General features: G+C 39.1%; 7 protein-coding genes across 16 annotated transcripts in view; 3 read left to right on the top strand and 4 right to left on the bottom strand.

Moving 5' to 3' along the window:
• Nucleotides 1–9,174, top strand: part of kita (KIT proto-oncogene, receptor tyrosine kinase a) — a 24,766-nt gene extending 15,592 nt beyond the window's left edge. For 2 of the 4 annotated variants that reach the window (XM_014997782.2, XM_014997788.2), the window contains exons 12-21: nucleotides 195–299; nucleotides 595–705; nucleotides 1,185–1,326; nucleotides 1,428–1,591; nucleotides 1,704–1,834; nucleotides 2,200–2,322; nucleotides 4,472–4,583; nucleotides 4,678–4,777; nucleotides 5,035–5,140; nucleotides 6,873–9,174. In XM_014997782.2, the coding sequence (XP_014853268.2) occupies nucleotides 195–299; nucleotides 595–705; nucleotides 1,185–1,326; nucleotides 1,428–1,591; nucleotides 1,704–1,834; nucleotides 2,200–2,322; nucleotides 4,472–4,583; nucleotides 4,678–4,777; nucleotides 5,035–5,140; nucleotides 6,873–7,055 (1,277 nt within the window). In that variant the 3' untranslated portion in view covers nucleotides 7,056–9,174. The remainder of the gene's footprint in view (nucleotides 1–194; nucleotides 300–594; nucleotides 706–1,184; nucleotides 1,327–1,427; nucleotides 1,592–1,703; nucleotides 1,835–2,199; nucleotides 2,323–4,471; nucleotides 4,584–4,677; nucleotides 4,778–5,034; nucleotides 5,141–6,872) is intronic. The other 2 variants (XM_014997793.2, XM_014997803.2) reach the window with 1 other exon arrangement.
• Nucleotides 9,175–41,516: 32,342 nt separating this feature from the next.
• On the bottom strand, nucleotides 41,517–64,126 carry kdr (kinase insert domain receptor (a type III receptor tyrosine kinase)). Of its 3 annotated transcripts, none has more exons than XM_014997754.2 (30): nucleotides 63,859–64,126; nucleotides 61,933–62,026; nucleotides 61,639–61,841; nucleotides 61,337–61,458; nucleotides 59,547–59,715; nucleotides 59,191–59,330; nucleotides 57,844–58,018; nucleotides 56,766–56,886; nucleotides 56,512–56,681; nucleotides 56,110–56,263; nucleotides 54,524–54,641; nucleotides 54,294–54,405; nucleotides 53,305–53,640; nucleotides 53,056–53,202; nucleotides 52,846–52,971; nucleotides 48,993–49,099; nucleotides 48,508–48,640; nucleotides 47,545–47,649; nucleotides 47,338–47,451; nucleotides 46,413–46,501; nucleotides 45,182–45,329; nucleotides 45,009–45,100; nucleotides 44,777–44,899; nucleotides 44,576–44,687; nucleotides 44,397–44,496; nucleotides 44,204–44,309; nucleotides 42,968–43,104; nucleotides 42,808–42,892; nucleotides 42,369–42,454; nucleotides 41,517–42,257 (listed from the first exon to the last, which is right to left on the bottom strand). In XM_014997754.2, exons 2-30 carry the CDS (start codon nucleotides 62,007–62,009, stop codon nucleotides 42,041–42,043), a joined length of 3,924 nt encoding a protein of 1,307 aa, XP_014853240.1. In that variant the 5' UTR covers nucleotides 62,010–62,026; nucleotides 63,859–64,126; the 3' UTR covers nucleotides 41,517–42,040. The 3 variants fall into 3 exon arrangements, with proteins under 3 accessions (XP_014853240.1, XP_014853232.1, XP_014853224.1); XM_014997746.2 differs by lacking the exon at nucleotides 63,859–64,126 and adding an exon at nucleotides 63,282–63,805 and having other exon boundaries at nucleotides 59,547–59,712; XM_014997738.2 differs by lacking the exon at nucleotides 63,859–64,126 and adding an exon at nucleotides 63,282–63,805.
• On the bottom strand, nucleotides 63,540–69,718 carry LOC106924014 (uncharacterized). The gene is made up of 4 exons (XM_088005291.1): nucleotides 69,656–69,718; nucleotides 65,822–66,796; nucleotides 63,859–63,920; nucleotides 63,540–63,618 (listed from the first exon to the last, which is right to left on the bottom strand). Exons 1-4 carry the CDS (start codon nucleotides 69,716–69,718, stop codon nucleotides 63,540–63,542), a joined length of 1,179 nt encoding a protein of 392 aa, XP_087861417.1.
• Nucleotides 69,719–73,548: 3,830 nt separating this feature from the next.
• srd5a3 (steroid 5 alpha-reductase 3) lies at nucleotides 73,549–77,060 on the top strand. Its single transcript, XM_014997714.2, has 5 exons — nucleotides 73,549–73,836; nucleotides 75,165–75,316; nucleotides 75,400–75,585; nucleotides 75,658–75,783; nucleotides 76,618–77,060. The coding sequence occupies exons 1-5, from the start codon at nucleotides 73,613–73,615 to the stop codon at nucleotides 76,875–76,877; spliced, it is 948 nt and encodes a 315-aa protein (XP_014853200.2). The 5' UTR covers nucleotides 73,549–73,612; the 3' UTR covers nucleotides 76,878–77,060.
• A 1,377-nt stretch (nucleotides 77,061–78,437) lies between these two features.
• On the top strand, nucleotides 78,438–82,641 carry tmem165 (transmembrane protein 165). The gene is made up of 6 exons (XM_014997726.2): nucleotides 78,438–78,791; nucleotides 79,152–79,377; nucleotides 79,480–79,655; nucleotides 80,207–80,389; nucleotides 80,475–80,580; nucleotides 81,040–82,641. Exons 1-6 carry the CDS (start codon nucleotides 78,651–78,653, stop codon nucleotides 81,114–81,116), a joined length of 909 nt encoding a protein of 302 aa, XP_014853212.2. The 5' UTR covers nucleotides 78,438–78,650; the 3' UTR covers nucleotides 81,117–82,641.
• A 2,786-nt stretch (nucleotides 82,642–85,427) lies between these two features.
• Nucleotides 85,428–112,330, bottom strand: clocka (clock circadian regulator a). Of its 5 annotated transcripts, none has more exons than XM_014997666.2 (22): nucleotides 112,128–112,330; nucleotides 99,116–99,308; nucleotides 98,932–99,023; nucleotides 97,682–97,741; nucleotides 95,922–96,070; nucleotides 95,746–95,837; nucleotides 95,552–95,641; nucleotides 95,323–95,443; nucleotides 95,124–95,237; nucleotides 94,910–95,028; nucleotides 93,795–93,877; nucleotides 92,226–92,332; nucleotides 91,988–92,135; nucleotides 91,030–91,105; nucleotides 90,800–90,941; nucleotides 90,619–90,719; nucleotides 90,404–90,499; nucleotides 89,490–89,645; nucleotides 89,139–89,357; nucleotides 88,171–88,352; nucleotides 87,801–88,050; nucleotides 85,428–86,810 (listed from the first exon to the last, which is right to left on the bottom strand). In XM_014997666.2, exons 3-22 carry the CDS (start codon nucleotides 98,949–98,951, stop codon nucleotides 86,637–86,639), a joined length of 2,499 nt encoding a protein of 832 aa, XP_014853152.2. In that variant the 5' UTR covers nucleotides 98,952–99,023; nucleotides 99,116–99,308; nucleotides 112,128–112,330; the 3' UTR covers nucleotides 85,428–86,636. The 5 variants fall into 5 exon arrangements, with proteins under 5 accessions (XP_014853152.2, XP_014853146.2, XP_014853170.2 ...); XM_014997660.2 differs by having other exon boundaries at nucleotides 90,404–90,502; nucleotides 112,128–112,322; XM_014997684.2 differs by lacking the exon at nucleotides 97,682–97,741 and having other exon boundaries at nucleotides 90,404–90,502; nucleotides 112,128–112,320.
• Nucleotides 112,331–115,229: 2,899 nt separating this feature from the next.
• On the bottom strand, nucleotides 115,230–119,522 carry nmu (neuromedin U). Its single transcript, XM_088005309.1, has 9 exons — nucleotides 119,226–119,522; nucleotides 118,393–118,448; nucleotides 118,270–118,317; nucleotides 118,128–118,181; nucleotides 118,004–118,033; nucleotides 116,358–116,432; nucleotides 115,609–115,662; nucleotides 115,485–115,526; nucleotides 115,230–115,383 (listed from the first exon to the last, which is right to left on the bottom strand). Exons 1-8 carry the CDS (start codon nucleotides 119,371–119,373, stop codon nucleotides 115,491–115,493), a joined length of 501 nt encoding a protein of 166 aa, XP_087861435.1. The 5' UTR covers nucleotides 119,374–119,522; the 3' UTR covers nucleotides 115,230–115,383; nucleotides 115,485–115,490.
• Nucleotides 119,523–122,978: the final 3,456 nt, after the last annotated feature.

Below are 122,978 nucleotides of genomic sequence, written 5' to 3' on the forward strand. Positions count from 1 at the left end.
TGTTGACATATTCTGGGTGTTGTTTTCAACAGCCCTCTTCAAACAGGATCCTACACGTCCTGGTGACTGCACACACAGCCCCGGGGCTCAAACTGTTGCTGCCCTGGAAGCGCTGGTGCTTGGTCTGTTTGGGAAAGAAAAAAAAAGAGGACAGGGGATAACGATGTTTTGTGTCTGACCTCTGTTTTTTCCAGGGAAGACGTTGGGTTCTGGGGCATTTGGGAAAGTGGTGGAGGCCACGGCGTATGGACTCTCCAACGCTGACTCGGTCATGACAGTGGCGGTGAAAATGCTTAAATGTAAGTTCTGCCCCAGCACACCCAACGAACGAATATGATAAATGTGCACAGTAGCTGTCAGATTTGCCTACAGGTGCTCAAAACATGTCCGCTTTTTTTCTTTCTTTTTTTTTTGGAGCTGGCATTTCAAGCTTTGCATTCTTCTTCTAAAGCAATACATTTAATATTTACCCTGCAGTCCGACTCTATTTATTCAGCCCACAAAGCAATCAGATAACAAATAATCATATTTCAACGTGAGATGACTTTGCTTCTAACCCTTTTGCAAATTCTTATCTCGCTGCGTTTATTACAGCAAGCGCTCATGCCACGGAGAAAGAGGCACTGATGTCAGAGCTGAAGGTCCTCAGTTACTTGGGAAACCACATAAACATCGTCAACCTGCTGGGAGCCTGCACTGTGGGAGGTGCGGCATCCATGTTGTCTTGTTTTATTTGTCTTAGGCAGTGGATTGAAACTGGAAGAGTCAGATTTATTTAGTTGAGATTTGTCTTGGAGCCGTCTAACGTAGCACAGATCTGGTGCCTGGCAGAAATATTCAAACTCTCAACACCATGTGTTAGAATGTAAAGTACGAGTCTGAATCTAGATCTAGAGCCAGCTAGATCAGAAAATTGATTTTAAAAGATGCTTCTGCTGCAATGAAGAGAGTTGTCAAAAATGTCAGACTTTTAGATGAGCATAGATCCCCACAAGACCTTATAGCTGTCAGTACAGTGCAATAAAAAAAATAAAATAATACTTGCACTTTACAATCAAACACTATGTCTGTCACATAAAATCCCAAGTGAAATACACTAAGTTATGGCTGAAATGTGAATTAGTTTTGCTCGTGTCATGGATTCTGGAAGCTCATTTTGATGAGACCCGATTCTCCATCTTTAGGCCCAACGCTGGTCATCACAGAATATTGCTGCTTTGGGGACCTTCTGAACTTCCTGCGGAGAAAGAGAGAATCTTTCAGCACCTCTGAGCTAAAGGAGAACTATTTCTACCGCAACTTCATACAACAGAGAGCTGCAGATGGGTGAGGCTTTGCTTTAAAAGTGATTTGTGATGGGAGGGAAAAAGTAAAAAAAAAAAAAAAAGAAGAAGAAGAAGATGAGAGTACTAGTATTTTCAATACAGATCGTGCGTGGGAGGGTCTTTGGACAGCAGGACTCAGCTCAGACCAGACTGCTCCTTTCCTCTTCACAGTGACAGCTTGAACGGCTACATGAGCATGAGGCCTTCTGTCGCTGGCAACTCACCGTCGATCTCGTCCTCGGAGCGGAGACAGTCACTACGCAAAGGCAATCCGGCCAGCCATTCACCAAACTTCAACTGTCTTAAAAAAAAAAAAAAAGCTTTAAAAACAGAGATGAAACTGTCATCTCTCTTAAACCTCCTCTTTCCCCTCCCCAGATGGCCTGTACCTCGAAGCTGACGCAGACGGCGAGATGTTCGATGAGGACGACTTGTCTCTGGACACCGAGGATCTCCTCAGCTTCTCATACCAAGTGGCCAAAGGCATGGAGTTCTTAGCCTCCAAAAATGTAAGCTTCTGCTTCTCGCAGTTTGCAGATTTTCTATGAACAGCTGCCGAATTAGATTTTTGATTTTTTTTTTTTTTTTTTTTTTTTTTGGATAAACCCCATCACATCTGATAACCAGACGCCGCTCGCGTGCCTGTCATGGGAAGAGCTGATCGCATTTCCACAGCTAGTAAACGGATCTAAAACGCATGTTTGAGCATGTTGTTGAAAAATTTATCCCCCTGCCGAGGCGCAGATACTGTGTCCGGAGAGCTTGCGTATCGATGTCGGCCGCTGTGTGTTACATAGTCCGGCACGGAAAAAATATTCAAAGTCTGTTAGGAGAAGAAGCTCGTTTGTGACTGCTGTGGCGCATCTTGTTTCAGTGTATTCACAGAGACCTCGCCGCCCGGAACATCCTGCTGACTCAAGGGAGAGTGGCAAAGATCTGTGATTTCGGCCTGGCCAGGGACATCACCACAGACTCCAACTACGTCGTCAAGGGCAACGTAAGTAGAGCTGTCATGAAGTTACGGCGGCAGCTGAAATGCAAGAAACAAAAAAGCAAAAAGTGGTGTATGTAAGTCAAATTCATAGCAGTATGAATTAGCTATTAGCTGAATTAGCTGACTAATCAGGAGACTCCAAGGCCTGATCACCATGTGAGACAAATGTTGTTGTTTTTTTCTTTTCTTTTCTTTTTTTATTTGTTTTGTTCAGCATCACAGAAAGATTGGATTGTGATTTATGACTTGGAATATGCACACACAGGGACATCAGTTACAATACTGACTTACAATTGCTGACTCGGCATTACTGTGCAGCAGATTTCAGGTTGTGACAAGATTTTTAAGAACCTTGAACTTCTTCACACTTTGTTGTTTGCCAACACTTATGTTGGCGGTTTGATCCGAGGGTATGACACTTGAGAAACAAAGATGTGATTCTTCGCTTTTCAGATGCACTTAAAGAAGAATTACAAATCTAATCATTAACTCTCAAGTGCCTCGGAAAATGTACTTTTTCACCAAATGAATGTTTCCGAGATTTGCTATTGTACTACCACAGTCTCCAGCGTATTTTACTAGACTTTATTGCGATAAAACACAAGATAAGCAGATAATTGTGAAGTGGAAGTAAAACGGTTTGTGTTATATATTTTTTAACTAAATTAAATAAAAGTGTGGCATACATTTGTATTTACCTCCCTTCAGCTCAGCCACTTTCATAAACAGTTTTCATCTTAAGCACCTAAAGCCTCTGATTTGGTTCTGGCAATTCATCAATCACAAATTTAAGTGATAAATTTCACATTTCTACTCTTCCTAAATCGCTTTCTCTGATTGTGACAATGCAATGCAGACCCCTGACTACCTTCCCTGGTGAGTGAGGGACTTGACAAAGGTTGTATCAGTCCTTTTACAGGAAATGGCAAAAGGGGTTTTTCATTGCCATCTTGTAATTTAGTCTGTAGAAATTCAGCAGTTCTGTGAAGGACTCGAGAGTTTTACATGACATTAGGAAATACCAAGGAACACAGCAGCCAGATCAGGGATGAAACAGGGGTGGGTTTAAAACATTATCATTAAGTAATATTGAATCCATCATCTAAAACTAAAGAGAACAAGCACAAATCTGCCAAGACCTGGTTCCAACCAAAACTAACAGGCCAGGCGAGGAGGGCTTTAATCAGAGAAGCAGCCAAGATCCCCACAGTAGCTCCTTTTGTCAGATGAGATTAAAATGTCCCTTTTTGGTTGAGCTAAATGTGCTGAAATCCTCAAAGAAGGTCCTGTTAGAGTTCAACAGATTCAGACTGGAGTACACCCTGCAGCAGGAGGAGAGCTACAATGAAAGGACTGAATACTGTGTTAAAATAGAGTAATTAAAGATCAAATCTAAAATTAGTTCTGAACTGTTTACAGTAAGACCTATTGATCTACCAAAATCTCTCAAACTCTAGATCCAAAGTCAATGATAATATCTGGCAAGATCTGAAAATGCATGTCTGTTAAAAAATAAAGCTAAAAAAAAAAAACACAACACAAAATAAAATAGAATATGCATAAATCTATCCTCTAAAATTTTGATAAAATACATAAATGTTTGTGGTTGTAACTGAAGGAAAATGTTAAGATGTTCAACATTGTGAATCGTTTTGCAAGAAAGCCAGAGAATTGCACTGTTCTATGTGGTTTGGCTTTTCTAAATTGCATCTATGCGGCCATTTGTTATTCTGGAGCAAACCTCTTGAGTACAAACTTTTTCTTTTTTCTTTTTTTTTTTTAAGTAAACGGCACAAGATGTTTTAGCCAGTGTAGCATTTTATTAAACCACTAAAAATGAATTATTAGGAACTGTGAGTTCCTATGATGCATATCTCACGTTGCTACATATTCCTGCTCCATTCTGTTAAAGTATGACCTCTAAAGTAATAATTAAATTAGTAATTTTTTTACTATTTTTTTCAGACCTCTCTCTGAGGTTCTTCTTTTGTTTTTGTTTTTTTTACAAACTTCAGACAAAGAGCCATGAACTTCTTTACACGTTGGTTGTTTTGCTTATTAAACTTTCTGTAAAATCTGTATTTGAGACAGAAAAAAAAAAGATGGACTGCATTTATGTGCAGCTCCTATTCACTGAGTTATGATGTTTCAGGCCCGCCTGCCGGTGAAGTGGATGTCCCCAGAAAGCATCTTTGAGTGCGTGTACACGTTTGAGAGTGATGTGTGGTCCTACGGCATCTTGCTTTGGGAAATTTTCTCACTGGGTATGTTTCTCCATGCATGCCGCCGCTTTTATCCCGACTTATCTGGGTGTTGTCAGAACTGCACAAAGTAACCTGAGATTCCTGTTGAACGTAGGAAACAGTCCGTATCCTGGTATGCCTGTGGACGCCAAGTTCTACAAACAGATAAAAGAAGGATACCGGATGGACGCTCCGGAGTTCGCACCCAGCGAGATGTGAGTTTTCTGTTGATGTGGAACATGACAGTCTTCAGAGCGCATCATCAAACGGAGAGATGCTGCAGTTTGATAAAACGATATGCAAGAATGCAACATCGGGGAGTTGAGTCACAGCCCGCTCACGTCCTATTTTGTTTGGCTGCGCACAAGAATAACAAACGATTAATGAAAGACCTTTTGATGAAACAGTACTGGACAGAAGACCCTCTGTGTTAGCCGAAGTAACATCATGTTGTTTGTGTGCTTGGCTGCAGGTATCAGATCATGAGCTCCTGCTGGGATGCGGACCCCTTCAAGAGACCCCCCTTCACGAAGGTGGTTGAGAGCATCGAGCAACAGCTGTCACATGCCACTAAACATGTAGGTTCACCTGTTTCTGCACTGTTTTCTAAAACCACACAAGGATCAGGATCACATTCCTCAACAGTGTCAGGAAGACTGCAAAGGGTTGAAAGTTGGGAAAAGTTTTGGTTTTATTTGGTGAACTGGAGACCAGCGAGGGCTGGACAACAGGGCTGAGAAGCGTATCACTATACAAGCCTTTCACATCAGTCAATATTAATCATTTTTTGTTTTAAATATCTGAGATAATGCCTAAACCAGATTAACCTAATACTCAAAACGCGTTTTGTATGAACGCACCATTATTTAAACATATATACATTATTGTACATGTCATAATTAAATATGTCATGAGAATAGGCATTAACTACAAAACCAGGGGTAAATTTAATAATTTAACTAGACTGTTTCTAATGTGTTTCTCAGTTGCCCCTTTCATAACAATGCAAATATATTGCACAGTACATAAGCTGTATTTTTGTCCTCATGGCACACTGTACAGAGATGGTGGTGATTGGATCAGACGGCCAAATTTACAGTTGCATGACAACCAATCTACATGCTGATCCACAACACCTACAGCCAATAAGAAACATCTCCCACTTAGCTTTAATGTATGGTTTTGTGCAGATGTAGAATAATTTTGAGTGTATAAAAACAGAAAAAGTGGACCCGTTGCAGCTCATTTTTTGCATGATGCAAGACGGAGCGAGTCACGATGACAGAAACGTCTCTCTAACAGTCCAGCAATCCGTCTGCCTCGTGACAGTTTTCCTGCATTCCAGAAGTCTTGACGTTCCCTCCGGGTACGAGCTTCACTTCAACAGGCACTTTGCTAAATAGTCTTCCCTTACGAAGTGTAAACACGAGCGAGATTCTTTGGCTCAATTATCACCATTCTAGACGACGGCCTGATTTGCCTTCGCTCTTGACGGCACGTCTTGTTCTGTAAACACAAAACTCTGAGCTAATGAAAAATGTAAGACCAGATGAGAAAAATTCATGTAAATTGTTTACGTTTATTGTCCCTCATTCAAATATAACGTTACATGTTTGCCTGCCGGTGCAACATTTAGAAGATTTCTCCCACGCTCGCTTACAATGCAGTGTTTTCTTTGGAAAAAAAACTCCTTAAACTCTTGCAAGATTTCGCAGTGTTGCAATAACAAATGTCAGTCTGTATTTTATTGCGATTCTAATGGCACGATATGTAAATATTAAGAGGAAAGAAGATTAATAACAGTTCTCAAACTTTTTAAATAATCAAAAAATGAAAAGTACTGTGCAATTATCTTTCATTTTTGGCTAATTCACTGCTAACTTTACTCTTGGACGCCGACAGTTTTGCTCGTTCCTCTTTGCAGAATAGCGCCAGCTTAATCAGGCTGGAAAAACTTTCAAACTGAATTGCTTTGATTTACCAAGGGGATTATGAAAACAAATGATGGACGCCACTGCTTTCCATAATTTTATCTGTTTGTATTATTTTTCTTCCACTTCACCATCGTGTGCTACACTGTGTTAAACAAACAAAACAAAACAAAAAAATCCCAATAAAATTCACTTAAGTTTGTGGTGGCAGTGTAACAAAATGTGTAATTGTCAAAGTGCAGTTAATACTTCTCCAAATCTCTGGAAATATCTTAGACAGTGAGGCTTAAAAAAAGGAAGAAAAATACTGAGTTCCCACAAATTAAAGCATCTGAAAATCCATTCCAACAGATTTTTTTCCCTCTCTCCTCTCTCTCAGATTTATTTGAACTTCAGTTCCAGACTCCCTGTGTTGCCTAGAGCGAGGGAGGAGTCCAGTTCTCAGAGCACAGCAACTCTCAACTCTTTCTCAGCCAGCAGTAAGAGCGCTCCAACGCAGCCCTTACTGGTTCAGCATGAAGTCTTCATGGAGGGGACAATCCTTCAGGCCCAGTGGGTGTAAGGACCCGCCGGACTTGTTTGGCTGCCTCAAAGTGCCTGTGATGTTACGCCACAAATCATCCAAACCACTACGTTTCGACCGCCTCCGCCCTCCCTCCCCCGAGTCCCCCGTTACCAGTGAAGGTTGCTGTAAGAGGAGTAAGCGCCGCCTCTCGCAGGAGAGAGCGTCCGTGGATAAACGGCTTTTATCTTTGCGATCGCTGTTCTTGCCTGCTCAGTGCTGGGAGGACACTTGGACTATTGCTCCCAATTTCCAGAACTCCAAAGGCACCACTGAGGGTGGGCGGCCGTCACACATTACTCATTATGTTATTACACTGTTACATCGGTTGGTTATTTTACACTTTTTCATGTCTCCTTTACATTTCATTAAAGTTGTTTCATCATTTTAGGGGTTTTTTTTTTCAAGGGGAGGATGGGGGAATTAGTCCACATATAGCAGATGTCTTCTTTTTCTTTTTACGTTTGGTGTTATTTTTTTGGTTATTTGTTTTTTTTTCTTTTTTTCTGTCATGGAGCATCGTTTGCGTTGTTTTTTCGTTTCTTTTTTTTTGATTGTTGCAGTTGTTGGGTTGGAAAAGAAAGCACTTGAGGCACTTAAACTTTTCTTTATTCCATACATCACATGATGCAAATAATACAACTTTTTTTTATCACTTTCATTGTCAGTATTACTTTCCAACTGTGCAGATCTATGCTGTATGAAGAAGATACTTTTGGGGGCCAATTTGAATTGATACAATGACGGATACTTCTATATAAGCTATTAGGCAGCATGGTCGACGACGACATATCCTTAAGTGCTTCGAGTTCATTAGGTGGTAGATCTGGGACGGCAGCACCTAAAGGACAAACGACTTTTGGGACTTTCGTTAGCAAATAACATGATCAGTGCATGACTGCAGCTACGGCATAGATATAGATATGGTATGCGCCTCTTAATGCTTCGTTGCGTTGCTGACAGCTGGACTGCGAGAGGTATCGATCTCTTGTAAAGATGTATATAACTGTTTTCTCCCGCTGTTTATATGTTTACAAGCGAGAGGTAGGTACTGCCATTTCTCAGATGTGTTTTCACAGCTTTCCCTCAGCCCTCCTTCAATCCGTCGGTTTGAAAATAGTTTTTTTTTTTTTTTTTTAACCAACTCAGATTTTAACCATGCTAGCAGTGTAGTTCTCCAACTAAGACAAGCAGAACCTGATGCGATATGCCATTAAGTGGGTTGCAGTATTCCCTGAGGTGACAGGAACGAGAGAGAAAAGAAGAAAACAACACAGACTCTTTCCTAGCGCTGCGTTCAGAAGGTGACACTCGGTGCGGAACTTAACTGTGTTTGGCCGTCTCATTGTTCTCCGGCCAGTAGCTGGTTTCCTTGCCGTCCCTCTCGTCGTCTTCTTTTTTTTTTTTTTTGTCGTCCAGTTGTTTCCTCTATCGGAAGAGGGGGGTTTTCAGCGCCCCTCAGCCAGTCGTCTGGAGTGGTCCCGGCATCTCTCCCAGCTGTGGGTGTTGTTCGGAGGAGTGGAAAGTGTCCTGTTTGCGTGTTCTAAGTGTGTCTGTGCGTGAGCGAGCGTGCCCGTCCTCCTTCGTGTGAATGCGCGTGCGTGAGTTTCAAAGAGTTACTGTCAAGAGGTGCCACTACTACAGATTCATCTAGCTTACTAAAGACCCCACACTCTTACTGCTCTCGTCTTTTTGTAAATACATATGCGCGTATATTACAAAGTACTTTGGAAGATGTTTATCCTAATGAAGAAGCGGTACATTGATACAGAAATTATTATGCTTTATTTTCGTATAGGTGCACAGATATCCCTATAGATTCAACCAGAGAATCGGCATGTTGCTCTTCTTTCTATGACGTTGTTAACAGAAAGGATTTAATTTTGGCCAATTCCAGTGAACCTGCTCCAAATGCTCAGATCCGATCAGAAAACTTTGAATATGACAAAATTATACAATTGGGAGAGGAGCCTTATTGAAAACCAGAGACTATTTTTCATTCAACTGCTTGCTGCATTTCCCCTGTGTATTTATTTAAAGCTTTAAAGTTACTGTGTAAATCTGAAATGTTGCTATTACAAGTGTCAATGTAAATAAAATTGTGTATATTGAACTCTCAGTTCTGCTTTTGGTCATGATTGAATTTGATCCATTTTCCTGATTTTGACATAACTTCTCAAACTAAAGTAAAAATCATCTACGGCAACATTCTGCAAACATCAATTTAACTTTTTTTTTTTTTTTTAGATTTAAGTCTATGCTTTGACAGGGCCATTCTGACATTCTAACACTTGGATGCTGTGTTTTAAATCCCGTAGCTCTGGCAGTATGTTTCGGGTAATTGTCCGTGGCTGGACCACATTCTCATGTCTTTCACATCCTCTCACAGGATTACCCAGCATTTCGCTGCATCCATGTTTCTGACCAGTTCCCTGGCACATGTACCTGCTGAAGAAAAGCATCTCATTGCACAATACTTCATGGACTGTCTCTGCTCTTATCTCCTCCACATTTTATGACCAAGTGACTTTCCAGGTTGGATTTGTGGAGAGCAGTACACAATTACAGACCATACACCCTCTGTCTCCCCTCCTTGCAAATGCACACCACACTTTTAAGTTTTATTTGTAGAAATTTTGAAAACCAAAATTGCCTTTCACCTCACACCTTGAGTTAGTCTGTCAAACAAAATCACAGCATTTGAGTTAATGGAATATTTATTAGAAGTTATTAACATAAAAACATTGCTTCCTGGTGTGACATCAGGGGAAAATAAACTGTCACGCAGGATGCTACAAGGAGAGCTTTGGAAATTTCAGGCGCCTCGAGGCACCACATTCATACTTTAAAAAATAAATAAATTATGTGGATATTGTACACATATGGTGGTTGTTTCCAGCTGTTATACCAGGACGTAGATGCACTCAGCGGCACAGAGACCCAAGGATCTACCAGCAAATGAGAATATAATTATCCACTGTGAAATGAGTCTTGTACAGATATGGACTGAAAGGCCGCCCAGCAGAGAAGAAGCAAATGTTCCAGAAGCAACATAAATAGCACAATTTCACTTAGGATTAGACCTGATAACAGCCTGTTAAGTATAAGAGAGAGGCTAAAACATCATGTGTTTTGGAAAGTAATGCACACTGTCACATAAATGTGTCTAAACTTCTGAAAGTTTGAAAAGAAAATCTCTGTAAAAAAGTAAAAGTAATCATAATTTCACTTAATTCTAACTGACCTAAAACAGGAAAGGTTTAATCTGATTTACTCAAAGAAATAAATCAAAAGTAACTTAATATTACTGTCAGGAAATGAAATATTTTCACAAGCAGTGTCAAATCAATGGAACAGGCTAAATTTGTTTCAAATAAATCTGCATGACCTTCCATTCCTTTAAAGTTTTTTAAAAAAGCAACATTTCTTTCTTAGGGTTTTTTTAAAAAAAAGCTCTTTAGTAACGCTGAATAACCTAACAATGCTGTCTGTTGACAGCTTTATGTTTGCAGGTGGTCACATCAACACCTGAAGCCATTCTGTCTTTTCTATTTCTATTTGCCATCATGGACTCCGGAGCAGAAAAACACATCTGGTCACTCGAGGCAACACCCCCTGTTTAGATGAGGTTGGTGCAGAAAGTCGTGGGGGCAGTGACCATTGTTTTAGGATCTAACTGATAAGAGGCGGCAGGAAATCCCATCATTGAAGCTCAGAAGTTTGTTAGTCAGAAGCAGTAAAAAAAACTTTGTTTCCTTTCAAACTATCACTGAAATTATAGTCCTTCTGTTGTCAGTTTTATAGAGTAACCAGGTTTAATCAAAAAAAAAAAAAAAAAAAAGACACACGACCACTTGGGTGTTGAGCTGCAGGTCCTGCATTGATATATGGTGTCTCCAATTGCTCAACAAGCTGTGGTTCCTCGGAGTGGTTGTAAATTTGATAAGCATGTCGCTTTCCTAAAAAACACGGTTTGTGGTAAATCTGGCAGTTTAATGTGAAAAACCGCCTCGTTTAGCGCACGGTTGGAAGGAAACAGAGGGGGCCTGTGAACCGTGGCCACCAGGGAGATCCCAGGCCCGTCTCTCTGCACAGGAGCAGAACATTTTCGAGTCTTGATCCGGATTTCCAGAGAACGAAGCGCCGCTTCGAGTAGCCAGCGAGACAAGAAACTCTCCAGCCACACGGCGAAGCTGCCCAAAACACTGGATTCATTTTGAGAAAAGAACTATTTAACAACATCCCTCCAGGGTCTCCATTAAATGACCCAACTCCCTCCCTCAGACCAGATCACAGTGTTTTGTTTTTTTCTTCTCTGCATCATGTGATGCTTCATGCTACAACATGTGATGCTCGGGCGCCGTCCTTTTTTGTCAGTTGTCTACTATTGTTTACGCAGATAGCATCGAGTCCTGCTTGAGAAATAAGGGCTGCCTTGATGTACACTGAAACACATTCCCATATGCGCTGCACTCCCGTGACTGGAGGCTGAAAGCCGACGTTTGTCACAAACTTTGTTCGTCTTTAAGAAACTTATTGTGGGATCGATGCTTTTATGTTGCTTTTTTAGCAAGTGTAATTTCACATGTCCGAACTAAACTCAGTGCAGTAAAAAAGTTTTTGTTCCTTTTAAGATTCATTCTTTTTTTGTTTTCTTTGTGTTTTGCTTCTTCTTTTTTCACACTTAAAATGTTTTACATCAAAGGAAAAAAATATTTGAGTGGATACAAAAAGCCAGGTTTTAAATGTTTTTTTTTTCCCTTTAAGACTAAAAAACTATTGAAAACAACATGGCCCTACGTAAAAGAAAAAGAAAAAAAAAACACAAGACGGCAATACCTGCTGATGTGTAATAAGTGTTTTACATCACTGTACAAGAAATTTGGTGAATTATTCTTAGAAAAATTTTAATTTTTATCATTTTAAATATAACACTCTGGAAAATGTTCAAACCTGAGCAGCTTGACGAAGGTCATCCAGAGCATATTAATCTGATAAAGAGCCACTCCAAAACTTTATTTGTTTTTATTTTATTTATTTATTTTTTGAGAAATTCACTGCTAGACTTGCTATACTGATGAAAGTTATTGCACGAGCCAAGTACACTTAAGCTTGAAATCAGAGAGATTTCTACCTTCAGGATTTATAGTTTCAGCAATCCCGCTAAACTAATAAAATACTATCACCATAATATTCTTTTTCTACGATGCTGTATTATTGTTACATATCTAATTGTACTCACACTTCCAAAAACTTTTTTTTTTCTTTGTCCCATCTCTTGCGGCTCAAGATGTTTTCAGACGGGTCTTCGTCTTGTTATTGTCAGCGGTGGCTGTTTCCCTGGATCTCTCCCATGGAGGTCGTTATTTCCCCCGATCTCTTTCCTGCTGGTGAATCATCAACACCGACTCGTGTGTCTGACTCAAGTGAGGCCAGCAGAGCTGTAGATGGTCTAAATTTTATTGTGACCTTTTGGATGTGTTTATTGAGTAATCTTTGGTGGACTAGCCACTTTTCCCAGTTTTTCTCCATTTGTGGATAATGGCTCTCTCTGTGGTTTACTGGAGGCCCAAGGCTTTAGAAAAGGATTTTTATCTTTTTTTTTTTTTTTTAATGACTTGCAGATGTCAGTGACTTATTTTCTGCTCTGTTCTTGAATTTGTTTTATATCGGTGTGTGATTCATTGCCTTTCGTGATCTTTTAGTAGGCTAGAAGAACATGCTGTCAGATAGATTATATTTAAGAGATTTCTTGATCCTGGATATCGGGAAGTTACCAGGCCTGGGCATGGAAAGGAAAGTAAAGCAAAGAGTAAAACTGAGTAAACTGCTTGTGGTTATTTCATGATTTATCAATTTTGCTTTCATATGCTGAAGGTTGGTTTCAATAACTCTTATGTCTTGATAACTTAAATCTGCTTTTTGTGTTAAGTATTTAGTTGAGGATATCGGTGAGTGAGTTCACATTTTCTTTCTTTTTACTGTCCAAATTCAGTTAACTGATGAGATGTGGTGGGGAAAAAAACGAAAAAAGACAGCAAGAGTGCAAAATATGGGCAATATTTTATGCGTCACCACCCATTCTAGTAGCTACTCAAGCTGCAAATATGTAACCCCCCCCCTTAGTGCACCCTGACAGGACAAGGAGGCAGGAGGGGTTTTAAGGGGGGTCGGGGGGGTTGCCACTCAGACGCCATGAGATACAAACCCCATAGAGGAAACAGGCAGAGATGGCACAGGCCTGATGAGCTTGTATGTGTGCCTGTGCAGATGGCTGCTGTGGGTTTGCATGTGTTTGTGGTATGGGTGTTAGGGGAGGTAGAGTTTTATCTAAGGTACACTGCACTTCCTCGTATGGTAAGAGGGAACCTTCTGTTCCTATGCCTTATGTGTGAGAGGTCATTAAGAGGCTGGAGTCAGAGCTCCAGAAATCAAGCAGATGGCTCCCATAACGTTGGTGTAAACACCCCCAAAATGCTAAACAAACTTTAAGGGAAACTTTTTTAGACAGCTAGACACTTAGAAATTGCTATGCCTTAGTGAAATGGTTAAGTGCTGGCCTAGATGGAGGCAGGGATGGGTTTCTGATAGACCTGTGGGTGGTTTTTGTGCCTCTATGGGTGTTTGTGGCCATATACAGAGACCGGTCACAGTCTCTATATGGCTGTGTTGGGGAAACTTTGCCACTGTGGGTAGGTAGTCTGTTGTGTTGTGGGTTTTTAGGGAGTGTTGAATTGTGTTGTTATTGTAGGTTTGGGATTGACAAGTGTGACATGCTGGGTCTTGGACATTTTCTTCCCTATGGTCCATGCAGTTTCATTCCCACATCTGCCGCATGTTGTTGCTAAATCTGCTACCTGGTCCCAGGATTGGTGCGGGGTACCTTCCCCCTTCTTTCCTTGTGACCTTCTGTACACTTCAGAAAACCCGTGTCGTCACGGCAAAGCACATGTCCATACATGAACATAGATACACACACACAGACAGAATGGGAACATGAATGCAACAGGGGCGCAGATTAAGGACACAAACCGCTTGAGGATAGAGATGATTTCTGTGGTCAACAATTCAGAACTGTTTCCTGAGCAGCCGTGAGTTGTCCTCCAGTCTTAGAGCTCTCTAGGCATTAATGGGAGTTTCCAAATCTATCTAGGAACTCTGGGATTGATTTACCAGTTCACAACTATACATCTTCCTGATGTACTCCAGTATTTTATACGCCAGTATTTTTTTCTGTTTCGTACTAAATACTGACTTTGACAATCGCTAGTCCTTGCCCTCCCTGCCTCTGCTTGCAGTGTCAGTGTGCTGAACTTTGATTGGAACCGTCTGGGTCAGTGGTGCCCAAAGTCGGTCCTGGAGGGCCGGCATCCTGCAGGTTTTAGTTCTTTCCCTGGTGGTTCTTTCTCAGCATGTCAATGTTCCTCTTAGGCCTTCTCATGAGCCATGATTGGATCCAGGTGTGTTAAACCAGGGAGAGAACTAAAACACACAGGATGCCGGCCCTCGAGGACCGACTTTGGGCACCACTGGTCTAGGGGTTGCGAGTAGCTCTCACCCCCCATGTATTGATGTCCTTGGCTTCTATCTCTTCCTTGAGCTCAGCAAACATACCAGCAAGGTGTCTGGTGATTGTATTGTTGTAGTGGGCTTTCTCCTTTGCATTTAGTTGACTTTTCAGGCTCTATCTTATCACTGTAGGTAGTTGGTCATAATCAACTTCCTTCTGGCTTCACCAGGGTTGCCATAACTAAGAGCTGTAAAAGTTGCATACTGTAACTTTATGGCAAGATAAAATAACACCATGTGAGGATTATTTTAAAACAAAGGCTATTGGAATAATCCATCTCAATGGATTATCCCAATGTCCTTCAGGAAAACCAACCAATGGACCAATGAGCCTAGAATTGAAAGAGGATGTATTTTCATGTGGTGCAACAGCAAAACCTTTGTGCAACCTTTGGCTGTGAAAAAGATAAGAGATTTCAGATTAAAACAATGATTACTCAATCTTATCAGTCGCACTCAGCCAGCCATCACAACCTTCTCGTTTTTTTCAGCCTCGTTAAATTTTTGTACGTAAGCCAATGTTTGTGAATGGTTGCATGCCCTGAGATCAGTCACAAAAATCTCCAAATCTTAACAATGTCAACAGATTTTGTAATGTTGTGTTTTTTTTTTCCTTTTCTTTCTTTGCTGGAATGAATACCTTGTTACCCACACGATTTTAACATTGGCTAACAAAACCAGTGTCTGCTCCGCCGTCTGCTGTAACATTCCATTGGGCAACAGGGTATCACCTGTCTGCTCATCAAATATTTAGCTGGTGCTCCAAGGTAGACAAAAGCAAAGTATTGAGTTCACTTCAATCTCCAATTTCCTTGGAAGTCCCAGTATTTACCCCAAGTTATCTGTGCCAAACAAACCATTCATCCAAGTTCCACAGTTGAGTCGTTTCAGGTTGTGTTTTTTCTGGTGTTGGGAGGTCTTTCTTTCTCTTCTTCTTCTTCTGTATTGTAACAGTTAAGCCAAGCGTTATGGAATCATCTATATATTTTATTGATATACTGATTTTAAAAAAAGTTACACATTATAAAATTCAACTGAACACTGAGATTTTCTGTTCTTAACACGTTGAAGGAAGGAATACAACTAATCTCACTGCAAAAACGGATAAATTATAGTTAGCATTAGCATCAATCATCTGTTGGTCTGAGTATATAAATAAACCTAAATTTAAATAAGACATTTGGGTAACACTTTATTTGAAGGGGGTTGAATAAGACTGACATGACACTGTCATAAACATGACATAACACGTCATGAACATGAATAAGCCTTCATGAATGACTGTTGTCATAAAGCGTCATTCGGTAAATTATGACATTTTCAATACAGAGTTGACATTATTCAAAATGTCTTTGTTATGACAACTTGACATTAACCAAGAAATCATTACTGATATAAATTTGTTATAAAAGTATTATTGATTGCACTTTAAAAATTAGGTAACTTTATGTTATTAAAAGTAAAGTTTAAACAGTAATGATTTCCTGGTTAAAGTCAAGTTGTCATAACAAAGACATTTTGAATAATGTCAACTTTGTATTAAAAGTGTCATAATTTACCGAATGACGCTTTATGACAACAGTCATAAATATTCATGAAGACTTATTCATGTTCATGACAGATGTTATGTCATGTTTATGAAAGTGTCATGACAGGCTTATTCAACCCCCTTCAAATAAAGTGTTACCGACATTTGCAGCTCTGAGTGAAAATTGCTTCAACATTTATCTACAACACGAGTATTTAATGTCTTTATTCTGAGCATAATTGTGAGTTGGAACGAGGGTGATACCTGGTTTTGCCTTTTTTTAACTGCTGAGTGTGTCGTGAGGTGTGGTTGTCGGTGGTGAGGAGAGGCGCTGAGACCCAGGTTATGGTGATGATGATGATGATAAAGCACACAAACAGTCCGAGGCAGGCAGCACGGCAGGAACAAGCACGCAGCTAGATACCGGTAGCAACTGTCAAAAACGGACTAGACGGAACAGACACAAGCCAGGACTTAACAGTTCAACTGGCGAGTGAGAACACACTGAGACGTGAGACAAACGACAAGTTGACGTTAGACAAGGACCCGACGAGGAACACAGACAACAGCTGGGTAAAATACACACGGGGTAATCGGGAAATGAGACACACCTGGGGAGCAATCAGCGGGGAGGACAGGACAGAGACTCACAGGAAACAGGGCTGAACACAGAAAAACTCAAAAATAAACACACAGAAACACGGAACCTAACAGAGTGGATTTGTGTTCAGCCTTCTTTACCCTAATAGCCTTAAATAAAATCTACTCCCCTTCAAAAGTCACCTAATTACTAAATCGAGTACACCTGTGCGCTTGACCTCAGTAAAAATCCAGATGCTCCGTGGAGGCCTCAGAAGATTGTTAGAGAGCATTAGCGAATAACCAACATCGTGAGGAAAACAGCAGGCAGGTGGGGGTTAAAGTTGTGGAGAAGTCTGAAGCAGGGTTAGGTTATAAAATAATATACCAAGCTTTGAACCTCTGACACAGCACTGTTTAATCCATTTTATAAAACATGGAAAGATTATGGCACCACCGCAAACCCACCAAAACACGGTCATCCATCAAAGCTGACGGGCCGGGCAAGACGAGCAGTATTCAGGGAAGCAGCCAAAAAGCCAGTGGTAGAAATAATCATGCACTCCAAAAAAACCTGGTATTTTTTTTTTTTTTTGAATGCTGGCCATTAGGAATCCATAAGTTACGTAGGAGACAAAGCAAATATGTGATGCAGACATGTTAAGGGGTGCTGTGTGGTGAAAAACCGACACTGCGAGTCACTCTGAAGACACTAGAAACACGTCGGTAGTGACGACGTACCAGAGGAGTGGTTTCCACTGGGGAGACACAAGGGTAGACGAGGACTCATACTGTAACCGGTGAGTTACTGGGTCGAACTCAGTGTGTCTCAGTCGTGTGTCTTTAAGCAAGACACAACGGTGCATGGCAGCCTCGCTTCTGTCAGATAAACCAGGGCAGCTGTGGCAACAAGGTAGCGCATCCGTAAAAAGTCTTAGAAAAAATATAATAATTCATTTAAGGCTTTAAAATATCTAAGTAGGCTACATAAATTTTGAATTGACAACATATACTTTTTTTTTTGTCAGGCAAAAGTTTTAGCCTCACTCATAGACACCTTCATCGCAATCTGTGACTTTAGGTGGTTGAGGTCATAGACATAATGTAAGAGTAGATCCCGCATTGGCTGCTCTGGCGCAGGAAATACGGCGGCCATCTTGGAGCGGTCGTCCCTCCTGCTTTGCTCAATCAAAACAGCAGAAGATGCCTCAGCACTGAGGGACATTGTTGTTTGGATCGATGGACTAATGATGTGAGGGCTCTATAGACAACATTTCACAAATAAGATGGACATATTATTGTGTATATATTGTGATTAGAATATTACTTTACTGTATTTATGTCCACCGGCGAGATACCAGCTAACATTAGCTACAGTGCTTGGTGTAATACAGGGGTTCAGCCCCGCTATGAAGGCTAACTGAGATCTAAAAAAAATAATTATACTCTAACATTGACTTAGATTATCTGACACAAGAGCCTACATTAGAAATGAAACAATGTAACACATATTATAAAACTTATATTATGTGTTATAACATTCACCAGCAAAGTTTACACAGATGGTAAAGGCTAATTCTTTCACTCTGTCAAAAGTAAGATACATCCCAAATCTTCCGTTTTTGTTTTGAAGGTTTCCTAAAGACGATGTGAGGAAGAAGTGGGAAATATCTATAAAGAGAGACGGATTCACTGCACAGCACGGATGAATCTCACATCAGATTTTGGACTCAATCTCAGCTGCTGAATCACTCTGAAGCTAGAACTCGTTGGCTGAAAAACATATCTATATATATGTATGTATATACATACATACATACATATAAACATGTATCCAATATATATTATTCGGCATTAATCATTATTTGTGTCATTATTAATCATTATTTATTTGTGTTTGTATAGTTATATAAATATGTATTGATATTACAAAATAATTTATTAAATAAATTATGAACGGCTGTGTGCTTTGTAATATGCTCATCATACATCAATATCAAAATACTCCATTCCTATTCTATTGATATAGTCACTAAGCGTATTTAAATATGCTGAACTATGTATTAAAAACATACTTCAAAAATACAATTGTTTATAAATGTAGCTTTGATAGATGTTTGAATATGGTTTCCAGCTACAAAAAAGTGTGTTATGATCGATTAAATCCGCTGATACGTCATTGTGCCTGCTAAACACATAACGCTGAGTGGAGTGGAGTACCGTTCCAAGATGGCCGCCCTAAATCTCGTCAGCGACAATATGCGAGAGCGGTCCATGAGGCGTCTATCCTTATATTATGTCTATGGTTAGGCTACTGGCTAACGTATCTTTGCTAGCTGGCTAGCTAGCTAGCTGGATTTGTTGGCCTATCACGGATAAGTGCAAATGTATCGCCGGTTGGCTGGACAAGGTTCACACATTTCTGTGGCGATACAAGTCTTATCCATCCATAAAAGTCTTAAATTTGAGTTAGTGAAACCCGCAGAAACCCTGTGTGTATGAATGAGTGAATGACTGAATGTAGCGTCACCGCAGGGTTTGATAAAACGTTACTAAAATAATAACAGCTACTTACCGCTACTACAAGCTGGTCCTTTCCTCTGTTAAACATTTTCTCACGAACCTAAACGCCTCCATGGCTCTTCGGATCCGTCGGCTTTTCTGACAACGTGCCAAATCCCTGAAGACGTTTCTATTTTTTTTTTCTTTAGATATCTTTGCCATTTTTGTTCAAGCCATATCTGCTTTTTTTTGTTTGTTTGTTTGGTTGTTTTTTTTTTGTTTTTTTGTTTGTTTTTTTGTTCAGTCAGGACCAAAACAAAAGGGAGTAAACTTAAGCATTTATCCACAACTCTTTACCGGTTCAAAATATTTACTCCAACGTTTCCATGGTAGCAAATACTTGATGCTTTTCACAAGTCCCTCCCTCAGTTAGATACCATCAGATTACCACAACAGTCATAAAGAGGCACTAATTAGGTGCATTAAACAAATATATTTTTTTAGGTAGAGCTACAGCTTTGAATCAAAAGGAAGTGACACAACAATACAATTTATGTTTTTTAATCATCATGGAGAACTTTCATAAGATGTGTGTGTGTGTGTGTGTGTGCACATATGAGATGTGGGCTGCTCAGAAATGAAACCACAGAACATTTTTCAACATGAGAACAATCAAAGTAAGAGCAAAATAAAACTGAAAACCTCACATGTGCCATTTCCCTTCATGAACAATGATGATGGCTCAGAACATAGATGGTGAATTCAGAGCTTGACTCCAGTTCTGTTTACGTGTTTCCAGGTGAAACGTCACACTTTGCTGTAAAACGCATCAGTGCATTTTACAGATTTTGTGCTCTGACGTTCCAAACTCTCTGCTCCTTGAGATCCTGTTCATAAACACCAGAAAGATCGGCTCTGAGGATCAGGCCAGGACTAGTTAAACTCTTTACCATTTTTACATGCCAACCTTACCCCACCAAGTGCAAGCAAAGGTTAGGCAGATTCAGAGCAAACCTAAGAAATGTGATTATAAAAATACGCAAGTCTGGAATGAAACTTGGAGCTATTTTCCGATTTCATGATTAGTTCAGACAGATTATTTCCACTGGCAAAATGCTAAATTCAAACTGTGATGGTGTGTCATGCATTTCTTTTTTGTTTTTTCATCTTCATAAGTTGAGAAATTTGTTATTTTATTAGGTCAGTTTCTGTTATTTTACTTTTATCCTTTTCTGGTTCAAATTTCACTTCCGGATTTGCCATTTCGTGTTAAAAATAGCTTGTGCCAGCAACAGTTAGCTGGTAATTTTCTAGGAAATGCACTGTGCACGAAGGGAAAGAAACATGCTACAGACGATATGAAGTGAGAAATGAAACGTTTATGCCAGCAGGGATTTGCAACAGTCGGCTCCATTGCCAATTTCCTGTTTCCGCAACATGACAGTTTTCAATGTGCGATGAAACATTTCTTTTTTCCAAAGCATCACTTCGATGCGTTCTCCTGATGACAGTTCACATACCTGGCTGACTCATGCAACTGTGCTTCAGGCGACAGTGCAATGAACAAGTTTATGAAGGCTGCGAATAAAATGCAACCACTCTGCACAACCACAGATGCCGATATCACGGCCAATTTAGCGCGTTTTCGTCAAAGGCAGCGATCTTCACTTGTGCCGAGCGACTGAGGCACACGCGGGCATGAGCGCATTTTGAAACAAGCCCTGAAGTTGCTCTTTGCGTCGTGCCGTTTTTGAAAAGTGGGTGCAGACAGGCCCTGAAAGACTCCACTGTCTCCTTCGGGTTTACAGCCTACCACAATCAATGCGAAAGGCAAATATTGAGGTTAGCTTTCAACAAATTATACTGACTATCAACATCGTCAACATTTTTTGGCAATTCCAGCCTGTTATTTTGGTTTTGAATTGATTCTGAACTGTATGTAGTCATCTGAGCTGAAACAAAAAAAATCCATAACAGGCACAAAAGCTCTTCTGATAATTGCACACACAACGTCCTGAGCCAACCCCTGGAACAACAACAGACCGACAGTTTAACATACACACCAGGCGTATCGGATGCGACCACTCAATCCTATCGCTTTGCATCTTGAAATATTATAAGAATGACCCAGCATCAATCCACATTGTTTCCGCTTTGGGAATCTACGGAAGCGCATTGCTATCACGCAGGAAAAAAAAAATTTCGAGCGCTATCACGTTATAACGTGATACGTATGTCGTTAAAACGTGATAGTATCTCGTTAAAACGTGATACGTATGTCGTTAAAACGTGATACGTATGTCGTTAAAACGTGATACGTATGTCGTTAAAACGTGATACGTATCTCGTTAAAACGTGATACGTATGTCGTTAAAACGTGATATGTATGTCGTTAAAACGTGATACGTATCTCGTTAAAACGTGATACGTATGTCGTTAAAACGTGATACGTATGTCGTTAAAACGTGATAGTTATCTCGTTAAAACGTGATACGTATCTCGTTAAAACGTGATAGTTATCTCGTTAAAACGTGATATTTATCTTGTTAAAACATGATAATTTTAGGTCCAGGAAGTGGCGGTATTATGCTAGGCTAGTGCAGTGGCTAACATGAATTGGTCAGGTTTCCTTTCATGTTTGGTCTACAACATGTAGAGATACGGATGCTGCTTTGCACTGTGGTTAAAACCATTAATAGCATGCGTACTCTGAGCAGGATCCTAAACAGAACGGGACTGCACCGAAGGAAACGTCAGTCCGGTCCTCTAGCTGTAGCGGCGTTCCTGACTGTCTGGATCGAAGCTCAAGTTGGCTTCCGATTGTAGCTTCTGATTTGGGAAATGGCTAAAGGGAGATTATAACGGAGGCTCAGACGTATTTGCTGAACAGTTTCTGTTCAGATTTGTTTTAACAGTACACTTGCTGAACTACGGCTGTTCGTAACCAAGCAACCGAAATCAACAGAAGGCTCGATAGTGGCAAAAGACAAAACTAGATCCTGTTAAGCATTCTTCAAAATAAAAGACTTCCTCTCTCCAAAATAAATCATAAATCAGCAAAAGCTGAATGGCCTCCTTTAAGCGTCCTGAGAAACAATCACCTAATGATCGTGATTCATAAATCTCTACTCGGCTTGGCTCCAGCATCCTTAAACTTTCTTTTACATAGGTCTGTTAATTCCCATTCTTTACGTTTTAACAATATTTTTCTTTTACATGTTCCACTTTTCTGAACTGAAAAAGGGAAGCAAGCTTTTAGTGTGATGGCTCCTACAGCCTGGAAACAGCTCCAGTCTGAAATAAAGATGTCAAAGCTGGTTTCACTGGACTTATTTCGAGCGATTCTTAAAAACAGACGAGATTCTATTAAACAGTGTCACTGTTTTTAAATTCTTTTCTACTGTTTTACACTTCTGCATATGCATTAATTAATTTTATTTTGTAACCAGGTTGCTGTGTGTTGCAGACTTCTACCCAGGTCCCTCTTGAAAATAAGATAAGATGTGTATCTCAACGGGGTTTACCTGATAAAATAAAATAAATAAAATAAAAAAATAAAATAATAATATTTGTCAAATATTGGTCAACAATTTTTAATATTTGTCGACAAACAAGGAGCAAAGAAGAGACACCTCTCCTTTACCATATAGGTGACTTAAAATAATGTTTTCTAATGGAGACAAAGAGGGTAGATAAAGATTATTGTGTTGCTTTGATAAAATAAAACTCTGAACTTGAAGATAGTTATAGAAATATTTTGTAGGAATATCATGTTTGTTTTTAATTTCTTCAAGTTACATAAATATCTTCCCTGAAAAAAGATCAGACACTTTAGTTATATTCTTAGCAGTTTAAATCCTGCTCTACATGGATGAACATTACATCGGATAGTTGTTGCATTTCTCCCAAATAATCAAGTGTTTTTTGCCAGATCATCATTGTATTTTTCAGAAATGGGTATTTTGTTTGCTTAATTGACCTTTTCCTGCCTGATGAGTACATGTACAAGTCTATAGCAATAGAGATCCAGTGGGACACAATAGTAACCCATGCTGGGGGCTGTCTGGCAGTAAAGTAAAACATTGCTGCCCTGATCTGGGTTGAAATAACATAATAGGTTTGATAATTGTTAACACCCTCTGTCATATGGCTGATATAAGACAGACAGTTTCATTCTCGGGCGTTTACCATTTAAGTGAAGTTGGAAAAAGTTATATTTAGCTCCTTAAAGAAGAAGGGGAGTGAGGAAATTGAAACTGATTGGAAAACATATAAGAATTTTGGCAATATTGTAATTTTTATAATATTGATGTGACCAATTAAGGAGATGAGTAGCATCTTTAACTATTAAACTTTTAAAGCTAACATACTTAGACACTTCTGATCTGGAATAGATTATTCATCTCTGATGCTACGTTGCATCACTATAAATCGGAATCTGAAAAGTTGTTGGCATTATTATCCCAGCTGATGGATCCTTGTAAGCCACACAAAAAGGCAGGTGCTCTAGGACAAAAAAGTGAAAGAAAACAGAAGGTTAAAATAATAACAAATATTGTAAATGTGATAGGAGTTTATTTCTAATGCATTCCAGATGCAAACATATTTTTAAATCTCTCATTGCTGAGGTTTCAATTCAGATAAAGATTTCACAAATCACAAACTAGGTTTGAAATATTCTGCCATTAGCGTAGATTAGAATAATCTACTCCAGATTTGAAGTGTCGATGTATGTTCGTTTTTAAAGCAGAACAAATTATTTCTTAACATTTATATGTTAAATATAATTTCCATGATTAGTTACTTATTTACAGTCATATGTCAAGTCATATGTTAAGTATAATTTACATGATTATTATTATTCACCGAATTTAACTTGATTGTACACAATTCCAAAAGGTGACGTGAAAAATAATTAAATTCAAAGCTTTCTGTATGATTTATTTTGGAGAGAGGAAGTCTTTTATTTTGAAGAATGCTTAACAGGATCTAGTTTTGTCTTTTGCCACTATCGAGCCTTCTGTTGATTTCGGTTGCTTGGTTACGAACAGCCGTAGTTCAGCAAGTGTACTGTTAAAACAAATCTGAACAGAAACTGTTCAGCAAATACGTCTGAGCCTCCGTTATAATCTCCCTTTAGCCATTTCCCGAATCAGAAGCTACAATCGGAAGCCAACTTGAGCTTCGATCCAGACAGTCAGGAACGCCGCTACAGCTAGAGGACCGGACTGACGTTTCCTTCTGTGCAGTCCCGTTCTGTTTAGGATCCTGCTCAGAGTACGCATGCTATTAATGGTTTTAACCACAGTGCAAAGCAGCATCCGTATCTCTACATGTTGTAGACCAAACATGAAAGGAAACCTGACCAATTCATGTTAGCCACTGCACTAGCCTAGCATAATACCGCCACTTCCTGGACCTAAAATTATCATGTTTTAACAAGATAAATATCACGTTTTAACGAGATAACTATCACGTTTTAACGAGATACGTATCACGTTTTAACGAGATAACTATCACGTTTTAACGACATACGTATCACGTTTTAACGACATACGTATCACGTTTTAACGAGATAACTATCACGTTTTAACGACATACGTATCACGTTTTAACGACATACGTATCACGTTTTAACGAGATACGTATCACGTTTTAACGACATACATATCACGTTTTAACGACATACGTATCACGTTTTAACGAGATACGTATCACGTTTTAACGACATACGTATCACGTTTTAACGAGATACGTATCACGTTTTAACGACATACATATCACGTTTTAACGACATACGTATCACGTTTTAACGAGATACGTATCACGTTATAACGTGATAGCGCTCGAAATTTTTTTTTTCCTGCGTGATAGCAATGCGCTTCCGTAGGAATCAGACCTGCTGTGTTTAAAGTGGCAGCGTTTCAGCCTTTAAAGTGGGATTTACTTTTGAGCCTTCAAGTCGCCGTGGTCGGCCAGCTCTGGCAAAGCGAAGTGTCGGGAACAGATGAAATAACAGTAAGCGAAGACGATAATTCAAGGCTGCAGCACACATGCTCCGTTCACTTCCCAGGGTTTCTGTCACCTGCAGAGGATTTCACGGCTTTCGGTTCTTCGCTGAGTAAATTGTGGGTATTAACGGGTTTAAGCCCCTCAAGAGAGATTGCTCACAAGACCCTCATGAGTTCTAATTTGGATTTATGCTTTGCGCTTTCAAAAATTACACATTTCCTCTGGAACAAGAAACGTTATTAATTTATAACAAGTACTAGCTTTGTAGCTAATCCAATCAGTGCTATTCTGCATATCGTGTTTCAATCCACATTATGATCGGCGTAGAGTTCCGACATATGGGTTTAAAGCTCTTGAAAGCGACCTCATGCAGTTCATGATGTTCATGGCTCAACGCTCGCTACACCAACAAGAGTTGGAGGGAGAATTCATACCTCAGCTGTCACTTGATTTTGTTTTTCTTCTTCTCCTGACATTTAACGATACATTGTTCAGTAGATTGTTGAGATAAACAAAAATCTGATTGGAAAGACGTCCAAAATAAAAATCTTCAAATTAATCAAACTGAATTCGTCTCATTCTGGTTTTACAGTGCTTATGCTCAATCGGCATGTACAATTTAAAATTTGAAAGATATTTTTTATCATGACACAGCTCTGTTAACACAACTATGATGTCATTTTTGTTTATATATATGTATTCATTATTTTTTTTAAGCCACTACTGGTTTGGTGTAAACACTAATTCTTTTACAGCTCTCTAAGTCTTGTGCAAACAGCATCACTATCTCTTCTCTTTGTGTGGTTGTGCTTCAAACATCCTGTTTTTGCGTTCATTATTTTAAGAGCGAGGATATCAGTCTTCCTTCCCGTCTAATCTAAGTTCTGTAGCCAGTAAAATAAACATCCATACGTTCGCCCGTCGCATGCGTCATCTGTCTCCTCCTTTGTGTTTCTATCCATTCCTTTTCACCTAAAATATGAATCACAATGTTTTCTGTGGCCTATTAAAGAAAAATGAACTGAAAAATGCCGTCTCTCGGGTGAAAGAAGGCGATTTTTACCATCACGTCAACACAAAGCTCTGTCTGAGTAAGGTATTAATTTTAAATCTTCTCTAACGACAGTCTTCTTTTTCATAGAGGATTTTTAGCCACATTGTGTCATGCATGCATAATTGTAATACCAGCAAAGATGGCTTCGCTTTATTAGCTGCCTTGGGCCTTGTCCACAGCAAGGTTTTGTAGTTTTTGCAAAACAAACTGCTGCAACTGAATCTCTTACCCACATGCAAATGTTATTTTTGGTCGGGAAAACAGAACTTTTTATTATTGTTATTATTTATTTATTTATTTATTTATTTATTTTTACAAAAATTCAAAACCGAGGTTGTGGTTTAAACAATGTCCTCCCAGGCAACTTTAAACATTCCTACTATTGGTTTATGCACTGAGCATGCACTGGAAACCACATCAGCAATTCCCCTCCATTTGTCCTGTCACCATTACAGTTTTGCTGGAAATATTGTGAATAAATCTTGGAGAACCTTCAACAATGTCAATTCAGAAAGAAGTGCGTGTGTTGTTTTTGTTCGAAAGCGAGAACCAAAGAAAAAGTAAACTTTTTGTCTTCGGCCTTCAGCTCGGAAGATGTTGTATTATGTTTTTGACGCGTATCGCTGACGCTGAGGTGGTCGAAACTTCAGTCTTCTCATCTGGACAGTTGTTGTTGTTTTTTTCTATTATATCTTATATTATTTATTTAAAAAGTAACAGTGATAATTTCACCTGACCACGCACCAAAATGACAGTCATGCTTTAAGTCATTGGATTATCATGTGTGGAAACACTTAAATTACAGCGAATCCCTGAAATCCTGAAGTCATTGATCTTGTTGCTTCTTCTGTCACAATGGAAAATATAGATTTTTTTTTTAAATCTAGACCTACACAAAATAGACATAACAGAAAATTTGATTTAAAAAACATTTGCATACTGTTTGCTCTAGAGCTCTACGGTTCTGTTGAAGTCTATTTACCTTTAGAAATGCGAACTCTTCATTTGATGCAAATTTGTTTGGCCAAGGAAACAAGGAAGCTGAACCTAGAGGAAGTGAGTTTGGACAGCAATAACATGAGCAAAAACAACAAGGAGAATCCAGTGAAAACGACAAACCTTTGAACACAGTATGGGGTGTCGGGTCATTCGAGGAAATCTGGAGAAGCAACAACCAACACCAAAACAGCGTACAATGCGAAATAAATGTTTATTTGTATGAAGCGCTGCATTGTTGCTGTTTTGGTTGTTTCCATGGAGACACTGCAGGCGGGTGTGGCTGCGGTTTGCTTAATAAATGCCGAAGGCGTCTGACGGGCAAATTTGAAGAATTGCTAAATGTTTGCTCGGCTGCGTCCCGCGTTAACTGTATTTGTGAGCTAATGTCTGAGTTTGCACATGGATTTAGTAAAGTCCAGTGGTTGGATTTGGATTAGAAAGTTGATTTAAAAGACAAAAAGAGTCAAACAGTTTGGCCTGGGGTGGTTTAGTAAACGATAGAAATGTCATATTAATGAATTATAATGAATGTAGAGAGCAGGAGAAACTTCTGTGTGAATTGTGGTTCGCTCTGGGAATGAACAAATAGAAATACTACCTGACTAGTAAATGTACTTGATTGAAATGCGATTCTTTTCTCTTTTTCATCGCGTGCCTTTTGTTATTCTGGTAACTTGACACCCGGTTTGTAAGTATTAGAGTAAAAGCCATGACTTTAATAACTGTTTCGGCAGGACAACTCTTTATCTTGCAAAGCTCTAGACCAGCGGTTTCCAAGGTAGGGGTCAATGATAGTTTATCTTTCAAGTCATATAAAAAAAAAAAAAACAACACTTTTGGATTATATAAAAACTGTAAATTAGCGGTTAGCGTGATTCCAAACTGTCCCACTCAAACATGACCTTTATCCCACGTCACACTGGAAAGCATCCGGTTCTTCTGAGATGTTTCAATGATCCTCACCGTCCCGTTTCCTTATGACCTCATCATCTTTTCAGCTGTCCCTCATGCGCTTTGTTGCATGTTCCAGCCGTAAAGGAAACCACGCCAAATGGTTTCCTCAGTCGCTACACGCTACAAAGGTTTTATGAAAGACTAAATGAGATGTGGCTTTAAGATTTTTTTTTCCCATGAATTTGTTGAGCTATAGAAAAACTTCTTCAAATGATCTTTGGCCTTAGATATGTTGTGTTACCTGTTCTTATGGTTCGTTGCGGAGAGGTTTTCTCAGTTGGTTTTGCTTTCTCTTTAACTTAAATATTGCTTAACAGCAGATGAATCCCCCTGTTTATTTTTAGGAAATTGACAAAATTAAAGTGGGAAAATGTGCCTGGGCTTAAAGCATAAGTGAAGATATTTGCAGCAGTGAGTGCTGCAAGAACAAGGCTCAATAAACGATATATTCCTCCCGGTAACAAGCGACCCAATTTGTTGATTTGCGCTGAGAATTATGACTAATTCCTCTTTCTTCTTTAATAATACCTATTACTATTAGTGGTGAAAATAACTGCAAAGATTTTGGCAGCGACATCACTGGCACGTTCTACAAACTTTTGGGGTTTAATCTTTGAAATGAGCTTTGCATAAAAACAAAAAATCAATTTACACAAACGTTTTGCCTGTTGTGTATCCGACGTGCCAGTTTATTTAAGCATAATCACACAAATAAAATGGCACGGAATAAAATGCGAGATACTGCCTCCATTCGTTACCTCGATTCCGTTTGCTGAGAATCTATTACAAAAGTCGTACAGAACTCAATTAACACTTTCATTATCCATAACTAAATAAGCTACTTGATGGTACAAGGTAGTTTTATCGCGTAACAACATCCTACACCTGCATTTAATTACATTTTCAAATTTATTGGTATTCTTTGATACCTTTATGGAACCAACAGTGGAAAAAAAAAGTCAAACAATCACAACAGTTTTTGGGATCATGAACATCAAAAATGGCAATTTACCATTGTGTGGAGGAGTGACAGCTTATTTAATTTGTTCATTGCATTTGCTTATTGTAAAGAAAACTGTGATTTTTATATCTTGAAATGTTTTGCGTAAAGGTCTTACCAAAAAACCTTTACGACAACGATAAACACAATACAACACCTGCTCATCCCTTGTTGCTTTCTCAACACCGGCCGCAGATGAATGTGAGCACATCTGCCCTGCAACAAAAAGGTCCAAGAACATCGAGGACAATTTGGATTTCTGCAGGAAGTAAAAAATGTGAACTTCCCAGGACTGCTGGAAAGTTGTTTTCTTAGGTGAGACCTTCTTCCTGTTCTTTAGGACATCAACAAAACCCCTTTGTCTGGAGAAGACAAACAACGTCTGCCGTCAGTCCTGTGTGCTGTGAGGGAAGGAGCCACAAAGAGTCCATGTGTGGAGTCGCTTCACATCCATCAGCGTCCTCACGTAGGAACACTGACAGAAACGGTGTGCTCTGTTGTATTTTACACTTTGTACTCAAATGTCATTATTCCAGAGTTGCAAGTTGGATGAATCAATCAAGAAAATCAGATGATGTCGCCAAACTCAGCATCGGAATCCGAGTGCGGTGCGCAGAAGTTATGGCGACAATCCGCTACGTTGTTATCTGTTTATGATGCTGGTAGTTTGTAGGCCGGTCATTGAACTCTACAATCAGAAAACAGCTCTAACTTTCACCTTCCAACCAGAACACGCTGAAATAAAGCCTGAAATTTTCTCGTTTTCAAGAACCTGTTCAATAAAAATGTACTTGAAGCCTGAAAACAACAGGCTAGCAACATCCCACGACAGAATATTATGTAATAAGTTACTAAGTACATAATCAATAAGCAAATAAGTTCACTCACAGTGGTTTTATGTTTTTATCATGAGCAGAACCAACAAAAATGTTGTCCAATAATGAGAAATTGCAGTTATACAACAAATAGGTTTTTACCTAATCCAGGATCTTTTTTTCTAATCCAAACAAAGCCAGTTTTATTAGACAAATAAAGATTGGCAAGCGTCCGATGCTCTCTAGTGAAGCTTTATGTGGTCAATTAATCTGGTTTGTTGGTGAAATTTAAACAATTCGTTTGGTTCAAGACCACCCCCAGAGTACGAGCTTTCTAATCTGACCCGCTACAAAACACATTAATCACTGCAAGGCTGTTGACCTGTCCCAGCAGGAAGTACATGCGTGCAAAGTGAACGGCGATGGCGTTTGTGTCCTTTTTTGCTGCTTCAGCGTCCGGGTTTACAGGGACACGCCGGAGGAGCGGAGGTCCTGGTGACCGCGTTCGGTCCTGGTGACCGAACCCAAAATGGCCAGCACTCCTCTGGCCTCTTCTGTCTCAGACATGTGAAGTCGCTTAGTTTTATTGCTTTGTTTTATTGCATGTCAGATTTATAAATTGCGTTTATGTTTTAGTCCTTTTAAATTTAGGAACTTGAAAAGAGTAATAGCTGAACTATTAAGGGAACAGACACTTCATGGTTGCGGGAAGCTTGTTTAGTTTACCTCCCAGGAACTCACTATCCTTTCTTTTTTTTTATCGACTCTTCATTTCATCAAATTCATTACATTTTCCAGGGTTTTCACCCATAGTTTACAGGTTGTCCACTTGGAATCAGCTGGGTGACTGAAACACACCAGCTGCTGCCAGGTCATATTTACAACAACAAGATTTGATGTGGAAGCTGTTTAAAAAGAAAACTCTTCCACGACACGTAAAGAAACGTCTGCTGCACATTCGGGCTGTGAGAAAGCGAGAGAGAGCAAGGCTTTTAGTAAATAGCTGGAAGCCTGAGGAAAGGCACGAGGAGTTTCTCTGCTTTATCCTTTTTTCCTGAGATTTTGCTCTCAGGTATGCTAGCCTTGTAAATGCTATGCTAAGCTTTTAAAACGTGAACTTTTACTGTGATTTTTCTCTTAATCTCACATGCACCCATATTGCCTCTGCTTCTAGTGGAAGCAGAGCTCTGAAAACAAAATGTTTTATGCCTTCTTATATTAGTTCTTAAATAGAAATCAGAATAAATTCAAATCAGTTTCACCAGACAAATGCATCTCAAGTCTTCATATTTCATATTTACAAACTACAGTTCCCAAAGCTTTGGCTGCAACATGTCTGCATATAAACCTTAACAAAACCGGTATGATAGATACCCTTTTGATCTGCCTGATAAGCAGGTTTGGAACTAAAGCCATCCGTTTTAAAATATTTTCTGCAAAACATCCAAAAGATAAGCTTGAATCGAGACGTAACCAGTGTGGTTGTGCGGGATTTGTAACTTTCTCAATAGGTACGCTTCGGCATGTCCTCAAGAGTTGTGTCACAACATCGCACGGGACTTCCCCCTCCATGCTGCGCCGCTGTAGTTTCCCTGGCATGCCTGAGAAAACACAACATCTGCACTGGACCTGGGAATGATGCGAGCGTCCGGTGAGAGCAGCGATAACCTGAGAGGGTCTCCTTCCTGTACAGCTGGCCTCAACCCGCACAACAACTCTCATGAATGAATTAGTCACCGAAGACGAGCGAGCACGCGCACACGCACACATACACACACACACACACACACACACACACACACACACACACACACGCACACACACACACACACACACACACACACATACGCACATTCAATCAAACACAATCCCAGATGTAACTCTGGCATTGATGAGTCTCTTTATTCCTTATTGTGAAATAAGGACGTCGGAGGCTTGGCATCCATCATGTAAGGAAGGAACAGCGGTGTTATCATGATAGTAAGAACAACATCCCCCGCTCGCCGGGATCCACGTCCATCCTTCCAACAAACACACCGCCACCCGTTGGTTTTTTTAATATCCAACAGCTGAGTGACCTCATGAGAAATTTTGTGAATGGAGCGACGTGGCCAAGCGCTCTTATCTGGCTCTGCAGGTTTCAGCCTGTGGTAGGTCTATGACACACAATAACAGTGACGCAGCACATCCTGCTCTGCTCAATGGATAATTTTTGCAATCAATTGTTTGGGGGTGGAGGGGCGTTCAGGGCAGTTTCATAGGAATCGGTCGGTCCAAGCCCCCGATGGCAGCTGCAGATAAATGCACCACAGTAACAATGTCAGAATGGTTTGTTTGCTTCCCCCCCGTTTACCCCACACAAAGTGAGGTCGTCGAGGAGTGTTGTGGGAAATTAGGTACCGTCTTTAAGTTAAAGCAACTTTGCTATAAAATTTGATCCACGTCTGCGATCAAGTCGTAAAATGTAACGCGTTCCTGCTTTAATTTCTCTAAGAATATGAAGGTATTTTACAACCGAGAGACGCGCTTTCAGGAAAACTAATCTTTGAAAAAAGAAAAACAATCCTCCAGTTTATTGTATTTCAATAACAGGAAGTTTGTCTCAAAGCTCCTGCTCAGCTGTCAGTTGACTTGGATAAGTACAGGCAGATACTTCATTTCTGCACTCAGTTTAACTCAGATTTTTCTTTCCACACAAACAAGGTCTGACCAGAAATTTTAACAAGGTGTCACACAGATTATTTAATTAGTTTTCACACCCTTCTACAAAGCAAGCATGATATCCTTGAAGCTAATTAAATAACACTTGAAAACAAAAGTTTATTTGATAAAACTGTCAATGCTTTTGCCTTTTTAATCTCTTATCAAGCTGCAACTTTGACCTACAGCTCTAAATTTGCAGTAATTGACTCTGGTTAGGCCTACCTGGCTCTGAAAAGTTGTGTTTATTGAAGAAAGAGTCACATGAATCTTTTTTTTTTTTCACATTTTGAACAGCTGTTTTAAAGTTAAGTTCAATTAATTTATCTCTGTATCTCCAATGCATGCCAGGGGAGAACCTGCAATACAGAAAGAGTCCATGCAGGCTGGGATTCAAATTTTTTAACAAACTGCGTATCATGAAATCTATTCCCATTTGCTTTTATTTTAGTCATTTTACAGACCTCAATAAAAGGATTAGAAATAAAACAACTACTATTGAACATCCAGGCATGAAGGCCCGGATACAAGCTAGTCTGATAATTATTGATTCAACATATATCCTGCATTACCTCTGGTTTCAGCAGCAGGAAGAGGAAAAGTTTCAGGAAGGAACCTCTGTGAAATCATGGAAGCTCATAACAATCACCGAGTCTGTCCCCTTGCCAGTCAAACGCCACTAATGCTGCTCAAACCACAGCTAACAAGACACCCGAAACTTCAAAAGCTCACCTATGCTAGCCACATTTAGCTCCTGCTAACCATTACACTTGTTGGCAACACTTTATTTGAAGGGGGTTGAATAAGACTGACATGACACTTTCATTAACATGAATAAGCCTTCATGAATATTTATGACTGTTGTCATAAAGCGTCATTCGGTAAATTATGATACTTTTAATACAAAGTTGACATTATTCAAAATGTCTTTGTTATGACAACTTGACTTTAACCAGGAAATCATTAGTGTTTAAACTTTACCTTTACTAACATAAAGTTACCTAATTTTTAAAGTGCAATCAATAATACTTTTATAACAAATTTATATCAGTAATGATTTCCTGGTTAATGTCAAGTTGTCATAACGAAGACGTTTTGAATAATGTCAACTTTGTATTAAAAGTGTCATAATTTACCGAATGACGCTTTATGACAACAGTCATAAATATTCATGAAGACTTATTCATGTTCATGACAGGTGTTATGACATGTTAATGAAAGTGTCATGTCAGTCTTATTCACCTCCCTTCAAATAAAGTGTTACCCACTTGTTTTTACGGTCTGAGGAGATTTTGTTTTCACCTCCAGCCTCCAACAGGAAACAAGCCCCTAATTAGGCGATCTAGCTGTTCCAGATCAGAATGAGATGCTGTTTTAAGGTTGTTTGTCGTTTCTGGACGCTGCAAGCTGCTAGCTGTAGCAGTTAACGATTCCCCACAGAGACAGAGTCAGCCATGATTACACTTCATTCATTCTGTGTTCACAGTATGTGTGGTACCTGGGCAGTATTAATAGCTTAGGATGATTATGTTAAGTGTTTTTTATTTTGTTTTATGGTATTTAGAGCTGTTTCAAATGGAGCAGGCAACACATGCGTCAGCTAAAAGCTACCAAGAGTTCAGACTGTTAAAACTTAATAACAGAGCGTGTTTAACCACCCGTAGTCCAGTATCGTTGAGCTTACCTGCTTTATGGGTATTTTGTTTCGCTTTTAATCCACCAAGTTACATAAAATAATCATAAAACTTTTCTAAAATGTCCAGTTTTCTTAAAACTAACATTGGCTAAACTAGATGCGGCTAAGGACACAAATACCTTCCCTGCTCCTCCTGTGAGCTGCACCAGAATTAATATTCTTTTGTTTTGGATTTAAAAGAGATGCATTTATTTTCATACATGACCGAGATATTGCGATAGATCACTATGTGGATTATTTCAATGTTTATTCATTATGTATTTCTTGTGTTGCTGCCCGAAGAATGTAAAACATATAAAATAAATTTGAATCTAGTGCTTTGCTTTATCTGTTTTTATATTTTTACTGTTTTACCTTTGATAGTTTTAGTTTCATTGTCATTTTATCCTTGTCTTAGTAGCTTCACTTGTGTGCTACTAGCATAGCAAGTTTGTTGACGGTCAGGTCGAATCCCTTCTGTTAAGAGAACGTGTATGTTCGAGAGAAGCTGTGGAGAGCAACACCTCACCATAAAAGATTTCAGCATTAGGCTTCATTTCACCATCTTTTCTTTAAAAAAAAACGTACGTATAAGACTTTAGGGAATCAACAAAATAATTCTTAATCAAACACAAACTCACTGAAACAATCCAGGAAACCTTTATTGTGAAAATCTCCAAGCAAAAAGGGATTTTGAGTTTGCTCAAGAACATTATTGAAAGAATTTCCTTCATCTTGCGGTCATATCTGCTTTCTGTATACAGGTGCATGTGTGTGTGTGTGTGTGTGTGTGTGTGTGTGTGCGTGTGTGTGTGTGTGTGTGCGTGTGTGTGTGTGTGTGTGTGTGCGTGCGTGTGTGTGTGTGTGTGTGTGTGTGCTTGAGCAGTTCCTGTTGGCAGATGTAGCTCATCAGGAGGTCGTATAAGAGCAGTGGGAGAATTACCAGAGTGTTCCTACAAAACAAGAGCTAATCATGCTCCCCTACAGGTTCTCTTTCATGTCAAGTCAATTACCTTTGTTCTCTCAGATTGCTGGGTCCAGGCTTTTATGCTGGAGGATCTCCTTATAGTTGTCTCCATCATTCTGCGAAAGAAAACCCTACTTTCTCCTTGCTGAAGATTGACCACAAGTCCTCACCGCTCCTCTGAAAACATTCCTGAAAAACATCCACTCACCCGTCTTAACTGTCGCCATCACATTATGCCAATCTCATCCATAACAAGATACATGTCACCCTGTAGATTATCCACTAATCAAGTAAGACACGCCACCAGCAGAACTCCACTTTTTTCTTTTGTTTTCTTTCTCAGTCCAAAGTCCTGGTTGACCTGTGATCTCTTTCCTCAAATCTCCTCTGGCTGTAAAGTGTTCATTGTGTCAAATTAAAAAGAAAAGGATGAGAGGAGAAAACGTCTGGTGGCAGCTGTTTTTTTGTTTGTTTGTTTGTTTGTTTGTTTTTTGCAAATATCACTCTGTAACACGAATTTCAAGGTAAACATTTAGACAGTTTATGTCCAGGATGTGTGGGGTCTGCTTTCCTAACCCTCAGCCTGTACAAGTCCTGGATGGACGGAGGGAAGGTCAGGCTCCGTTTGACTCATGAGGAGGATCTGACAAAAGAGTAAAAACAGGAAGGGGAATTATTGAAAGCGACCCGACTAGATGTAAAGACATTAAGCACATTTTGCAAAACATTGTTTTAGATGTACTTTTTTTTCCCAAGTTAAGTTTATTTGTATACCACATTACAGCACCAAGGAAGTTCAAAGCTATCATACAGTTTCTTCCTTTGCAATTCATAGCAATCACTTAATCTATTGAGATAGAAGTTCAATGTACTCAATGACTCATACACAGTCTATCACTGCCCCCAAGAGGTCAAAGTAGTGGCTGAAATCAGTGATAAAACTCATCAGATTGCCATTGGAGTTGTTTTTGTCACTTCCATTATTTAGCATAGCACAATGACTGGATCATCATTGGTGCATACAGCACGTCTGCGTAGAGTAGAGTGAGAGGTACTGTTGTTATTGCATCATTGTAGCAACATTTTAGCAGCACTTGGATAAATTATGCAGCTGTGGTGCCTGTTTGCAGTGTGCATGGCAAACAAAAAGAACACAGAAGGTTTCAAGATGTTCACAAAAATTTGTGCCAGCTTGGCTTGCCTGGAGAAACTGTAACATACACCTCAATTAGAGATACATATCCGGGAGAGTTCTCTATAAAAGAGAGGAGCTGGCAATCTACGCCACCTCAAGAACGCCACCCCTATGGTGAGAACGCTGCAGGCACAGCCAAAATATAATTATTGAGATTGAAGCATATTTTTGTGCTTCAATGGCCAAACAAATCCCAGATATAAAATTGACTCTCCCGCAGTCCTCGCTCTACGCTTGGAAACAGCGAGGCGCGTAATGGTCGGATGACGGGGAAGCCGTGGGGTGTCCAGTCAGCCTGTCAGTTCCTGTAACAACCAAGAAAACATTTTGCAAAGGCACGTGCGTGGTCTGCTCGACTCCTCCTGGGATTTTAGGAGGGTTGAAGTTCACAGGTTCCATCCACTCTGAATGAGTTTGAGCAATTAAGCAAAGAAGAAGATTGGGCAAAAACTTTAAGTCGTTAGATGTTCATATGGTGGAGACATATGCAACTGAACTTATAGGTTAAAGTGGTTCTATAAAGCGTTGACTCAGATGGGGTGAAATACACATGGACTCAAATCTTCTTGGAGTTTGGGAAGAGTTTGTGGTTGCACCATGACGAAATGCTAAATCTGGTGGGAGTACTTTGGCAAGGCACTGTGAACAATTAGCATTAGCTTGTTATGTAAGTATTTCAAGCATCCTGATTGCAAGTAAAGTCAACTAACAATATGAAAGAAATGACCAGTGAGCAGCAATTGTGATGAAACACCACATATTACAAGATCTCTCTGTCATTAAGCACAAAAAGAGAGATTGTCCAAATCAGCTTGACGGCTTCAATGTCTTGGGTTTTTCTGGCTGTTTTTCCTACATTAATCTCATTTTGAATATCATCTCATCACAACATACAAACCTGAGCAGCACATTTTCGAGGCTTTATTGTCACAGGCCTTCATCTACCTGGAGACGCTGTGCGGCTCTGGTCCTGCTGGGCAGCAGATCAGAGCAACAGGCTCATGGAGACATTGCCTAGAGCTGAAGCTCACAGGCTTCAACAGAACATGTCGCTTTGCTGTTACTGCCAGACCTCAACTTTACTTCCAGATACTTGCCTCGCTGAAGCTGGACACAATGCACTGTCAGCCTCTAGCCTCGGGGGAGCGGCACAGATATCTTCCCTCGCACGCGGCGTATCATTAATGTTTGCTCCTGCAGCTGGTTTAATCGATTTACCGTAGCCTTTGTCTCCACTGACCTTCTATGGCAAAAAGGAGATTGAGTGAAAATCGTGCCGATAAGACGCGGCGTCCTGCGTTTCCAAATATCAAGGGATTATTTGCTGCTAAAATGCCGTGGGATATCACAGGAGTCAATCTCGACTGCGTGCAAATAAGTGACGGGTTTGTGTAGGTAGCCTTTGAAAGCTGCAGGCATCTGACATTCAGGTTGCAACGAGCCTGTCAATAACGGACAGACATCTGATAATCCTGCGTGTTTGTAAACATATCGTGCACATGTAGGTGTGTATTAATATCCAAGTTTTTTTGTTTTTTTTTTGGCTTGCTCTCTATCTAGGTAGAGGTGCTTTGTGGAAGTGACAGCTTAATGACACCGGCAGATAAAAAGAAACTGCAATTTGCTGCGTCGCATGGTGACATGATAATTATGCCTGACAACTTCACAAGCCAGTTCATCAATTGTGTGTGTATCGAAGCATATTGGATTTTTTTTTTTCTTTTAGGCAATCATTTGAGCTGTGATTAAAACAAGACGAGAGCATTTCTACAGAGCCTTGAGCTAGTTTCATTCCCTTGTTCGTCGCACATCAGTGGCTCACTGAGGTGCAGCCTAGGTTTATGCCAGCAAGTCTCAGGGAAGTTCAGTGCTGTGCTTGTTTATGATCTGTGCCTTTAACAGAGTCTGATGGTCTGATGTTAGAGCTTTCCTACCACTTAGTGGTTAAAGTTATAGAAATCGCACCTAGAATTAGCTCTATGTCGGTAAACAATGTGACAAAGTGTTCTGAGTGCGCGCGTTAATTCTTGCCTGTTATGTAGGGCGGTACACAACAGTTTACCATACTATTACAACAACTGTTTTGAATGTTTTAATAGGAATAATTATTTTTAAAGGCCTTTTAAAAACTTATTCTACCTTTACTCTACTTAGAGTACCAATTTTTAAGAAACACACTAATTTGTTTGCAGGTGGAGTTCAAATCTGTTTTATTATGTTTTCCAGCTGTGTGAGCAAAACATTTAGCAAGTTGTTTTTTTTTTATTCATTTACTTGTCTAACCCTTATTGAGTACTGAATATATTGCTTTCTTTGTCTTAAAAAAAAAATTCTGATTTTTTTGTATTAGTTTTTTTTTCAGAGGGTTAAAAGCAGTTTCTCTCTCCGTCTTAATTTAGCATATAAACCCAAATCAGTCGATTCTGGAGGCTGAAGCTAAAACAGCTAATCTAAGAGAAGCTGAGGCCTGCAACAAAGATATACCTACCTAGAAATTAACATTTGAAGCATCAGTTTAAAAGTAAAGTGCTCTAAAATAAATAAATAAATAAATAAATAAATAAATAAATAAATAAATAAATAAATAAATAAATAAATAAATAAAAAGCAAAAGAATAAAGATGGTTTAAGTTTATTCCTCTCTTTTGATGATTGAGATCTTACGTCTGTTACACTGTTTGAATAATGCTTTACAGGTTATGTTGATATATTCTTCATTCAGGAACATCACTGTTGATACCCCTCCATCCTTCATATTCCCTGTAAATCATGATCACCTATTTTGTGAATAATCATCAATGTAAGCTAAATAACAACAACCAAAAGTTACACACTCAACAATATAAATATAAATATTATATTTATATATCAATATAATTAGAATATAAATATAATACAACTTAAATGGCAATCCATGAGCTCAGATCTTAATCATGTTGAACGTAAAGAGCTAAAAATGCCACTTTGAAAAACTTTCAAAAGCAGGCCAATCTACATTTCACCAAATGATGGGGTCATACAATATTAAAAATAATGCTAAACATTACCCATCCAATTTGATTGTTGGAAATACTCAACAAAATAAACAAAATTTGATTTGTGTCAAGTATGGGATAAACAACACATGTCCTGAAAACTCATGCTCAGTTTCTTTCTAGTTTAGTAGTTTCAGACACTTTGATCTCCCTCCAGATCACAGGCTGATAAAAAAATAAAAATAAAATCCCCAACACAGGTGTGTTTTATTATCCGTTTGTTGCCTTTCTCTGCTTCTTATCCGTCTCCATCAAAGGAGCTTGCTGGCGGGATGGAGCTCAATTTTCTGCTACATTGAGAATAGCAACGTCCACAAACAGACTGCTCCTGGATGCCAAGTGATTTCCTGGCTCCGCAGAGTTCTCCCTGCAGCTTGTTTGCTTATTCCAGAGGAAATTACTCTGACTTCCAGCAATGATACACATGCTGTCCCAGCATCGTGTCTGCATTTTCACACGAGAGACCAGAAAAGCTGTAACGTGAAGCAATGCTCTTTTCGTGCGCTCACACAACGTCACATTAATGTGAATATTGGCTGGCTGTGCGTGTGTAATTGCGTTGTTTTCACAGCAGAGGGCACTGTTGCTCGATTATTCCAAAAAAGAAAAAAGAAAATCCGAGAGTTTAGTGCGATTACTATCGACAAACTTTTTTGTTGAGTAGCAAAGTAGTTTGTACTGAATGACAGTACATACATGATTCGTGCTTGAACACAGTCCCATATATTTATGCTCTTCCTCATCTGAATGAATAAGAACAATATTATATCGGTTTAAGAAGGCATTGTCTTCACTTCGCCTTCACCGTCTGGCCTCCGCAAACAGGAACAGACAGGGGCTTTCTAAATATACCTCTACTATTAGAGGTGGAAGTTTGAAGTAATCCCCCTGAGTCTGGGCCGTTTCCTCTGACACGCCATAATTAGAAAAGCTCGTCGTCCTTGATTGCAGACAAAATACGTTTTTTGTTTTCAAGCTTCTCATTCATCAGCCACTCAGACCCCCGCAGGCTTTTAGGCTCAACGTCACCGCCTGCTGCTGCAAAAAAAAAAAAAAAAAAACACTAAACATATTTTTACTGTTTCCGCTACGGAGGAGGCAGGCAGCTGTTCGAGTACTTACACCGCATTGTTTCATGTTACAGCCACAAACTAATGAGATTTTATGTAATTGACAATAAAAATAATGTTTCCCCCAAGGAACACAGTGGACAGGTGAGGGGGGAAAAAATGGAGAGAAATTTAAAGTAGAGTTGGGTTCATAGAATAACATGGAGAATAAAGTCCTCCATAAACAGCAGTCTAACCTGACAGACACTGAACTACTAAAAACGTACATAACCTCGAATGCATCACTGTGGCAGCACTACGCTTCTGAGATACGTTTAGGCAAGATGACACTAAACACACATCCAAGTCAACGGAACATTTTCCTGATTTTTATTTCGAAATCTTTCTGAAAACTGTGTATTATTTTCCGTCCGCCTCACAATTGTCCCCTGCTTTGTGTTGATCTGTCTTATACAAATCCCTCCAAGAAAGCATTCCTGAGTAATTTGGTAAGAACATCCAGAAAAATAAAGAAAAACTATATTTTCAGTGAATTGGGGTTACTGACCCCAATTCACTGTTTATAGTTTGGTTACTGCAGATTGTGAGCTGGATCCACCTAAAAAAAAAAAAAAAAAACCCAAGGTTGACACAGCATTGTTCCTACGACACACTCACACATAAAGCGAGAGGCCAAGGCTGAGAAAGTATTGTTTTCTTTGTAAAAGACACATTAAGAGGAAATGAGACATTTGTGGATTGGCATGAAAAGTGATGGAAACCATCTCAAACCAAGGCTGTGAGCAGTTAGAAAAAACACTCAAGAACAACAGGTGGTGAGTATTTTAATTTTTATAAAACTAGTTACAATAAATTTAGGCTTAGTCATCTGCTTTTAATAACAATACTGAAAGGAAAGTGAATAACAGAAATGTACAAATGTGCTCCAAAAACACTGATATGAGAACTGGCCATTCAATGTGCGGACAAAATGACGCAAAAGAAAGCTTACCGAACGAAAGAAAGAAAAACTTCCTGATTTATTTATCTAAAAACGCCAGATACACATCCTGCAGCAGAGGAAGTTGGTGGATTGTGCGTCGGGAAGTGGGCGTGTCCAGAAATGTCCATTCCTCCGGTTGTCCAAAGAGAGATGAAGAAAAACTTATCATGCAACCGTCCTTGTTCTGTTCCGACTCACTGCGTTTCCTCTTGAGCAAAAGCCCCCCAAACACCACTGCAATTCCAGACATGTCTTCTGTCATCGATCCTTGACTGTAACACTCATGTAAAGGATAAATATTCTATACAGCGAGGGAACTCGAGGTCTAACAGGGGAGGAGCGCGCGGGATCAGACAGGCGGCGTGCTGTAGCGGATCTCGGCACTGAACTTGTCCGCCATCTTGGGCAGCGGAGGCTTCTTCAGCATGTTGTGCTTCATGATGACCTCCTCGTTTGCATAGATCGGAGTGTCTGTGTCGTCAGAGTGGTACCCCGACTGATATCCGCTCGTCTGATTGGATGACTCGGACGCCACCGACTCTTTGCTTTTGCAGCGGAGCAATTGGCTAAGAGTTCAAATCAAAGGCAACACAAATTAGGAAAACAAAAGGAAAGGAAAACTACTCTATGGCAATAAAGTATAATATATTACTATGCGATTTAGTGTAATCGGTTACCTGAAATTGGGTGTAGTTGGGAGCTGTTGATTTAAACACTTTACTTCGTCTGGAGAGAAGCCCATCCCACTGTCTGTGTGACCCTCCTGCAGAAGAGCCAACAAGTTTAAAATGTTTGAGTCATGACATATAAACACACACCTATTAAGACCACTGACTGTTGAAGTAATTAACACTAAATAGCTCTTCACCATGGCACCTGTATGTGAGGTGTATTTAGCAGGAACTTTACATTTTTCCCCACAAATTTGGCGTCAGAAGCGGGATAAATGAGCACGCGCAAGGATTTGAGTAAGTTTTGATGAAAGCAAATTGTGATGCCTAGACAACTGAACAAGAGTATGTCCCAAATTGTGGCTATTATGGAGCGCTTGCAGTTGGTATCCACTAAAATAAGGTTTAAAGAAGGAACAGAAATGAACGGGCGACCAGGGCTCACCATGACGCTGCTGTGCGCCAGAGGAATGTCTTCAAACGTCTTCACACTGAGAGACCGACTGCACCTCTTGCTCTGCTGGGACAGCCTGTGGACAGAGGACAGGTCCGTAAGGCACCGCTGACACTAACCAACGGAGGGATGATGAGAGAATCACGCTGACCCAAGGGATGATGGGATGTCGTAGTGGGTTTCCAGGGTTTCCCCGTTCTGAGGGCAGCCGTAGCGACTCTTTGGCTCAGAGGACAGTAGGCATCCTTCTGCTTCGCCTGCTGTCAGGGGGATGTAATCCTTCCCATCCTGGAGAGAAAGAGGATTTAAATGGCATAACTTCAAACACACACTTACTTCAGCAATTCTGCAATCACACTGAAAATTTCAGTAATATCCATCCCCCAAACTGAGTGCGTTTGTTTATTGAGGGGGGAAAAAATAACTAAATAAATACCAGGCATTTCTAACAATTCCTACAAAAGTTTTGTAGTTCATTAATAAGAGTTAATTCATCTAATGTAGTAATCAATGACTTCCTCTTTAAACTCAAAAAGACAACATTCTGTTCAAGTAAAGCAGATGTATGTTAATCACAAAATACCTACTTATGTAAAATCTCCTATTTATATTCTCATGAGTAATAAAGATTAAAACAGCTGGAAAGAGGAGTAACCTTGGAGTCACAATGTTTCTACAACAACCATTCAGACATCTACATTGCTTAAAGAGAATGACATGAAAATGTTTTTTGTTTTTTTAACCAAATCAAACATAGATATCCTTACTCTGCTTGTACTTTAACTGGAACCGAGTGCTTTGGTCAGATAAAACTAAGAATACTTTTTAGGAACAAACTTCAGACGTGAGTTTGGAATCAGTCAAACAAAGAGCAAATGCTAACTGTGCTGAAGGAAGAGTGATGCTGCGGGCTCGTTTTGGCCCTTTTCCACCAGCATCTCTATGTCATAGATGTCAAAAAGTGCGGCGCCAGTGAGTCAGTTCAAAATAACTTCTTCTCAACCTCCAAACGCACTTGAATTAAAAATCTGTTTTGTGTTTTCCAACAAAAGATTTATTCATTTTAATACAACTTCCAGCCATCTCAAATCAGCTGCGAGCATCACGTGTGTTTATGACTCTTCTGTTGCAAATGAATTCTTGCATGTTTCCCAGATGTTTCGTTGCAACACTCCATGAAACGGGTTTGAATTTAATCAACTGTGTTTTACAACAGAACCCGTGGACAGCTGTAGTGACTACACAACACAAAAGGAGACTACAAAAATTCATCTGGCTGTAATAAGTAATGTGTTCATGATCTGACAGGTCAGCTTCCAACTCCTGGTGATGAAGACTTGATTAAAAAATTAAAAATCAGGATGTTTTGTTTTTGTCTGGAGCAGACCTGTTGTGCACTGGCTTGTAGTAGATTTCCCAAATGTTCGACCAGTTCTGCAAACGTGGGCCTGTCCGTAGGCCGATCCATCCAGCAGTCCAACATGGTCTGGTATCTGTTTGGACAGCAAAGAAAACGAGGGTTGAAGCAGAGACGTGCCGTGTCGTGCTCCTCCGTGGTTATTTTTCGGCTAGAAACTCACATTTCGGTGGTGGCATATTCTGGAGGCCTCATCCTCGTGCCTTCCTTGAGCCTCCTGCAGAAAGACTCATCGATGCAAACGCCCGGATAGGGAGAAGCCCCTGCAGGAGAGACGGATGGCGTTACGGAAACACAGAGGTCTACGTGATTGCCGCAACGTGGGGTTAGAGTTAGGCTCACCCAAGGAAAAGATCTCCCAGAGGAGAACTCCAAAGGACCAAACGTCACTTTGAGTCGTATAGACTCGGTCAAAAATGGTCTCGGGAGCCATCCACTTTAGAGGGAGGCGGGCCTGTAACGACAGCAAAAATTAGACGTTTTACTGAACCATCTGGTTTAATTATATGATTTTAACTCCACGCCTGAGTTCAGAAGACCCACATCTCCCTTGCGAACATAGTCGGGGTCTTTGTAGACATCTCTAGCGAGACCAAAGTCGCATATTTTCACCACGTTGTTCTCCGAGAGCAGAATGTTTCTGGCTGCCAGGTCCCTGTGAATGCACTGCAGAGGAAAACAAAGTCAATCGTATTTAAGGCACAGAAATGAAGAGATTATGTCCTCCAGTTTGGAGAGAGGCCTAAACGACTGCAGAGAGACCAAATGTTCTCACCTTCCGAGAAGACAGGAACTCCATTCCTTTGGCGACTTGGAAGCTGTAGCTGATCAGGTCCTCCATTGTGAGATGGTCGTCAACTGAGCTCTCTGGAATCACATTTCAATGACAAAACTGCCCACAACCAATGAAAACGGTGAGAAGAGGTGAGCGACCTCTTGTTTCACAACCTTGGCTGGGGTCACCGCTGGCGCATGAACCTTTGTCTTCAGCCGTCCCCGTGCAGATGTCCAGCTGGGCCACTTTCCCCAAACCGAGGTCCCCTTCAGTCACGTCCTCATCAGCAGGAGCCCACCTCTGGCTGCTGGCTCGCTTTCTCTGTCCGCCACGGAAAGATAATAATAATACATTTTATTTTAGGAGCGGGATCAGTCACTTTTATTAGATACACAGTTTTTTGGAGCGCTGGCCCGCCACCCAGGCCATAATAAAAACAAAAAATCTGGGTCAAACAGGTGGCAACATGTCAAAGCAAACTTTCCCATGTTTACTTCACACTTCTGGATTTCATGGATGCAGACAAAGGATGAAGCCACTTTTCCTAATAATGAACAGAAAAGCCCACTTGACCTCTGCAAAATATCATCTACTTACTAATACTAAATTTTTTTTTTGTCTCTTGCATTACGGTAATATTGAACCAAAATGTATTTGATTAATTTGGCTACAATTGATTTTTTTGACAGCATCAAATTTGTATAAAACACATCTCTAAATTGCCTCTGTGTTGTCCTGCGATGGACTGGCAACCTCTCCAAGGTGTATGCCTCCTAACCAGCAACCTTGCAAGAACAAACGTCTGCAGACGTCTTTAAGTTGGATCCATCTTCCAGCTCCCAGTACTGGTTGGATAACTTTGTGCACCGTAGCTAAAATTATCCGTGAGCGGTATTTGTTCCGTTTCTCGAAGCAGCTCTCCTTCCTCTGCGTAATCGGACTCATCCAGATTTCCTCTTATTTTTCCCCAAAACGCATGCTCTCTCTGCTTTGATAGCCAGCAGATTTCACCGTCGCTAGCTGTTTTGGAACCAGCCGGGGAAACGTGTCAAAATAAAGTCAGCAGACTCTGCACGTGTAAGCCACATGGACATGTTTCAGCTGAGTGAAAATGTAAAGAACCACATACTGCTGTGCATGTAACGCGGTGTCAGGACTTTCTAAAAGCGGGACGGTGAGTTTTTCTCATTTTTGACAGCAAAACATTTCTACTCCATGTAGAAATTTGCAGTCATGTTCTACTTCACATGACTGCAGTTTTGAATAACTAAAAAAGCTGTTCTTTACTAGAGTATGCTTTTAAGATGTGTGGCCAATGTTGTGATTTGTTTTTCTGGGCTGCAGGTAACCACATTTAAAGTGCTGGCTGTGTTTTACTGGCTGCAAGTGGGTCACTTATCTCACCTTGTAAGGGCTGTACTCTCCACGCTTGCTCTTCAGGTAGCTGGATAGATTTCCATGTTTACAGTATTCAACAATCACCATCAGTGGTCCTGCAGGAGGAAACATGCAAAATTCACGAAGGAAAAAGAGAGCAATGCATCCAAACTGCGAGTGAGACTCATGTTTTAATGCGTTTTAATATCCATGTTTCACAAAGGGTCGTGTGCAAAACAGACGGTTAAAAGAAAGTGCAACAAAACGTTGCATTCACCAAAGAAAAAAAAAATTAAACATGTTTTCTCCTAATTACGAGATCTGGATCTCATAGTTAGTTTCACTAAATATAAAACAAAAATAATCATAGAGTTGTAAGTTAAAAGAACTACCTCATGAACGTAAATATGGAAGTAAACTGACATGATTTAAGATTTAAGATGGTTTCATCCTTTCCAATGATATTAAAAATGTCTTGTTATACAGAGGACAAAGAAAAATACCGAGTGGTTTAGACATTGAACAATTTAGACAAATGAACCATAGAGCTCCAAGTTCTTTTGGATCTTCTTGTGTCATATTGGTGCGATTTTTTTTTAAAACAACAATATCATCTGCATACATTTGAATTTTACTGTTAGAGCATGCAGACTTTCTCTTTCTTCCCTTTGATAGGAAGGAGTTCAAGGACTGATCCTTGTGGAACGCCATCGGACAATTGTATCGACTACCTGCCATGGATAATGTTATGAAAGACAACTTACAGCCAGACGACTTAGATAGAAAGTGAGTGCCGTGACTGAATGAAATATTTTTTCTGAGATCTGGGAATATGGCTTAAGAACAAATTTAACTCCTATAGTATCAGGTTGTGGAATACAAAAAAAAAAAAGTCTACGTATTTATACACAAAAATACTTTTTTGATTGATTATCAACGCATCCCGACTCACCTCCGGGCTTGGTGCAAGCTCCCAGCAGGTTGACCACATTGAGATGATGTCCAATGTGGATGAGAATCTTTAGCTCCGACATCAAGGCGCGATATTCACTGGTTGTAGCTCCCTCTGCAACAAAATGAAACGGCTCCTTGTGTTTTAAGATTTCTATTGCAGTAAGAGCTTTTTTTTTTTTCAAGAAAGGGAGAGAAAATACTTTACCTTTCAGCATCTTGACTGCAACAGTGGTGCATGTAGTAGCTTTCTCAATGCCAAAGGCGGCTGCTTCTACAACCTGACCAAATGCCCCTCGTCCCAGAGGTTCACCTTCATCAAAAAGCAACAACCAAAGACGATGGTCAGTATTTGCTGTGGTATTTATTGGGCTTCATCTGTTTAGAGGGCATGAAGCGAGATCTGATATATTTCTGACGCTTTACGCAGGATATTACTATTTTTAATTGACTTTAAAGAATTTCCTTCCTTCCTCCCTTTTCTTCTTAGTGTCCAACTTCATTTCCTTCCTTCCTCCCTTCGTTTCGTCCTTCCCTTCTTCCTTACTTCCTTTTTGTCGTAGTGCCCAACTTCGTTTCCTTCCCCCCAAACTCCATCCCTTCATTTTCTGTGACTGTGCTGTCTTTGCGGCACCACGGACGATCTGCTCCGTGTTCATTCAGTGGGAAAAAAGCAACGTGCAGCACGGACAAGCCGAGGCAGGTTGACAAATATTCTGATGCCGGAGCTTTTCGCGTCATGAATGCTGGAAAATCCTTATAGGATTATATGAATCCTGCATGAACATGAGGATTTCCTGACACTGCTTCACGGCATTTTTCCTCCTCTTTCCCTTTTGGAAATCAGGTCATCTTTTATCAACTCGATCACAAAACAAAGGCAGAAATTTTGGCAAGGCGTTCCGCCACTGTGCCCTGTGATTGCGTAAAACTTTTTTTTTTTTGTCATTGCAGACTGGTCATCAACTGCCTCAATGGGTATTGTGTTGGGGTAACAAAGTGAATAATTCGAGTTTGATCATACTGCACTTGATTGTCCTAAATTAAAAATAATGTTCTAACAACGTGATGTTATCTGGATATCTGATGCACTTTCGTTTTGGTTTCAATCAAAAACCGTCGAAGGATTCTTTCTCGATGTTCCACAGATTTAATGACAATCGCATCTTACCAAGCTTCAGCCTGTCTCGAGGAAATTCCCATTTGTTGGCGTCGTATGTGAGCCTCTCACACTGCTCGTCCATTGGCATGTCCTCCGAGTCCAGGATCATGGACAGGTAGCCGGTCTTCAGGTCCCTAGTTGGCTGGAAAAGCGAAGAGATGTCAAAGAGGTAAACGAAGAGTTAATAAGCTGCTGTTTGTCTCAACTTTCCCAGTACAATAAACTGTCCAGGCAGGTTTCCAGTGACTCGGCTGCTGATTCTAATAAATGGGGCCCAGTCGCCGTTTTCAGGCTTACGTGACTTAGGGGAGCCGAGTGTGGACTCGTTGTTTCTGGACACAAAAGACAGTGTCCTCTCCGAGCCAAACCAGTCGCCTCTAATCAATCATACACGCTCCACAATTGTGGGCGCTTGTGCACATGAGCGTGCTCTGCTGATTTTTTTTTCTTTTTTTTTTTTCTTAGTACTGACGGGAGCGTCAAAGGTTACTTACTCTCTTTCGCCCACGGATGACGAAGACGATCAAAAGCCAGAAAAACATGGCTATGACCACCGAGCCGATGGGAACAATCAGCTCCACGTTCGTCTTCTCGTCTGCACCTAGAAAATACACAAACGACGCTACTGAAGGGGCAATTCACAGGTACAGATCAAGCCCAGCGACTGAGTTTAACAACCAGTGTTTGAGTCAGAACGCCGACGTGGCATTGCGTGATACTCGGGGAGGTTTTCGGTCATTGTGTTTGGCTCGTACGTGTGAACGTCTGAGATCTGGTTGGAGGAAGGAGACTGCTGGAATCTGGACTGTAAGCAAACTTGATATTTTATCCAGTCATAACAAATACCCCGGAGTCAGGGCGAACGGCTTTGGCCAAAAACAACTTGGAAAAGGCCTATCAGACCCACAGTAGGGTGTCACTACAAGCCACAGCAGACCACATCTCCACTACCAAAATGTTTTTTGCGGTGGGTGAGAAAGGGGTGAGGGAGTCATGTGTATTCTTTTGTTTTCTAAGGGAAGGGCAGTCTGGGACAATATCAGGGGATTCCCCCCCCCCTTCATTCCAGATCCATTTTTTTCCCTTCTTGTAGGGAACAATTCATATGTCACTCATGTGACTGATTGGAAGGACAAAGAATATTATTCACATAACTCCACAGATAAGGTCACAGTGTTTCTTTTGTATTTTTTTCATAGAATATAAGTACATTAGAGGCCACATAGTTACCACACGAGTTACATAAATTTAATCTGTAGCTGAAATATGTGCTTAACGGCCAGATATTTTCCACTGCATGTCATTTCAATTTTTGGGTGGTGGTATTAAGATTATTATACAACTCAAAATTGTACAAGAATAACTTAAATATTGCTGTTTTGTTTGCCTTCTCAGACTGTTCACGCCTCTTTTTCACACTTCTGTCACATCACAAAACGTACTTTAAGATTTCTTGAGACAGACCGACGTAGAGTAGATTATCAAATGAAAACGACTCAACGTTTTGAAACTGTTTTGCAAATCTGAAAAGCATGACTTGTATTATTGTATCTTCAGCCCCATGCAGCTCTCTGGCTGTGTGTTTACGGACATTGTCCTGCTGGAAGGTGAACCTCTGCCCCAGATTCAAGTCTCATATGCAGGTTTTCTTACAGGGTTCAGTTCTAGAAACTAGAGGTGCTTGTGATGGGGCTGAATTCAAATAAATGTCCTACTTTTCCTATCTTTATTTGTAAAAAGAAGTATTGAAAACCATGCGTTCTTTTTCTCTTCCACTTCCTCCACAATATGGCAAAATGTGGAAAAGGAGACTGCTTTGGAAGCGCAATCGGCACCAAAAGAGATCGACGACTAGATGTTTGTTGCAGCAGACACACTGCCTGATTTCTCCAGAAAATTTCACACACCGATTGATTTTTGTAGTGAATCATCTCGGGTTTGCAGAGAGAACTAAATCAGCTGTGAGCGTGTCACACTGAAGACCAGAGATTCTCCTTTCAGAAGATTAAACAACGTGAACCCGGATTATTATCCCTACATGCACCAGAACAGAGCTGCGAGATCCTTTAACCTGGTCCATCTTCTGCGTACAGGGACAGGATCACGTAGGCCCTCCTAGTTTGCACGTTTGTTTATTTGTTGTTTCTGCTCCGTCTCTGCGTTCGGGACAGAAAGGCACAGACAACAGAGCCGAGGCTGAGGCTGGGGCAGGGCTGGCCTCTGCCTTTGTCCTGCAGTCTCCTCATTGTTTTGGATTTAGAAACTCCCAGGAGGATGTGCGTTAACTGGGCCAACTTCCTGTCATGCGGAAGCAAAGTTATTCTTGCTCTCTTTGATATCAAAGATGTTATAAGTGTAACGTGAAGTGGGAAAACCTTGACGTCAGGGATAAAAATTAATCACTTGTGGGTGTTTTCAAAAGAAAAAAAAAACAGATAAAGGGTGAACATTTTTCTCATTAAATTTTCCCAACTGGGAGCCGTGGGTGCATCACTGAGCTGGCTAACTGGGCACAGGTCCCAGATGCCCAGTGAGTGAAGGGGCCTCAAAGCTTTTATGAAAAGGCACAAATAAGAGAGACTGAAAGGAGCAACTATGGAGAGAGACTGAAAACAATCACAAAATGATACAAAATTCACACAAGAATAATAAAAAGTAATTTATAAAGCTCACTGCGATCAGCTGCATTTCAGATCATTCTGAATGTTCACCAGATTCCTATTTGGATCTAGGTGTGAACTTTGACTGGGCCAATAAAACACAGGGTTTGACACAGAGTATTATAAGCCTGGCGGGCCACCAGGCTTTACTTGTGCCCCCACCAGGCTAAGCACTGTATTTATTCAAGTCTTTTTTAAATGTTGGCATTTTTAAAGACTTTATAGTTGGTCTTCAGGTATTAATCTTCCAATCTTTCAATAACGTGATTTGTCAAGTGATATTTTCAAATTTCCTGTCAACTTTAAAGAATTTTTAAACTCAAAAACACGACGGATCGCAGGATGACAACAAGTCTGTGGATATAAGCAGCTGAGATGATTTTTCTCCACAGGGTGTCGAGACTTTCCCTTAGAGATACGGTAAGAAGCTCAGTCAATTTTGTTAATTTTTGTTCAGCAATTGTGAAACAATCATCTGATTTAGATTTCCGGCTACGATTTTCAGATTTCTGTCTTGACAGTGAAGGATTCCCATGTGCTAAACACACAGATGACCATACAACAACTTCCAAAAGGTGCACTGCAAAAACACAAAATCTAACCAAGTATTTTTGGTCAGGTTTCTAGTGTAAATATCTAACTTGAAATAAGATAAAACTATAAAACTAACTTCTAAGTAATTTTTCAGCAAGAAAGGAGCTTGCCTAGAGTCAATAATTATGTAATATTGATGAAAAATGGCAGATAATTTCACTTGTAACATGGGAAAATATCTCTTGTTGTTTTGTCATAAGTGAAATAATCTGCCAAAGGAAATAGCATTTTTTTTTCTCATCAATATTTAGGAATTTTTGACTTAAAATAAGCTCCTATCTTCCTTAAAAGTTACTTTAAGTTAGTTTGGCCTTATTTCAAGTCTATTAACCCTCCATTATATGCATAATAATACCAGTTGGGAAAAAAAAAATTCCAAGTAAACATAATAAAGACAATTTTTTAAAATATATTATTTTTCCATTTACTTTTTGTAAATAGTACGATAGTGGAAATGAATGAAAACAAGAGAGTTTGGTTTACTATTGTAAAAACTTTTATTTAACAACTCAGGTTGTAGTCTATATAGTTTCCAGTAGCGATAATAGTTAACTATGAAACTCATTTGAAAGCTAAAAACAATTTTAAAAATGCTTTTCACCTTTTTATTGGAATATTTCATTGATATAACGGTTTTCATTTGATTTGAGTGTCTTGATGCTGCCGCCTTTGCCTTACTGCTTGCAGAATGTCAAGAATAAATAATTCTGCGTTTTCCTCCGCCTCTTTTAGCTACTTGCTTGCTCGTGTACACATACATGCCGTCACATAAATCACATGCTGGCAAAGGCTAAAGCTAAAGTTAGGAAACACCCTCTTCAGGTGTAGCTTAAATAGAGGCTAACAAAGAGATTTACAAACTGTTCTTTGATGCCGTTTTGCTCTCTTAGCCCATAAAGAGAGCATGAATAAATGGACCAGCTGTGTTTTAGTCTAAATAAGTGGCATTCATGAGTTCAACATTATAGAGTATATTTGCACCAGAAACTAGGCCAAGTCACTAAGGTGAGATTTTGTGTTTTTGCAGTGTGGTTTTTAAATCCACCTTGGCGAAGAAGCAAACTGCATTTGGAACCAGATGTATCAGACTGACCTTCGACACTCAGATAGGCGCGTGCGGCGTCACAGCCGCGGCTGTTGCATGCCGTACACGTGTACAGACCGCTGTCCTCCTTCTTCACACGCTGAATCATCAGGTTGTTTTGTTGCAGAATCACTCCTGGAAGCAGCAGATGAACAGGCTCGGTGTGATAAATGTGGCAACTCGTGAGGCGACGGGTGCGCAGGGCAGCGATCGTCCCACCTGAGCCCTTCTCCACCGTGCGGTTGTTTTTGGTCCACACCACTGTCGGGTTTGGCGTCCCAACGGCGTCACAGTGAAGGGTGATGGTCGTACTCACGTTGACCTTTTGGTCGGTGAAATTGTTACGTATTCTTGCAGCCTCAAGATCTAAGGAAGTCAAATGTGGGAAACGACAATGAGTTGTTTCTGACTTTAATCGTTTTCTCTATGTAATCTGCTTTCTGCTCGATTTGAGCCACGCGCGCTAACCTTTGAGGAACAGGTGGCGGAGAATGCAGGTCCTCTTTGCCGACTTGATGTTCTTCACCTGGCAGGCGTAGAGGCCCTCATCCTGACGGGAGGCGTTGGGCAGCGTCAGGTCCAGGGTGATGTTGCCCTGGAGATTGGACAGCACGGCCTGTGGCAGGGGCTGCAGAGTCAGCGAGTGGCAGGGCCGGTTGGACTCAGCCAGCTCTGTCGGGGACAGGTTGGTGACCCGGAACCAGGCCAGTTGGTCGTACAGCAGATTGTCCGCTTTACACCGCAGGACCACGTCGTCCTGCTCCATGGGCTTATCGGAGGGAGACATGCTCACCTCGAGGTCACCTAAAGGGGTTTAAATCGTAGATCAGACAGGTAACGGTGCAAAAGTGTTCAATTTGTCACCTTACAACTAGAAACTTTAAAAGTATTTCATTGAGATTTTTCAGCATGTGAAGCCCAAAAGGAAAGCAACATTTTCAAAAACAATTCACAACAAGACTCTAGCAAGTGTGCGAAGTATTTTTGTGCATATTAGGGATTCACGATATATCGGCACCAACATTAGTATTAACCGATATTTTTTTCTTTTTGACATATCGGTATCGGCCCAATAAATAAAAACGGGCCGATATTAACATCAACAATATTTATTTCCATCTTGTTGCTGTTAGTATCTGTAAGGGAGAAGAAGAGTTTGGTCATGTGACAGTGAGTGATGCAGCAAAGGATTGTGGGAATTTTAACTGAAGCAGCGAAGTGCAGTCATTTTTTTCAAGGCATCAAAAGGGATAGTGAAATATATAGAATATATATAATATCGGTTATCGGCCATGGATGACTACTGTTTTGTGTTGGACCATCACATAAAGTTACAATGAGGTTTGTGATTTAAATGTGACAAAATGGTAAAATATTCAAAATGCACTATGCTAAAACTGAGCTCAGAGTTAGCAAAGGCCGCATGAAACAAACACAAGAGAAGACACAAGTCTTACGTGTGACACGGAAAAAGATGTTCCGGGAATCCCTTCCTACTTTGTTGGCAGTCTTGCATCTGTAGAGGGCATGAGTCTCTGCTTTCTGAATCTTCAGCGCACTGATAAATTTCTACAAACAAAAGAAGTTCATTTTAGTTTGCAGTTTTTACGCCACATCTTCACATGACAAAAACTACGGATTCATGGGAGACTAAGATGAAAAAGAATGTAACCGATGAATTGCTCACATTTTGAGTTCGATCGACACTGTCGGTGACTTCTATTGGGTGGCGAACTCCGCCGATGGAGACATTTTTCCAGGCTGTGCAGTTCCTCAGCAGCTCCTCGGTGTTGTTCAGTCCTGGCCTGATTCACAGAATTTAAAGCACGTGAATGTGACTGAATGAATGAATGATTTATTTATAAGGCGGTTTTCACAGATATAGTCACAAAGCAGCATACAGGATTAAAAGGTGACAAAAATCCAAGTCACAGGACATAGAATAATATAAATAGATAAATATAATGCCGTCATTTCCTTCGATGCTTTATGTATGAGCGTCATCATTTTAAAATCTGTTCTGAATACTATGGTGAGCCAATGTAATGAACATGAAACGGGTGTTATTCTTGTGTATGTATTCTTTCTGTATGACTTGTAAACACTGAAGCGATGTTTGTCTAGTCCAGTCAATAGTTTTGTCGAGGTAATGAGGATAAAAAAGCCCATCGACTGAATGTGAGAAATAGATAAAAAGGCTTTATTTGTAACACAAATAAAGCTTGCTGGGGGTGATACATAAAATTAAAATCTCAAGTGTACCAAGTATCAAACCTTGGGGAACCCCACAAGTTATAGTTTCACTAGACTTTACACAGCAGCTCCTCTCCTTTAAATAGGAGAAATATCCGTCCAATAAACAAGCAGAAATGACAGCCAGAAATGTCAGCTTACTGAGAAAAATATGAAAAAAATGCTGCATCCATAATGTCAGTAACTTTGATTAGGCCAAATGACCAGCATTTGAGGTCAACAAAATGTCACTGCAGAATGTTGTTTCTGAACACCAGAACAGAAAAGGATTTATTTATTTTCAATCTCAAAACATCAAAATGGTTCTACTTGAACAAGTTGTGCTCTGGTGAAAAATGGCGGAAAACTTATGAGTATTGTTTCAAACAAGCCTGTAAAATTGAAAGATAACAGGGAAAAGAATGCACCCAAGAGGAGAGACAGCTCCAGCAGGGAAACGCGCTTTCTTTTTAAAGTGACTCCGACAGGAACAACAGGAAATGTGGATCTGGACTGAGGAAACACTCGGTCGTGTAGGCAGGAGATAAGAAACGAGCTGCCGGCCTTCTCTGGTCAAAACCTCATCTCAGAGGCACACAGACTGTCTTCTTTCTGTCAACACTTGTCAAATCACTGCTGAATTCACTGAGGATGTTGTGTAACCCGCAAAAAAAAAGAAAAAAAAAAAAGAAAAAAGAAAGACATCCAGGATGCACGTGGACAAAAGCTGCGACCTAAACCGGCCAAAATTACAATAATTGTTGTGCGGGTTCTTGTTTAAGCACATTTGAGAACATTCAGTCTCAATAATTGGTGTTGTTCTAAAAATGGACATTGTGTCGGGAGCGAATCACATCCGCTGATCTGCATCAAGGTCAGAGTGCACTCTCATTGTGCCGTCTCGTGTTTTCATCAACATCACGAAAGCAGCTATTCCTCCTGTAAATCAACAAGTTGTTGACAAGCAGCTCGAGTTCAGAAAAACGACTCCTCTCCTCTCCTCCACACAAAAACACTTAGTGATAGAAAGGGGTGACTTACAAGAAGGCCCAGGGACAGTCTTCCTTGGACATCCACTGCCACTGGATGTACTCAGGTGTGGGAATGCCGCGGGCGGTGCACCACAGGGTGGTGCTTTTGCCGTACTCGTACTCGTCGCTGTAGCCGCTCCCTTTCTCGATTATCTTGGGAGGCACTGCAGAAGACGGCACAGACACGTTTCCAAGGCGTCTCGACAAAACGCAGGGTTGGTGAAAAGTACTTGCCCCCTTACAGATTTCACTTTACGTCAGTCTTTTAGCATTAGCAATTTAAACATTTTCTATTCAGGGTCTCAAGAAATCAAAAACAGAAAAAAAAAATATGCAAGGTGATACCTACCTTTGCACAGTGAAGCTGAAATGACAAAGAGGCAAAAACAACAACAAAAATCAAACAACCTACCATTGACCTGCAGCTTGAAGGAGCGTTTCTCTTCATGTTTCGTGATCTTGTTGGTGAGAACCACAGTGTAGGTCCCTGCGTCGTCCTCAGTGGCTCCACGGATGATGAGGAGATCACCTTTGTGTTTTATTCTGTAGTTATCCTTGACAAGAGCTTGGCCGTCTTTCAACCTGTAAATAAATCAGAGGATGTGTGAGAGACATTTACTTCAAGAGGTGCATCCAAACCCCACTGAGGCAAACCTGCGAACGTACCATTTCAAGTTGGGATCGGGGTAGGCCGAGTACCTGACAGGGATCTCTGTGGGTGTTTGATCGCCCACGTTCACTTCCCACACCTCTGGCCATTGTTCTGTCATGTCGATAAAGGGCATTTCTGCAGAAATAAACAAATGAGCAGAATGTTACCGTTCTATTTCAGCTGCTATTTTAACCAATCTCACAGAAGCATTTATGGGGAGTATCAGCTATCAATTCAATTGCAATCCCTACCTTTTGATTATTGTCGATTTTCACCCGTTTTTATTTTGGTAAACCCAAACAATAAATCTTAAACTGTTCAACCTTTAACATCTAGGTTTCTTTAATGTTGCTTCTCCTTCCCCCTGGCTGAGCTGTGTCATAACTCTGCCTGTGAGGCTTTTTCTAGAGCATGAGTATTAACATTGAGATTACATTACAGACAGGTGGACTTAATACCGCATTAAAACTGAATATTTTTAAAAGGGAGTTGTAGAGGGTTTTTTTTTTTAGGATGGATTTGGATCTTCCAGTTAGCTTTCTTCAAAACAGAATTAAGAAATACAGTATTTAGAGGATATAGAGTATCCCCGTTTGTATTTTCTTTTTCTTTTACATGATTAGGTTTGTTCAAAACAGAAAATATTCATACAAAAAATGAGAGTCATTTTTAAAGAAGCCTGTGAGTAAATTTGAGGTGCAAGATGAAAAAAAACAACTGAGGGGCAGGAAAACCCTTTTGGTTTGATAAACTAAAAACACAAATCTATTTTAGTTTTTTTCATTTTTCATTTCAGACAAAGAAACGAACTGCATGCAAATACACGGACTGAAAACATTGTTCAGTCAACACGGTGCACCAAAAACATTCCCACCAACTCCAAATGGGATTAGAGTTCAAACTTTTGGAATGTGAAGATTTTCTCCAGAATCTCAATATCCTGCCATTTTCTTAAATGAGTAAGTTTCCTTGTTGTTACAAAGTAAGAATTATTATTTTATTTTTATTTATTTTTTTACCCCATGAACCACTTCTTAACTCGTTTTAATCAAAATAACATTATGCAACAATATATGCTTTTAAAGTACCCACCAAAAACTGTAACATATGCTGAAGCGCTTTTCTCCATCTGCCCACTGGAAACTGTGCAGGTATAATCTCCAGAGTGATCCACCGTGACATTCTCCACTATCAGCGTGTTGGACAGATCCAGAGAGTCCCACAGCTTCTTCTTGTGGGGTACGGTGTGGAAACCTCCGTCTGAGCTCTGACGTAGAAACACGCAGCAAACAGACATTCAGTGTTTTAAAACTGGCAACTTACAGCCACACAGTAGTCTAAATTTGTTAGAATCTGTTTTGTTGCGTAAAACGCTCGGCTTGCGCACAGCGCCTCATTTTCTCACTTACAATCAGAATGTTTTATTCAGATTTCAAATAATGCATACTTGTGGAAAGTGATAACTTTAAAGTTTTATTTTTACGAAAACAAGTCTGAAAAGCTCTGTCGTTTCCTTTTTTCTATCTTTAGCTCCTTTTACTCTCATACTATTAAAGGAAAACAAATTCCCCTAAGTGATCACCAGGTCCAAACGAGTGCAGACATATCAAGAGGTGGTTTTACATTGACGGCATGCGAACAACACGATAAATGAGTTAAAAAGTTCGTGCAGGGTTGTTGCTGGCTACCTGGATGGCCCGTGGGATCATTTCTCATACGTGTCATTTTTCATGTTTTTAATTTGTTCAAAGCGGTATGTTTTTGCGTAAGTAGTGATTAACCTCATGGAAAATGATGCTTTGCTATGTTTGCTTTTTGTCTACAACAGTAAAATAATTGAATAAGAGAGCGAGTGGCATGTGAGCACGATCTCTTTTCCAACACAGGCGTCTGACCAATTTGAGACAGAAGTACAATAAATTGGGCAAGCTTGATACTTTTGTATTGCTTATATCTATTAACATGGTTCATTGTATATTTGTTAATGTGATTAGTACAAATAATTTTTCAATGTGTCCTAAAAACTAACCTTGCCTGAGTCATTTTGCGTAGAATAACGGAGAAATTTTTCGGTCTCTAAATGTCCAGAGCTGATAGAGTCGTGACCCAAAAGACCTGCAGCCAATTCCGGGACTTTTCATATTTTTACTTGTAATAAGTTTTGAAAACCGATGCATCATTGCCCCTTTTCCTCGCAACCATCTCTGAACAAAACATGCGGTCACCTTTGACCTGCTGGCGCACAGACAGACTGACGGATTCCTGGAAGCAGGAAGTCCCGAATATTTGCAAGATAAGGAGGACGAGAGAAACAGATTTCCCGATTTCTGCCTTTGTCTCTGCGAGTCGCTCTCGGTGAGTCAAACCGATTCCCACCGGGACGACGTCACCGCAGACAGACAACGACGGTACCGTAGAGTCAGAGACTTGCGGACTGACCAGGGCCCCTCCGGAGTGCGTCCAGTTGAACTCGATGCCCACGTTGAGCTCCGTGCGGGCCGTGCACGTTAGCACCAGCCTCTCCCCCACAGACAGCCTCTGGTGAGCGGGGGTCAGGGTGAGGTGATAAATCTTGTATCCTGCGGAAAAGGGAGGGAAGGCACGACAGTCGCGGACATGCTATTGTTCTGCCGAGGCTACACACGCTCAGAAGTCCAGTCAACACACAATGTCCCCACTCACATGTAATCACCCTGTCTCTGTCTCTGACCAGATCTTATATCATCATTTCCAGAACTAATATTTGGATCTATTTCTCTGCACTATTTATTTTGTTGTTGTTGTTTTTATCTTACCAACAACAGCGACGATGTAGAGAGGGGACTTGAATGTCTCATTTCCAATCCGAGTCTGGCAGGACACGACTCCAGCGTAGCTTATCAGATGGGTCGGTAAGATGAAACCCCTCTTGGGATCCCACACGGATTCCTTCCCATCTGGATGGATCTCCTTGACTGGATACTTCTGACAAACAAAGAAAGTTCACAAACTCTGAATTAAATAGGCAAATAAAGAAAAGGAAAGCCTGAATTAGAGCGGTACAAACACGGAAGGAAACATTGTAAAAGTATCCGCGTGCCTGAAACTCTTTCACGTTTTGTCACTTTTTAAACGGGAGTTGCACTGTATTTCACTGGGATTTTATGTGATAGACCTACAAACAGTGGCACGTCATTGGTAAATGTAGGCCTAGAGTCAATTGGAATAGTCTTGGACTTTAACACGAAAAAGCTCTTTTCTAAATCGAAGTTTCTAGTCTTTTATAACCTCAAACAGGTTTTCTTCCAAGAGCAAAATTCAGGACATTCACAAATATTTGATTTTTATTTTTTTATTTGCAAAAAAAAAAAAAAAGTAAATATTTTGCAAATACTTAAAAAAAATGTATTCAAATCCAATCAAATACTGATTTTGAATCTAGATTAATTTGGAAATCAAATCTTAAAGAATTTTTTTGTTGTTTTCTGGCCAATTTTGTGTTAATGTTTATATGGAAACTTCGTCACATGTCTTCATCTTTTTAAATAATAATAATTAAAAAAAATGCCTCTGGAAAAACAAAAGGGGAATTGTCTGTTTTTGTGAAAAAAATAAAATTTAATTCCTACAGATTTGTATTGTTCTTGCTCTTTGGTTACACCAAAAATGTTTTAGTTAATTGAACTTTTTTTTTAAGTACAGACAGCAGTTTTTGATGAACAATAACATCAAATAGACTCTCTATTAAAAAATATTGAGCAAATATCAACTTTTTGTTTAATGGCATCAGTGAAAAACAGGGGGAAGCACTGATGTGATGGCGTGCTTCTTAAAGAGACAGTAGCCCATTTTAAGGCGTCTTCTGAGTTGTTTGTCGTGAACACGCTGTATGTATGACAAACTGAAGGTAACATAGTGATCATGTTATGAAGTACATTATTGGTAGATGTCAGACTGGCCTTTGTGTTTGTTTGTTTTTTTTGTTTAATATAGTTTTTGCGTTGGAACTCTCCCATTGGTGACTTTTTTTAATCCAGCCTGTTTGTAATTGTTGAATCAGGAACTCTGACCTTCTTTTGTGACGTTCTGAACGAGTCATTCCTTTTTTTTTTTCTTTTTTTTTTAAACTTGCTTTGTGTGACCTTTTTGGCTCATTTCAGGAAGTCAAACAAGTTCTATTTAAGTGATTTGCTGATTATATCTTGCTGGTAATAATCAGGCTCGGGTGTGGCCAGTCAAAAATGAACTCAGCTTTCCAAACGAGAAAAGAAAAATGTTAAGCTAAAGCGGACTTGCAGCCAAAGACCTAAAACGGTCTGATAATACTCAGTTTCTTCTCATTGATATAAACCGACTTATTGCCAGTTAAAGCCACTTGATAGTTATTGTTACTGCTAATGGTGGAAAAACAATTATTAGCTTTAGTGGGAAATTGCTTTTTCAATCAGGTCAAGGCTGGTTTGGATGAGTTTCTTCACAAAAAAATTAAATGGTCATCTGAAAACTTTGTCACTGCGCTTCACGCCCTATACAGATGCCTCTGCGTGTTGTAAATGTTTATGAATTTTAGCGAAAGAGATTGAAACAGAAGGGTAATCGTCCTCACAGTGTTGAGCGTGACGTTGAGGTTCTCCACCGAGCCTCGGCAGGGTATCACCACGCGCTCGCCTTCGCGAATGAAGACCACCTCGTATTCCTTTTCAGAGGGCACGAATGGCACCTTGGGATCTGAAACAAGACAAAGTGAAGATAGTTAATATGCTTTAAGTTTAAACTAAGCTCCGGTGAGATGGGAGACGGGACTTTTCTGAAAATGTGCCTAAGAAAAAAAGCACTAGACAGGTCTTTTGCTTTAAATTTACAATAAAAAAAAAGCACCAGAAAAACAAATGGAACAAGGAGTCGTACCATGGACGAAGACATAAACTGCTGCCGCCGTCTTGCCGTCTTCAGCTTTCAGGTCTTTATAGTAACAACGATACTGTCCGGTTTCATTCACGGTTGCGTTGGTGATGGTCAGGGTCGTGCAGAAAAGTCCTGATCCGCTGCAGTCGCTGGTGGAGAGGCGAGCGCTCACAGGAGGGGTGGACCACACCAGGCGCTGCCGACCTCTGGCAGAACGACATGCACGCACGCAAGACTTTACCGCATACTCCAAACGGTGAAAGACGGGTGACAGAACGATGATGAAGTGGCACAAACCTGCATGTTAGGTCAAGGTTGTCGGATTTGTTCATCCGATGGGTGCCGTAGATGTTGAGCGTTGGTGGGTCGGGCATGAACCGGAGCTGGAGGGCTGGGAAGAGAAACAGGGGTGTTAATGAGGGCAAAGACTGTTTCAAAATGCAATCAGCCCTCATAGAAATGACCTGGAGAACCCACTGTATGTCATTTAATGCTCCAATATGGTTGGAAAAGAGAAAATACATCATCTACCAATGTCTGAATGTGGTCAGTGTTCATCAAAGGGGATTATTAATGACTGAATGTGAGACAAAACATCTGGGATGAAGAAGTCATATTTTCAGCATGTTTCCTGGGATAAATAAAGATGAGACCAAAACCAAGTCAAAGTAGCCATAAAAAAAAAAATTAAAAAAATACTTAAGGACCTTCAGCGTGTGTCGGGTTTGAAGTAAGGTAGAAACTGAAAGCACAGTCGAGAAAAAAAAAGAAAGAACATTTTTCCATTGTAGCGTATGTTTTCGAACTGCTTTTCTAGGCCATTTTTTTCCAGCACCGCAGAAAATGGCGAAACTGTGTCAAAACAGGAAGCAGGGGAAGATGGGCTGGGTCAGGCTCAATAGTCCGGCACAGTGTGACCCTAGGTGGGGGTTCCTGTTACAGAGGATATAGGCTGACCACCACCTCCCTGTGCGGCCCTAAAGGACACATTTTTACTGTATGGAAAAAAAAAAACTTTCTTGGTGGCCAATCAGAAACACAGCACACAATTTTTTGTGATTATAAGGACCAGGAGATCACTATGAAATGATGCTCTATAAAAAGAAAATGTGTTCTTCCATATAGATTTAACCCATTGTGCCAATGCAACATCAATTTTCTAAATTAAATATTTTCTCTTATTTGCAATTTTCTTGGCGCAGACTCTGTTGCCCAAAGAGACTTTTGAAACTCAATGGGAGTATTTCTGGTAAAGTAAAAAAAAAAACAATATATACAACATAGAGGGTTTTTAGAAAGACCTGTGCAGTTTTAGCCACATCGATCACATTTATAGCAAAGTAACCACATCAAAAATAATATTTAAAAAAGTAGATGACTGGTCACAAATAATGTTTATTTGGCAAAAGGGTATGAAAGTTAGAAAATACTCCAAAAACAAGAGAAAATAGTTGTGATGATCTGACATCAAATCACAATACATCGACATAAAAGTCAATCTAGGGTTAAACAAGAGACAAAACGACTAAATATGCTGAGTAACCGATGCTATATAGTCAATAAAGTTTTTTTTAATACTTGAAACTATGTGACACTTTTCATTCTGCATTGTAGATAAAAAAAAGGTTTTTATTCCATCATCTTACCAGCTACACCAGATGTTTCCAGAAAAATGCCCAGCAGTAGAAGAAACGAGACCGCCTGCTTCATCATCCGGCAAAAAGCAAGTATCAACAAAAACTTCAGAGCAACAATAATAAAAAAAAAATAAGTAAAGTATCAAACTGCCTCATTAGGAATCCATGACGGAGCAACGAGGTTTTCTGTTCCACTTCAGATAAAGTTTGAGAGTCATGGACACGCAGAGTGATCAGCGCGCAGTGCAGGGCGCCTGTGCGTGTTTCTCACTGAACCTCTGCTGCTGCTGCTGCAGAGGATGCAGAGAGGGGCCTCAGCGAGAGGCCCTCAGGGAAGGAGGGGCATCTGCAACCACACAGCACACTGCTGAACCTGTTACTGAGGGGCTAAACATTCAGCTTCATCCAGACGTTTTCATTTTGTCTCATCAAAACTGGAATGGTTGTCTCATTTGCTAATCCGCCAGGGCTAATGTAGTCTAATTTTAGTGCAGTTTTGCCAAACATAATCCAGTCCTGACAAAACTAATGAGTAAGATTTACTTTAAAAAAATAATAATAATAATTAAATCTTAAAAATCCTTACGTCATAGCGTAGCGACAAGGCCTGTCCGAATTCGAAGACTCCTCCAAATGCGGCCTTCTTTCCTACAGGTTGGAAGGACGAGTCCGGTGTATCCTTCACGGCTCACCGTATCCCATAATTCATTGCGGGTCCAAACAGGTGTTCTGCTACCCAGGACCTTCCTCTTGGTCGAAATTATTTTTGGCTTCCAAACAAGGACCAAATCAAAACAAAAAAATAGGAAACATAAAATAAAATAAAAAAATAGAATAAAGTTCAACAAGTTCCTCTATGGACTCTGATTTTATTTCTTTGGAAAAACTTGGAAATTTGGAAAACTTAAATGAGATTAAAAATTTCTCAATTTTTTCTATAAGATTTCAACTTTACAAATTGAGAAATTTCTGTTTTTTTCTAGAAAATTCATTAGATTAATCTCAAACGTTCTGAGATTTTTCTAGCAAATTTTAGACTTTTCAAATTAAGTTTCTTAGTTTTTTGCAGAAATTTCCTTCTTTTTATCTCTATCCACAGTTGCCCAAATACGCCACTGCAGTTTTTCATTCCCTTATTGTTTTTTTTGTTTTGTTTTGTTTTTAAAGGCACATGATTTCCAAATACCTTTTAGACTTGACTGAAAAGAATGGAAAAGAAATCAGAACAGGGTTTGTGTCAATCTTTCTTTTATTTTGGTACAACAAAATCTGCTTCTGAGTAATTCAATGAGTTGCATTTCCTATGGATTTAAAGACAACACAAAGAAATGTGGTTTTAAAAGACAAAATGAAAACAAAATGTATTGTAGCTAAAGAGAATTATAACAAGATTTACATTTTTTGGTAATATGTAATATTTTTTTCCTAATTAAAACTAAAAAGTGTACCACACTTTGGATGCCTCTAGTTTCTTATCTCCTTTATTTAAGATATTAAATTTACCTTTGATGTGTAGGATTTAGATTATTACTTTATTGTGTGTAATTATTGAGATTTAGAATTTTTAAAAAACGCCCTCAGCTGCTCATATTCCTGTTGGTGTCTAAACTGCGCCTCCTGGTGACGAATATGAGGAATTGCCACAACAATCAAAACCAGCATCCATTAATTCACATTTTTGGTGAATTCCTGCTAATAAACAAAATATGAAACAAACATTTCTGTGGTGAACAGTGAAGGTTTTTATTTACTACGACCTGAAAAGACACAAACAAAAAAACCGTGCAAACGATTTAAACCAACCTTAATCTCTCACAGTTAAAGAAAGACTTTATTTTCACCATTTAAATATATTTTGTTTCATGCAGAAGTTCTCAACACTTTGATTTGTTGCATATACGAAGCATTGATAAGACAATTGTGGGTTTTAAGAGTCACATCAATTTAGAATAGTTTATATTTTAAATGTAAAACTTGAATCCTGATTTGATGTTTGAGCTGAAAACTAAATTAGTTTATAATTTATGGATGAATTAAACACATCTGTGAGAAGGGAAGGACAGAAAGCCGACAGGATGAGAAAACAGATTTATTTTTGTCTTCAGATGGATGATGACAGTCGTCTCCTCCACAGATCGGCTTCAGGCAGTCGCCGTATTGGCTAAACACGTCAGACTGCAGAACAGAAACAGAAACAGAAATATTTTAAAGCAAATAAAAAATTCATCTATATAAATGTAATGGATGGATGGATGGATAAACAGATGGATAAATGGATGGATGGATGGACAAATGAATAAACGGATGGATGGATGGATGGGTGGGTGGATGGATGGATGGATGGATGGATGGATGGATGGATGGATGGATGGATGGATGGATGGATGGATGGATGGATGGATAAACGGATGGATAAATGGATGGGTGGATGGACAAATGAATAAACAGATGGATGGATGGATGGATGGATGGATGGATGGATGGATGGATGGATGGATGGATGGATGGATGGATGGATGGATGGATGGATGGATGGATGGATGTTGAACTGTCAGATTGGATTTCTGACTAAATTTCTTCTCACAGTGGTCACAGCTGTATGGCCTCTCTCCAGTGTGGATGTGTTGATGGGACTTCAGTTCGCTTTTTCTGATGAATCTCTTCTCACAGTGGTCACAGCTGTATGGCCTCTCTCCAGTGTGGATGCGTTGATGGACTGTCAGATTGTGTTTATGACTAAATTTCTTCTCACAGTGGTCACAGCTGTATGGCCTCTCTCCAGTGTGGATGTGTTGATGGGACATCAGTTCACTTTTTCTGATGAATCTCTTCTCACAGTGGTCACAGCTGTATGGCCTCTCTCCAGTGTGGATGCGTTGATGGACTGTCAGATTGTGTTTATGACTAAATTTCTTCTCACAGTGGTCACAGCTGTATGGCCTCTCTCCAGTGTGGATGTGTTGATGGGACATCAGTTCACTTTTTCTGATGAATCTCTTCTCACAGTGGTCACAGTTGTATGGCCTCTCTCCAGTGTGGATGCGTTGATGGATTGTCAGATTGTGTCTACAAATAAATTTCTTCTCACAGTGGTCACAGCTGTATGGGCTCTCTCCAGTATGGATGTGTTGATGAGACTTCAGTTTGCTTTTTCTGATGAATCTCTTCTCACAGTGGTCACAGCTGTATGGCCTCTCTCCAGTGTGGATGTGTTGATGGGACATCAGTTCGATTTTTCTGATGAATCTCTTCTCACAGTGGTCACAGCTGTATGGCCTCTCTCCAGTGTGGATGCGTTGATGGACTATCAGATTGTATTTCTGACTAAATTTCTTCTTACAGTGGTCACAGCTGTATGGCCTTTCTCCAGTGTGGATGTGTTGATGGGACATCAGATGGCTTTTTCTGATGAATCTCTTCTCACAGTGGTCACAGCTGTATGGCCTCTCTCTAGTGTGGATGCGTTGATGGTCTTTGCTCATGCAGTCATCATGAGTTTCGTTCCTGTTGATGCTGCTATAGTTCTGTGGGACCAAATCATGACAGACAGTGAAGGAAATATAGTAACATATTACATCATAATTGTACAAGACAGATTGAAAGATTTGCCATAACATCTTGTAGGGGGAGGGAGGAAGCAAAGCTCTTTCAATATGTTTGCTTTTACATTGATAGCTACAAGAACACAACCAGTCTTGTATTGGTTGCGGGTAATTTAGTTCAGATTTAATAACTTTAGACATATTTGACAAGATCCAATGAGACAGACAGACAGACAGACAGACAGACAGACATGTGTGTATGTATAGAATAAATTGAATACAACAGTCTGTTTTTTTAATAATTTTGTTGAATATTTAAGCCTATTCTGCGAACAATTCACTATATAATTTAAGACAATCAAGTTCAAGTCCTTCTTCTGTTAAGCTATATATATTAAGTCTAGGTACTTGCTCATACTGATACCAACTAAACAAGTTGGAACTTATATTTCACACAGGAACTTTTGAAGACTAATTTATTTTATTTAGGACATGGTGGCTCTTCTTCTCTGACTGTTCTAACAAATCACAATTGAAGCAACACACATTGTTTAGTCTTCAAATGCTCTATAAGTTACTGGCTAAAAGATGCATTTTTCACTAGAATTTAGACCTGTAGTCCAACCCGAAATCTGCTCCGGCTCGGACCAGAATTATTTGCCTGATGGTGGCTCATGCTTCTGTGGCCCATTTAATAAGCCTGCACTACACAGAGAACACCAAAAGAGCCAAATTGTTTGATCTACTTATTGTAGTTTAAATAGAGGAGTAGCCAGCTGACTCTGTTGAGGAAGGAAAGAAATCAAAGTGCAGATCTCTGTTAGACAGTAACAAGCACAGTGCGCTGCACAATAATGCGCACGCCATTCCAATTAATGACACATCAGATGACAAACGCAAAGCTCAGATTGTGAGGAAAGAATGACTGCCTCGCTGCCTTTGTGACAGGATATAATCAGTAGGAAAAAATATGTACAAACTACTAAAGGCATAGTAAGCTGGACATTTCATTCAGCCCGAAGCAAGAGATCAAAATGTAACAATATACCAAATAGCGATTAAATAGCTTAAAACAATAGATCAATATGTAGAGATGAATTTAAAGAGTTAATTTTGTAAAGAACCGACTAGTCGATTCTTTACTCTACAATAACTTTTTACGAGGCCAGTCGACTAGTCGCAATCACCGGCTTTAACCCACCTGGTAGAAACGTTAAGGAGAAGCAGAGCGAACAGAGAGCAGGTGGTACCAGGTGGTACCGGGGCTTTGAGGTGCGTCAAGACTCAAGATGACAGTCGCTTTATATCAGGATGTCTGATATAAAGACAGACATTCTTTAATAAAAATAATAAAAAATGTAAAAAATAATAAAAATAAAAAATAAAACACTCAAAAAGGGCACTAGGGGCATCAAGGATAAAAGGGGCAGGTGCTCAAGCCCACTTTGCCCCCCTCCTGCCCCTCTGCACATGCCTGCAGTGAAGTTAAATAGGGGTGATTTAAAAATAAAATGTGTCGTATGTATGATATGAGACAGAATGGGTCAGGAGAGGAACACTGCAGACCCGCCAGAACCTAAAGAACCAGACATCAGAGTCTCTTCATCCCTCAATCATCTCCTTAGACCGAAAAATATAAATAGTAATTTAAAGAACAAATCATAGTAATAGATGATTGGTAAATAAATAAATATTGTGAAGAGAAACCGTTTATTTTTTCTTTATTAGTTTGCTGGGCATTCTGTGTAGGAAAAATGTTGATATCTTTTATAAAAACAGTGTTTTGTGGTCAATTTTATTTCATGATTATTTTATTAATGTGGGCTGCCAGTTTAGATAACCTGACTTCCTATAAGAATGAAGGAAAACATGCTAACAAAATGCCTCAGACCTGCAGCCCATAGGCGGTTCTAGAGGCTGGTGGAAGTGGCTCTTTGGCTCACTTATATATTAAACGATAAAATACTGACCTACTTTTTGTTTCATTCTTTTTTAATTGCTTTCTAGGCTGCAATTTATTAACACATCAGGAAGGAATGATAACATTAGGGAGGCAACAAAAACCTAAATACCATGATGGTTTTAATTTAATTACTGTATTTTATGAGTGCATAAATAAGGGATAGCCATATGGACATATTAAACCTGGGGGATGGGGCAGGGGGTGCGATTACATGTTCGCATACACCTCAGAAAGCATGTAGTTGCGCCTCTGTGTCGGTTCATCCCGGAGCGGAGCGTCCAAAGTAGTCAAGCCTACTTTGTGTGACTTTTCGGACTTTTCTCCGCTGCTCACGAATAAGTCCGTGATAATGATCTGTTTCTTGTTCTTTTAATTCTGCATATTAGACTTAGTAAAAGCGGTGGTTTGTCAATGAATATTTGCCGTGAATATAGCTGATAAAGGCTCTAATGGCGTGTTCACACAAAACGCGTTTTGAGCCTCAGGCGTGTCTGGTTTACATTCAAAGTCTCGGACGCGTTGGTTCGAATCACGCCGCGCTGGACGCTCAAAACGCGCCGCAACGGCCCTCGACGCGCCTGACGCTCAAAACGCGTTTGTTGTGAGCGCAGTATTATTTGTTGCACGGCCCTGGTTGTTGTGAAGGGCTTTTGCGCTTACGTCACCGCGACTAGTCGACGACGACTCAACTTTTACCTTAAAAAATATGAAGTCGTTCGACCCTATTGTACATTTTGAAACTACAGAGAAAACGGCACTGGCTCGCCACTACCACTGTGTTGATGTCTGTAGAAGTGAGTATTTTCTCTAAACCAACTTAAACCACCAGTTTACATCATCATTGTGAACTCAAGTCAAAAAGAATCAAAAGGACTCACCTCTGGTAAAGACGACACCGAGCCGCTCATGTGGCTCTTGTCTTTCGCCTCAATGTCCTCCATTTGTGATCTAGCTCTGGTTGAAGCACAACAAAGCAACAAAATCAGAGAGGATTACAATATGTTGCCAGAAAATGTATAAATAAACAAGTTTTCTTTTGAAAAGCCAACATATGTTGTTTCACAACCAGTTTGACTGAAAAAAGGAAAAAACTAAATTCAAAAACATAGACGCTAAAGTGAAATCGAATACACGCCCTGTACTTTCTTCAATGTGATTAATCATCTTTAATCAACTACAACTATATGATTATTCATATTTTTAAAGCATGATAACATAAAACACAAAGCTGCCCCCAGATATTTCCTACTCTCAACTACAGAAAACAAACTCACCGTTCCACACTGACAGATGTCAAAAACGTCCTTGCCTTGCATGTTTGTTGTTTATTTTGATTTGATCAGTCTGACCGGCGCTTTTGTTTTCCTGGGTAACCAATGACAGTTTCAAAGATTCAAATCCGAGAAGTATTTTGGATACAAAAATGGAATCAGAATCGGCTTTATTCAAGTTTTTGCAAACAAACAAGGAATTTGACCTCAATTCCACTTTGCACGACATAGTATAAAAAGCAAGGATAAAACTCTCTTGTAAATACGTACAACTACAATGGTTTTACAGGCACAGTGAACTTCACTTCAAAACTTATTAATCCCAAAGGGAAATTAAATGTCGTAATGTTCGAATCCAATCAGGTGTTCATTATTATTATTATTATTATTATTATTATTATTATTATTATTATTATTATTATTATTATTAAATTTTATTTATTTTATGAACATCTTTGTTTCCCTCCACTTGATAAACCATGGCCTGCTGTGTGGAGCTGTGGGAGCTGCTTCTGGCGGCTCCTATCTGCTCATTAAAAATCCTCCAAACATCAACAAGCTCGTCATCACAGCTGAGAAGATCTGGAACAAGATGGCCGCCCTGAAGACGCCGCCGAGTGTCGGCGCCGCCTCGTAGATCTGACAGACGGGAGCAGTGGCTGTAGCGTCAGAACGTGGGAATGAACTGAGCGGAGTCCACATTTAATTAGATTTTCATCAATCAATCAATCAATCAATCAATCAATCAATCAATCAATCAATTCATTTTATTTTGGCAAATTGTCAACATTAAACACAGAAACAAAAATAATAAACAAACCCATAATTTACCAAAAAAGGAATAAGCTGAAGCAGAAGCTCATTCTTGTCTACCCTGGTCATATAGCATCCTACCAAGATATCTTCACAATACATGTACACATCCAGATAACCATAATTTAAAATCATCATTCAATTCATTCTACAGTTTCACACCAATAACTGAAACACATCTAGACTTTACCTGCACTCTAAAAAGTGTTTTTGGACTGCAGTTCATCTTATGGACTTATTTACTTTAATTTCACTTAATTCTTTTGCTTTTGCTATGACAACTAACTTTTTTGTGTTCATTTAACTCAAAACTTACAAATCTTTAACCTAAAGGAACTTTTCACTTTGACTTTACTTAAAACAATTAAGTTCAATGCCAGTTTTGTATCCTATGTCTGACCAACTCAATTTATTATGATCATCCAACTCAATTCATTAAGTTCTTCCAACTCAATTTGCTAAGTTTTTATAACTTATTTCATAAGGGGGTTTAACATGACAAATTTAAGTCATTGTTACTCAAATCATTTATTTTGTTCTAATAAACATTTAAAATCTCTTTGACTTAATTCTACAGAAAGTCAACTCAAACTTTTAAGTAGTTCCAAACTAAATTTTAATACTCTTTTTACAGTGTCCTTAAATGACCTTTTTACTTTGACTTTACTTGAAATAATTAAGTTCAATACCATGTATCCCATGTCTGACACCGTGACTCAAGCTTACAGGGACACATTCCCAGTAAGTGACCGTGGCTCTGAGGATAGAGTAGTCGCCTTGTGATCAGAAGGTTGACAGTTCAACTCCAGCTTCCTCCTGCCATATGTTAATATGTCCCCTGGGTACTTAATCCCAAATTGCCTACCATCTGAGCATTAAATAAATATGTGCTTTCAGTGGTCAAAAGTGCTATTTAAGTTTATTTACCATTTTTGAAGTAAACTAAATGATTTGAGTAAGACTGACTTAACAAATTGAGTTGGATGATTATAATATATTGAATTGGTTAAACTTAATAAATTAAGCTGGATAAACTTAGTTGAATTGCTTGTTACCTACAGAAGCAATTCAATTAAGTTGGTTCAACTATTTAAATAAGCTTCATTTATGAAATAAAATGTTCAATAAACTCCACCAGAGTTTTGGTGCATCGTCAGCATTGCCGAACACATTGGTGCATATCGCCTGCATATCGGCATATCGGTGTGGGAACTGCGCGAGAGCGACTGCAATGATTGATGGGCAGCGTCGCCAGAGCTCCCGCGGTCTCCAGGAGGCTGGAGTGGCGCTCAGCTCAGCGCTGATGAATGTTTTCCATTTTCTCACCATTGAGTGGTTTATGTTCTCAGACCTCAAGATTGTAAAGGCTAGCGTCCCACAATTCAGTGCAAAAAGAATGGCCACAAAACGTTTACACAATGAAGCACAAAAGGAGAAAGAAGCCAATTGTATGAAACGTTTACATTGTTGTGAGGGAAACATTAAAGTGGGCACATTGCAAAAAGAATCAGGGAGAACAATACCGCTGAACTGCGAGGCTGTGCCACCGCTTACAAGGCAACCGGATAAACAAAACAAAAAATATATTTTTATTTAAAATAAATTGATGAAAAATAAATTGAACTTTGCTTTAAAGTATGTGTACTTTCACGTCTTACAAAATTGGGAATTTACTTATGATAAATAGAAAGTGAACACAAAACTAAATGTGAAGATAAAAAATAAATAAACAATGTAATTAAGCTTTCACCATGCATATCAGTCAATTCAATATTAACCATGTCAGATTTTCAGATTTAAGGTTGGTGAAGACCTCCAACTTACCCAACTTGGACTTATGTTTTTCTAAATCAGCAATGACAAATGTCAACTTATCTGAATTGCATCCCAACAAATCCAACAGATTCAGTGAATAAAAGATATAAGAATTAATAACATCAGAGTTCTTAAACTGTCTGTCAGTCTGGTTGTTTTTGGAAAGCTTCTTTCTAAAATGTTTGGGAAACTACAGTTAAAACAAACACCTTCAGCAAATCTTTGAGGGCCACCTGGGGGTCCCATATTTGGCACGGGGAACTGGGAAGAGGGGAGGGAGAACAGGAAGCAGTCCACATTTCCTCGGACAGGATACTGTGCTCCTCCAAGACGTATCCTGGAATCTGCTGTCTCTAAGGTCCAGCCAAGTTTTCTGTCCAAAACACAATGTGAAAATGTGACTTTAAAGTCACATTTAAAGTCACATTGTGAAAAGGGAACACACAATGATGACTGGTCAACCTGCAAGAACTAAGTTCACTTGTAGCTATGGTTGCCATGCATCCAAAAATGCAGAAATGCATTTTCTGGACACCACTTATGGAAATCCATGCTTCGTTGCAAAGCTGTTTGCTGAAAACAAAACTGTATTTCCTATTAACTTGACATGCACTAACGTATAATTATTTTTTTTAATCTGTATCATTTTCTATCCACTTCACATACTTGCACTCATTTGTACATCCAGTTCCAATTAAATATACGGAGGTTTAAGGATGTAACGTGACAAAATATAAAAAAATTCATCATCTGGTCAACACAGACAGAATGATGACCAAGAACCAAGAACGTGAACGGTAGAGAAACAAGAGCGCCCTCTGGAGTCACAACCTCAGAATTTTTATGTTACAGCGGAACTATTAGCACGTCAACGTTTTCCGGGGGTCCCTTTTCTGCGCTGCACAAAACAATGTCCACGACCAGCTGAGCTCAAACATGACTTGGAGCTCCCTCAGCCTTAGTCTGATAGATAGTTGCTGGTTATTTCTGGCTCTGTGTTTCCTTGTAGCTTTTAGCGTCCACAAAGCCTCAGCCCAGCTACCGAGAGAGTACCGGAAGTCCAGTTTGTTAACACTGTTTCAGGATCTGATTCGTTACGGAAAAACCAAACAGACGCTGCACCGTGCAGAGTGGCTGCGAGTGTTTGACGTCCCGAAACGGTAACAAATTATTATTAATTTAAAAGAGAGAGAGAGAGAGACATATATATATATATATATATATATATATATATATATATATATATATATATATATATATATATAGTCTCTCATGGTATGAGGTAGGCAGGCTATATATATACTGCTCAAAAAAATAAAGGGAACACTCAAATAACACATCCTAGATCTGAATGAATGAAATATTCTCATTGAATACTTTGTTCTGTACAAAGTTGAATGTGCTGACAACAAAATTACACAAAAATCATCAATGGAAATCAAAGTTATTAACCAATGGAGGCCTGGATTTGGAGCCACACACAAAATTAAAGTGAAATGTTCCCTTTATTTTTTTGAGCAGTATATATATATATATATATATATATATATATATATATATATATATATATATATATATATATATTATGAAAAATGAGTTAATTGTTCATTTACTATAAATAACAGAACTGTTTCGGTTGACATTAGCTCAATGAAGGTGTTACGTCAATATACGGTTCCCCCCATAGACATTAAGTATTGATGTCTATGGTTCCCCCTGCGTCTTCTTGCCGCTCTGCACCACACAGGCGGCAAAATAAGCGCGTGTTCGTTATGAGCACTGAGAAAGCACGCGCTTGTTCGGCGTGCTTGTCTGGGGAACTACGGACACCGTGAAAGCTCAAACAACATGTTTCGGCAAAGATGTCACTTTCTTCACGTTTTTGCGTATATATATATATATATATATATATATATATATATATATATATATATATATATATAGATATATATATCTATATATATATATATATATATAGATATATATATATATCTATATATATATATATATATATAGATATATATATATATATATATAGATAGATAGATAGATAGATAGATAGATAGACTGGAAGCCCTGAGATCGAAGTGGGGAAAAATATATTATTTTTATTATATATATATATATATATATATATATATATATATATATATATATATATATATATATATATATATAAAAATAATATATATTTGTGACATATATATGTAATTATTATTAGTATTATTACTATTAGTTTCACGCCAAAACATGAAGAAAGTGTGACAACTTTGCCGAAACATGTTGTTTGAGTTTTCACGGTGTCCGTAGTTCCCCAGAGAAGAACGCCAAACAAGCACGTGCTTTCTCAGTGCTCATAGTGAGCACGCGCGTATTTTGCCACCTGGGCGGTGCGGAGCAGCAAGAAGACGCAGGGGGAACCATATCTGATGGGGAAACGCGGATTGACGTAACAAAACCACTACCTAAACATGTTCCGTTCATACAGGTGGTTTTGGCACTTTTATGCCATCTCTGTTTGCTGGAATATTTTCCTTCTCCTGTTGTCTTTCAACTTCATCTACCAGCTCCAGTCTTACCCACCATGGCTGACTGGGATGTTGGAGATTTTAACTGGTGTACCCAGTTCTTTTGGCCAAGGTAAACTATCTCTTATCTGTTAGGAGTTTTTATTTCCTGTCCGATCCTCGCTGATGGGGTGCGGGGGGATTCTCTCTCTGCAGCCCCGCAGCTGTCCACAGTCCTGGTGCTGCTGCTGCTGTGTGTCCACTCCCTCAGGAGGCTGCTGGAGTGTCTGTTTGTCAGCGTGTTTTCTGATGGGGCCATGCATCTGGTGCAGTATTTGTTTGGCCTGGGCTATTACATTGTTCTGGGATTGACTGTGCTTTGCTCGGATCTCACGGCAAAAGGTTAGATTCTCTACTAATACTGTCATGTGCCATTCTGCTATGGTGATGTAAATGCTTATGCTTCTTGTTTAGGTCCTGGGACTCTCCTCTCTCATTCGGATTGGATTCGTGGGGCCGGATTTGTTCTCTTCATCGCGGCCTCTCTCCTGCAGCATCAGTCTATGGTCCTGCTGGCCAGGCTTCGCAAAGGAAAGTCAGGTCAGTCTGTGAGAGACGGAGTTTATTTAACTCTACCAACTACTGACACATTTAAACAGACTGAAGAAACTTTAGGTGTCATTGAAACACAATTATTATATTTACTTTGCCCTTTCATCAAAATTTTTCATCTCAATATCTTAATACATTTGAATTTTTTTCAAATGTTCTCAAGCCTTCATTACACAAAGTGTTCATTTGCAAAGTATATTTTTAACTTATTGAAATATTGTTTACTTGAACAAAGAATAGTGAGGTACACATTTTCACTTCATGCTGTCAGCTGCATCACAAAAATTGCTGCTTTGATACATGTGAAATACAGAATAGTGGATTTCTTAGAGATAACAGGATCAGTTTGTAAAGGCCGTATGTGAAGCACTTTTAAAGGTTCAATTAGTTTAACGGTTTACATCGAAGGGTCAGAATCAGAAAAATCACCAGAAAATGCTGATCTAAGTCAATAAAAGTGCAATAATGTTTAGCCAAAGAGACACAGTATACTGTAGGGCTGAGAAAAAGCGGCTTTGGCAGAGGACACGGTTATTAATGATTTAAGTGGGCCAAAAAAAAATGTATTAAGATATTGATATTATGATGAAAAATCTGAAATGAAATCTGATGAAAGGGCAAAGTAAGTGTAATAATTTTTAAAAAAGACAGAAGTATTGAAGTTAAAATAGACAACATGTCTTAGTTGTCACAAAGAAGTGTAGAAAGCAACAAAAAGAGCAACGCAGCCACCATTACTAATACGAACGAGAAGGCATGTTCTGCTGCAGCTGCTGTGAAAACCCTAAATGCATTCTTTGACCTGTTTGCTTCTCCTTTTAGGAAGAGTGGAGACTCTGGCTCACCGGGTGCCAGAGGGGGGCTGGTTCGAGCTGGTTTCGTGTCCACATTACTTCGCCGAACTGCTCATTTACGTCTCGCTGGGCTTCACTCTCGGCGGGTTCTCTTTCACCTGGTGGCTGGTGGTCCTTTACGTGCTCTTCAACCAGGCACTGGCAGGACAGCTTTGTCACGACCTTTACGTCAGCAAGTACGAGTCGTACCCAAAGCACAGAAGAGCATTTATACCGTTTGTGCTCTGAGCTCTGTGCAACTGTAAATAGACTGCAAATTCTGATATGAGATTCAAAAAATGGACCTTAAATTAGTGTTATTACTGTCAGATCTTGTTTTATGGTACGCCAACATGTCTTTGCTTGCTACAACATTCCATCTTGTTATAGTTGAGGTTCAAACTTATTTATAAAGATGTAAAACAACTGCCATTGATGTGAAGTGTTTTACATTAACATAATAAAACACCAAAGAATGGTAAAATATTAAAATGACAGGAAAAAAAATCCTCTCATACATATATAGAAGCATGGGTTTGGATCCTCGCTGATGTGCTGGGAGAATCGATCCCATAGTTTTAGGGGCGACAACTGTGAAGTTTTGTGCACCAGTCTGGACAGCGGTACAGAGCTGATCACTAGAAGTTTGCAAAATTGTTTTTAGTAGACATAAGAATGGTTTGATTGTTCACAAAAATAAATGACCCGAAATGTTACACAGTAACTAAAATACACCACAAACAAAGAAGATGGTGTGAAGTCTGAAGCTGGCTGCTGTTGCTTTGGCACTGAGGGTAAATAAGTTTGCTTTTTCTAATGCGCTTCCAGAAAGTTTTGTCCAGGTTGCCTGTCCAGTCGGAGGCCACTAATAACCTCTTGGTGGCACAAAAATACCAAACACCGTAAGAGAATTTCAAGAGTGCCGTTTATGCATATTGATGAGGTGGGATTTTACATTTCAGGTCGAATAAAGAAAGAACTGTTTAAATAAAACAGATTTTAGAAAATGCATGTAAAAGAATACAACAAAATTATTTTCTAGAGGCGATTGAATGCTAACTCTGTCTTCAGACTCTGAAAATTACACCTACATCAGAGAAGCTGTTGGCTCATTTTCGCCCGTGCAACCGGTGAGTAAACTGAGCTCTCCGGATCGCATGTCAGTGGCTACAGGAGCTGAACAAACATTTACGCAGTCATGGTGGTTTTGATCATTCTGACTTTTTGCATTTTATCAAAACTTAACACATAATTTAATTTGCAACACTGACCAATGATTTAAATGCTACAGTCAGTAAATAAATAAAAAACATTATTTAGCATTAATTGATTAAATTCAAGCTGGCCCAGACCTTGCTCAGGAGTAGCAGTTGGAAGGTGAGACTGGTTTGGCTTCTTTTTGCAGAGAAAACATTCACGTACAGGCTAAATTATGCATTAAGTACCATTACTGGATATCACTGGACTGTTCAAACTTCCACCAGACTGAATGGGCCATCTTGAAAAAAGAACTGGAGAGAAGTAAGTGTTGTGAAAGAGACCACAAACAGTCCTGGGTCATGCTGACCGTAAGGTGTGCTAAAGCTATGCATGTGGCAGGGTTGCTTCTCGTTCAATGTAGTGGGCTCATATGTAGAATACTGACTTGTTGGCCAGCCGACACTAATTAATACGTAGCTTTTATTTGAACTTTGCTCCACAACAAATTACCTTTAACTTTGAGCTAATGCCGACAAAGAAACTGTCCAATCACCGAATTCTCCACTCAGGTCGTCATCACATACGTAGAAAGTCATTATTTTTCGCTGTCCAATCAGGTGTCGGCTCTGTTAACTCAATGCTGGAGCGACATTACAACTTCCCTCTTGAGTTGGCCCAGTTGGTTTCATCGTGACGTGTAACCCCGGGTACTGAATAGTTTGTAAAAATGAAGTTTGCTTGTTTTGTTTAGGGCAAAATGAAGTGAATTTCGGGATAGGAGACAGTCTTACAGCTCGTGTTGGGTCGCTTCCGGTAGTAATAATGCCTGTGATGTTGGGAAGAGGAGATGGAGGAGCTAACAGAAGTCTGCTGTTTCCGCTCGCCGCCGTGTTGCTGCTGTCGGTCGGAGTTGCTGCCATTCAGGAGGAGCAGAAAGCAGTGCAGGAAGAGCCGCAAAAGGAGGTAAAAATGTACATTATAACGCCCAGTTAGACATTTATGTCGTGGTCGGCGGAGAGCTTCTCTGAAACAGCTAGCTCCTGTGAGTTAGCGCGTGCTAACCAATAAACACCAGCGTTTTCCGGGTGTTGTACTCCCGGAGTGACCAATTTGATATAGTTTTTGACTGATTTTATGTCAACAAAGCTGCCAAAGTGCTTATAAACTGGGGTTATGGTCAGTTTAATATACTTCCACCGGTACCGACAGTTTCGCGAGTTTTGTTTCCTCATTCATGTTGTCATGTGACCTGGTTTGGGATTCAGTATGGATATTTTCTATAAGCGCTGTAACTTGACTGCTGTTTTTTGTTTTGTTTCACAGAAAGCCACTAGTCCCCATCCAGTGGGGCCGATCGTTACTGAGAATGGCTCCATCAAAGGAAACCTGGGTTTCATCCACGCCTTCGTGGCCTCTTTCTCCGTCATCATCGTCTCAGAGTTGGGAGACAAGACTTTTTTCATCGCAGCCATCATGGCCATGCGTTACAACCGCCTCACCGTGCTGGCAGGGGCAATGCTGGCTCTGGGGTTTATGACTTGTCTGTCAGGTTTGCATCAGCCTCTTTTTTTTTTTTTTCCTTTCCCCACCTGGACAACTATTTCATTGCTTTCTGAAACGTAATAAAAATCCTCCTTCCTCCTCTCTTCAGTGTTGTTTGGCTACGCCACCACAATCATCCCTCGAATCTACACCTACTACGTGTCCACTGCACTGTTTGCCATCTTTGGGGTGCGCATGTTGAGAGAGGGGCTGAAAATGAGTCCAGATGAAGGGCAGGAAGAGCTTGAGGAGGTGCAAGCAGAGATCAAGAAGAAAGACGAGGAAGTGGGTCCAATTTGCCTATTCAAAGAGCATGCAAATTTTTCTGAATTATCCACGTTCTGTCAAAAATGATGTTCCAGGAAAAGTGACTTGTTTTCTCCTTTGTGACTCAACCTTAATTTAGAAGATTGTAGCTTTGCATATCATAAAGATCATTCCGCCTTTCTGCCGTCCATGAGATTCCAGCACAAAGAGAGCGGAGCGGACATCGCACCACTGTGTGAAAACACAGCGGCAGCAAAAACAGGGTCTTAATAATATTTCACAATAAAAAGAAAATAATTGGAGTTACCCATTAAAAACAATCTATAGTTCCTTTATATTACTGACTGGCACAATCAGTAATGCGTATCTGGAATCTGCTTCTGTGTGCGGCCCTTTACTACTGTTTTTATCTCAGCTCAGGCAGCAGATGAAACCAGAAATTTACTATCGACTCCGGTGGAGATGTGGAGCAACAACAGTGTTCACATGCAAGAAATGGAACTGAATTTCTCATGGGGTTTTTTTTTTTCCTGGTGTGTGTGTGTGTTCTCTAATTCCTTTATTTCCAGCTCCAGCGCTCCAAGCTGGCCAATGGCACTCCGGACGTGGAGGCGGGAGCAGGAACCACCCTACCTCAGTCGAAGTGGCACAGATTGATCTCACCGATCTTCATCCAAGCTTTCACCCTCACCTTCCTGGCAGAGTGGGGGGACCGCTCACAGCTGGCCACCATCATTCTAGCTGCCAGAGAGGTTTGTTACGCTGCAGTAGGTGACCGATTACTGCTTTGATTCCTGATTTCATTTTTTTATTCTTTTTTTTATGCTTAATTGCCAGGATCCATTTGGAGTTGCAGTAGGTGGGACAATTGGCCACTGTTTGTGTACAGGACTGGCTGTGCTTGGAGGGCGAATGATTGCTCAGAAGATTTCTGTGAGGACAGGTGAGATGTTTTGTTACTTTAATCCAGTTGGAAATGCCTCAAAGGCTGTGAGGAATCAAATTATTTATTTTTTTCTTAAAAAGCCTCAGAAATGGTTTGTGTCCAATTTCCTCTCATTCTATTAAACAAAAAACACAAATCTGGGAGTTGAAAATTGATTTTATTTAAATGTAGATTATGTCATCAACTAATGAATTCACCCGTAGATATTAAGGATTAACCTCGTTTTGAGTTTTTGTTCGCTGCTCATTTACTTTATTTGGATAAAAAAAATAATTACAAGAACCAAATTGCAGCGCTTCAGCTTTTTGACACATCCAACTCTAGATTTTCAGAAGTGAATGAGAACCTGCATCCATAAAAAAAAAATAAAAAATCTCATGGTGTAGAGTTTCAATTCATCGTTGATTTCCATTTTAAAAACTCTGTCGGCCTGAAACTGTCTTTTTGTTTCCACAGTTACCATCATCGGAGGGATTGTATTTCTGGCGTTCGCCTTGTCTGCCCTTTTCATCAAGCCAGAATCTGGATTGTAATTGGTGGACAAAAAGGAAACTGTTCATTCTGTAAATACGTGTAAGATATGGCCAACTCGCTGGAAAGAGACTTTAATTCAGGTTCAGTATTTGGAGTCTATTTCTCAGTCCCAGCAGCTTTTCGTCCATGTTGACTTTTGAGGTTATTTCCGCCGTAGACGTCCAAGAATCATTTAACGGTAGAAAAGCAGACTTTCTAATAAAAACAGAAAACGTCTGTCTTAGCACCTCGTGCAGATCTGCTTTTCCTAGAAAAGCATTTGTTCCGCTTCTGTTCGTGACTCGGGTGAATTAGGAAACTAGGAGTGCGTTCCTCCACAAGTTCAAACACGTTCACATCACGGCGACGGGAAGAGCAGCTACTCGTTCTCAGCGAGACGTTCTACCTTTCATCAAAGAGCTTCGGATTAATCTTGGAACAGGAACACCCCCATTTTAACGTTTTATTTGGTGCAACAGAATCATTGAGTTACTGTGGCTGCAGCCTGAAGAGGAACTGTAGTCGCTCGCTCTTAAGAGCTTCATTCACATCTGAAGGAGTGTTGAAGAAACCCTACACTTGACCTGATAGCAGACCTCTTAACTTTGCACAAAGTTAAACTGAACCTGACATGCAGTCCTTTTCTCCACTTTGCAGGCTCATTGTCGGCACTTAGCAGCTTTCAGTTTGCATGGTACAGTACTGACCTAGTGGACCTCCTTTACTCTGATCAGTAAAAATAAAAAGTCGTGGAGTATCGGGGTCAGTGGTTTTCATCTAGATATCAAAGCTTTACTGTACCATGTTATGCAAAAAAAAAAAAAAAAACATTGTTGGAGAAATAGTTTGGTTGCTTTTAAATGTTTTATTTTTTTGTTCTAACTTGTTCTTATTTTTGATTTCCACTAAGATGTTTTTTCTCTCTCTATGTTTTACACCACAATACAGTCAGTATTTTCCATTGTACTGCAGAGAGACCGACCCAAACCACTTCAATACCTCTATCATCTAAGCACAGTTTTTGTACGGTTTTTACATGTTTGGTTTTATTTCTGAACAAACAAAAAAGCTTCACTGTTTCTTAAGGTACATTTTTTCTGAACAGTTCAGTGGAGATGAACAGAATGAGTTGCTTGTGCTGAAGAATGGCCAGTCGGCATTTATTGGGTCATGAGGTCCGTGTAACGGAGGAGAAACAAACTCATTAGGTAAAGAATCAGCGACTCACTACATCTTAGACACCTACAAATCATATGAAGCTCAACATTGAGGTGTTGCTTCATCAACACCATGTAGTTTTACCCCTTTTTATTTAAAGTTGTGTATTTATTTAGCTTAATTTACTTTAGTTGTGTGGGCTGTACACAAGGTGGGAGAAATTTCTGTATGTGGGGTGTGATGCTTTTTTTTTTTTGGTTTAACTGAATGGGTTTAAGTTGTGCTGTCAATATTTGACAGGCTTTGACCCAGCTGTGAAATACTTCAGTTGTTTGATTTGATGAAATGTCTATAAATTTAGGATTAATAATAAAAAAAGAAAAAGTGTATTGTCTCATTTCTGGGCAGCAAAACAACCTCGGAAAAGGCTTTGTGATGGGGCCAGTACTTTATATATATATATATATATATATATATATATATATATATATACACACACACACACATATATATATACACACACACACATAATCCATGTAAATGGTGCAATAATGCTCACCTCTGTTCTTATGCTGAATACAAATGTCATTGCCCAATTGTTGCTAGGTTGAGTTTGATATCATTTAACCTCATGTTCCTGAGTCCTGAAAGAAACAATTTCTAATATTCTTACGTCTACATAACTTCATTGACAAACCAATAATAGGTTTGTGGTGCTCGGTACAACGCAGCTGAAACCTCAAATCAAAGACTTGTTACATTTCCCGTTTAACCTTTGTTGTTACATTGGTGGGATACTTTGTGTCCCTGTAGAGTTACAGGAAAGTGTGTGGAAAAAATTACTTTCGTTATAATGATCTGTCCACTGATTAGCATGACTACTAGCTTTGCTCATAATAGTATCCATTCTAAGAATATTTCAGATTGAGACGGACAAAAAAATATACACAAATATGTCTAAATGCTTTTCTCTGCAATAATTTGAAATGAAGTTCACACTTTAATCACTTCTAGAGTTTCACCATTTTAGATATCAGTTAAATTACAGCCATCTTTTTGTTCACCCACTTGTGCCAGTCAGAGCTGCTAAAGCAATACTGAATGGAAGTTCTTGTTTATAAAGGTTTATTTGCAAGTTTATTACAAATAATTTATTTTTAAAATTTCCTCATCTTTTCTTTTCTAAATTAGATATTTTAGTTTTTTTTTATTAATCCTGTTGTTGGAGATCAAAAGAAGGGACACAAGTGATGGTTATCTGTGAAAAGTAATATAAAGCAGATAAAGTGTTTTGTTTAGAAAATAAAAATATAAACGTTACAAGTTGCAGGCAGCTAATTAAAAGACGACATACAGATAGATGAGCTGGTTTTACTGTTTTATTTCAGACAGAATTATTCAATACAATTAAAAGGAGATAAAACGTAATGCAGTGTTAGATTTTTTTTTTGTCTATTAAGAGATTTGAAAAACAAATCTGTACAGATTGTTAAATCCCATGATGAACAGCAGGTGGCAGTAGTGTCCCAGTAGAAAGTTGTTTGCTGCAAGTAATCTTTCTTGTGGAAAAAGGCCGTTTACAAATTCAGTTTTGTAATAACGTCGGCCTCTTTAATTTAGCAAGAAACAAACAGGTTATACAATTTAACTGTGGTATTTTAACTCTGAGGAAAATTCATGGAAAAAAAAATGATGAGCCACAAGGCCTTTCAGTGCCTTGAAAAATGTTCCTGCTCTTTTGTCACATCGCAACCACAAATTTAAATTTCTACTGTCGGGATTTGATATGATGGACCCAAACTAAGTAGTCTGTAACTGGACACATACGTAGTTCTCTGAATTTTGCAAAAACAAACAAACAAAAAAAAAAAAACAACTGAAAAGTGTGGCATGCATCTGCATTTTATTAACTGTTGCTTTTTTGGAAAGCTTGTCCTGCTAAGAAAAGACTGACAAGTAGTATATTGGTCTTCATTTAGTGACGTAATGCATCCTGATAAACATAAGGTAATGTAATGTAATTTTATTTATATAGCACATTTTCAGCAACAAGGCAATTCAAAGTGCTTTACATGAGTTAAAAGGAAATACAAACAAAATAACAAACCAAAGGAAAGAAAAAAAGAGGAAAGAAAACTAATCTAATGTTCTAAAGTATGTAAACTTCAGGGTTGATAAGTATCTAATCCCATTTCTAAATAGTGAGTACTCTACAGTTTCTGATCAAATAAGCTAAAGAGTGACTGATCTAATTCCTTTTCTGGGTTAAAGTGAGTACTCCACAATCCTAAGTTTGTTCCAAATCCTTTTCTGGAATAAACGAACTATAAAGCAACACTTTCTAAAACGGGTGTGACGTTCTGATCTCAACTCTACTGAACTGAGCTGGTCGTTCACAGCCAACATCAGTGTCTGACCTCACGCATACAACTGTTGAAGAACGGTCGAAACTAAATCCTATGGTAAGAAAGTGGTTCTTACTTATGTTTGGTGTTTTAACGTATATAGTAGGACTTCAGGAGATGCTTTGTGGTTCCAAATGAAATGTTGGAAGAGAGGTTAAGCACTTTGTAGCCATTTACCTCAACGCTCAGGATGGCAGAAGAGGCCGCAGAGCTGCGAGTTTCACACCATCTGCTAGTGAATAAGATCAGATGGTGAGGAGGCTGCCGGGATCAAGCCAACACAGTCAGAGCGATTCCGGGAACCCGGGAGGGAGGAGTCAGCGATCCGTCCCTGGAGCGTGAGTCGAGTCCGCATGTCTTCTCCGGCCCCGATGACGACTCGCACCGAGCTGAACGCGTTCCAAACGCTGACCACACTGCGAACGAAACCACGATATCCTGGGGGAAAAGACACCGATGCCAACGACAAAGCAGAAGTGGGTCTTTGTGTTTGTTGTGTAAAGAAAAAGATTTGGCAGTTGGGAGGGGAAAGAAAAAAAAAAGAAAAAAAAGCAATGTGGTTAAAGTTAAAAAGCTTGGCTGCCTCTGGAAAACTACAGCGCAAAAGGACCAGGGAAAGTTAGAGGTTAAGGCACATAAATAATTAGTGATGTTTATGCCCTGGTGAGTGTTTCCGTGTGCGTGTGCTAACACAAGCTTCGAATCCGTTCTGACCCAAAACGTTGAGTTTAATGTTGCATGGTCGGAAAAGTCATGTCTCACATCAACTGTTGAAGAAATGTTGGCTTTATTTTCTTTGAAGGCTTGATATTGGACAGCAATGCTGCAAATCTGAAAGATATATGAAGAATTGTCGAATTGAATTGCCATTTAAAATCGGATCCGTCCATTTCTCCACAGAGCAGCTGCCTGCTGAAATGAAGCATCCCCACAGTATTTGTAAAAATAATGAACAAAGATCACACGGCAAATTTCCCTTTTAGATATATATAAAGAAATGTAGAACAGAACATGTTGAAGAATTACACAACCTGAGATGGGAGATTGTAAGATCTTCAGAAAAGAGGCGAGACAAATAAATTAAGATATGAATGAGGACAAATCTCACTGGTGCTTTCATTTAGCTTCATTGTGGTAGTAGGTAGTTTCCATTTCATGAGCAACATCTCACAAATTTGCAGTCTTCACTGTTTGGATGTTAAACACAACTTAAAAAAAAAAAAAAAGACAGAAATGTGACTCAGACGGTTGAAGGAAACTGTGTGGAAAGTAAAGGTCAAAGATTGAAAAAAAAAATTAAAAATTAAAAACAGAAACAAAATCCAAACAGCATCGGCATTGTCTGCTATGCAGACGCACAAACATCCCCGCGGGAGAGAGCAAGTTGGGAAACATCAGCCACTGAGCATTTAAGAGCTTTTTTTTTGTCTTAGACTTCTTGGGGGGAAAAAAAAAGAACCCAGTATTATTCAAAGCTGCAAAGAACAACTATGCATTTCATGCATCATATAAAATATTAGGTCTTTCTTTTTCTGTATATTTACATCATATATTACACGATATTCTGTACAGTTAAACTGCCATCTACACCACATTCATAAAAATATTTTCTGACCCATAATTATTTTTATACAGAAAAACAAAAAGAGCAAAAATAATAATAATACAATATATTCAAACTGCCTGATCTGTTTGAAGATGCCGACGGTAAAATCTTTAACTCCAGTTAGTCGCAGCAAGTCCAGTCCTGGTTCTCTGCTGAACTCATCCCATCTGGAGGTTTTTCTTTTATATTGTTGTTGTTTTTTTTGGTTTTTTTTACAAACAGAAGATATCCTTATGAGAAGCCAGGCTGCAAAGTCAGTCTGTTCTCTGCTTCAGAGGCAGGACCCTCCTCAGTGTTTTCTGCAGAACTTAAAATGACACTTGTGTGAAAAGACCTGCGTGTCTTAGTTTGGCTGATCTTACGTCAGTCAGCTACTGAGGCTGAGTGGACGGGCGGTCAGACAGACTGTCTGACCGGTGAGCAGCCAGCTGCTGCTGCTGCTGTTTCTGCTGCGTCGCTGCAGCAAAGGTGCTGTGCTGCTGCAGAGGGAACGCCGCCTGGAGGATGAGCTGGGCCGACTGGTTCCCATGAAGGAGCCGAGGAGCCTGGAGAGCAACATTTAGATCAGTAAGACAGAGGAAACTTTTTGTCAACATTTAAAGCAAGAAACAAAATTATTCTTACGCCTTAAAGAATGACGGTGTGAAGAATGTTCCTAAACTTGAAGTTTAGGGAAGTTTACGACACCAAAATTTATTGTTTTGGCCTTTTTTTCTTCTTACAAAGAGAAAGTAGCAAATGATGGTGAAATTTTACTTAAATTTTCTAAAAGTGAAGTGTATATCAGTCCCCTTTATTCTGATACCCCTAATCATAAATCAGTGAAGCCATTGGCCTTCAGGAGTCACCTAATTAGCAAAAACAAAAAAACAATTTACCAACTGAACCATATTTACATTCCACAAGCTGAAATATCTGTTAAAAAAAGTGTGTGTGTGTATATATTGCCAAATTGATGCATTTGGCAATGCATCAATTTTATAGATTAATCAATTGCTTTTTTGAGTTCTTTGAAAATCAGGATTTTTGTTTTAACAATACACAACTTTTGTTGCCATGGTTCAGAGTGATGTCGGCACGCCTAGCTAGGGCCGCCATCTTGTTTTGACGAGCGTGTTATACAGGTTTGAATTATTTGGACTCTGAACTCTAGTCAACTCACAGGAGGAATGATTGAAATAAAAGCCAATTTATGAAAATATTTTCTCTCATTTGTAATGTTAAGACATTATACAACAATTAAAATCTGAAATCAAATTAGGTATAAAAAAATCTTAATATTTTCGAATAAAAATTCTGAACTACTCTCTGTTGGTTTGTCATATAAAATCCCAAATCAAATAAGCTGAAGTATGTAACTGAAACAAGACAAAATGTGAACAACATTCTGAGGATATGAATAGATTCTCCATTTCTGATATAATTTAAAGCAGAAATATACCTGCAGCCCTCTGTTCATGTCATCCGACCTAAAATGTGAAATTAGCCGCTGAAAGTGAAGCTGCCAGTGATTCCGGTGGTGCTGCAGTGTGTACCTGCAGAAACTGTGGCTGCTGCGCGGCCAGAGGAGCCTGACCTGCCTGCAGCGCTGAAACCTGGTTCTGCACCTGAACCTGCTGCTGCTGCTCCTGCTGCTGAGAAATGCTGATGGTCTGAGTCTGGCCCTGCTGGGGAGCGAAGGCCGTCACCACCTGACCCATGAACATGGATGTGGGGACCATGACCGCCCCCATTGGGATCTGTCCTGTGACCAGCTTAGTCAGCAGCTGAGGAGCTGTGGGAAACCTGTGAGGTGAGAGTGCGTCAGCTAGCGTTAGCTACAAGAAAACAGGGTCAGAATGTCGCTCCTTGGCTGTTGCCACAGCAACTAGACACGATCATGACGACTGAGCTCTGAAGAAGCACCTTATCTGAGCAGAACGGTCCTGTGCAAATGTTGCCACGGCAGGGTTGCTGGGTCCGGTGTTTTGTGCCAGGCTTGTGGAAATCTGAACCATGTTAGCTGGACTCTGCTGTGGTATCATCATAGTGTTGTAGATGGAGCCGGGGAGAGGATTCTGTTGAGGCTGCAGAGTTAGTGTTGAGCGCTGAGACAGAAAAATACAACAAAAAAAACAATCAAATCAGTGATGAGGCAGAAATAAGTTGATGGAAAAATTCTTCAACGGTCATAGAAAGAGAACAACAGGATATCTGCAAATTTAAGACTTTTTAATGCCAACTTAAAATGTATTTAAGACCAATAAAAAAATCTATAAATATGGGGGATTTCTGGAGGAACTTGCTGCATTACAATCAAGCAAAAAACTGTGAACCCAGCTCAGTGCTTCTCACACTACATGTAGCTCTCCACAGTTTTAACCCCCACAGTGCCTAGGCCTAGCTTAAAAGCTTCTTTGCACCTATTCTCGTATGGATAGGCAGCAGAAGTCAGCCAGAGTCAAAAACAAACATCATCCAGCCAGCTGCTGCTAAGTTTGCACTTACACATGTCAGAGGCAAAAAAAAAAGCTAGCTACCCCTACCTTAGCAAAGAAAAAAAACAAAGAGCCTTGGTGGCTAGCCAGTAAAGCTATTCAGGTAAGGCTAGCTAGCTATTAAAGGTACATTAGCAGCTAGTTACAGGTAGCCTCAAACGCCTCGTGTCGCAGAAACTGCTATGATGTTTTCATGCGACTCAAACTTTTGCCTGAAAGAAAAGTTCTCCTAGAAAAAAGAAAGTCCTGTTCTGACTAAATGTAAGACCGGCAATTAATGAATTGAATACCAACTTGCATTTTTAAGACAAATTTAAGATATTTTAAGACAATTTGTATTTTAGACATACAAATTTAACACACATTTAATTATTAAAATTTATTAGTTTATCTGACCTGTGACAGCACTGTGCTCTGGTCCCTCATAAGTGTCTGCTGCTGGGACTGGGTTTGGGTTTGGACCGCCTGCTGCTGTGCCAAGTTGTTCTGTAGAGCTGCTGGAGGGACCATCTGCCCTTGCATGCTCAGTGTCACCCCCTGCTGGCCAGCAGTGCCATGAGGAGTATGAGCCGCTGAGCTGAGGTTCTGTCCTTCATCCCCTTTCTGTTGGAACATCTGACACAGACATTTCAAATTCAGATAGTAAAGTGAAAGTAAAAAGTGAAACAATAATCCCACACATCCAAACAGAAATGTAAACAATGACATCATATTTAATACAACTTGAAAGCAGCAGCTGAGCAGCACCTGCAGACTCTGCCCCTGGACCCTCTCCAGCTCCCCCTGGATCTGCCGCAGCTCATCCAGCTGCCGCTGAATGTTGTCCTCGATCATCCTGGTCTTCTTCTCCAGCTGCTCCTTCAGGTGCTGCATGGCTTCCAGCTGGTTGGAGTACTGCACCGACTGTCAAAGAGAAAACCCATGTAAATATGGCATAGAGACCACGCTGCTAGCTGTCCACTGGGGACGCAGGAAGTTTGTGGTCACATATCAAATATGACTTAAAAGAAATTTGATTTCGCAACGTGATGCCTTGAATTTGGGTCTCTGTCTCTTTAAAAAAAAACTCCTGCTCTTTCTGAAACTCCACCTTCAGGAAGTCATCACATCGCTCCTCGGTTAACCCTTTAATGTTTTTTTACCAGCGTTGCTCAGAAAAGATGCTTGCATAATGAGCTCAGCAGATGTGCAGTTCCACCCGATGTTTGCTAATTGCTGCTGGCTAGTCTGAAGGAGCTGAGTGGGGGAAACAGGAGGGAAGAGCTGCTCTGTGAGGTCGAAGCTTAAGAGCAGTGCCTCGAAGGTGGAGCTAGGTCCACTCCGGCGTTTTGCACAGCTGAATGGTTGCCATGGGAGATTAAAGGATTTCTCAAACAGAATCAAAGCAACACTCCATGTATGACAAGGGATTAATATTATAACATGATGTAAATCTAAAAAAAAAAGTAATTTTTACACAATCCTGCCCCTTTCTAATTTCAACAAAGTCCCACCATTAGTATCAATACTTTTTCATGGCACTAACTCATATAATTCACACACTTTTCATTGGCAACAAATTATGATGCAAGAAGCTGACAGAGCGCTGATGGACCGGAAGGAATATTCATCAGTCTGACGAACAGCAGCAAGGTGCGCTTAAGTTCTGAGAAGTTTCTTACTTGGTTGTTTTGAAGCTGCTGCTGAGGCTGCTGCTGAGACTGCTGTGAAATCATGGAGGGCGCCCCGTTCTGGCCCGTGTTTTGGGAGCTCATCGACTGCTGGAGAAATGACACGAGACAATTCAAAAAGATAAAAGTCTTGGCACTCAGGTCAGAGGAAGGCCAAGCTAACATCGAACCCGTACACCAGAGTGTTGGCTATCCTTCCTGCTGACCTGGCTGCTGACTGATGATCTCCGCTGCGATGTCATTTCCACGGCAGAGACAGACTGTCGGCCTGGAGTACTTCTATCTCCCTGCATCTTCATCTGCGAAGCTGAGGCAGAAATGTGATCAGGATAAAACCGAAAACGACTCCTGTGGGTATATTCATCGTTGATAAACGAAAAGGCGTACAGGCCGGGTCGGAGACGGCAGTGTGGGAGGATTTGCGCGAGCTGCGCGACGAGGCCGACGGGGTCCGGCTGCGGTTGAAACGCTCCAGAGCTTCTTTCAGGCTGGAGGCGTTGAGCTGCAACTCGGAGCCCAAGTCCTGGGACTGGCGAGTCGAGGCGTCACCAGAGGTTAAATACTCAACTTTTATTATTTAAAGAATAATAAAGAAACACGTCGAGCAAACGTCTCACCTTGTTGGCTGTGACCTCAGGGGGAGAGTCTTCGATTCCGAGCTCTCGCCGTTGTTCTGCTCGTACTTCAGCGTAGCTGCAGAGAAGAGACGCTGGATGAAATGAAGGTATTCATAACCGCTCTACTTATTCAGTTTTTGCCACGTTACAACCACACATTTTATTGTTTTATTTGACAAAATAGTGAATAATTGTGGAGGGGAAAATAAAAATGATGCATATTCTCTTTTTTTACACCCCAAATAAGAATATGAAAAGTTGTTATTTAGGTTCACTGTTCTGCTGGAATATTGTTTAACAAAAAGTACTAGTTCCACTGGCAGATTATTTCACTTTTAGTAAGACATTTTTCTCATGTTGTAATGAAATAATCTGCCAGTGGGTTAAGGAATTATTGACCTAAAACAAGCTCCTACATCTTGTTAGAAAGTTACCTGTAAGTTAGTTTTGTTTTATTACTAAGATATTTGAAACTAGACCAAAAATATTTTTGATTGCGTGTTTTTAAATTTAATTTGTGGGTTTTAAAAAGTGCCTTTTAACATTATTTGTTGTGAATGGGAGCAACATAAACTAATTACATGTATTTTATTAAAATATATATTTTTTTCATTGTTGATATTTTCTAATTGTTGTTGCAACTCATTAAATTAGATTCTTCAGAGAGTTACTGAAGATGGTGACGGCTGCTGGCAGGAGAGGTCTCCTGCAGCAGTCTGTACTGCACTACATCTGAAGACGCCTCTGACTGAAGATGCTCTGCCTTCCCAAGACAGTCTTGTGAAGAGGTTTACTTAACTTTATAAGTAAAAATACTTTTAAAAACATTCCACTTCACAATTGCACAGTACATTTCTGATTATAACTTCACAAAACAGGATAAAGGTTGAGCTTGCTACTGTTGCAAGTTACCATATTAAGCATATTAATAAACCATTATCCACTGACACATGTATACCTGACAACAGTGTGTGTGCAGACGATAAACTCAGGCCTGGAGTTCCACTGATGGTATGTGATGTAGTAATGGGTCTGCAGCCAAATCCACTGCTGCCCTTTGGTGAGGAACCTGTAGTAGCACGACTTGCCTTTCCCATATTGCATCACTGAACGGAAACAGAGAGATTAAATTTGTTCTCCGAGATGACAGGAAGTGATCAGGATACTTCAGTGATTGGATGCAGCGGAGCGCTTACAGTGTTCGTGACATTTGGCCAGCGTCTCCAGGTCGTCTACGTGGTAGTAGTCATAACCTGAAGTACCCAGGACTTCGAATGGGAGGTATCCGATGATGGGGGGGGCTCTGAGCAAACCAACGCAGCAGAAGTGTTAATAGGAATTTAACATAAGTACAGCAAAACCAAACACTCGGTCCAACAACTCAGTATTGTCAGCTAGAGGTCATTATTCACCAACAAACGTTTGTGGAAGCTGAGGTACACTAGAGAGTGTTGCATTTCATTTTGGCCTTCCAGAAGCTGTGAAATTACTCAAAACTAACTCAAGGTTTTACAAGAACACACAGCAGATCAGGGGGTTGTCATTATTTGCTGAACAAAGAAGCCCAAATGGAGAAACCGTGAGACAAAATGAAGGTGTTGTGAACATTTTTTGACGGGTAATAAATTCCCTATAATGAAATATCACAAATCCACCGTTCCTCCTAACTGTAAGGACATCTATTTTAAACGTTTATCCTTCAAATCATTTTACTCATTTATTTCACGTAGACCAAGGTGTAAAACATTAAACGAGTTTAGCAGAAAACTAAATTGAATACTGTAGCTAGATTCAAACTCAAATGCTGAGCTGCAGATCCATGAATAGTGAGGTAGAACTGGGTAAACATCACTTTGTAGCAATATGTATTTGTGACTCAACCTCTATAACTAGGATGGCTTAACATTTTTTCATGTATTTTGTAAATAATTTCTTCCTCCTTTTCAAAGTTGATACTACAAACAACTATTTGAAAATTTTATCTCAGCTTTAATCTCTCACATAGCATGAGGTATATGGTCAATTCTGACCATTTTTTTTCTTTACTTAAAATAAACTTTAAAACATCACTGCATGTTTACCATTTGCACAATTCTGATGTGCAACCGGTGGCTTTATTTGGTTCAAAAAGCGTCTTTCAACCACATTGTTGGGTTCAGACAAACATAAATGCTTTCAAGCAGCAATCTGCCAGAAACCCTCCCCAGAAGGGTTCACACTTACTGACCATCATTTCATCAAGTGCAGTCGATGAGAAGCACCTGCCTGTGGAGTTTTCCCCACAGGGCTCCTATATTTTGTCTCTAAACTGAATGAATAAGAGTCTGGGATCTGTTCTGTGTTTTTGTACATTTGAGGACAGATTTAAATAATGTTAGCAGCTTTTAAGGACAGGATCTTCTTTATTATAAAGCTCGTTTTTTGGCAAACAGACCAAGAGGAGCCAGCGTGAGGTCACGCAGCCTGAATTGTGAGCAGTTGCGGTGAGGCTTTTGTGCATCATCGGAGCTGCGTGAATCACTCTGGGAAAATACTCGTGACTGATTGCAGGTACCTACTGTTCTTTTACAGATTTAATTGCGTTCTCTGGATACACAACATGTGCATTATATATATATTAAAAATTGGAGGCCAGAGTTTGTAAGCTAGGGTGTAAAAGTACCTCTTGCATGTGATAAACAATGACAAAACAAAACAAAAAAAAACTAGGTTAAAACTAGTTTGAACATAAATTAAAAAAAAAAAAAAAGCTTAAATATTTATACCTGTGGTCCAAGAAGAGAAATTTCCACTCTAAGCTATGCCTGGAAGTGAATTCTTCATTAGGCTCCTCAACAGTGCACATCTCCTGTTAGAGTGAAGAATAAATCAGTGCATTTAGAGCCTTTCATTAGCATAACTAGGTCAGAACATATCCAAGTTTTAAAGTGGAAATAATACAAAAAAAGAGGAACGCCCAATAAAACAGATGAGGATGCTCCATTTAGTCTTAAAAAGCTTTTTGTTAAAACATTTTCACTTGAAATGGACTGTAGCTGTGGCTAAATGTCATTACAGTCAGAGGTCCACAAAGAGTAAGCAGAGCTCTTACAAAAATAATAAGACGCCAATTATGAAATGGGCTATTTTAGGAAACGAGACAGGCAATAACTGCACTTAGTCATGTTTTCAAATCAAATACGTTGGAATGTAATGATGCTCTCCTAAAACAACTGTGGAAAAACTAAAAAGTCGTCATGTCAACAATAAATCCCTTTTTTTTTATCCTGCAAAAAAATCTTTTCACAATAACAATAATGTAAGTGTTCATCTCTACGACCGTCCACAACAAAGGGACAGACACTAACTGTGTAACATCAACTGTGTAGTTTCCTCACATTTACACCCATGCTGTGTTTCCATCACAACAAAATACACAGGAAGTAAAAAAATAACAATAAAAAAATAGACAAGCTGTGAAAAGAGCTTTCAAAACATTGTTAAACAACTAACGTGCAACCCTTCAGAAACAATGGTCTTTATTATTCAGCTATAGAAGCAGAACTCCAGCTATAAAAACTGTTGTTATTACAACAAAAAACCATTTAAAAAGTCTGAATCATTTTAGCTTTTCAAACATCATTTAAAAAAAGTTGAAGAAAACCTTTAAAAATGTACGAGCTTGCTGTAATTTTAACAAGAGAGTAATGAGAATAAACTAAAAGACATAAGCACAGGTGCAGTTTAGCATCGGTTTTCCTGCACGGCAGATGCTAAACTGTTCCCTACAGAAAGGCTCAATAAAATCACACACATCTCAGACTTCTTCTGGATTCCCCTGCAGTGACTAAAGCAATAATCTGAATGTGGGTCAAGCAGAAGAAACGACAACAATCCTCACCTTGAGGAACTGTGGTTTGGCCAGCCTTACAGTCGCAATCAGGCACACTCTGTCCTCAAATGTAGCGTGAAGCGATCGCTGGATCACCCCGTCAAAACCGTTTCTGTTACAGTTAGGCACTGTATACAAAAGGAGGAAAAAGTTCAAAACAAAAGAAAAATTTAATTTTAAGAAAAAAAAAAAACAGACATTGACTGTGAGCAACGCATTTTACCATTATTCAGGGATTTGAAGTTTCCTATGAATTTGACAAATTCATACACGGGAGGCTCCTTGGGGTCGATTGTCCCTCGAAGCATATGGCAACAGAACTCAAGCTGATTCTTTGCTGGGAAAAAAAAAAGACAATATTTTAAAAACTATACTTTTCCAAGTAAAATAAAGAATACTGAAAGCTAAATCTGCTAGCTTACTTTTCAGATACTCCGGCGTTAGAGACTCTCCCTCTGTGACATGTGAGGACAGAGCCTTGTACACGTCAGAGTGCTCCCCCGAGGGCAGAAAGTTTAAAAGGTTCTGATCCACAAGATCAGACTGAAACACACAACACGCGACTTTTGTAAAAATGTGTGACGAAGCAACCAAGTGTGATTAAGTGAGAAGCTTAAAAGCTATTTGAGTGTCTAAACAGACGGAACTCACAGGTAAGTGTTCGAGAAGAGACGTCACGTTCTCCGAAACGTAGATTATGTTCCCGTCGGTCATTATAGCGAGGAAAAACCCATCCAGGGCCTGGAGGATAAAATGTTCCTTTATTTAATAAATGCCTTTTTTATTGAAAGGAAAGTTAAACAAGCAAGGGGGGAAAAAGAGAAGAAAAAAAAAATCAGTTTCACCTCCAGCATCAGCTGAGTGAACTCTTCATTACTAAGAAATGGAGGCTTCCAGTCTTGTCTGATCTCTGTTGATTCTGACTGAGCAGCGATTTCTGTTCAAGAGACAAAAAACCCACGAAACTTAGCGAAAGCGCCCGGCTCAATAGTTGTTTTTTTTCTCTCTCACCGTTTCTCACCTTTGTGTTTGTGCAGGAAGTCGATGCTTTTCTGCAAGATAGTGGACTTGTCCATCTTGCGGGTGTTGCCTGGCAACATGGTGCCCAGCTCCTTAATGAGGACATTGAACTGGTCTCTGCGCTTCTTCTCGGACTTGTTACGGGACTCACTGTTGGATCGAGACGAATGACAGATGTTGGATTCATTTGACTGCTGTTTAGAATAAGAGTCAACTCTGGTTACGTAGTTGTGATCTGTACGATATGCTAAATAACTGTGTGTCTAAGAAGGTTTATCCTAACATCCCAGTTAAAAAGTTAGAAATCACACTCCTACATTGTTCATTAGACCTTAACTCTTATTAGACAGGGTCATCTGTTTTAGTGTTTCAGAGAGCTAATCTCTCCTGCTCTTGATTCAGTTTTGCATGCAACTCTCACAGCAGGTTCCACTATCACAGAGATTTTTTTTCTTAACTTGAGGGATTTTCTTAAAATGTAAAATCACAAAAGCTACATTGTGTGTTCAGACAAGATGATATTTAACATCAGAAGCAGCATGAGTGTGTTGGTGAGAGTGACAAAATGAACTCCATAACAACTACTATTTTTCTATGCCGATGTACTGACAACTGGGGAATTTGCTCACAACCATCACCATAAAAATGTTTTATTCTGTTACTCACATGTAGCAAAGATAGGTGTGGGCTATACCACTATTTTCGTGGTGCCATTTATTTTATTTTTGTAAATTAAAATGTTTTTACACAAGCAAGACAGTTTTAGGCAATGCCCTTCCAGTCTTTAGTATGCCGATGTATTTATGAAATGTCAATCATGTTCGAGAAAGGTCGCCAAAACACTTTATGTTTATTGTTCTCTGTACTTAGCTATGTTTCTTTTCTTTTACCGCTATGCTTTTAAATTCAAAATTCTGATGGCAATTTTATTGTTAAAATAAATAAATAAATAAATAAATAAAAGGGTGACCCCTCTCCGCAGCCACTCCAACAGAAGGCTGAGGCAACTATAGTGAGTCCAGGGTTTCCCCCAGAAAACTTGCTAAGACCGATTGTCGGGGCGCCGAGGCGGTCCACCATGTTTTTGTATTGAAGGATTTTAAGTTCACAGGACATATAAAATATTGCTGGGTAACTATGTTATTGGAAGACATGCACTAATGCACCAGCTATCCGAGGAACACATACATGAACTTTATCAGCACAGAGCCACACGCTGGGCAGCGTGTTGGGATATAGACGCAGATGTCGCACATAATTCTTTGTTCACAAAGATATATCATCCTCACTGCTCACGCTCAACGTGCACCTCTAGAAGCACAGCTATGGGTTACATTAGCGGTTCTCATTGAGCTAAGAAGAGCTAATGCGGCGGCTTTTAAACTTGACTCATACCTTGATGAAGAATTCTCCAAAAAACCTGAGTCCTCACAGGGTGTTGATATAAATCTCTATACGTATGAGCCTGTGTCTCGTTTGAGTGAAAGAAGGCACACGTGATCCACGCCAAGGTAAACTTCAGAGTTCAAATGCCGGCAGCCCGCTAGGCACCCAATGCGCTGAGGCACAAGTGATGTGATTGGTTCGCTTCCTGCCCTGTTCAATCCATCAACTACAAACCCATCTTTCAGGAACGATTCTACCAGTGAATTGCTCAGCACAGAAACGCTTAGCCTGGCAAGAGAGCAGGCAAGTTTACCCTGGCGGCCCACCAGGCTTATAATACACTGGGGGAAACCCTGTTGTGATAGAGGTTATTACCGTTTGGCTTTGTCCTTTTCATCTTCTTCCATTAACCCATCAAAAATGCTGCTGTCATCTCTAAACAGAGGACAACAAAACAGCACTATTTACAAACAACAGGAACCTACATAACAAGAAGGGGCGCACCGATTCAGGTTTTCCAGTCGATCTCCGATCTTTGAAAAGCCAGACCTGCCGATTTATTTAGTCAAAAACAATGCTAAATATAACAAAATGTCTAAGTTGGTAACATTGTGGAGACTTTCTTTTTAACCGTTCACGGAGAGACGTGACCTGCTGGGCGGGTCTGTGAGTCAGCCGTCTCTCATGGTAGAGCTACGGGGGCCGGCGGCTGACAGTGGCTGACTTTCAGACCTCAGCTAAGATGTGTAAGATCGGTGGACGATCAGCAGAGCTCCCAAAATTAAGGAAGTCTGGGCCAATTTATCAACCGACCGATTTATCGGTGCACCCCCTTTAAATAAGGCTTTTAAATTACAGTAGAGGCACAACAACGCAATAGTATCATCATCAATAAGATTTTAGTTTTCCACTGTAGATATAGCATAACTGAATATGTCTGAGAATTACACGCATTAATGACAAAAAATGGATAAGTAGAAAAAAATGCTCATCTTCATAAGACAGGTGGAGATCAGAGTTTATGAATGAAATGATTAGATTCAAACACTTGAGTTTTTTTTGGGGGGGGGGCTGGGGGAGGTTTTACTAAGAACTAGAAGAGAGCCTCACAGCACAAAGTTGATACAAGCCATCCACAAAGCCTGCAGCACAAAAAGATTTTTTGTAAAATGAACCGGTCAGTAATCATTCAACACAGATAAACACTTAAGTCACAATCAAGTATTCTGATGACACAAAAAGCATGTGAATCTCAGTACGACTATCTGTACTCCAACACCAGCAGGGAAAATCAGCATACTTTTATATAATCAACAGGGAAATAAAGTATTTTTTGAAGAACCTGATGTTTTCATCCGTTCGAGTTGGCACAGTTTGAAACTGCAGCACTGCAGACATCTAGAGTTTCATCCTCTCCCCTCCCTTGGCGATGATACCGCATTGATGATTCAATATAACGTGTAGCTCTAACTTTTAAAAAAGTGCCAACTTGTTCCTTCCTATTCCTTTTTCTCCCTTATTTAGATCATAATAGGGAGTTTTAAAATCCAGTTTGTGATGCCACAGTGTACCATGTCTGGACTGCTCATTAGAAAAGAAACAAATGCTTAGAATATCCATCTCACCGGTTAATGCTTGAGGTCATTTTGTAACCTGTTCAGGGTTGCAGATTCGGCGTGTAGTCTTTTAATCGTGAGGTAGACATTTGTGAATGAACCTTTAAAACAACATGAGAGAGAAAATCTTTTAAACAACAAAACCATTAGCAAAATATAGCACGGTCTTGGCAAAGCAGAATCCAATCCTCACCAAAAATAAAGCCAGTCGTGCGAGAGGAAAGTCTGTCTGGATGAGTGGAGGGTCTCGGTGGGTGGGCTGCAGCAGCGGTTGATGTTGGACTTGAGTCTTGGAGGCGAGCTGAAAGTTGGTAAAAGGTCTTCAGTCAGATGGGTTTCTGGTCTCCTTTGGATGCAAGTGTTGTACATGGCAGCAACATCTGTTTCTATGAGACAGAGAACAATGGAGGATCAGGTATGAGCTTCAACACACATCAGCTGGCGACAATCTACCTGCACTGACATATTACAGTGGACGGTCGAATGCGACAACAGGAAGAAATATATGCATTTTATAAACAGTTTCACAATAAAATAAATTCTGGGAGCGAGCTGAATGATTTGAGACCTTGATTAAATGACGTGTAGGCTACAACAATACACCTTGACTCGATTTATTCCCAAAGATTAATGTATTTTTGCTGTAACCCAAGCAGCAATCAGTAATGTTGGGTTTGTAATGTTACTGATTTACAGAGGCAGTAACAAATAAAATTCCACTGGCTCACTTACTACTTCCTCATATTTGTCAATAAATATTTGAAAGTAATATGAGAATGGAGTTGCTACCATGAAAGCAAGCAAAAACTACACAATCAAGCAAAAAAAAAAAATAAAAAATATATATATATATATATATATATATATATATATATATATATATATATATATATATATAAAAATATATATAAACAATCCAAGTTTTTATAGAGGAAGAGATTTTTTGTAAGGCATAAAGTTGAGGAAAGTTTCTATTTGATTAAAAACGGCATTAAAAATGTATATGGGTGATTCTATAATTGGAGATACATTTGGCACTTCAAGAAATGACAAAAAAAAACTTTTCATTTCTTAAAAATTTTCTTAGGTAGTCTATTGAAAAGGCATTAAACTTTAAAAAAATCTGTAATTGCCAAACATTAGCTACATATTTTATAATTTTTTCTCAGAAAAAACGTATATTTTGCGGTATGTTATGTCAACTCTGTTACGGACAATATAGACAGTGAGTGAAAAAAACAATAAATTCTAGCAGACTAAAATATTTTTATTCCATTACACCAAGTGTCCTACTACCCAAATACTTTAAATGGAGATGTTTTACTTAAAAATACATTTTAAACAATCAAAAGATACTCAACTTTTCACAGAGTTGTTCGCATAGGGTCAAACGTTTTTCATTAAAACTCATTGAAAACCATCATTCTTTTAGAAATAAAATTGGTCAGTAATACTAAATCACAGCAGAAGTCAACCAACAATGTATATGTTGCTCTAGACAACAGTTTTCCTTTTTTTTGGTGAAAGTATGTCATAAACATGTCAACTCTGTTACCTAACAGAGTTGGTGTTAGTAACAGAATTGACAGGACCATAATAATTTAGAACTGAAAACTCTGTTATTGTCAACTCTGTTACCCTATTTGGTAACAGAGTTGACAGTAACAGAATTGACAATTTCAAACATTTTTATTAAAAACTCCACTTGTGAGTAGAAATTGTGAAAAAACATGACACCACTGAGATAATGGTTTAAAAACCATTAAAAAAACTTGTCTCTGATCAAAAATCTGTTGTATTTTTCTCATGATTCTTTGGTAACAAGATTGACGTTGAAAACGATAACACCTGGTGATTGTGATTTTTAAACTAAAATATTTCCCAGAGAATGGCACATAGACCTCTGTGTGTTTCAGGTCTTATCAGTAAAAGTAAATGACTTAATTTTATGCAGTTTATATAGCCGTAGAAGGCAATTTCCCAGATTTACAGGGACAAAACCATATGGTAACAGAGTTGACAAAAAATTCTCGGACACATATTTTTTCAAAAATAAGGGTATTTTGAGTTAATTTAATGTGATGTTGTTATTAAATTGACCTTTTAGGCAGTTTAAAAAAAGACAGAAAAAACAAATTCACCAAAGAAAAATAATAAAACATAGGTTTTTGCATCATTTTTCAGGTTAATAAAAAAGACAGTACCCAACTCGGACGACAAGAAATCTTGGTTTTTCAGCTATATAAAACAATTTTAAATGTATTTACTTAAATGTTTTTACTTGTTAAATATTATGATCCATTAAAATGAGTAATAAATTACGAAAACATTTAAAAATTGAAATATTTTAATATACCAGACCAAAAATAATGACTCTGGACATCAAATGTATCTGCAATTATAGAATGACCCATATATCATTTTCAACTGAGCAGTGCTTTTACTTTACAGCTCTTCGTCATACGGGAATAGTATGAGAAGCAACATAATGTAGGTCTTGGTATGAAACACTTTAGATAAATCTGCTGCTGCTGTGTTTGACAAGACAGAAGCAGCGGTTTCCTGTTCAAAGGTCAATCAGGATGTTAGGTTGACCTTTGACCTTCTGAAGATCTAAAAATCTGTCGATTTCTGCATGTTGCGTTTACATCAAGCATTGAGAAAGTATTTTAAATGTGTATATGAATAGTTTTGTGTGTTTTCCGGCTGTTTCACCTTAATAATTATTGGTCAGCAAATCTGACAATTATTTGGTCAGCAAATAATTGCTGACCAAATAATTGGTCAGCAATTATTTAAAGCATTTGATTGCTGTAATGTCAGTAAATAGTTTTCTGCTAATTATTCAGATATTCAGATATATAAATGCTTAACATGACTTTTTTTAATTCAAGTGTAAAGAGAAACATACAAAATATCATTTTTTTAAATTGTTTAATCATTTTTCAAGAGGTGCCTGTCATGTCCTATGAAAAACATAATTCTTTGTTGAATAAAAAATAATCCTAAATCTAAAATAGCAATCTATTGCAATTCTTATATAGAAGCAGAAGATGTGACGTTGGTCCTTAAAAGTTGGTGGAAAACAGAGAAGTTTACCAAGAGTGCAGCCATGAGTTTACGGAGGCCATACATGACACAGAAATAAAAACATGTATGACTCATACATCAACCAGGCTGCTGGCCATTAGGTTACTCAATGTTTGTATCTGCAGAGCAATGCTTTAATAGCAGGAGCTAATTCTGTGCATGACTCACGAGGAGGCGATGGCTAAAAGAAATTATTTTTAATAACTATACATTAGTGAGCTGCAGAAGAGTCCCAACAATCCACTTTTGAACTATTTTAGCTTTTAAAAAAAAAACATTTTAAAAGATCTTGAATTTACTCTCACAGCGTTCAACAATTTTTAATTATAAAATGTTTTTGTTCAGGAATCAGTGAGAGTAAGTAAACACAAAAGAAAACAGTAATGAGCAATGTATTTTGTGGTATTTATGATTAAATTGTGATATGCGTCACGATAAGTTATACCAGCTGATTCTTAACATTATTTTTCTAGTCAAATAATTTGCACATTTTTTCCTCCATTCAAATAAATTTTGATTGGCTGAATTAATAAACGGACATAAAATGTAGCATCTACAGTACTTTCTATCGGGCTTTAGTAGAAACTAAAATGTTTGTTTTCATGCAGTAGTTCATAAAACCAAAAATCGTTTCACCCCCTTGCAGTTTTAAATTTGAAAGTGAAATTTAAAAAGTGAATTTATGAATTAACAAGAGGGGATTGTTTTTTCCCTCCCTTTTCCGTTAAGTGACATTAAACCGTGTTTGATGATCTGAAACATTTAAGTACTAACAAAATAAATCTACAACGGAATTTTCCAGATCACTGTAAAAGAAAGAAAAGTGACAAGGGAAGGCGAGTGCGTAATCACAAGCTTCAGCTATGCAGAGGTATTTTACTGCACACGCCATGACTCCTGGCACAGATCGCAATAGTCTTATCTCGGATAACTGCTTTGTCAACACAAATGGCCAACTACACTTCAGTACAACTATAACAAGAAGTGAAGAGTGGTAGTAAAAGCTTTTTATAAACTTCGGTTCTCCTGACAAACAAAAGCAGGCAGCTGTTTGCTCTCAACTCCACAGAGTCAAGATTATAGATCACAAGAGATTAGGGGGGGGGACTCAGGAAAATACCACATGTGGGAAAATTATATAAAATCAGCATTATGAGAAAAAATTAAGTGAATGTTAAAACATTTTCACAGCAATATCTTCACTGCCAAGTGAGTGTTGTGCAACCAGGAGAGCAAGGCTTGTATAACCATGACGTCATCTGTGATTCACTGACCTGCTGGCCCATTGACCTACTTTCCTCCTCCTCCTCTTCCGAACTAACTTAATTACAGCTCCACAGGCAACACCTTCTACTTTTTAGCAAAAAAATAAATAAATAAATAAAAAATCCCGGCACGCTGTCAACACGAAAGCCTTAGAAGTGCAACACATTACCTTGTGAGTGTCTCAGGCATTCTGCATTGCGTGCTGTCGTTAAAACCGCACGACATACAAAAGGACTTCCTGGTGCCTCGAAGCCTCACCAGGAGCAGGTAAGTGATGAAGATGTGCGGATTGATGACACATCGACGATCAAGTGATTCAAAGATAAAGAGAAAAATGTAAAGTATTCATCACCCTGAAACACAACGACTGGTTTATCTCTCTCTTTTTTTTTTTTGGTGCTTATAGAGCGATGTGGGATGCTTCAAGTGTGTTTGCGCATATGTGGGTGTGTGCAAGCCTGCTCCGATTTAGGGCAGCAGAGCTCTGAGGATATGAGTCACTGAAGTGGATCTATGGTGCCTCTCGTCACGCACCTCACCACACCCAGCGCCAGCAACCGTGCCAACGGGCAACACCACGGCAACCGAGTAAAAATACCCTGGATGAATGCCTCCGCAGCTGATACTCCCTCTGTCATGCAATGAAAACATGAACAGAAAGCAGGGATCGCCACTCTGTCACCGACTTGAGTCACTAGATGTGAAACACTGGGACACATCCTGCAAACACATGCTTCTGTTCGGACACGGAGCAAGTCATTTTGCATCTTTTAGAAGAAACAAATCATTTTTTACCAATATTGTTACAAAGTGTCTTTCTCTGCAAGAGGGAGTGGAGTCAATGTTAATGGCGTAAATTATAAAGAAGTTATAATAACTTTAACAGATGAGAAATGTTTTCAAAATTCAAAAACAGCTCTCTCCCAAAACACCACATTGCTTTCACTTTTGTTTGCAAATCAGCATTTGAGGGTTATTGAGATGTGCCTTTCATGTCATTCCAATATTCAGAAAAAAAAATCTGTAATTCCAAAAGGTAACTTCGAAATCATTAAATAATTGTTAACGTGCATCAAAAATTAAACAGGACATAAAGGAATTCAATTTAAACCTTATTGGAATTCGACAGTAATTCATTAAATGCATATTTATAAATAGATGAAGATTTATAACATACATTTGAAGTCACGTATACTAGTTATTTAAGGATTTAATAAATTAATTCATGATTTTGACAATTGAAATTAACTATCAAACAATTGGTTTGTCAAACAGTCAGTAACATCTGATTGAATAAAGCTTTGCAATAACTTCACTTCAGACAAATAATCTACAGCAGCAGATATTGAACACATTACTATGAATAATTAAATAGTGAAATAAATATGTTGTTCTGTAAAGCAAACGCACAAATATACATGACATTTTATGTAGCTACATCTTTCCAACTAATTTATTTAGTAAATTATTTACAGTATGCATTGGTTTCATAGTCAAGAAACATTTCTGAAGCAGTATTAAAGTGTTACTTTAAATGTTTAATTAAATCAATTGTGGAACATTTAAACCTAGACAAAAATAAAAATAAATAAATAAAAAAAATAATGTTTTTACATTCAAAGTTGAATTACAGAAAGACGTGTTTTTAAAGTAGCATATGAAGGAACTCATATGTTCTCTGTATGGTCAATGTCACTCCACGATACCCGAGACCCGGGGCTTTGTGGACTATCAGTGAAAGTCCAGCATCTAAAACGCAAAAACCCGACACGTGCTGATAAACATCTTCCACCAAACAGTTGTATTAGGGTTTATCCTGGATAATTAACAATGAGAAATCACGATTATGAAAACATTTTACTAATACAATACTTTACTAATGTGGTTATGTTACAAGAAGTCCAAATATCACTATTTTAACCAGATAACTAAAGATGTGATTCCCTGACTCTGGGAATACATCCAACAATACTTTGACAGTGCTCTTTTTTTTTTCTTGCTTTATGAGCAAAGAAATACACAACTTTACCCACTGTCCTGCTGAATTGTGACACTATTCTACGAGTTAACACAGGGCAGCCAGCTGTGTTTACACTCACTGCACACACCTCCACAAAATACAAGAGCAGCCTTTGTCTTGGGTTTTGACTCAGCAACATACAGACAAGAACGGTTCAGGAGCCAGCAGTGGTGGCTGGTGAACGCCCCTCGACTGCTGCTGGCTGCACGTCTCCAAGGAGCGGGGGCCTCCGCCAGGGGCCTTACGCTGATGCCAAGTGGGTCAGTGGGGTTCAGAAAGATGACAGGCTCCAGGGAGGGGGAGGCGATAATGACTGCGGGTTGAGGACCACATGAGACTATAATCAGACTAAAACTTATTTTTAAACACCAAGCTAAAGCAGACAAACACAGACGGATCCCGACCGGAGAAGTAATCAGTAAGCCGTAAACATGAGGAGCTTTTCAACCAATAAACACCTTCGTCTTTATTTTCCCCGCATGAATAGATATTTCTCTGTGGTTTCCCACAAAGCACGTAACATTTTATTAGTCTCCGTGTATTAGCGTTCCAGGTCACGCTCACACTCACCCGTTTATTGAGTGCAGCTCAAAGTAGGAGAACATGTAGTGTTACACAGTGTTCCGTCTTAAAGTCAACATCATTCATACTTTAAATGATTTGTTGCTGTCACTGTGGAAACTTTTTTAAAAGACATAAGGAAAAACAAAATTTAGATTTTTAAATTACGACTTTTAATATAACTAGTCATGTATTTTCTAAACTTAGTATTGTATTGCTTTTATATCGTTACAGGGTTTCTCCCATTGCATTATAAGCCTGGCGGGCCACCAGGCTTTACTTCTGCCCCCACCAGGCTAAACATTGCTTATTTATTTAAGTCTTTTTTTTTATCTTTGCGTTTTTAAGACTTTATAGTTGGTGTTCAGGTGTTAATCTTCCAATCTTTCAATAACACATACTTATCAAGTGATATTTTCTAATTTCCTGTCAACTTTAAATGTTTTTTAACTCAAATTTAATCAATATAGTCAGAATGTAATTGTTTCCAGTAAAAAAAAAAAAAGTTGGAATGTTTAACGGGTCAAATTAATTTTTGCAACAATAATCAAACTATATTTCATTTTAGCCCAATTATTTAGCAGTATGTGGACTCAGTGGATCTCTTAGGAAACGTTCGCGTGTCATTACCTTCCTAAAATAACGGCACAATTCATTTATTTATTTATTAAAAATGACTTAGGCCATTATTTTTTGAAACATGATTGTGTGCTGGTTTATTGGGTCTTTCTATATTTACCCAGACTGCTCATGCAATATGCATACTTTGCAGTTTTGTGGCAAATTTCCACTTTGGTCGAATTTGTATTTCCTACAGAACGTGTAGCCTGATATTAGATTACCTAAATCAGCATGTCCCATGACAGATGGAGTCCTAAATCTCAAAACAACAGAACAACTTGCTGTTGTCTGGTGAAATCAACTAGCTTCTTCACCAACTCGAGGAAACATCCATACAACGAACCTTTAAGACACACACACAAACTAAAACTGCAAAAGAATAAAATGTGCAGGACAGAAATGACCAGCACCACCTGAAGTCTAGCTCTTTTTCTTAGTATCCTGACTGAAACTTTTTTTTAATAGCTTTTTACATATTTTGCACTTCATGCAACTTTATTTTAGCAACATCGTCACTTATACTAAAAACAGCCAACTTTAAATCTTCTTCACAAACACCAAAACACTGTTATATGTGTGGCTTAATAATAGCAGAAAAAAATGACCAAGAAAAGATTTTTGAGTTTTCAGCCAGCTAAGTCAAGCTGAAAGTTGTATTTTTTAACAGCGATTATTGCTGTTAAAAGCAGCTCCTCTTGAAGTTTTAGCTAGTAAGAAGACTTCCCCATACCAAGCATTTTGTAAAAGGTAAGCAGGCAATCTGAAATAGGAAGACTGAAATAAATTAATCAAATCTCTTCTGAACAGGGACAGCTGAGCTCAAGTATTCAAACCACTTCGTCTAACTGTAAAAGAAACACATTGTCCAAAGTCCTGGCTTGAATTTGAAGGAAAATCTTATGAAGGAAGCGAAAGATTAGGGTGATGGCAAAGAGGCATTCCACCCTTAAAGACTTAAGAGCTCATTGGAAAAGATGAGATGTCATAAATACCAGAGGAACCGTGCAGGAAGCTCATCGAGAATTATAAAAAGCGCTTGATGTCAGTAGCGGCTTTCCCACTGATCATGAAAAGGATTTTTGATGTCATTTTTTTTCTTCCTAAAAATCATACTTTTCAACATTTTATTTATCAGAAAAACTTCTTGCCTGAATGAAAATAACTTTAAATGTAAAGACCTTTTAATTGACTCACCCCTGGCAAAAGGTGATTGTTGTTTACTGTAAACACAAAAAGGCTGCGTCCTTCACTCTTCAAGTTTAATATCTCTCAGTTAGACTAGAAATCCTACAAATTAATGCAAATAAATAAATAAATAATGCTGCGTAAACCTATCTGACCAATATGAGCAAAAGTTAGCAAAAGCTTGACTGGGATTGACACAATCAGGGTGACATTTAGTGGGATGCATTAGACATCTGAGGAATAATTTCTATTAAGTAAAGGGTCAAAAAAATAAAAATGTCCGCACACAATCCGACCTCTGGAAAAGTCTGTTTTTAAATTCATCGTTATCAAAAACTCTGCTGACTTTTTCCTGCCCTTTTATTAATATTTTGAATAAAGTTCAATGTAAAAGCTCTGTTATCAGTGTCACGCCTCAAAGTTCAAGGTCAAGTTCACTTTGTTAGCTAGAATGAATGCAGCGATAACACAGAGAAAGCACAGTGCACCGTGGACTTTTGCTAAAACATTGTCATAAAGTGCAGCTAATGCTTTTTAAGTCAGTTTCGCTTCTGGCATTAAAACTTTATTCTAAAAGGCACTTTGTATTATTTCAGAAAGATATTGATTTATGATTCAGCTCTAAAGCAGGTCATGTGACCCTGAAGCATAAATGATAAACTCTGACATACTTTAAAGGTAGACATGTCACAATAAATTTTGATGGATGACACATTTATTGTTGTAATGGAAAGTGTATGTTTTTAGATTATTTTCAAGTAATCTATTGATAATAATGACATAATTATAATAATGTATCTCAAAAACAAATAAACTTTAAGTCTGTACAGAACACTTAATACTGGAACTGGAAGATATTTTAAATATATAAATAACAACCAAAACTATGAATAAAAATTGCCCTTCAACATATGTATTAATCATCAGAAAGTAAATGATTATGCTCATTTTTATTTATTACGACAGGCTTACATTAAAGTATTGAAACTGCCTTCGTCTGAACTTTATGAGAGGATAGCAAAAGCAAAACTTGTCAACAGCTGAAACGGAGAGGCGATACTAGTTAAACACGATTGTCCGCATTATTTCAGCATAATGTGCGAACACACAGAACACCGATCCATTTTCCTGCTTCATTTCACGACAAAACATTTGGAGCTCTGGTGACTCAGGCAACGTCGCTCTGGGATTCATATTCATCAATTTCGCGACGACAGATTGTGGAGCAAAAATAGAACACAATGAAACATGGATGAAGAGCAACTCTGTCACAAGCGCTTGACGGATTGCAGTTCAAACAGCTTAATTAGCTCAGGCTGAGGGTCTCTGGAAATAAACTCCTTCCACAACAGCACATCCTGCAAGCAGCAGCGCAATTCAGTGGGATTTTGTTTATTAGCCAACTCCTTCATCTCATGACAGAGTATTGTAGTCAGTTTTATTCAAGGGCTATACATACCAGAGCAGGGGTAGAAGTATTACTGAATCAGAACCAAAACATCTGGGTCATCTTGAGGCCTTTGCAGCAGTGCAAATGCAGAAGCATCTGATGTTATTCACACACGTGTGTGAAGAACACATGTGCTGGAGCATTCAAAGCTAATCTGCTTCCAAACTATGCAAGGTTTCCCCCAGGAAACTTGCTAAGCCTGGTGGTTGGATGACAGGGCAGTGATTCATCCAGCGGTCCGTCGTGTTTTTGAGTTAAAAAACATTTAAAGTTGACAGGAAATTTGAAAATGTCACTTGATAATTATGTGCTATTGAAAGATTGGAAGATTAACACCTGGACACCAATAATAAAGTCTTAAAAAATACAAACATTTTAATAATGCTTAAGTAAATAGGCAATGATTAGCCTGGTGGGGGCACAAGTACAGCCTGGTATAAAACACTGGGGGAAACCCTGAACATTTATATTATTCCTTTAGGTGCTTAATCACAGGGGCTCCTAAGACTTGAAATAAACTTTTACTATTGTAGCTTGCGTTTCTTTTTTAAACAGAACAAAGTATTACTTGAAAATGTGAAAAAGTAATGTTGAAACACAACAGTCCAAAAATGGTTTCATTAAGTGAAGTGTTTACTTGACGAGATACAGAAATTTGCTCAGTTGAAAAAGAAAGAGAATGACCTTTGCCAACATTGTAGTTGTTTCTATTAATAACTCCTCAGTGTCAAGATACAAAAGCTTTTTTTTTTTCAAATGTCCATTGTTGGAAGTAATGATCCAAACATATTTGTGATTTTATATTGAACTATACCACATTTTAGAGAAAATATTAACCCACTTTGTAAGAGTGAAACTGAAAAATTTATCTACACTGCTTAAATGGTGTCAAAAATTAGGAAGTTAAAGAGACACTACACACAACATGGCAGATTTAAATAAAATTGTATTAATTTATTTAAACAGCTTCTTTCACCACTGGATTGCTGACATAGAAGCAAAAGAGCCCTCCCCCTTGTTTTCTTCAACAGAGAAGAAATAAGTGCTGACAAAGTTATTAAGCCAGACTTGTTATGTCTTGGAGATCAAGAAGATTCCCTTAGTTCTCAGAAAAAGGTCAGCCTGACACAAACAATCCCTTTCGTGTGAAAGAGATCTCTCTGCAGCTAAAGTACTTGTCACACTACAAATTCCTCTCAGAGTTTCAGGGCATACAAGACAGGAAAGACTAGAATGGTTAAACTAAAAGTCTAGCTGGCATATCTTATTCACAAACTCAATTTATAACAATATTCTAAAGGTTAATACTTTATTTGAAAGTACTCTATATTAAAAGACAGTCATTTCTCTCTACTCCCATTTTTAAATTTTTAATCTGTACTGGCCCAACATATAAGCAAACAAAGCACTTGCATTAAGGTTTGAAATGTTTTTATGACAGTGACACATCAGTGGTAATTAAAACAAGTCATGTGATCATTTTTTTAAACAACAATTTCTCTAAGTGGGTAAGTATTTAATACGTCCACCAATTAGTCTGCTCCAGGCTGGTAGCCTTCTTTTTTCATTTAGATTTTAAGCTACTTTGCCTTTTTTCTTTTAAGGGATACAACAAATAAAATATTTGTAATATATGTTATAGGCTCTCTGATGGAGTTTTGAATTCAACAGAAAAAAAAGGAGGGAATTGCAAGATTAACCACATTTATGGCTTAACCAGTGATTCTCAATCTTGGTCTTCAGGAGCCACTATTCTGTATGTTTCAGATGTTTCCAAGCTGTCGCACACCTGACTTAAATGAATGGGGGATTAATAGGCTTCTGCAGGACTTCATAACATGTGGAGGTGGTAATGAAGTCATTAGACTCAGGTGTGCTGGAGCAAAAAGTGTCTAAAACATGAAGGACAACGGGACCTGAGGACCAGCATGGGGAACTTCTTCATTAAAGCAATCTGTCAGTAACCTTTTAATTGTTCTCAAAAAATAAATTAAAGTATATTAACACAACTGATGCATTTAGAGACTGGTGGACGTTTTTGTTTTGAGTCATTTGTTGAGTAAGGTGTTATTCTGATTTTTAGTATTGAAATAGTGCACTTTCCAATAGATTCAAGCAATTAGTTTTCAGTTGTAAATGAAAGTAATTATGCTCGACATATAAACTTTTAACACGGGTAACATGAAGTTAGTAATGTGGAGGTAATTGATGGTAGTTGAAAGTCCCCTCCTGTTTGGGGCCCCAGATAGTTTTGGACCGGCCGTGGATACCCCCATTCATTAGCAGGGGATTTTTAAAATCAAGGACCATGCAAGAAACAGCTGCGTTGACAGGTTAAATAGCCTTGGCGACTGAAGTAATGTGATCATTTACTGTCTGTTGGAAAAACCTATGACTTTTAGGTGCAAAGAAAACAAAGCAGCTGTAATTAACGTGAAGGGAAACGGGCTTGCCAAATATTAATATTAAACTGGACTGCTGGTTATGTAGTCGGAGAGCTAACTGAAGCCTGGTCTGCATGAAAGTTTCCGATAAAGTATCCGTCCATGTCCTGAAGCCGGCCGGCAAAACCGGGAAGAGACTGCTGGAAGGCTGCTGTCGCCACCTAGCTTACCGGCTAACGACATTTACAGCAACAAAACAATAGCTCCATAGTTTAACACTGCGATAAATGGCACTCACAAGTACAAAATATTAAAGTAAAATAGTGAAAGAGACATTTTTACAAGCGGTGAGTAACTTTAACATGAAATATATTGCTTGCATTTAACTCGTACGCCAAAAGGAGCTGTATGCCAGTTAACCCAGTGTTAGCCGATGCTAGCTGGCTAACATGCAGCATTAGATAAGAATGTGGGTCACCGGGCCTTCAGCCGGTCTCCGCTTCTAAACGGGAACAAGCTGGACTCTCTCTTTTTAGTCCGCTCAAGCTTGCTAAAAGTGGACGTGGAGCCCGTCGATATAGATGCGGCGGTCCCGGAGCAGCTTTGTTGATAATACGGTGACACTTACCTCCGTGGAGTCCGGTCTTTCATCGGGATATTCCTGCACCCAGTGGCGCTGCTGGCGGTTGACTGCGCAGACTGAGGAGGCAGACTGACTGGAGTTGGAACTGGAGCCAAAACGGCCTGCCGGCTGCCGCTGTTTTCCAGAAAACACACACACGCCTCTGCGAACACCGGCACGCTGCACATGCACTTTTAATTAAACTGCTTACACCTTCGTCACTTAGCATAATGCACTTTTCAACATCAGTTGTAATTCAGAGATTTTGAATGAAACCGTTTGTAGACAATTAAAAATTATTTCGCTAATTTCTCTTTCTTGTCTCTTTTTCTTTATTACTTTTTTCTCTTTCTTTCCTTCTCTCTCCTTCCTTCTCATCGCCATTCACAGTGAAAAATTTCTGCAGCAGACGAAAATGCACAAAGTAGATATTTTATCATACTGCGTGTAGATTCTGTTATTTCTGGATATATGTAAGGTTCTAATAATACATTTAACTTTAACAAAGTAGGTTAGAGTCTGTAGGTGTCTTGGCAATTAAACTATTATATTTTTAGTGTTTCCCCATCTTCAGCGTGGTACCATCACCATGGCAACAGACAAAGCGAGGAGAGTCGCAGTACTCTGTTTGACCACCATATTTAAGTGGATAGGGAATATGGCGCTATTTCTATTTTTTTAGAAGGTTTTAGAAACCAAAGGAAAAAATAAGCCACTATAATTTATTTATTCTCCTTTAAAACTTGTGAAATATTCCATCTTAAAAGCTTCACTTTATGTTTTTCTCGTTAAGAGTTGAGGACGACGTGACTCTTTCCTTACTTAGAATTGTTTTATATGTATGTAAAGATGTATTTTTAATAATACTTAGACTTACAGCAAGAATCTTGGAGAGAAAAAAACAACTAAATGTTTAATTATGCTGCCGCCACCATGACTCAGTGCGTTCAGACAAGATGTCTGCAAAACAGTATTTCATAGCTTAAAAAGTTCTATTTCAGTATCATGACTGTAGCACCGTTTCCCACTTGTTTCTGTGTTCCTTTTGTGGCAAACCACAGAGGTGGTAAATTCTTTTGGCTATGTTTCTTAGTAGGTCAAGAATTTTGGTACTTTCCCATAAAAGTCATGTCAACAGATCCTTCCACCTGAGCGATGAAACTTTGCAGCGACTTGTCTGTGTCTGTCATTAATGCGTTTCTTGCCAAGGCTGTCAGTTTAAGTGCACCACCAAGTCTTGATGGGTCTTTTTTTTTTCTTGTGCTCTTCCTACTTTCAAATGGAGGATTGTGCAATTGTAGGGACATGGTTTTACAGCCTAACTCTGCTTTACACTTTATTCTGACATGTTGTGGTTCTTGTTCATGGTCATGTTTTCACCAATGTCCAATATCTCTGAAGCCTTTACAGAACAGTTGCATACTGAGATAATTCACATAGATGTGGATTACATTTACTTATCATGCAAATTTAGGAATATGCCCGCCACACTTTTCAGATTTTTTATAAAGTATTTTTAAACCCAACTATTGTTTCCCTTCTACTGCAAATTTTACACTACTTTGTAATGGTCTCTCACATAACAACCTCAAACAACACATTGACAATACAATACATACATGTATACAAAACAAGTTTATGGTTATAATGTGACCTAAAGATCACATGGTAATTTTACAAGGTACTGTATATCCCAGTTCTTCATTTTCAGAGAGATATTAATGGACTTTTTTTAGATATTAGCTCCACTATGCTGCACGATACTCTTTTAGTCATGTGCTAAATTTCAGCCTTACAAAATGCAGAAATACTAAATATAATATATTAATTGAACTTCAAAATATGTTGTTTTAGTTGAAAAGACTAATAGAAAGTACTTATTTTCACTGCAAAAAAGTATTTTCAATTGCACCATAATCACAGTACTAGAAATAATGTTAAAATATGACAAGTGACGTCCACTTTAATGAACAGATGATTCATTGTGATTGTCTCAAAACAAAACTTACAGAACATTATTTGTCTAACTGGACTTGCAGTAGTTGGCCAGTAGATCCCAGCGTAGATCCCAAGAAAACCTTTTTTTTCCCGCATTGTCCAGTGACCACAGCTCCGTAATTTTTAATATAAATTATTAAACTTTCATTAACATCCTGGTTTGTTTGCTTCACTGCAGGCGTCCAAGGCAAACCAGTATAATCCACCAAGAGGAAATGACTAAAACAATGCTATTTTTGTGGCTAAAAAAAACAATAGTTATGTCAACCACATCGCAGTGGAATTAGTGTATTTAGTTCATACATACAAACTGCCAATTGGCGCCATCACTTCCCGGGCCCCAAAGCAAACAAACAAACAAACAAACAAAAAAACAACAAAACATTCATTTCAGATTTTGAAGAATAAAACCATAAAATTATTGTTTCCTTATAGGTCATTTATATAATGAAATCATAATTGTTAAATAACATTAAAGATGTTATTTTCTGGCAAACCTTCTTTGCATTCAGATTGTTGGGTTTTTCAAAGAGTAATTTTAAAGACATTCCCCAAATGCAACTAACAAAGTCCTTGATTGTCTGAAAACAATCCTGATTCATACATGTGGGCATTTATGAAGAATTACATTCAAGGGGGTTGAATCATTTTAGCCACTGCAGTACTCATTTAGAGTTGAATTTGGATAAAAATCCATGTAATATTACTCATACTTATAATAATAAACAACTGAACACTTTTGAAAATTGTCAGTAAACTTAGTTTGCAGAGGGTGTTGAATGATTTTAGGCACAACTCTGTTGGCAATCTCACCAATAAGCAATCTTTTACTGTAAATATAACACACATCGATAGTGGAACAATGGCGGCATCTACTGCTGGTAATAATAACTGCGTATTTAACTTACAAAGTCTGTAAATAATGTTAAAACACACAAATGAACTATTTAGCTAAAGGAGAAGAGACTCCAAACGATTCAAAAGCAAGATACTTTTATGCTAAAGTGTATAGTTTTGTGTATTTTCCTCCAACTTGTTCCAAATACAAAGACTGATGCTGGAATATGTCACGACTCAAACTTGAACAACCTAAATGAATCACGCGAAATAAAATCTGGACAAATGAATGGTAGTTTAATTGGTATTCATTGTATAGTTTCAAACATCAATGTACAGCAGAGTCAAAGGGCAGTGGCAGGCGTCCGGATCACTCAGTCATCGTGCAGCGCGGGTCCGTGTCTCTGTACATTCGCAGGCGGAGTTTCTGTAGCATATTCACACACAGAATCAAGTCATAATTAAAAAAAATAAAAAATAAAAATCACCATAGGTAAAACTTCTGACATATATTATTTGCGATGTTACCTTTTTTTATTCATATTCCAAAGACCGTTTTCCATTTCGTGGCTATAAGAGCAAAAAGAACCTTATCATTTCTGTTATTTAATGTGCAGCTTTTACTTCCTGTCAATACCTGACACAAACATACCCGATAGAGGAAGTAGCCTCTGCTTTCAATTCCGCCAGGTCCCTGGAGTTCAGCCTGGATGGACACACACACACACACACACACACACACACACACAAAAAAAAAAGCAGCAGGATTTAACCTTCTGCACAAAATGATGATGGATTTTGTTGACGTAGAAAACATTGTTTCTCCACCAGCAGAGGAAATGGCACATACCCACTTAAACAGTCACTCCAAAGCAGTGTCCACGTTCCTCATACACATTTGCTCTCTATCTGCTTTGTTTGAAAGCAAATAGGGACGTGTTCCCCTTCCCAGCAGCACTCGTTTTTAGATCGTAATTACTCTCAGCTTGGAAAACACGGCTAATGCAGACTGAACATTACTGACATTACATGACATGACATGACATGACATGACATGATGTGAGCTAAGGATCAGGAAAAGGCATTTAAAGTCCACAGCAGAATGAAGCATGTGTGCTTCGGTATCAGCATCTGCTGGCTGTGCGTGCTGCAGCTCTAAGTTATCACCTGAAACATAATACACCTACTTTTAAAGAAAATTTTTTAATTAAAAAAAAAATCAGGACAAGATGTGTTGAGAAGTCGAGCAAATAGAGCAGTTTGCATCTGTGGTTGCATTTGATTTCTGCATTCAGAACACAAAGTATTTCTCAATTTCATCTAAAGAAGTGGATATCAGATTAGATTTTTTTTGCAATCAAATAAAAACAATAAAAATGAAGTGATGTGAGTGGTACATACGCTCATTACGAGTCCTCTCTCTCTTCTGGGATGGAGCTGAGAAACGAGATGCAGAAGAGGGTGCAACTGAGAGTTCTGACAAACACACACACACGCGCACACACACGCACACGCGTGGAGAGGCAGACACGCAAACATCAACAGTGGAAAAGAGAAGACACCATGGAATGTACACAATTTTCTTTTAGTCTATACAGAAGAGTGTGCAACACAGAAATACAGATGCTTCAGGTCTGCAGTCTAGTCTGCAGGGAAGACCTCATGCTCTATTTGGGGTTTTATACCTTTATACTTATATTTATTAGGAGGAGGTAAGTGAATGTGTACATTTTCACGGGATGGCCATAGCTAAACAAAGTGGAATGCCTCTTATGTCTTTATGAAATTAAGCAGCCCAAAAACTAAAACTAAATTCTTTTCTGTTTTTTTCTCTCAAATCTCTCTCAATTGGAATAAATATGTGTAGCTAAAACAATTAAACTATGGGAGGCCTTAAGTGCTGCAATTGACTAAATGGATATTTACGAAAAGAACCACAAATGCAAAGATGTGCCAGAAGATAAGAATTGTGGAAATAATTAAACATTTAAATTCACTCTATGGTTAAAACAATACCAGAATTTTACTGTCATTGTCAGAAAGACAGCGAGATTGCAGTTCCAGTAATTTCAAATACAAAGGTATTTTTATGTTTTTTTTTTCTTTTTAAAATTGATCAAACTATTGAAATGTAGTAACTTCTGTCAGCATTAACTATCAAAATCAGGGGATTGGCTAAAACTATATATATATATATATATATATATATATATATATATATATATATATATATATATATATATATATATATATATATATATATATATATATACACATATGAGCTTGCTTACAACATAGGCAGCTCAAGTTAACTGTTCATTGCTGTGATGTTAGAAATTATACCTGTAGCTAAATAAATGTAAAATAAATTACATAAAGGGCCTCAAAGGTTTTCATCCATTCATTGGGTGGGGGGATGAAAGGTTAGCATGCAAAATCCATGCAAGAAGAACCCAGGTCAGGATTCAAATCCAGATTCGCTGCAAGGTTCGCTCCTGTCCTGAAGATGCAGGTAGTTATTCAAGGAACTTGACTTTTTTGAAGCTGTGATGCTGCCTTCCTGAGCAAAATGGTGTCCAACATGCATCACACTCATAAAGTGAGGAAAGCTTCGTGAGAGGATTTAATTAGCATTCTGTGCATATTAGTACTGTGCTCGTGTCACCATGCATTCTGCAGCTATTTCTTTCTAGAAATTATGCGTACTCTGGGGAAATAATATGCAAATTATCTGCCGCTGTTATCAGTTTCAGTAAAGCAATATCCAGTTCAGGGGCTTTAAAAAAATTACATGCAGGTCCCGTATAAAGTTGTTTTTGTTCAATCAAGCAACACACTGTGGCAGTGCAGTTTTATTCACTATTAATTTTTAACTTACCACCCCTTGTGACAAGAGATAGCCTTGTGGTCTGGAATAGTGAAATAAAAACTGCACATACAGCATAGGACGTCAAACATCAGGAGAAAAAAAAAATTTGCATGCAAACCAACAGCCAACATATTTCTAAATAAATAAATGTCATTAAGGAAGAAAAAAATTAACTCACCCTTTTACTGTTTTCTTGAACTCTCAGCTCCTAAAAATCCATAAATCTGATTATTGGTGAAGATATGTAACAGCACCACCAAGCATTTTGAGACAATGCAAAGCCAGCATATGATAAAAGATACCTTTGACTTCTGAACCAACATCAAGATACAGAGTTCTCCTATGACATCTGATGTCTGGAAAGCAAATATGGCAGCTGTGAGAAATTATTTTTAATGTGATATTTCCCTCTAAACTGAGCAAGCTGCTTCAGAGCTCACTCACCCAGTACTTCAGGTCTGCAGAAAGATAGGATGAGCAAACAGCATCTATCTGTGGAGAAGCACAAAAGATGAGGGGGGACTGAGCAGAGAAAACCGATTTAGAATACAATAAAGTAAAGTCTACCTGACGAAGTAGCTGCCTCTGGTCTGTTGTGGCCTGCTGAAGACTGACTGGGACACCTTTAATTTCACAGAACAACATAAAAACACCCAGTTCAAACTTAAGTCAAAGAGTCTGCATCAGTACAGTGTTTTGATCCAAAACATGACAGTATGGGTCTTATTGAGCGAGCTAAACAGCTGCATTAGAGCTTTGTGGACGCAGTCAGAGTAGGAATAATCAGCATTTTTTCCTGTATGTTTAGATATGATTGCAGTGAAGGTCCATTAGTAGGTTAAGAGCTTCACAGTCAAACATAGAGGGAGATTGTATCAACATGACGCAAAATTATATCTGCTTTGACAAAAAAAAAAGATCACTTATATATTAAAAAATAGCAATAACTACTCTATGTTTTGTGTATCTATGGACAAAAAAATGCCCAGTGTTGACATTGACCTTAAATAATACAAACGCACTCAAAGGTCAGTTTGATAAAACACGATAAAATGTCAGTCCACATCTGTACTCCCTTCAGTCATTTTTGACTTCCTGTCAGTGAGTAAACACAAACTGAGATACTGTCTTGTCTTGTTTAGATAGATAGATAGATAGATAGATAGATAGATAGATAGATAGATAGATAGATAGATAGATAGATAGATAGATAGATAGATAGATAGATACTATAAAAGCAATCTAAAAACAATCATTATCACATTAATTGAAAAGTTTGGAGGTGTTAATTTGATTTCTCCAACAATAAAAATCATGCAAAACAAACAAACAAACAAAACAACAACAAACAAACAAACATAATTGTTTCATGTCAAAAATAAAAATCTTTGTGAACCTACTTGTAGAGGCTGGTATGGTGAGGATGAACAGGACTGCCAGGGTGATGCTGGCCGTGTTGAGGGGGCTCATGGTGCCGCTGCTGAGGCTGTGCAGGGTGCAGAGGGCTCCGCGCTGCTCAGGCTGGCTTTGGCTACTGAAGGTCTTCATCTCCCTCCTCTGAGTGGCCTTTCTTCGCTGTTGTGTTTTTTTCCTCCCACTTCAAGCTCTTCTGACTTTTTGTCTGGCGTCAGAGAAATATGAAGGCTCGCGCGCCCCGCACCCTCCACAGGGGAACGTGGCTGCGTCACTGGGAAGGGAGCCCCGCGCGCGCGTTAACTTATGAGGCTGAATCAACAAGTTGGCGGTGAAATGCTTCTCGGAACAAGGGGGTAAATTAGGACAAAATGGTGAGTAAATAGAAATCTGTAAGCGGCCAGAAAAGTTAATATGAACTTACAAAAATGGTTTTTGGTGTCACGTTGCCACTGTTAAAAGTCCTAACGTCGGGAGCTTGATAGTAGCTACCAATGGTAATTTAAAATAAGTACGCAAGATATGTTTCACTACTGTGTGCCACTTATTTCTAAACTCAGATAAATGGAACACTGGGTAGTAAACTGTGCGTTTAATTCTTATTTTTGTGTGACTTTACTGTTTCTTATACTATAAAAGTATATTAAGTGGTAGTATTTTGACATTTAGGTGTATATATTTGCTTCTTTCAGAGGATTTTCAAGCTCTGTGTTTTGCTGCAGGACAGTTGGATATACCATCACCACCATTCCAGTCAAAACTAGAGAGAAGAAGAAAGCAACAAAAAAAAAAACACATTGCTCTGCAGCCAAAAAGTGAGACTCATTCAGGTAAACCAGTCAACCCAAACTCATACTCAACTAAACATGTACTATGCCAAAGTTGAGATAACAATTACATTAGTGAAGCTCAGAACTTACTGTATAGCAGTGCTGTTTCAGAAAAGTAATGGCCCTCCTCCGTTTTTAGGTCAGACCACCAAACAACTATATAAAAAAAAAACTAATCGCATTATACTTTTGTTAAACTTGTAATATATTTAAATTACTTCATTGTATAGAGACTCATTATTAGTCATTAGGGAATTACCTTGTCTCAGCACTCAGGTAATTTGTTGGCCTTTGTGAAGCCATGCGTGAAAGCAGAGACACTCCAAAGTAGTTCTTTTTGTCAGGATCTTTTACGATAAATCAGAAAACATAATTATATATATTTAGGGGAAAAAAATACACCACTGTGTAGGTGTACCCGTGCAAAAAAAGATAATGGAAATAGGATGAATTGATAGATGAATACAAAGTAAGGTGGATTAAGTTTATTGCTTGACGAATACAAGGGATTTAGGATTTTATTAAAGTCCCATGTAGAGGAGGTGTGGGAGATATGTAAGAAGGAGACGTAAATGCTGCAAGATAAAATGTGTGTGTTCCAGGAGGATTTTGCATTCATTGTAATAAGGTATGTTGTCAGTTTCACTTATGAAGCTAATACACCATTTTGACCAACTGATTTCAATGCCTCCATGGAAAGAGAAATCTTATTTTGTCTAAAGCAAGCATAAAAGTTTTAAATATAAAAACAGGATACAGTTGATTGAGGAAAAGTGCCACAAGTCCTCCTCCCATATTAGCTTCAGTTAGAGCCGAGCATCTCAATCAAACATTACGTTCATCTCCACCCTTGTCATCCTCCTACACTACTGTCATAAATTAATATCAAACAGTGGGTCAGTGTGCAGGCCATAACCTGCTTGCTGTTAATGGCTTACCAAGACACTTGCTTTTCACAGATCGGTCACCAGATACGTGAAATCATAAAGTAAAGGAAATGTTTGTTGGCGTCATCGTATAGCGTGGTTGCTGCCTCCTGAAAGCTCATGGAGAAGGCAATCATTTGGTCCATCATTCTGGATTACACTTGAAATGTCATGACCTTTGGAGAGTTAAGTTGTTGTAAAGTTGTTTGGCATTTACATACGCTGCTGTAATTAGATTCATATCGTTATTGGTTTATTGAATAATTAAAACCAAGAAGGTGGCTTCCAATGGGAAGGTTATTTGTGTGTGATTGAGACACTATTACACCTTGAAACCACAACACAGATTATGGGCTTCACTGTGATCTGTTTCTAATCCTCTTTCAAAGAAGGGAACCAGTAATAAACCTATGCAACACAACCGAAGCCAAATATCCATTATTAGCCTTGTAATTAATCATTGAATGGGGATGATTTTTTTTTTTCCTAAAATATTGAAATATTATTTTCAAAGCCTGGAAATTGAAAGAAAGGCTTAACAATGAAATGCCAAGTTTAGTTTATTTGACATTTTCTTTCTCTTCAGTTTCTGTTGAAATAATTTTCAAACACGATAGTTGCACAACTCTGTCAAGAAGTGGATTTGAGGTGGTGAGGAGAGACGCAGGCTGAACCCAGGTTGTAGTGAAAATTATGAGATTTAATGAAGGAAGCTCAAAACAGTCCAGGATGACAGGCAGCACAGTGAGCGAAGGCTAAGCTAACACTGGTAGCAACTGACTTGATGACTGCAAACGAGAGCTGAGGTCGCCACAGGACTTCACAGTTCTACTGTGGACCAACAAGAGACAGAGACAACAGGTGGACTTAAATACACACAGGGGTAATCAAGGGAACAAGACACACCTGGGAACAATCAAGGGCTGACAGAACACAGAGACTCAGGGAAACAGGACTAAACACAGAAAATCCCAAAATAACTAAACAGAAAAACACGGATCATGATAAACTCTAAGTAACCCACACATAAGAAGAGATCACTACAAATTAGTTTATAAACAATAACATGAGTTAAAATTTGACATTCCCTTTTTGGTAATGACAACTTCTGCACATGCAGTGAAGTGTAAAACAGTCTTGCTCCTTCAGGAGGGGAGTTTTGTGCAGTGAACAGCCGTAGAAGTCATTGTACTTATGTGCATTCATACTTTCTATTTTTTTTTAAACTGTGCCTGCTCTGTCCAGGTCTTTCTGGAGCTCTCTTTGAATGCTTCTTCGTTCATGAACATCTCTTTTGATTATCGTTTTTTTAAACTCCTTCGTCAGAAATGGTATGAGGGTAAGATAGCCACTGCTGGTTTATGGTGAAATTATCTTCTTTTGACTTCCGGATTATGGCTTCAACATCCCTCATTATGAACATTCACAAGTTTAGAAATGAAGCTGTAACTATTTCCATTAGTGTAGCTGCTGTACACTTAATTACTTGCCTGAAAAGACTTCAAGCCGCATGGCAACGTCACAAACACTGGAGAAAAATCAGCTGCAATCCAAATATGTAGCTTTCTGTCACTTTGTGCATTGTACTGAGTGCAAGTCGGAGGAATCCAGAGATTTTCTCAACAGGTGCATGTTGTTTCAGATGTTATATTCAAATTACAACTTAAAAGGTCAGCCATATTTTGTGGAAACAATAATAATTCATTCGTGGTAGTTTGCTAAAATGTGGTACAAACACAGAAGGTAGAGTGTTTTCTGTAATATATCACAAAGTGTTTAGCAGAAAATGGCTTCAGGATTCAATCAATTGATTGACATAATGTCATTAGTTCAGATCCAGAGTGAGATCCACCAAAACACATCCATGATGTTCGTGATTGGAAAATGAGCAGGATGAATGACTCATTAACAAGCCACATCCTCCTCCCAACACCATTTGTTAACTTTGTGAAATTTCCAATGCTTCCTTCTTTCTTGTTTTTCC

The sequence above is a fragment of the Poecilia mexicana genome, unplaced genomic scaffold (assembly GCF_051168715.1).
Source record: "Poecilia mexicana isolate PSO_F unplaced genomic scaffold, ASM5116871v1 scaffold_4, whole genome shotgun sequence".
NCBI lineage: Eukaryota > Metazoa > Chordata > Actinopteri > Cyprinodontiformes > Poeciliidae > Poecilia > Poecilia mexicana.

Bases quoted from the DNA above. Each gene is read 5' to 3' on its own strand.
- kdr (XM_014997738.2), bottom strand. From the start codon at position 63,348: ATGATGAAGCAGGCGGTCTCGTTTCTTCTACTGCTGGGCATTTTTCTG. The intron at 54,642-56,109 runs GTAAGTCACCCC...TCTGTGAATCAG, and splicing joins GACTGTCCCTGGGCCTTCTT to GCCAGGACTGAACAACACCG. The intron at 54,406-54,523 runs GTGAGCAATTCA...TTTTGTTTGTAG, and splicing joins GTGTCGATCGAACTCAAAAT to AAATTTATCAGTGCGCTGAA.
- LOC106924014 (XM_088005291.1), bottom strand. From the start codon at position 69,718: ATGGAGGACATTGAGGCGAAAGACAAGAGCCACATGAGCGGCTCGGTG. The intron at 66,797-69,655 runs GTGAGTCCTTTT...TTGGTCCCACAG, and splicing joins CGGTGTCGTCTTTACCAGAG to AACTATAGCAGCATCAACAG. The intron at 63,619-63,858 runs GTAAGGATTTTT...GTGTGGTTGCAG, and splicing joins CCTTGTCGCTACGCTATGAC to ATGCCCCTCCTTCCCTGAGG.
- srd5a3 (XM_014997714.2), top strand. From the start codon at position 73,613: ATGACTTGGAGCTCCCTCAGCCTTAGTCTGATAGATAGTTGCTGGTTA. The intron at 75,586-75,657 runs GTTAGATTCTCT...CTTCTTGTTTAG, and splicing joins CTCGGATCTCACGGCAAAAG to GTCCTGGGACTCTCCTCTCT. The intron at 75,784-76,617 runs GTCAGTCTGTGA...TTCTCCTTTTAG, and splicing joins GCTTCGCAAAGGAAAGTCAG to GAAGAGTGGAGACTCTGGCT.
- tmem165 (XM_014997726.2), top strand. From the start codon at position 78,651: ATGCCTGTGATGTTGGGAAGAGGAGATGGAGGAGCTAACAGAAGTCTG. The intron at 78,792-79,151 runs GTAAAAATGTAC...TTTGTTTCACAG, and splicing joins AGGAAGAGCCGCAAAAGGAG to AAAGCCACTAGTCCCCATCC. The intron at 79,378-79,479 runs GTTTGCATCAGC...TCCTCTCTTCAG, and splicing joins GTTTATGACTTGTCTGTCAG to TGTTGTTTGGCTACGCCACC.
- clocka (XM_014997660.2), bottom strand. From the start codon at position 98,951: ATGACCTCAAGCATTAACCG. The intron at 97,742-98,931 runs GTGAGATGGATA...TCCTCTGTTTAG, and splicing joins ATGACCTCAAGCATTAACCG to AGATGACAGCAGCATTTTTG. The intron at 95,238-95,322 runs GTAAGCTAGCAG...TTTTTTTCCCAG, and splicing joins AACGCCGGAGTATCTGAAAA to CAAAGAATCAGCTTGAGTTC.
- nmu (XM_088005309.1), bottom strand. From the start codon at position 119,373: ATGAAGACCTTCAGTAGCCAAAGCCAGCCTGAGCAGCGCGGAGCCCTC. The intron at 115,663-116,357 runs GTATGTACCACT...GTGTCCATCCAG, and splicing joins AGAGAGGACTCGTAATGAGC to GCTGAACTCCAGGGACCTGG. The intron at 115,527-115,608 runs GTATGTTTGTGT...TTGCTCTTATAG, and splicing joins GAGGCTACTTCCTCTATCGG to CCACGAAATGGAAAACGGTC.